Genomic DNA, 121,161 nt, shown 5'->3' with positions numbered 1-121,161 from the left:
ATGAGAGCAGCAGAAAGGAGGTGGGGTGGGTCTCGGTGGGGGGGGGGGGGTTATCTGTCGGATGGGTGGGAGGGTGTCATAGCGGCACTGGAACATCATCCGTTTGTCAGCTCTCAGCCCCTTAACGCCTCCCTCCTGTTCTGCCTTTCATATCCTGGGGGGGGGGGAGGGGGGGGGGTAGGCAGCTGATAAGAGCCAGAGATTGTTTACCTCTGCGAGAAAGAAATGCTGGAGAAGTTTTAGCCATCCAAGGAGGTGCCTTTCATCACTGGGACCTCCGACACCCCCCCAACCCGATTGCAAACTCCCTTCTTCTCCTGTTGGGGGTGCCACCTGTACGCCAGCCACTGGGGTCATGGGGTCTCACTGCACCACATCAGTGCGGTGGGCGACACTTTGTTAGTGAGATCGGCCGGACAGGTGACTGAGAGCAACATCATGTAACCAGTGGTCCACTAGGCCTGCCTCTATTCGCACCGCATCTCGTGGCCTTTTGGGGGCGCCACTGAGTCCTGCCTCTGGCCCACGGACACTCCCCAGACCCCATTATTGTGGACTCAGACAGACACAGTCCTCGCCAGTCAGGAGATGTCAGGAGATGTATCGAATGAGCCAGACACACGGACCGCTGAAGTCCACACACCCTCCTCGCCGCTCCGGTGACAAGATACCAGCAACATCGATTTCCGCACTGCTGTTCTCAAAACTGGTTTTCTTGCCGAATGCCGGAGCTGAATTATTTATGCCTCCATTCAATTTTTACGCTCTCCTGCGCCCTCCCCCTCACACACCCACCAAGCTGGGGAGAGAATAAAAAAATTAAAAGAGCAGATACCTCCCCAGCTATGGCCTCCCCAGCTATGGCCTCCCCAGCTATGTCTACTGGCACCACTGAAAATACAACCACGTTCTTCACCTTGCAGGAGAGGGGCTTGGGTTTTCGGGGGGGGGGGTGATCTGAGCTTTTGGTGTCCCTAGCAGCTCGGTGACCGCAGCTAAAAGTGTTACACGCCGGCCATCTGCGCTCGCTTCAAATGACGTCACAGAGTCAGTGTGAATTTGGGTAGCCCCCCCCCCCCAGCAGCACGAATAAGAGTCTTGTCAGCAGAAGGGGGGGGAGGCCCAGACGGGCACAGGAGGATGCTGAGGTTGGAGGAATTGGAGCACCCTATGCCACACCTTGGCGGAGTTGCGTGTGCGGTGCCGGCCGGGGACCCGGTGATGTGGCCTGGGGGGGGCGGGGGGACGCAGGCGCCTGGCGGCATGGCGAGCTGCGACAGCAGCACTCCCAGGCAGAGATGGAATATTTGCAATTCTGCGGGGTCCCCAGGCCGTGGTTGGCGCCGCATTTGCATGGAAATTAGCCTGGCACTCCTCCCCCCCATTTGACAGCAAAAGGGACTGAGAGGAGCGAGAGGAGGGGAGGAGCAGAGGACCAGAGGAGCAGCCTGATGCCGGCAACGTCTCTAGCTCTGCCAGAGCAGTGAAGAGACGGGGCCACAACAAGCGGTCAGAACCGGGACAGAGACCGGAAGGGTCAGTCCCTCTGGGGTAGCCCCCCCTCAGATATCACCTCCTGGCTGGATTTCGCTTTTAGTTTATGCTGCCACCATGGCTGTGCTGCCTTAGATCTGCGTCCCAGGCCTAATTTCAGAATTAGCAGATGTTCTCGATACAGATGTTCTGTTCGGTCCATCCCTCTGGGGCATTCGGAGTAACCCATGAGGTGAGCATTCGGCTGAACCATTCGGGGAAGGGGAATGCCCCGTCTGCCCTCCCAAACCCCCTCATCCGTGGCATCAATACCCAGACCTGCACCTACACTGCCAGGAAAGGGGCGCCCCGCTCACGTCATGTGACCATGCAGTGGCTCCGCCCACGTGGAGATGAGTACCGAAGTCAGCCACCGAAAAGAGATACTGAAAGGAAGCTGGGGTCAAGCTTTGGAATAATCAGCTTTTGTCTTTCCTGAAAATGCCCTCTACAGGTGCGGGAAGCTTTCGAGCCTCTGCTCAGGCTGTCCAATCAGAGAGCCAGGGTGAAGGGGGCGGGGCCCCATGGGTGTCACGCGTGAGCCAATGAGCAGACAGCAAACGGCATTAGCATGCAGGAGCTGTGGCTCTCCCTGTTACAGCCTGTCCCCGTTCGCTAAGAGGTGGAAACTCTCCCCGTTTCACTCACGCTGTTTTGGATATCAGCGCCGCGGCTGCCATGGTAACCGTTTTGCTCATGCTAGATTTGACAACAGATAGCTTTCTGTTGTCCAGATAATGGCAGCGCTTTACCGTGACAGGACAGAGTCTCGCTCCTCAGCGTAGAGGAGCGGCGCGCATGCGAGTGAGAGGAAGCTTTCTCCGTCACCGACCTGGTGCTCGGAAAAACTTCTCGTTAAAAATATCGCTTGCATTTGCATGTCACAAGGAATAACAGAACCGCTTTGTAGGGTGTTCAGGCCGCGAGTCTGAAACTCTCACGCTGCCTCGTGAAAAGGGAAACAAACTGCGGTTTTGTTCGCCGTGTTGGCAGCAAGGGATTCTGGGAGGCATCCCAGACGGCAGTGGGGGCGTACTTCACTCAGGTACTCGGATGGTGAAACGGGATCGGGGGGTGTCCAACCAGCAAGACTGACTGTCCCTCCCCCTGGCCATACACTGTGTATCTGGGGCATCGACCAGGAGCGATTGATCCAGGGGAGGTGAAAGTGCAGGCAAGACAGGTCATGTTGGGGTCAGGAGTCGGGGCAGCACGGGTCAAGTGGTACTGAACGCGATTGGCCCAGCAGCCGGGCTGTGGCCTGCCAGGGCGAGCTCATTGGCGGGTCAATAGTGTTCCCAGGGGGCGGGGCGGAATTTTAAAAGCCTTCACTGTGTGTATGCCCCCTACTGTCAGCCGAGCCACACTGCAAGGCAACACCATTCATTACCTCATTCATATGTTTGAGCCAAAATCTGAGAGTGTTTCACGGACACTCAAAAAGGATTCCGGTGACGGAAACAGGGATCGGTGGTGTCTGTGAAGACCCCGTGCCGCCCATGTACTCTCCTGTCACAGCACCTAACCGATGTGAACACTTGCCGTCTGGCTCGTGGTAAATGCGGCAAGTGGTGCGAGAGACGGCTTTCTGGTGGTCTGCTCGGCTACGGACATAATCACCGCTCAGGATCATGGTTCTAGTCAACTGTGAGGTTTGGAGCATGCAGTCAGAGGGCTGGGGGCTGGGGGCTGGGGGGGAGGGCACATGCCACCGGCACTCATCCCGGCCCTGCTGAGCTGATCGGTAGCAGGGACTCCATTTCTGCTGTGACAGGCGCATCGGCGATACGGTGGTCACATGGTGTGATGAGAGGTACGGAGAACTCCCAGCATGCAGTGGGGGGGGGGGGGGGGAGAGGGTGAGGAGAGAAAGAGAGAGAGAGAGAAAGGGTAGTGGAGGGCTGATGGACAGAGCGAGCGTATGGCAGAGGGCAAAGCCGATAAAATCAAGGGATGGATGGGGACAATGGTGGTGGGGACAATGAGCGGAGAGTGGGGGAGTGCCGGCAGGGGAGCGGATGGGCGGGGGCTGGGGGATCGGGCGCGTAGCAGGAGCCGGGCAGCGTGGAGTGTGTACCCCAGTGCTCCGCCCGCCCTGCGCCCGCCCTCCGCCCGCCCTGCGCCCGCTGTGAGCTGTGTGGGCCGCTCTATGATGTAAAAATAGATGTTCTGCTCAGCAAGACCTGGGCTCGCCATTAGAAATGTGCTTAATGGCAGCATTAGCCACGGAGTGGGGCTGGCCGCCTTTCACGCTCGCTCTGTCTCCCACTGTCTGTCACTCCCTCCCTCTCTCCCACCATCACCCCCCACCCCCCCGCCACCCTCCCCGACCCCTCCACTCTAAAATATTTCTTTCTCCAGTGCCCCCCCCCACCGTTCTTGCTCTCTTTGGCCTTTCTGTCTCTCTCAATTTCTACCCCCACCCTGCACTCTGTTTTTCTTTCACTTTCTCTCTCTCTCTCTCTCTCTCGCCGTCTCTTTTTCATCTGGGTGCTCATTCCTCTTTCCTCCTACACTCGACATACTCACTAAATGATTCCAAGTGTCTGGGCCCGGAGCAGAAACACAACACGGAGAGCAGGACGGGAGTGGGGGGGGGGGGGGGGTAATACAATGAGGAGGGCCTCTGCTCTCCGCCATTAACCCCCTCACTGCCGAGTCCTCCTGTCCTGCCTAACCTGTACCAACCTCTGCTTATATATGAGTAATGGAGACACGGATCTCTGTTTTAAAAAGGATGAAGTCGCATGAGCTCATTGACAATCCCGAATCCCTCTTAAGCACCTCTGCTGACCGACTGGTGACTCCTTACTGTGTCAGGTTGGCAATCGGCATCACATGACCAGGGATACGGTGCCGGGGGGGGCGGGGGGGGGTGTACGACAGGGGTGCACGGCCACATATTGCAGGGAAGAAGACGGCGGCCGCAGGGAACGCAGTTACGACCGCCTGGGCCTTCGTTTCATAAATATTTCACAGTCGTGAGCTAAATTATTCAACGCGTCTTGTCGACTGTACGCGGGACGCCGCCTGTCACCCCCCACCCCCCCCGGCCATGTCGGGGGCCCCAGGGTGGCCTCTCCTCGCTTCCCCCGTCAGGATTCGATTTCCCCGGTAACGTGTCTGCTGGTGAGATTACATGCGCGCGGAGCCGCCGCCGTCGACGAGCCGGCATGCGGACGGGGATCGGTGCCCCCACCCGCAAAAAGGGATTTCTCTCCCAATCCACACGCCGCACAATGAGGCCCGCGGCCGTATGCCGTAATCCCGTCTCTTGAAACTCGGGGAGCGTCGCCGTGCCAACGGCGCCACGCGGCTGTATTGGATGCTTCTTTATCGCACGAGTCAGTTCTCTTAACTTGCCTTCTTCAGTAGGGAACATTGTCAGGGTGTGAGTCACACTCTCCCTCTGCATTACCTCGCCCTGGGGATCACTTAGATGTACACAGACCTCACCGCTGTGCCTCTATGGAAGAATCTGTTTCTACGACTTTATGTTTCTTGTGTTTTTCCTCTTTCCCACTGTGCTGACATGAGCTCGGTGAAATGCGACGCGGACCCGGTGAGTAGCGCACGACAGCGGGCACGCCGGACGACCCAGAGAAACGTGAATCATAGACGCCAGCTGTGGTGACTCCTTCGCCGTGGTTACCACAGGCCCCAAACCCACCCCACCGCCCCCCTGCCCAGGGCTCCGGAAGCACGGGGACATCCGTCAATCTGCTGGTTCCCCCGCCCTGCCTCCTGCCCTGCAGTGATTTCCTTGTAAACATGGTCAGGAAATAAAAACAAGGAAGCGCGGGAATTACAAACAAATCAGCTCGAGTGGCGCAGCAGAAAGCACGGGTTCCCCCCGCCGCATGTCAGGCCCCGCCCACGAGCTGCATGTTTGTTGCGACCTGAGGACACAGCTTTTATGCTTAACCAGGTGAGCCAAGAAACTACTTTTAAAAAGTGCCTTAAAAGGGACATTAAAGATAGGGTTGGTTGTCAAATGGTCCATCTGCATTCCGGCAAAGACAGGAAGTGGGACCTGTGTCCTTCTTCAAAAGACCGATTACAACATATGAAACAAAAAAATAAAATAAATGTTTAAAGGTGCAAGCTGCCTTGAGAGGAGCTGCTGTATCAGAGAGGAGAGGAGCTGCTGTATCAGAGAGGAGAGGAGCTGCTGTATCAGAGAGGAGAGGAGCTGCTGTATCACAGAGGAGAGGAGCTGCTGTATCAGAGAGCAGAGGAGCTGCTGTATCAGAGAGGAGAGGAGCTGCTGTATCAGAGAGGAGAGGAGCTGCTGTATCAGAGAGCAGAGGAGCTGCTGTATCAGAGAGGAGAGGAGCTGCTGTATCAGAGAGGAGAGGAGCTGCTCTATCAGAGAGGAGAGGAGCTGCTGTATCACAGAGGAGAGGAGCTGCTGTATCACAGAGGAGAGGAGCTGCTGTATCAGAGAGGAGAGGAGCTGCTGTATCAGAGAGGAGAGGAGCTGCTGTATCACAGAGGAGAGGAGCTGCTGTATCAGAGGGGAGAGGAGCTGCTGTATCAGAGAGGAGAGGAGCTGCTGTATCACAGAGGAGAGGAGCTGCCATATCAGAATGGAATGGACTGGCCATTTTGACACGTCCTGAGTTGTGATGGAGACAGATTAGGGTTCCATCTGTTCGCTGGTGGCTGACAGCTGCGCCTTGCTCCTGTCGCAGCCACGGGGCCGTCCCTCGCTTGTGGGCGCCGCGGACAATGCGCACAAAGCCACAGGGCTGTGCCGTTTTATAGCGACAGTTTAAAAAGGCCAAAAAGAGGGTAAAGATTTGCATCGTTCCTCAGCTGCGGTCTCAGCAAATCGGCTTCCTCCTTCCTCAGATGACCTTTAATTTATGAGATGGCCCCCGCTGACCCCCGTTTGGCTGAGTAGGGGGAGCTCCCATACAGGTTATAAAGGCACTGGGGGGGGCCCCACCCCCACCCTCCAGCAGGCTAATGCGTGAGCCTCCACCGTAGCCGACAGAGAAGAAAAAAAAATGTCAGGAAATGGCCAGAAGGCACGTTAGCTGGGATCAGATCAGAGAAACAGTCACAGGCCCAGAAACTTAGTGAGAAAAAAACCCTGCTGTCACCATCTCTAAAGGCCGTCTGAATGCCATGCGAGCGCCGTCACTTTGCTGCGACACGGCGGCCGTGCCCTCCACGTGCTCACTTTACACTCTTAGTGTCTTTTTTTCCCAGATTCTCCGCCCGCGGGCTCTTAAGCGCCTTCGGATGTTGTCCTTAGCTGCTGTCTCTCTACCTCCTCAGGCGCGGGTGCCTGTCAGCTCGGCGGCAGACCCCCCTCCCCCCGGCTCTCTGGCCCGCGCCCACGGCCCCCCCCCCCACATGGCCTGCAGCTCTGCCAGCGCCCAGGCTGCTACCGTGCCGACAGCCCGGCAGCGGCGGCGACAGATCGCGGCAGCGTGCGCACGGTGGCCCCCCGTTAGTCACCGGCTCTGCTCAGACACAGCGATCCCAGGCTGGGCCGTGAGATCCCAGAACCCCCCCCCCCCTTTCCCCCGTCCCCCTCCTCCTAGGGAGGATGTACAGTCCTCGGAAGCTCCAGTGCCACGGCTGATGTGGTGGGAGTGAGCTGGCAGTGCACGCCTGGTGCCGTTAACGTCCTGCCGTGTGCGGGGTGGACGGCGACGCCGAGCTCTCATTCCGCACTGCGAGCTCTCTCTCTCCACACCGCTCCTCCAGCCTGTTTCAGGAGCTCACTGACACAGTGCCGGAACCAGGGCCAGGGAGCAGGGGGCCGGAGATGCCAGGGTCCTACGTCTGCCATGGGTCTCCTTTGCTGGACCTGGTTCCGGCCTTCGACAGTGCGATCCAGGCTGGTTCATACTTCTCTGCACTAACGCAACACTAGCGTATCCTCTCTGCGTGTGCGTAGACGGAAACGTTCATAGTTCTCCGGACAGCCGGCTCACAGGGTCGGCAACTTTGGCCAGCTAGCTGACGTGAGATTTTCAGTTCCATGCACGTCTGCACACACATACACACGCATTTAGAAGCATGCAACAGTTTTCTTATTTTGGGTGTGGGGTTTACAAACTACTCCAACGCTCGTCAAAAGCATCCATGTTGGTATTTAAAGTGGACTCTAGCGAATCGCTCATGTGTCCAGAGCTGCATGGACACAAATTTGGAGTGCAGCAGGCATTATGTCCGCTGAGGTGCACGATTACGTCAAAACGTTAGAGCGGACACGTCTGCTAGTACACGTGTGGAGAAGAATGAACCAGCCTTCATCTGGCATGCCGGCAGCAAAGTTCACTGGGGTGGTGACCTGTGAGGTTGTGTCAGTATTACCCCCCGAGGGGGAAAACACCAATATCACAATCCTCTGCCAAGTCGTATATCCACCACTATCCCTCCAGCTCGAGAAACGTAATGAAAAATGGAGCAAAAACATGCAAAAACCAACCCCCCCCCAGCGCCCGGTATGGTGATACAGTGGGGGGGGGGGGGAGTGATGTGGTAGGAGATCCTGCACTCTGTTATGAGCCTGGGTTCAAAAACAGAGCGAGCTGTAGGCCAGGGGAGAGGAAATTTTTTTACAAAGGAAAGATAAATAATGTCTATCAGGCAGAATAACATCCACCTTGGGGTCCTGGATGGACATTTGGCCGTGGTGCATGAAGGGATGAAGTTTTCTGCAAAAAAGTTATTAGTTACTCCTGAAATTTCCAAGTGTGCAGAGAGGCAGAATGGACTAAGAAGCATCGGTCACGCCTGATTGCGGTTGGTCTGGACTTTCCCCCGAAAAGGTTCCCCAAAAAAAACAAGCCACTGGTGGGAGTTTTAAGGTCACTGGGAGGAGGGGGGGTGTGCAGCACTGGGGCTTTTGTGTGTTGCCTATGACTGTGGCAGTGCTGACCTCTCTGTGGAGGTGGCTTAAACGCCATGACCTGCTGATGGAGGTTCCCGCAGACCTAGGATTGGTGATAAACTCAGCGGCACAGACCAGGGAAATTACCTGGAGAGGGAGAGGCTGAGGCAAGCCAGGCAAGCCCCGAAGAAAAGCATTAGCCCTGGAGCTGGATCTCCCCGCCTGTGAGGCCGGGCGCTGGAGATCAGCCGTGCAGAAGCCCGGCAGCGATTCAATAAGGAGAGGCACGACTCGGAAGAGGGAGGGATTCGGTTACGGCGAGGCGTCTCTAACCTGTCTGGCCAGGAGGCCGGGCACGAACCGAAACGAGCGGGGTGAGAAGAGAGGAGGGGTGTCAGGCGGCCGCTGTGATTTTACCATGGTGATCCATGTATGGAGAGGGGAAGTGAACAGGAGGTCCCCCTAGGGGGGGTGGGAGGGGATAAGGGCTGCCAGAATGCACTTATACCTAAGTGAGGAAGACTGGGGGAGGGTGTGCTGGCAGACAATGGCGTCCCGTCGGTTGAAGGCCTGGACTCTGTTTGCACAGCTGCCAAGGGGTGACAGGGGAAGCTGAGAGGGCGTTTGGAGTGGGACAGCCCCTGGCGGGACGAAGGGGGGTATAGGGGGTGGGGCGGTAGATGGTGTGTGTGTCACAGGGAGAAAATGACAAACATGATTCCTTGTCACGGCACATTCCTGACAAACGGCTCCACAAGCCGATCAGCTGACGGAAATGTTTAAGTTTGCCGCTTGCATTTAATGGTGATAAATGAAGCCCGGTGAAGTACCTAGGAATACATACCCCCCAGCACCTGTGTAGTGCATGGTTATAGGGGCCTGGAGCCTCTCTGAGGTGGCGCAGGGTGCGGGACACCCCCGACGGGACGCCAACCGTCACAGGGCACGTACACACCGGCTAATAAGCCCAACTACATGTCTTAGGGCCACAGCAGGAGCCCCACATGAGACAGGATGGAGGTCATTGCGCCATCCTCATTATGGATGTATTATATAGATAATGATATTTATTTGGTTTCACAGACACAGAACCAACATGTTAGCTTCTTCCGATGGCATTCAAACGGCCCCCCCCAGCCTGGAGTGAGACACGTCCACAGGGACAGGAAAGGACACCATACCTCGAGGCGACACCCCCCCACCTCAAAGCTAAATCAGCTTGGAGCGGCTTAACAGCTCGCGGTGACGAGTTTGATGGTGTAACGTGTCCGGGTGTGACCTCCCTCTCCCCCCCCACCGCTGCCTAGGGTGCCCTGGGATGGGGGGGCATGTGCACTGGGCTGTGAGAGAGGCTTACAGTCACAGGAAGCTGGAGTTGCACCGTAATCAAAATGAATTAGCAAGGACAAAGCCACCACCCACCCTAAACAAACCCCCCCCCCCCAAAAGAAAAACAGGCAATTCAACTTCTGCCTTCACACGCTGGCAGACCGGTGACACTGGCCGCGTCGCTTCGGAAGGACAGATCCCGTCATCCTGGCGGCTTTTATAAGGGTCAATTAAACGCCACGGCCCACATCTGTCCCCCGCGGACGCAGGCGGCCCCGGCTCTGACCTTTTTTACGGACCGCCGTAAGTCACCGGCCTGTTAAAACAATCATGGGGGCCTGCCCGCCTCTCCACAGACGACGGGAGAGTGTCTCTGCAGGCGCGGGAACTCCAACAAGCTCCAGGATGTCGATGCCCTGCAATAAAATGAAATGACGTTTCATTTGCCATTTGCGCGAGTACGAGTTCAGGCACACTGAGGTGCTTCCTTTGTATATCCCATCATGCTCTGCTTTCAGACACACACACATGTATCGCACCAGTCAAGTCTGGACACATCTGCTTTTGATGCATTTGCCTCTATTTTAGCTGTTATTCACTTCATAGTAAGAGGCCTCAAGGCAATGATGTAATATACGTCAAATATTATAATGGCCAAGAAATGTGTTCAGCATCTCAACATTTTCTCAAATTTTAGACTCTAGAAAACAATCCCCTTCTGATCTGATCACAGCATTGCAGACTCTTGGCATTCTTTCGACCAGCTTCCTGAATGAGTTTCCGCGAATTCTGGGCACATGTTGGCTACCTTGCTTTTACTCTTCGATCCAACTCATTTCCAACCAGCTCTGTACAGTTTTAGGTTGGACAGGTCATCTGTCACGGCACTCCTTCCTTATCCCTTATACTTGCTACATAACCTTCAGGTGAACTCATGGCCATCATCTTGTTTAAAAACAATTGATTTTCAGTAGATGTTCCAAACTTTTGTCTGGTACCGTATACAGTTGAGAGGAGAATCTTCAGGTGTGAGCACTGGGTCGGGCTATTTATCTGAGACCCCTGAAGCATTATAAGGACAATAAATAGGCATGTTGTCATAACCATAACCATAATTTTAGTTATTAAAATGCATCTTCACGGAATAATATCCAAAAGTTTGAAGGATACTTTCAGTAAATAAAATAACGATCATTTCTCACTATGTGAGAAACAAACATGTTTTCCAAAAGCCCAGACCCCCCCGGCACTTAGCGAACACCCATCTCCACAAAAACAGATCACCGGAAGAAGAGGCGACACGGGGGCTCCACCCCCGAACACTTTTAGTTTAATTAAAGCGATGGGACTGCGGGAGCGGATTCACGCCCAGCACCGCACCGGGGGTGGGTCAGGGGGGGTCGTTATCAATCACGACGAGCGAGAGGAGGCTTCGCGCTCCGCAGTGGCCCCCCATCCGTCTGGGTGGGGCACTGTAGCGTCATTATCATTTTAATCTGTCAGGAAAGGCTGCTTAGACGGCAATCCTGCGCGTGAGGTCACATGTCACACTCAGTCATGCTGGGCCGTTCCATTTCCCTGCGGGGGTGATTCGCTGGGCCCGTGTGCGCGCGCGTGTCTCACCGAGTGGGACAGTGGCAGCGGGGCGTTACGGAACACGCCACTCCGGACGCGATGCGAGACGCGAGATTCTCCTCAGGAGGGATGGAGAGGGAAAGAAGGAAGGTGATTTTATTTGTGGTAACGGCTTTTACAGCGGGGGGGCTGTGGGGGTCGGGTGGGATGGATAATAAGATTCAGGCTGACAGGACAGCAGGGCTGTGCGTGGGATGCCCCCCTGTGGGGAGGAGACACGGGGGCTTGATAGCTTGTGTAAAGGGGCTTGTCACCGGACCCCCTCCCTTCCCCCAGGGCGTTCACACCTCCCCTGACCTTACAGAAGCCCAATACCATCATAAATATAGTTAAAACCATTATTACCTCTAATTAACACCCATTCCATTCAGCCATCTTCCAAAAGCTCATCCTGGCCAGGGTTGTGGGACCACAACTGACAGAATATACAGTGCCAGTCAAACGTTTGGACACACCAAGTCTCCTACAAAGGAGAGCGATAGTGTCACATCACATGACCTGGGCACCTGAGCTAAAGTAGAAGTGGATTTGGAGGAGCAGAGAGTGAAAGAAAAGCGGCCAATGAGAGCTCAGCATATATGTGAGACCTCCTTCAGGGCGGCTGGGAAAGCATCTCAGGAGGCACCTCATGGAACTGGTGTGGAGGAAACAGCAGGGGCAGCCAGTTCCTGGAGTAATTGGGGTTAAGGGCCTTGTTCATGGGCCCAATGGTGGGATCACGCTACTGACCACAGATTTTGAACTGGCAACCTTCCGGAGTCCAAACCCACAGAGCCCAAGTTTTAAGTTTTTATACTTATTCTAAATTGCAGAGAATAGTATAAAAATACCTTTCTATGTGTAGGTGTGTCCAAACTTTTGACTGGTACTGTACATATTATCCATCAATATATCCATCCATCCATCCATCCATCCATCCATCCATACCCACTTAACCAGGACAGCACTGTGGGGGTGCTAAAGCTAGCTACAGTCACATGGTAGGGAACACCCCAAGCGGCATGCCGGTCCTCTCACGTGCTACAGGCAATTTGCATATGCAAATTAGCATAACAGAATGTTTTTGCACTGCGGGAGGAAACTGGAGAGCATGCAGGAAAGCTGAGCAAACACAGGGAGGCCATGCAAACGGCACACGTGCAGTGCGGGGGCAGGAATCGCCTTGAGTCTGTACTGGTGCTCACTGGCTGGCCGACCAGCCATTAATAAACAGGCATTAATGGGTACGGCATGGAAATCAGACGTCTCAGTGCCTAATGTGGGAATTCTGTGTTCCCACAATCATCCGGAAGTGTGCTGCTGCTATCCTCTCCATGCAAACTCACCCAAATCAACATTTATGCTAAATGCCTGAACGAAAAGATGCTTTAAGACGAGATTCAAGCTGAATTTTGAAACTACAATCTCTGACTGAAGGGATGAAGGGATTTAATGTTTAAATCCACTCACCAGGATAATTATAGAGGTTTACACATTAGCCCTGGTTGTTAATCTCCTGCTGAAACTCACCATCGTTATTTTCACAACAAACACATAAACACCGATAGCAGAACTATGTTTGATACGGAGTCATAATGTTTGTCTCTTACTGATACTCAAGTGTAACAAAATAAAGAAATACAGTCATTCGTCAAGATCAAAATTATGAATATTTAATGAATCCCCACCGCAGAACTGTGGCATACAAGCTGAGGGATGTGCAATAATAGTGAAAATAGGCGTACATGAATGTAGGATTATGGGTCACAGTGTGTAGCTGGCTCGTGCGTCTCCAAGGTTACCACCACGACGCCTAATCTCCCGTTCTGTGTCACCGTTTAGGCTGCCGCTGGCACAGCAGCGCGGCTGAGTGGTTGTATGTTGCCGATGCTCACGTCCCTCTCCTCCTGTTGGCACGCTGTACAGAACAAAGAGTATGGATAACCGTAAGCAAGTCAGAGAAAAACATCAGATTTATTAAGGAGCTTACTAAGGGAAGGAGGAGTGTCTCTTACAGGAAGCCTGCAGACAGCCAAGGTCCCTGCGTCCACCCTGTGTCACTGCGTCACCCCGTGTCACTGCGTCACCGTGTGGGACCTGCACCCCGACAAAACCACACACAAGCCGTCCGTCAGTTCCATGGCCTGCAGCAAGTCAGCCCCTTTTTTGCCAGATTTTGCGAATGGCCTCAAGTAAAATTTAAAATCGCCTGGCCGCTGCCCCCCCTTGTAGGCTGCGCCGCCCCACCCCCCCGTAGGCCGCATGTTTACTGCAGGACCCGGCACCTGGCTTTTACGCTCTCGAAGATTACAAAGGGCATTATCCCCAGCTCTTGCAGATAAGCCTGGCTAAAACACCCCCCCCCCCCGACTGGGATGCTCTCTCTCTCTCTCTGTTTCGTTGTCTCCGTCACAGACAAACAGGACATGTTCCTGGGGGTGGGCAGGCTTTAACCTCGCACAGCTGCACTTGCTTTGTTTCTCTCTCTTTTTTTTTGTTCCATTTTTTCCAGCCACCTGAACCCCCACCCCCGCCGAACGTCCCCGGGCAGGCGGGGGATGCCAGGTACAGGTAGATGTGCAGGCTGTGTAAATGTCAGGAGAATTAGCCAGCGCTCCACAGCCCCATTTGCCAAGCGCCCACGGAGCGCGCCATCAACGATGCCGTTGGCTGCGGGGGGGTGGGGGGGGGGGCGCAGTCCGCGAGCGGTCTCTCAGCCGTGAGGGAGCAGCCTGTTCTGTCACCTCATTCCTGACTGCCAGTAAACAGCAGCTTGGAACAGATTGGTCACCCCCCCCACAGCCCACCCCCCACACATCATCTCCCACCCCCAAATCCCACTGATCACCTCCCTCCCACCTCCAGAAGCACAAAAATACACACCCCTGTTTGGATCATCCTGTAGTGACTCAAATCAAACTTTCTGAGCTTATATCTTCTCCAGTTCTGCCAGTGGAGTCTATTACTGGCGTTTTCATTCCGCTGGAAAGAGCAGCTGGCTGGCCCCCATCCTCCCCCCCCCACCCTGTATACGGCACAGCCAGGACACAGTGGTGGGCAAAAAACAGGCGGAGCACGCGCACAACGCGGATCGCTGCAGTGATCTATGGCAGTGATTTGTGTGAGTACATTGTGTTACAGCCACCCTGAAAAAAAGTGCCAAAGCATCTCACAAATTTCTCTTTTTGAATGGTCAGCCTCCTAAATCTCCTCCGCTTCCCCCCCAGTTTGGCAACGTATTACCCGGCACTTTGCCCCCTTTTTGTCAGAGGAGGTAATCACAAGCACAGGTGTTGGAATTTTCCAGCGAAATGAATTTTCCAAACAGGGCCGTTCGCAAATCCCACACGGCAAAGGTTACGGATTCCCCGGACGCCGTGGCGGGGCAGACAGGCGCGGGGGCTTATGTCGTCAGTCACGATCCGTGACGTCCGTTGTGCCCTCTGCTTGCTCGGCACGCGGGAAGCCGGATCCTGGAAAAAGGTCAGGAAAACACGCCGAGCCTGGAACAGGGGGATTTAGCCCTTTTTACGTCTGTTTTACTTGGATTTCGGTGACATCAGTCATGGAAAACATAACAGAAGAGGCTCGTCACGAAGGATGGTGGCCATCCCAGTTGGTGCCGCGGTCTTCGGGGTGGGTGGGTGGGGGCTTGGACGCCGGCCCCCCAGGTGTGAACGCGCTTGTTTCCGTTCTAGCTGACATCACAGCGAGGCAACCCTAGCGGGACCCCGTACAGTAGCATGCTCTGCTAACTCATGCCTTAAATAGGTTGCCAGGGCAACCTCACAGGCTGACCCGCACGCGCATCGCCCACACCGACAGTCGGCTGCTTTTTTTTTAGCCTCTTTTATTTTAGCTGCGTGTGGGGAGGTGCCTGCGAGCGAGCGTGTGAGAGAGCGAGAAAGAGAGAGCGAGAGAGAGAGAGAGAGAGAGAGAGAGAGAGAGAGCGAGCTTGCGGATGGAGCTGGAAGGATTCGGGCGAAGGCGGCTATCTCGGCGTGCCGCCGGTGTAGAGCGAATGGGATCCAGTCGCTGCCGCACAATCCTTTACGGGGGGGGGGGGGGGGAGAACATAAAGCTGGTGTCAGCTGTGACATTAAATTCCTTTATTGAAATCATCACTGCCTCTTTGTCTAATCATTAAGTCCTTTAAGAATGACTGGTTTACAGGGGATAAAGTGTTTAGACTGAAGAATAGCATGTTAAAGTGAGCAACTATAGCGAAATCCTTCCTGCCCTGCCTTTATGCTGATAAAAGGCATTTAAGTACATACATTGTCAGTACTCCATGGCACTTTCCTGACAAATGAGACACAATTTATTCAAAAAAAGGAGAGAGTCGTATTTATACAGCAAGACTATATATATATGAAGCTATAGCCTCTTGTCAGTGCAAAGACCGACGCGGTCGCGCTCCGTTTGTGCTGCCTGCGTCTACAGCTCGTCATAACGTCAACGCAATCTCCGCCGCTGACGAAACGAGCATCACGCCGCCCCGAGCGGGGGCTGCCGGCCCACGTCAGGAGCTGATGCAGTCAGCCAGCAGAGGAACAGGTGTATCTGTAATGTGGACACACGGTCACCGCAGACACACTTCAGGCAGTACATAACGACCACCTTCAGCTGAACTGCGTCTAACTGCCTTCGTAATTGCTCCTCCGCTTCTCCATTAATCATCATCTGCCGAGGCTGTCATGCAGGCTCTGGCCTTGCAAGGAGCGGGGGACCTCTGGGGAAGAGAAAGCCCACCGTTTCAGGTGAAGCACATTATTGATATCATACATGTGAGGATAACGCTAACGATAACGCTAATGCTAACAACAACGCTAATGCTAACAATAACGTTAATGCTATCCATAACACTAAAGCAGAAGAAAGAGAGAGTGAGCAGAGACTGGACTGGTCTGGGACAAATATTACATATTTATAAATATGTTTATAGAAGGGAATGTGACCGTTTGTACATTTTCACGCTTATGGTGGATCTACGTATATTCAAACACCGCGAACGTTGTGTGGGTGGGCGTGCCTCCGTGTGCATGTGTGACCATGCACCATGTAAAGACCAGCCGGAGCCTCTGCACCCGCTGCTGGCTGCTGATGAATTAGTGCTGATGATAGCTTTAATCTGAATGAATGTGGAGCTGGCCAGGGCCGGATCCAAGCCTCATTGAAATTCCGCTTGTATCGGCGTACCTCACCATGCTTGCGATCATTTGCCCACGCCGCGGCGCTGACCTTTGGTCCCACAGCGACAGACATCAGCATCTCCACCGATGACCACCTCGGTTTTACGTTCTTACGTCCTACGGACTAGCAATAGCCAAACCCTGGAGCGACCTTTCAAAAATCACGCCAGGCCAGGTGGTGGGGGCTGGGGGGGATCTGACAGATTCCGGTCAGCCGGGACTGGCCAATGTGCGGAGACAGTAGGTGAGAAAGTACCCGGGAAAGAGACGTGACCGACGTGATGCTGTTGTAAAAGGGAGGAAAATGGGAGAGAGAGAGAGAGAGAGAGAAAAGAGGGGGAATGAGGTGATGTGATTGTGAGAAAGACTTGAGATATGAGCAGAAGCAGCATCACGACTGTCATAGTTCTCATGAAGCATTCCTGGAGGTGCAGTGAATGTTCAGGAAAGAGGGCCCATACGGAAAATGACGCTTTTGCACAGCTGCGGATAGGGGTAACGGCGCTAAAATCTGTAATGTGCGCACAATGCGCTCTTTGTTCTGGGAAAACGAAGGAAGTCTTCTGAATGTGACAAAAGGAATATACGTGAGACTGGAGGTAATAAACAAAACGCAGTCCCCACATTCTGCCTATAAACCCCACCTTCAAACGCACGCCCACGCAGTACTGTTTTACAGGTGCAAACACTACAGCGGCAAGAATAGAAAAAAAAACGGGAGAAAAGAAAAAACGGCAAAGCTTCCAATAGAGCCGAAGAGAAAAGAGGCAGAATGAGATGAGATGAGGGATTATGAGACTCCAAAAATAAATTAGTCATTGGGAGAGAGAGAGAAAAAAAATGTTCCGGAGCTTAAAATAGCCACCCAAACAAAGGCATGAATAAGCGAGAATGAACATTGTGTGTTTTTTTTTTTTCAGAAGGAGCCCCTTTCTTCTCTGGCTCTCGCGCCGCTTCCCCCGTGTTGCTAGGCGACGGCATTCGCTCACGTCCGAGTGCTGAAGGTGCTTGACACCCGCGAGAGCTGGAGCGAGCGAGCGCGAGGCAGCCGCACCGCGTCCCGGCGTTCATTTGAATTTTAAAGCAGCGCAGAGACGAATCCGCCTCCCAATTTAGCTGCCATCAAGGTAATGAGGACATCTGATTTCCTTTCTTCCTTCAAAATATCTTTTTAAATGGACCATGAGCTCATTTTCCAAAAAGACAGCTGTGTTGTTTTTTTTTTTTTATATCCTCACTGCGGCCACGTATTGATTTTGCCGTTTACCAATATAAACAAAAAGCATCGTCATACGGTCGCCCTCCCCCGTCATATAATTAACTGTTAATTTCAACGCCACATCAAAAGATGTTTGGTGTCTGGGCTCCACTCATTGTCTGAGAAATTAACATTTTTTTTGCATTATTAATAGGCTGTGCACCGACGTATTGTTTAAGGATGGATATGCTGTTTAGAGGAAATAGTTACCAAAAAGCTTGTCAGCTTTTGTGGATGTCGACGCATATTCGGCTATATGGGCCACATCTACATCACAGCCTTTTGGATGCCACAGAAATGGAGGGGGCCCAAGCTGGCATTGCCAGAACACGTCCGTGATGCATTTCCAGTGACGTCACTCTTCCGAGAAGATCCCGGCACCTGCCTCCTTATCCATACACACATCTTCATGTCTGTAGCTTCAGCATCTACCCGCGCGATAAGGGCTCATTTACGGTGGGGTGCATTAACACGCGTCTGGTGGAAAATTCCTACACGGTCAACAGCACAGAGAAAAGATTAACCAGAGGGGGTTGTGAGAGCGATCGCTTAAGGCAAATGCTTCTCCGCGAGTTGATCAGGCGTTCCACGTTCACTCCTGAGAGTCTCTGCAGCCTCTTTCCACCATAAAGGCAAACAGGCTGATTAATGAGCAATGACTATTCATCCATGAGATATGATTGGCTGCTTGGTCTACTTTAGATGTCCATATCTCTCCACGGCTGAAATATCCTGTTAGAGAGACTACTCGGACAGGCAGAACTCCCTCTGATCTTCATTGTGTGCATGTGCCTCCATATCCACCCCGACCCCCCCTCCAGCGAGAACCCTGGTTGCTGGTTTTGGCCTTATTAAAACAACAGCACACCGCACTGCAGCCGGTGAGGCATTATAAGGTTGGGGTCAAAGGTCAGGCCTTAAGGAAAGCCTCCTTCCACTTCTCAGCTGATAGGTGGGGGATGGCTGTTTTTGAGGGGGGGGGACAACACACAAACAGGGGGTGGTTGGAAGTCTGCTTCCTCCTGGAAAAAGAAGTTAAGGTGATTCGCGCAACTGTGACAAAAACTGGGGATAGGTGTGTGTGTCTGTGGATTCGGTTTATATTACATTGCGGGGACCAAATGCTACTTATGGTTAAGGTTAGGGCTGGGTTGGCCTTAAGGTCATCATGTTGGGATTAGAGTTTTCCCCGTGGAAATGAATGGAGAGTCCCCACAAAGGTATAATTACAAACCTGCGTGTGTGTGTGTGTGTGTGTGTCTGCATATGACTCCCAGAGATGACGATCATTCCTTCCCTTCAGTTATTATAAATCCGTCCTTATGCAGGGCAGCAGAGAGGAAGCTGTTTGCCATGACTCTCGCCCACATGCAGGGGGTCGGGGCACCTTAAGCTGTGACTCCCCACTGTGACTAATGCACTGCAGATCGCAGTGAGCTTGCCTCTGTCTCCACTGCCCCCGAAACAAAGAGCGCAGGTAATTGAAGGCGATGGCAGGTATCCTATCAGAGCCAACCGTAGCGACACTGTTCCGGGACTTTCTTAGGGCTGGGGGGGGGGGGGCACATAGCCGCTGGGCTGGAAAAGCCATTTCGTGCTTTAGAAGGGAAACAGAGAGCAAGGGCCCTCTGGTATCCTGCCCTCGGGACAGAAGCTCATATACAAGTCTGTGTGTGTGTGTGTGTGCGGGGGAGGGGGTCACGATTCAGACGTGAGATATGCTGCCCGTGGGGGAGGGGCAGGTCTGGAGCAGAAGCTGACGTCGTGTCATGCTACAGAGAATGAAGGCAAAATATGAAACAAAAACGAAATGTGAAAATTACAGGGGTAATAAACTTTATTTTTCATTTTAAAAATCTATATTTATTTTTACTTAGCTGATGTCGTCATCCAAACTACAATGAATAACAAGGCTGACCCCCGCCCCCCCTGCCCGGCCCTCCTGGGAGATAATCCAATGGCCCAATGAGTGCCCCCCCCCCATTCGCCACCCAAAGCTTGTTTTACTCTTTATGTGTGCAAGTCCTGTACGCGGAATGTGCAGGAAAAAACGCTTGAGGAAAGGCGCAGCTGCAAAGAGGTACTGTTGTGTGTCTGTCTGCCTTAACAGGAAGGTCTGGGGCTTTCTCAAGCCCCCGTTTCTGGGGGGGAGTTTCAGCCCATCAGGGGGCCTGGGGGCACAGGGCAGAGGATGACCCCACCGGACGGTGACCTTTGCATGTTTGTCATTTTTTTAATTTTAGCCCTTCAAGGTCACTTTACATAACAGTGGGCTCATCCCTGGTGGGGAATCCTATTCTTATTATAGTGGGGGCCATCCAATCATTTCTATGGGCAATAACCTAATCCCAACCATGACAACCTTAACCCCTACCCAGCCCTAACCTTAACCATAAATAACCAAACTAAATACAAGTCTTCTGGCATTTTTAGGTTTTTGATTGCAGTCACAGTTTTTGATGAAATTGAGGTTTATTTTGTGGAGGACTGAAAAAATGTCCCCACAAGCAAAAAGTAAGAGGTTTTACCACACTGTGGTAAATACAAGCCATCATACACACAAACACAGACAAGCACACACTCCTCCTCCTTCAGATACACCTCATTCCTTTAAGGAGATCAAAGTGTAACAGAAATGAGAACAAAAATTGACAGCGTAGGGTTTGTGGCTTTTATCGCAGGACCCCCCTGGCTTGTAAAGGAAACTTCTGGAACAGATACCTGGAAACTGGAATAAAATCTAAATAAAGAAACAAGAAAATATATAATTTATAAAGGACATGGAATATGTAACTGAATTCCAAAATTACTCTTACATGAACATTGAATAAAATATGAATAATACAATTTTTAATGAGAGGTGCTGATATTTCATTAAATTTGACAATAACGTAAGTACATTTACCACGTGCCTTGTGCCCTGTTTCAAATACAAACTGGTTTTAGTGTCTGTGGTGATGTCATTTGTTGTGATGATGTCATTTGTCATTCATCATTGGCTGCCGTACTTACTGCCTGGTTTTTATGTGGCACTATGGTCTGCAAAAAGCACATAAGTAAAAATCTGACTATATGATAGACTCCCTGAGACCTCAGACCTCTTGCTATATAGACTGCACTAATTAGACTCTGCTTGGATAGCATTTAGGCACGGTGTCGTGGTAACCGAGGAGTACCTAAGGAGATCCATATTCTTTTTATTATGATGCTGATCTCTCCGTTAAAGGAACGAGTCCCAACGATCTCTCCCCTTCTGTTAAATTTGCTTCTGCAAGGAGGTACGTGTCCATAGGTGCCCCACTGAGCTGCCAAGTATCTCAAATGCTATATTACGCATTGATTACCACCTGCGCGTCCACTTCCACTTAATGCGTGTAGGGACAATGTATGCGGAATCAACACATTCAATTTAGTGATGCCGAACCAACCAATGGGAGACAAAATCTAGTCCTTCATCTCTGATCATCCTCCATCTCTAAGAGTGACCTTTGCATGATAATACACACAAGAACGTGACATATTAACTGAAGTGATTATCGCCTATATATTCGCATATGTAAATTCCTAGATGCCATTTCAAAAGGCTGTGCTCAGATTTAAATAGCTGCTGGAAATGGTAAGAGGCGTCTTCATTTCCATAGGCTATTTGTGACCTTGTATGCCGGCGAGGTCAAGAGTGTGTCCAGGTCTTTGTTTTTTTGTTATCTTCTGACAGAAAGAGACGAGCTCATCCTGCGGAAAGACCAGGCGAAAATAAGCTTCTTCAGCCTAAGCCGTGAATATGCTTTTAATAACCACGCCTGAGAAAATCTGTCTGATTCCGAATGCATTAAAGTGGGGGTTCCCAGCCTTCTGATGCCTCTGAAATATAGGACACATCGTGTTTCTTTCATGGATCAATAACGAACACAGCATTGTATTTTTCAGCACAGGGCAATGGCTTTATATTTGGCACAAGTGCATGGGTGTAAATTATGGGGGGGGGGGGGTGGGGGGGGTTGTGACCCTTCAAATAATCAATCCCGCCAATACACCCCCCTGAACAACCCTTAAATGGGTGGAGACCACAATCCCCCCCCACAAAGCTCAAGCCAAAGCTGTGTCCTTGGGAGGTGCCAACCATCCCAGCAGCATTCTGCGGAGAGGGAGCCCCACCCGACTTGAAAATCGAGTTAGAAATAGTTTAAGATTTAGCAACGTAAAGGCGAAAAGAGAACAGCTAAACTTCCTTCAAATTACCAAGTGCCTGTGAAGCTACGCCTTCATCGGCATTCCCGAGAAAAAGATGCAAAAAAGCAGGTATGCGGCATTTTTGTGATGATGCACCCCCCCCCCCCCCCGGAAAGTTGGTGCGTGACTCCCGTGGAGGAAATGAGCGAGCGACACAGACTGTCAGCTGCTCAGACACACTGGGACTGTGTACTTCTGTGCTGTTATGGGAGAGGCAAACAGATTTTCCAGTGAATAATTAATCGGCCGGCGACCATGCCGGTAAACTCTCTTCATTTATTCCTCGTGATATATATATATATATATATATACATACACACACACATATTTAAACTTCACACATACATATGTGTATATACAGTACTGTGCAAAAGTCTTAGGCAGGCAAAGTAAATGATGTTTAGATTATCCTCATGTTGGTGTGTAAAACTATCATATTATGCCTGTCAAAGTGTGTCAGCGTAGCCATTTCAGAACCTCTGCTAAAATCACCCCAGTATTTGCAGCGACCGTCCAGTGCAGCCATGTATTTTTTGACTTGGCCACTAACACACCTCATACAGCTGGTCAACCTGTCACTGACTTTTTAAACCATCCATCCATCCATCATCTGCCGCTTGTCCGGGGTTCGGGTCGCGGGGGTAGCAGCTTCAGTAGAGGCACCCAGACCTCCCTCTCCCCAGCTAACCCCACCAGCTCCTCGGGGGGGACACCGAGGCGTTCCCAGGCCAGCCGAGAGATATAATCCCTCCAGCGAGTCCTGGGCCTGCCCCGGGGCCTCCTCCCTGTAGGACATGCACGGAAAACCTCTCCGGGTAGCCGCCCAGGAGGCATCCGCACCAGATGTCCAAACTTTTTAAACCAATTTATTTAATTATTTGATTATTTGGTGAAATTGAACAAAATCATGGAACGGCTGAGGTGCCCCTGAGGAGAGGTTTGGGAACTGAAGCGGTGTTCATCTAGCCATCCAACTAGATATCAGTAACTTTTTAGAAAACAGAAGAAATTATTACTAGTTTTTATTGTGTTACTCTTAATTTGCACATGTTCTAATGCTAAATTGTGTTTTTTGTTCTAAGCCAAAGTGCACTTGCTACCCAGATAAACAGCTTTAAACATTTCTTTGGACTGCCTAAGACTTTTGCACAGTACTATATATATATATAACTTTACCCACAATCTATATGGCATTTTGAAGTACGGCATTAATGTACTTCTGTATCGAGTGACGAAGGTCACATTACTTGCCAAAAGCACCGTTAACAAGGATCGAGACTGAGGCTGATGATACATTTTACATCAAAAACCTAATATGGCTCAGTGCATGATATGCAATATACCAAAAAACGATGATCTACTTGTAAAGTATGTTGCTACTGTGTCGCTCCAAGTTACTCTTAAATAGAAAGTAACCGTGAAAACAGTCCATCTCAGCATCTGCTATAAATGTCAATTGGAATTAATTTACCCTTAATAGGTCAATCTACTTTACAGCCACGAATTGAAAGCACACACCTCTGGCCTGCCCCCCCATTCAGTGAAGTACTGAAAAGGGTGCAAGCGTATGTGCGGTAAGCACTGTGGCAAGTGCCAGTCGGCACTGAACGTACAGAGACCGCAGTATATTTGAAAGCACTCTAAGTGCCATTTGTCGTTAATTTGCTAGACGAGAAAAGGTGAACAGCAAACATGTTTTTGTGGCAGTAATGGCACCCCTGATGGGAGTCAGATTGCATAGTTCTTATTCTGGTCTCTTCCTTCAAATGAGACTCGGCGAATCGCTCAATTGTTTTCTTAAAATGTCTTAAAACACTTGGGTTGCTGCTTACTAAATAAAAACTCAGGGTCAGCAAAAGAAGGGTAATTTCTCAAACTAGGGCAACTCTTAGATGGTAATATCATATGAGTGAATCACAGAATAGGACTGCATAGGTTTACTTATTTTTATGCTCTATAAGCCCTATTTAAAAACCACACCTGACAGGTAACCTAGAAACTCAAGCATCCTTCTCTTAGACCGGCCTCATTTTGTCGTGACTTTTACATTGCTGGTGTAACTCTGCCTGGAGCAGCCTCCGTCCAATGACAACACGCAGAGGAGGCTCCGCCCCATCACATGATCCCTGGCTCTGCCAATCACATTCCCTTCCTCGATCCTCTCTGAGAAACGACCCTGTAATTAACCTGGTCTATCGGGCCGAAGGATCTCGTCTGGGGGACTTGTTACCCGGTGCCCTTCTGCTGCTAGAACCCTCAGCCACATTTTATGGTGCTGCTGAGAGAAGAGTTTGCTGAGCGTGTCAGATTGTGCTGTGACCTTGAAGACGGAGCAGGCTGCACGGAGCAGCCCTGCTAGCATCCTCTAGATCCCAGGGAGAAAGGAAAGACTACGGCCCTAGCATCTCTCATTAAAAAACCATAAAGGGCTCTCTGGAACATGAGGGATTAGGGTCATCATTGCAATAGGGGCAATTTATGACTTTCATGTGCTTTAAATTAATTTGCTTCCATTCTTCGAGGCCACATCAACAGACTGCAGCGTGTACGTGACACACACTCTCTCTATGCTCTATTTAACGCTGAGTGTAAAATGATATTTCATTCAAATAGTATCAATATACGGCCGACACCAAGCAGGAAGGACAAGCAGTGATAGTAAAGCATTCAGTTGTAGGATACATTTGATCACATTCCAAGAGCTACATTCATTGACCTCTGGGGGCTGGATAAAGTGGATTTTCACGCAAGGAGTTTGAAGCGCCAGAGTCAGAATTAGCTCTGCGTGAAAACAGGCCCTGACACACAGGTTACTGAGAGCATATGCAGAAGCCAAGAGAGGAAGGAAATCCAGTCATTAGCATATTTATAAATAGCTGGATCAAAGGCTGGTGGCTCCAGGATTCTAGAATTCTTTGTGGCCGCCTAACATAATGCAAAGATAGAAATGTTTTTTTTTTCTTGACATTATAATTATAATAATTATTATTATTTGCTAATTTTAGTATTAGATTCAGTGCATCTAATTTTAGTTTTACATCTAGCCTACATAAAGATCAGGAATGAACCTGTACCATTCATTCTTCCAGGGTCTCCCCTCTCTCAGTCTCTATCACACCATTTAGTCATTTTGAGAGACAGCCATCCATTTTCCAACCATGGACTCGAGGCTGGAAAACATCCTGGAGGAGATATCAGTCCAACGCCGGACCATTACATATTACATGCAGTCATGCAGCGCATAACGAAGTTTCGGTCAACAGCGGCCCTCGTATATGACAGCGGCCCCATAAGATTATACCGTAATGGACCTGAAAAACTCCCCATCGCCTAGTGACATTGCAGCTATGATAAAGTCATCATGCAACCATTACTCACGTGTTTGTGGTGGTGCTCGTGTTAACAAACCTACTATGCTGTTAGTAGGAGAAAAAAGAGGCTGGGGGGGTGGCTGGTGGTCCTCCGCAGGGCTATTACATGTTATATACTCAAATTATACATTTTATTCATACTGATATAGTTAGTTTTAAATTGCCATAATCATAATGTACCAATCATTGGATTGTTCCGTTTTTGGTATATATTTAACCATAAGCAGCAAAGCAAAAGTCACACGTGACAAAAAAAATAAAAATAAAATCAGGTCACTTCTAATCAGAAGGCGTTTGTTAATAGGGATCTGTTTATAGATTAGAGCATCACTTTATACAAGTGATATGACTGACCCAGTCCTGTAAATATAACTAGCTCTCATAGGAGTATATTTCATATTAATGCTCAGATGTTTAAATCCCTCTGTTCTTTTGGGCACTTTTTTTTTTTTTGCTGTACATGGATTATATAAAATAATGCGATTGAGCTTCCTGCAGATTCGGCTTGCAGATACTCCTGAAAATCTGTGTTTTAGTTCACAATAAACTGCGACTTCTGTTGCGCCTGCGAGGCGCTTTCCGTCTGCGGCATCCAATAGCTGCTTTCCCTCCCGGGGACATCAGGTGACTGCATATTTTTGTTGGCTGCGGTGAGGAACGCAGGCCCCCTCTCCCTCGCCTGCTTTCATGGGGGATTCTGCCCCAGCTTGTTTCCATTTATCACGCACATACACACACGCAGCACACGCGTGTGAGCGCGCACCCGCCGCCCCGAGCTGCCGGCATCCCCAAGCCCTTTGCAGCTCTACACCTCAGAACGAGCGCAGTGACCTTAACGTCTGCGTGTGCTTTCTTTAAGCAGCCTTCCATCTCCGTCATGGCCGCCTGGTGTCATGGGGTCCGACGAGAGTGAATGCGACATTTTACAGCTGGACCGAACGCTGGAATGAGAATTTATTATGAGGACTTATTATGAGGTCATGAAACGCTGATTGAAAATAGGACCGTTTGATGAAGCGATTTGTAACTTTCACACTCTGTGAATAATCCCCTAATGTCCCGAGGCTCTCTTTGACTCTCTGGCTGCTTCTCACAAAGGGAACACAAGCACTTTTCTAATCTCAGACAGAAAGTTATCAAAACATTCTAGATGTGCACTGGAGACAAACTGTCCTTCATACCCCACCAGTTCATGGAAGAGCTGCAGCCTGATGTTTTTAGGTTCTCTCTCTCTCTCTCTCTCTCTCTTTCTCTCTCCTCCCCCCTCCTGCTCTCTTCCCCTCGCTCTCTCTATCTCCTTTTTTCTCCCTCTTCCTCTCCTTCTCCCTCCCTCCCTCCCTCTCACACTGTCTCTCTCCCTTCCTCTGCTTCCTTTCATCTCCCTAACTCTACCCCCATTTTTCTCCCTCCCTCTGTCTCCCGATCTCCATCTCCTTACTCTCCCTGTCTCCTTCCCCATCTCCCCACTCTGCTCCGCCCCGCCTCCTCCCCCCCACCGCCGAGCCCCATGAGGAGTGTGAAGCGTGCCGCTGAGGAGGAGGATCCTTCGGCAGCAGACTTTCGCACATGGATGAAGGAGAGCGGCACGGTACGGGGGATCCTCGCACGTGGCACACATGGGCACGCCTGCCAGCCGCAGTGCCAGCATGGGTGACACCCGGGGGGGGGGGGGGGGGGGAGATGGTATGCAGTGAAGGCATCAGCACTGATGCAGCTCAGTGACCTGCCATTTCTGCTCGGTGTGTTTGACACATTCAGGTGCAAAAACAGACGCATGGTGTTTCGGTACTGAGACGCGCGCGGAGGGCATCTCCCCAGGCTGGGTCTGCGTGGGCGCTGCACTTCAGAGCTGACTGCGGGTTGTTAACCGTCTCACGCTTTTCTCAGCGTGGATGAGATACTTCACAAGGGTGCTAATACGTTAAAGAAAACACACAGATACCTTCATGGGATAGCAACCCTCATCAAATAAATGACTATAATTAGAATTATATTTATAATTGTTTAACCACAACCCTGTACTGGATATGTACTGGATTCATGGATGGGTGGATGGATCCATTGTTATGAATTGTCTGATTTAAGAACACACAATGTAGCAAAATACAAAGAGTTTCACAGGATATCATACACCAAGAAGCCTAAGGAAATGAGCAGAACACGCAAGCAAATAAATATGACTTTTCAGTGGTAAATGAGAGCCAGTAATGGAAATCAATTAGCTTCCATAACGTAATTATTCCATCGTCCTATTAAAAATCATAATTAATTGAGATAAAACAGCATGCCTTATCCGAATAGCCATCACTAAGGTCACAACTGGCCAGGGCTGATATTTTGTAATTACACCCAGTTCAGCCCTTTCCATCAGGCTATATGAGCCACATCAGCTGCTGTGTGGTGAAATCCGCTTTCTGGAGCCCAAATGCCTTCATTTGCCATTTCTGAGCATTTACGAAATGGCCTGAAAAATGACACATCGATTCCTACAGACAAACACATTAAGGTCGGCCTCACAGCTCTCGTGGAGGGAAAGAGCTCCCAGCAGAGAGATGAATATAGGGGCAGACAAAGGAAGCATGGAGAAAGGCTGTGGTGGGGGGGCGCTCCGGAGGCGGGGGGCACCGGAAAGGGGCAGGCGCCGCATGTGGGGAGGGTGTCGGGGGGGGCGGTTTGAGAAACAATCAACTCATCCTCTAATTGTGTCTCCGCTGACCGCCAAGCAATGTGACATTTCAGCTCTGTGTTTATCGGCGGGGCTAATTAATATGATAATTTTTTCCCACCACCCCCAACCAAACTACACCTCCTCGATAAATGGTAATGAGGAGGGTCACTGCGCCGCGTACCGGGCGGGGGCAGAGTCACTGGGATCTGTGCTTCCAGCATCAGCGTGATTATGGGTGAGGGTGGGCGCTGTGCACATCTGTACGGGCCCAGCCCACACGCTCACACCTCTGGGCCTCACATAGCGATGATCGGGCCTGGGAAGCAGAACGGACCAGCCGGTCACGCTGTCGCCGGGGGGAGTGAACCGGAGCCTGTTTCAGGAAGGTGCTGCTAGATAGATAGTTGGTAATATGGATGCATGGATAGGTGATGGTGGATGAATGGATGATAGATTGATCTTGGGATGGATGGATGGATGGTTGGTTGGATGGACAGATGGCTAGTTGGTGGTACAGGTGGATGAATGGATGAATAGACTGATGGATGGATGGGTATTTCGTTGTATAAATGGATGGATGGATGGTATTTTGTTGTTTGGATGGATAGATAGTTGGTTGTATGGATGGTTGAATGGATAATAAATCAATGTGTGTTTGGATGGATGGACGGACAGACGGATGGATGGATGAAACGTTCTTTGCAAAGTGCATATAAACAGATAATGAGCACGTAGGTGTAGTTCAAGCTATTGATTTGCATGTCTTCAGAGAGCCCACTGATATATATAATCCAGGCATAATATATGTCACAGTGAAAGTGTTATCCTTCATAAACAGCCTGGATGAACAGTGGAGCCGTGACCATGAGTCACACAATTTGTACCTTATTAGCCACGCGGGTGTGTGTGTGCATGTCCTGCGTCCCGGCAGACTATTGTGTGCTGTGACATCGTGCCTCTCCTCCAATCGGCTGCCCCCAGAAGGGGCCGGCATGCACCACTCTCTCTCTCTGCCACCTCTCACCAGCCTGCCTCATTAATTAAAAGCCCTCTCGGTTTACGGAAGCCAGCTCCCGAGACAGAAAGACACTTTTTTTCCATTTGCGGTTGAATGTTTAGATGGGCTGAACCGCTTGTAAATGTAAATAATTTACCATTACCTTTATCCTGATGGAATCTTAATTGGGCTTCTCCATTTCTCCTAAAAGCCATTCATCAGTGTCAGACAAAAAAAAAAAACCCAACCTTGCCCTTGTTCTTTAAGAAATAAAAGTCTTATGCTAATAAACAACGTGGCCAAGGACAAATGCACACGCAGCTGCAAATTACCCGCAACCTTGATGCAGATGGAAACAATATTTATTGTTTTTGTAATGCTTTAATGTTTGTTTTTTCTTGCACTGCTAAGTATCTCTGTCACAGCAAAGCTTTCGTAAAAACGAAGTGCCGCACAGCGAACGTTCAAAGACTGTGAATTTTGGCTGGCTAAATGTTTGTGGTTTTGCACTTTTCAGGCAGAAGCTTTCATGGATCCCCATGGTGATACCTGCCTCCGTTTGTTGAAAAACAGCCGGGCGTTTTCCCGTAAGGATTCCGGCTGCTTACCTTAACTTGAGCCAGAAGATGTCTTGTTACAGGTTTACTTCCTTAACCATTATCATTATATAGAATGCCAATTCCTGGTAACTATGACGATAGAATTCCTACAGACTGTTCTCTTTTTAGACTTTTCAGTTCATTGTTGTGGTGAGTGAGTCCTTCCATCTTCTTGGTGGTCATCCTCTTCCTCTTTACCCTTCTACTCTTCCAAGCTTTATTATGTTTTCAAATGTTTTTAGAGTGGGCAGGCAAGTAAAACAGAAAATACAGCGACCTGTCACAGCAGCCTTTTTGTCTGAGTGGGGTGTATCGCTGGGGATTTTAAGACGCAGCTCTAAGAAATGAAAAGGGGTAATTTGGGGAATTGTGGAGTACAGGATGGTCTGGGGAGACCAGTGGCTTCTAAAGCGAGTCGGTGTCTGTTTCCATGAACAGAAATCCTCGGAATTACGGTTATATTTGTCCTGAGCAAATTTGGATGCCTGTGAGCAGTGTCGTCAATGGACAGCTAGCCCGATCTCAAAAACTGCCAGGTAATCTGTCAGGTATCAAAGGGGTACTTCTGTCGCACATTGATGTGGCTGCTGTATTTACAGGTCACATTTGGAATTTGAATTTTGATAGTTTCACGGATCTCAGAATAGAATTGTTCCTTTTCCTTACTGAAGGGATGTGTTAGATGCTAGCCATTTTTCCGTGTACCTGTTAGGTAATTTCCCCTATCGTCAAGGTAACCGAGTAGACAGTAAATGGTCTGTTGAGGTGACCAGATTGAATGCACCAGCTGATTTCACTCTTGGATGCTTTAACCTCTCACCTAGTGTCGTCCCACGCAAAATCTTTTATTCTTCATACATAGACTTATTTTCGTCTTGCATGTCTTTACTCAAGCTACTCAGGCTCATGATGGTTTAATGACAAACATTCGCAGTGACTGTTGTTCTTGTCCTGATGTTTTAGCTGTTGCCGTCGGCCATTCCGTTATGACTGTCGACCAGTAGTTCATTTGATATAATTGTGTCTCGTGACCATTTTCTGACACATAAAGCTAAACTGGGACCACAGAGCTGCCACTTCCTTTTCTTGTGAAATCATCCGTGACTCCCACAGCTTGCTAAAGTCGTCCGTGTTACCAGAAGTCATCGATGACCACAAACTAACAGCTGGGGCCGAAACGCATTGCACCCTGTACAGCTCCCATCGGGCGACCATGTTGGCACCTGACTCATCGCAACTGTCGATCTGACACGGCGAGACAAATGATCACGTCTGCAGACAAGGCCCGCTCCAAAGGCACTGCGTCTACGAGAGACAAGACTGGACACAGTTCTGGGTTCGAGCGTGGGAGACTGGAGGAAGTGTAGCGTCGGCGGTGAGGAGTAGGGGGGGTTGTCGAAACGGTCAGTTTCATCAACTTACCCTTAGCCCAGTCTGTCTAACGTCACAGAAAGTACAAGCACTGGTGTAAGGAAGGAGTTAAACACATTTGAATCTTGCATGGGGCTCAGCCCTCAGAGACGCTGATCAGACGACCAGTTGTTAGCTTGCCCGCATGCTCGCTCCCTCTAAGGGTAGCGCCTACTGACGTTGACTGTCATCGAGTTGCATTCATTCCTATTGCTGTGTTCAGCACGGGCTGTGCTCCTCCCTGCACACCTGTTTGGAGGCCCTTCCTTTGCCTGGGGCCCCCCGGCTGTGCTGCAAACACACTGGCCCTGTGTTTCCTATCGATAAATATCGCATTTCTCGGATGCTTGCCTCCCTGCCTGCCAGCACACCTCAGTCAGGCCCCTACTGCATCTGCCTCGCAATAGATCAGGCATGACAGCTTCCCAGACCTGCAACAATAAAGCCTCTCACATGACCTCCATTCCCCAACTCTCCACCCTCCCTCCCCCCCCGCCCCGCATTTATGCAGGTGTTCTCAGATGAAGAAATGAAGGGTGTGGTCTTTGGAACTCTGTGAGTTCATCAGATGGAGTTGAGCAATTACTCTGTCTGCACCCAAACTCCTGTTCCACTGTACACCCAGATGGCAGAAGACGTGACGGCTGTCGGTGATGACAAACCAAGCCTGCTTCCCACACGCATGCCCAGCGCTACTACCAGACACCCTATACTCAAAGTACCTTAGCATATGTATGACTTCTGGGGGTCCCGGCAACAGCAGCGATATCGTAAGACTCTTTGCAACAGGAGGCCCATTATGAGAATGAGCATGACTTATTTATTAATCGGGCTATCGGGTTGCCGAGTTCGTGTTTTACCAGCAAGCGGGAGCAGATTAGCTATCAGAGCCAGCTGGCCGTACCGCCCCCCCACCCACGACAAGCTTCCCTGTCACTTAACTCAAGGCTGCAGACGGAGAGAGCAGGCAGATGGACACAGACCCGGATCAGTCACAGGTGATCGATAGTTAGTGTCTGACCGTAGCGAGAGGCATTGGGTGCATTGCGTAGGAGAGCGGCATCCTCTTTCTGAAGAGCAGGAATGGATCGAGGAGTCGAGTTTCGGTCCGTCGATAGCTGGCTCTCGATAGAGGGCAACGATGTTGGTGGAGGAGTTTCATTCAGGGTCACAGAAAGGAAAATCCCAAGACGTCATTGTGATTCTTTCATCACGCTCCCTGGTCCGACAAAGACGTGAGCAAATAGGTTTTCTTTACACTGCTGCTCTGCCATTTAGCTGTGCAGTGCAGTATTACAGTTTTAATTTGTTCATTAATAATAACTACAATGCAGCCTCTTTGTGGGGCAGGAATTATTTTAAGTGCTGCCTTTCACTTCCTTATCTATCTTTCCTAGTAAAAAAAAAAAAAGCTGCATAATGTTTCTGTGAAGAACCATCTAATTTTGTCTTATCACTTCTTCAAAGGACGGTTCCCCGCACCTCAAAACGGAGTAGCTGAAAACTCTGCAGATAGCATAGAGCTGCACTCATGGGCTCAGCTGAATCAGACTTTTCTCTGTTAAAACTGTTTAAAAAAACCCACAATGAATCAAACCCCCTCCCAAGCCCCTGTTACTAGCATTTTCCTTCCAGTTCTAAGCTTGGTTTGCACACTCATATATAAGCTGAGTCAGCTTTAACACAACACAGGTGTACTGCTATGTTTACCACAGCACAGACCCAAAAGTACATGTCTATCTTTAACTATTGATATATCTAAAAATCTACTTACACATAATTTCAAAAGCAGCGCCAATAGAAAACTATAGTTGAGCTACTGCTGATTTAAGACATATTTACTATTACAAGACTATTGGCGCTTTTCCACTGGCATACAGGAACCAAGTTGCATCTGAGCCGTCCCACGAAGAGTCTATTTACAGCCCGGTTCCGGCTCACTTCGGTTTTCCACTGCAGGAGGGTCGGCTCGGTAAAGGCATCGCTGGGTTATGAGAGCGACAGTGACGTGAAACCGAAGAGACGCCTATTTACTGCTCACACGGCGCGCATCACCAGTTGTGCCTTGTGGTCATTTCCGCTAGCACATCTGTGAGAGTCACTTTGTTACGTCAGCATCAGTCACCAGCGGAATTAGCATTCGCTTCTGTGCGGCCCGGCTCCTGGCGGCGGTAGGAAAGTGCCACACGGCATTTCAGTAAATGTGTCCCCTTTTACACCGAGGCTCCTGGAATCTTCACGACAGCGCAGGAAATACCGTGGGATGTAGAGATGGAGCTGGAAGTTGCAGGAATGTCTGTTGGGTATTGTCTGCTGACAGGGGGAGATGCCCCCTTTATCACAACTCCAAAGAGGAAATGGTGAGGAAGGAGATGGAGGGCCACCACAAACAGTGCTACCATCCCCTTTCCCCGTGCTGACATGCAAACATTGCATCACTTCCTGTCAATCCTCCATGTGGAATATAGCTCACATCTTTAACTGCCAAGACCTGTCTTCACATAGTTGTTTGCGGTTACAATGGAAAGACGGGAGATAAAACGCACGACTCTGTTTTCCTCAGGTAAAGGCTATTTGCTAGGCTGACACTAAATTTATGCAGCACCACATTCACTTTTGCATCATATTCTCTCCTTTTCCTCTCGTATAAGAACTGTGATTATTTTCTATTCTTGCCCAAATGTCAAGTTTACTCAATAATGCTGATTTTAGGTTTATACATGTTTAATATGTTTAAATATAAATAGTAACAAATTGTCTCTGTGCATTCATTTGTGCATTAATCCAATTTTTAGAAACTTAATAGAGAGTTGTACATTCCCAAAAACTCCTTACAGTGCAATCAAAAAGGCCTTAAATGTGATGCTACAGGACACGTCTGAGGTGAGCTCGCTGAGGTTCAAATTGAAGGACTGGTTTGATGTTCAAGAGAATAACGCGAGCAGGTCAAGGATCACCTGTCCTGTGAGAAAGGCCAATGTGCGTAGATCAATACATAATATCTTACAAATTGAATTCGACCTGGATCGACCAGAGGCCGCCTGCACTTGGCCGCCAAGCGTGGATGGCTGCACAGTAAATCCCGGTGATAAATATGGGTCATAACTGCCAGGATTTTACTCATCAGGAATTCAGGACGTTCATTTATTACATCCTGCCAACGGCTCCTGTGTACTTTACTACTCTGCTACTAATGTAGTATCTTTCGCAATGCTTTCTTCGTATCCTCTAATTTCGATTCAAATTTTTTGTGCTCGATGGTGCTCCTCAAACCAAAGAAGAGCTACAGCTGAATGCTGAGGAATCTTCGGGATGCCAGGTTCATTCCTAAACACTGTCCACCCGCTCGTAGTGAAACGATTCCAGAAAATATGTCCTGAAGGATAAAGTGCATTGGCTTATTCACCAGAAATGAGGAAAATGATGGTTTAATTATACTGAAAGTGTCTTAACTTCACACATGATTTTAATAAATGGTCTTTCAGCTGTTTACTTCACATTGTTTAGTTTTAAGCTCCAAATGTTGATTGGATCTTAATTGTTTCTGTTACAGGCCTATTAAAATTTGCATCTCTGCTTCTGGGCCGCATCAGATGAGGGTCTCACAGGGCGAAAACAGCAGGGGGGGGGTTAGGACAACATGCATGTATGCAAGTATGTCAGAAGGGTTGTGGGTGCATTTATTGGGGTCTATCTAATTGACAGCCAGGATCGATATTACAAAGATCCAACCGATAGATTGCTGTCCCCCGGAGTCTGGGTGTGATGTGACTGGCACCTCATCAGTCACAGAGACCCTCCCTGTCCAGCGGACCACCCCCAGCGCCCCACCTGCCCCGTCATACAATCTCCATTGATTGCGGCTCGTATCCAATGGTGACCATATTGTTCTGCAGGCAGCACACCAAGCAGCCGCACTGATCCCTTCACAGATAAAGGCTTCTGAAAGATATCATGCCGAGATAAATTTATCTCATTGTTTCATTGTCGGGGTGGGGAGTGTGGGGGGGGGGGGCGGTGAAGTGTTGTGCAGTCTAGTTGATGGCATCAGTTGAGTTTCTTAAGAGAGGCTTGAGAAATTGTGGCAGAATGACGCAGATCGCAGTAAGGAAAATAAAGGAGAGAGATCAATAGGCTGCTTTTCAAAACCAACAGTCATGAAAACTATGGAAACATTTCCAGAAGGCCAAGTCAGAAAGGCAAGGTCTCTGCCTCCTAATTAAACACTTTGCGGACCGATCCAAATCTAGGAAAGCAGTGGACCACCTCAGATGGCTTGTGTTCTTACACAAAGGCCTACACTGAACTGAAAGCCTAATCTGAAGGACTGGAGATAACAGGCGATCTTCTCTGTGTCATGGGGACTCTGAGAAGAAGGTGCATGACACAAGAAGGTCGTTTAAGTACGCAGGAGTTACCAGCCGACACTTCAGCGAGACGTCTTTAATACACTGGACACAATGGTGAAGACTGCATGATTTCCATGGATGTCATCCATCTGCTCAGATGGGCGGGGGGGGGGGGGGGCGTTTCCTCCCTACTAATGAAAGGTTGCGAGTTCTGATGAGAACGGGGGCCTCGCTGTAGCAGCACCTGCCCCCATCTTTCATCTGCGTGCTTAAAGGGAGATAGACAGGGAGCGGTGGGGGGAGGGAGAAGCCAGAACAGATGATCATAGAGGCAGATCAGCAGACGTAGCTGCAGGTGGTACGACGGGGGGGGGGGGGGGGGGGGAGGAGTGTAACCCAAGCTGAAATGGAGTTTCCTTCGCCGCAGAATTAGAGAGAGGGCTCAGCGTGTGTGGCTCAGTCTTAAACCCCCCATCCCTTCAACCCACACTTCACTGCTGCCCCCCCTCCCATTTACCACAACTCTGACTCTCAAAGTATCAAAATGAAGAAGGATTTAGTCTGCGAGGATCAAATAATGACTCAACCGTATACTCCAAGCATACAACTCGCCCGAATATTAGGCCCAACGGAGAGTTACTGGGCCCTAACTAACGACAGCCAAACAATAATCACCCAGGCATTGGTGCGTAAGCCCCTTGAGTGCCAGATTTTAATTAGAGGCAGGACCGGGAGGTTGGGATCGGAGCGGGGATGTTGAGGAGACGTCTCAGACTTGAGGAGTTCAGGCCACACCCGGATCTCACACTTTCTCCTGAAAACACGAGGTAAGGTGATACTTCCTGGTGGATTTCAGCCGTTCCCCACTTCAAACTGCACAAAGCAATGGCTTTTAAAAGAATGATGTGCAATTGAAATAGATAATATCAAGTGATCCTACGTCTCAAGCAAAGGAAAATCTTTGTTCGGCGTTATATGTCCTAATGTTTCAGCCCTTACAGAAGTTCTCAGTGAAACTGAGAAAACATGAAACAAGTCAAGTCATGACTGGAAAAGCAGTCGGGGAGTTCATATTATGTCATTAATTCACTACAAAGACCGGAATATAATATCTTTTTATGGTGTTTTGTTATATCTCCGAGTCAGCAAGGGTCTCAGACTGAATATTAATCTATATTAACAAGCTTTCACAGTGTTCAGATTCATGTGGATTCCATAGAAGAATTCAAGGCTGTGCCCTTTAAATGACCGGCGATGCTGCACAACATGCGGCGAGTTTCTTCAGGCGTGACGCCTTACAGTAAAGACATATCAGGCATTCTTGGAAATTCATAACTTAGCGGGTACAGAAACAACACGCGTGGACTGCGAGTAACAGGAACATTTGATGGACGGCCCCTTACTTTTAGCCAAGGCTGTTCTTCAAGAACATGTGCCCCGCTGACTAAAACACCCTCGCCGTCGCAGAGCTCCCCCAACTCAGCTTGTCCCACGAAGAGGATGCTTCTCAACCCAGTTGGTGCAAGAGCTCGTGCCTCACACTCTTTGAGTGTCAGCTTCCACCCACCGTTAGCCTTTCAGAAGAACATCGCTCCCTCTGTTTTCCCAGGCTGACATCACTTTTGAGATTGTCCCTTGTGACACCATACTTAAACTTTTTTTTCTGCCTTTGTAAGGGAAATGCCTGCAAAATCTGTATCAGCAAGTAAAGCTCCTAAAATCTCCTCTTGGGCCCGTTTTAGTTTGCAAATTTCAGCTTGTAGATAAGTTTGTTTCTTTAATAACATGGGATGACTCTGGGTAACACTTCACTTGAAGCTGTCATCTATAATGCATTATAGATACCTTCATAATGCATTATAATGGTCGGGATAAGAACTAAGTATGCTTTGTACTGCATTATAAAGGTACCTATAGTGCATTATGGATGAGAGCTTCAAAAGGCAGTCATAATGCATAATAAACATGGCTTTAATGTGTTATGCTTTTTTATAAATATTTATAGTCATGAATGCATATGAATGCATTATAATGCATTATGGAGGTGTTCATCGATTCCTATAGACATGGCATTCATAGAAAGTGTTTCTGATTTCCTCACCTGTCGCACACATGTGAAGGACTCAAGGATAAAGTCTCATTATAGCAACTTCTGGTCAGTACTCCAGTCTTAATTAAATGAGTACATCCCAATTTCCTACCGATAAAACCAGCCAAAGGATGGCCAGCTTTGCAGCCGTGAACCCCGAGCTGTGTTTTCTATTTATCTCTGAGAATGTGAAAGCCATTTCCCCTCATGTTTATTTCTTCAACAGCTGCCCTCCCTCTGCTCGAAATGACGTCAAGAAAGCGAGACTGGCAACCCTCGCTCACAGTCCATGCTTTCAGTTAGTTACCAAGGCAACGATTCTCGCTTCCTGCCAGCGTAGGGCTTCCTGTATTCATTCAGCTTTTTTTTTTTTTTGGACTGTATGCCTTTGTGCATTTCAGAACAGTCACCGAGATGTTTACATTGCCATATAAGGGGCTTGACGAGTGGCGTGGAGGGTTTTCCCTTTAAAAGAAGACGAAAAAAAAGACAGAGTAATTTCTGCACGGCTGCTGTTTGTACAAAGTCGCGCCGAATTAGTGACGGTGCTCAGGATTCGCCATAAAAAATGGGCCCCTCAACATCTGTGCGTCACGTAAAGACCTCCCATGTGGAACGTGCATTGTTATAACACTTAAAAATGGAACCAAAAGACAGAACATCACCTTGTGGAACTGAGCCCCCTCCTCCATCCATACACAGATAGAGACACGCACACACATGCAGGCTGCAGGTGGGGGTCGCAGTGGAAGGATATACCTCCGCCTGGGGGACCTTTTGGGGGTTGGGAGGGGGGGGGGGTCACGTCCTGAATGGATTCCCCTTTTCGCTGGCTGCCACGCTGTGCGAAAAGTGTCGCTCAGCTGCACAAGCCCCCACCTCGAAGCTTCAAGCGGGGAGCTCAGACGCGCGCGTGGGCGGCCAGTTTATACTTTTTCCACTGAGAGAAACCGAACGTGACACTCATGCATTCTAGCATCTGCTAAAATGCAAATACTCTGCAGAGGCGGAGGAGGAAGAGGCAGAGGCGGCGGTCAGCGGCAGGACCGAGGCAGGGGGTCCGAGGTGCAAGAGCCTGTTTTTAAAAAGTAGTACTGCTGTTCTGCAGATCAAACTGAGTCTCCTCCTGGCAGGATGACGGCTTCCTGCCTGTCCTGCTCTCCGTGGGGGAGCGGATCGGGCTCCTTCATCCTAAGCGCCTAGCCGATGCCGTGTCAAGCCCGCAGGACGGCTCCGTCTCAGGATTTCGGCAAGATCAGCCGCACCGTCTCGGTGCAATGCCATCAAACCGCCCCTTCTGGTACGTCTACTGCGGGGCCGTGAACTCACGCCTCCCAAGACGAGTTCCTTTCCGAGCAGAGCTCAGTAAAACATGTTGATCACACTGAGTAGGTTTCCGGTTTAGGAGGGTTATTGTACGACTGGGCAGGGGAGTCCTAATTAGGCAACGCGGTGGTTTAGCCGAAGCAGCGCTCGGCGGTGGGTTAGGGTTAGCACCCGTGTCACGGCCGGTAAACGAGATGAGCAATCATCCAACAGGCAGCGCCGATTATTAATCTCTGGAGAGTCCTGCGAGCGAGAGTGGTGCTGTGGGCGTGAGATCAGAGAGAGCGAGTGAGGATGGCGAGCCTTGGGCCCCAACGAGGCAGGCGAGGCGGGACAGGGGCCTCTGCGTGCCGCAGCCGGCAAAGGTCACATGAGCGAGACTGAAAACCAGCGTGCAGAGGCACTGACTTTTTCACACAAAAACAAGACGTAGACACGAAAAAGAGGAATACTTGGCTGATTATGGTGAGCGGCCAAAATTCTGAGAGAACACAGGGAGCAGCAGAGGCAGGCTAAACAGAAGTCAAAGGAGAAACAAAATGAATTTTAATGAAATAGCTTTGAAGGTTGTGGCTAACTGACTGAGAGTTAACAGCAATGGTTGTTGTGCACACTGCTGATTGTAGAGATGGTACAGTGTCTGCTTAAAGGACCGAAGCGAACATCTGTAGGGTCATCGGTGAAGTCTTTGTGTAGATGGCAGCCAGACCTGATCCGCTGTTCCTTCTCCATCACAGGCAGTACAGAGATGGAGCCGGAGGAACGGACAGAGTGTATCGCACAACGCAATCCTCAATGCTTGTGTCCTGTGAAGGGATTCCCCTTCCCAGCAACGTCCAGCTTTTTTGTGCTGGAAGAATCTTAATATACCTTCACCAACAGACACGGCGGACAGCTGCCTCACCACCAGATACCCCAAAGAGCCCCACAACGGAAAAAGAGGCAGAGGCGGGCGTCACCAAAACAAGATGCAAACATTCGGCGGCCAGCTGTATAAATACATGCGTTATCAGCACAGAGGAGGGGGCCACGCCCCCCGGCCCAGGAAACGACAGCAAGCCAGCGGTGCGATTCCAGCCAGGCCAGCTTACCAAAATAAGGGTCCGTTACCATAGAAACACATGGACAGGACACGGGATCCGCTGGGAACATAAGCTGTGACACAAAAGCCGACGCACTAGCGTTTGAACATGCGATGCAGTCGCACGGATAAAACGTTGTATGGCCAGTAGAATGATAGTACTAAATCTGTGGGTTTAGCTGGAGGACCTTTGCACATATAAGTCGCACAAACCCACCACACACACACACAGGATTGTGGGGACTCTCCATTAATTTCTATGGGGAAAACTCTAATCCCAACATGACAACCATAACCACTACCCAGCCCTAACCCTAACCATAAGTAACCAAACTAAATACGAGACTTTTGGCATTTTTAGTTTTTTTGATTGCAGCCACAGATCTTTGTGGAGACCTGAAAAATGGTCCCCACAACGTCAAAATAACAGGTTTTTCTAACATTGTGGAGGACATTTGGCTCCCATGAAGTAATATAAAGCTAATCGACATGCATGCACACAAACACACGCGTGCAGACATGCACACGCAAAGGCAGATGATGCAGCATGAAAATCGCCGACCCGGCAGCGTTCCCTCGCAAACGATTCTTTTAGGATTTATCAGTTTGTGGCCAGTGCTGCGGTTTCTGGTTCCGCGGCCTCGCTTGCAGCCTTGTGCTCTCGGTTTCATGAGACGCTGAGCGGCCGCGGCGGCCGACGCGAACCCGTCATTTACCAGCGAGTCGTGTGGAGGCTGGAACCTGCAAGTTCAGCGCAGAAACGGCGCGCAGTTCTGGGAAACCTGCCCGGCTCAAGTTGTATTATTAGTGTACAGAGACTATTTGCAATCGGGGAGGGGTACAAAGGCAGCAGCCCGACCTTCAGCTCGTTTAGCTGATTAGATCAGCTCCAGCGACATCGACCGGCAACTAACCAAGTAAACTGCAAGCATAACTGTGATCTTTTGAGAAAAATGGCACCAAAACTTAGGCTTGCTTTAAAAAAAAAAAAAAAGCAACCATGCTACTATTTTAGTAAATGAGGGTTTATCCGAGCACCCAGCATGCAAAGCGGAAATGTCAACAAAAGACAGAAGCTCCTGGCAGTTAAGGCAGTGGTGGAGGCCACAAACCTCATTTGCACACACCTGTTCAAGGAAAAAAAAGAAAGGATAAATAAAAAGGTGCCAGACAGAAGACAGATCCCTGCACCTCGACTGCACCCCCTTCCCTTTTCATGCACAGCGGCCTGACGGAGCCGTAACGCAGATTCGGCGATAGAAACAACGATCGGAGTGAAATGTGACTTCGGTTTCCCGCCAAATTCCTCACACTTTGGCCATTATTCTGATTCTAAAGTTGATCTGTACAACAGAGAAGCAACATAATTAAAGGGATTGTCAGTATGAGAGGAATCCTTCGTGGAACCCAGCTTTCCACCCAAAATGTGCTAAAATACCGCTTGTCTAAACAGCCCATGCTAAGGCTTCCCTCAGAGTTTCTTACATCTTGCATATTGAGTTTATATTAAGACAGAATCACTCTATCAGCATAAAAGAAATTATACAAAATTTATTGAGGAGGAAGACGTTCTTGGTGTTTGATGGGGTCCACATAATTCACAGGTGTGTGTGTGTCTGTGGTGGTCAGATCGTCCGTCCTTTGGGAGCTTAGCAAGTGTCTCCTAGCTGATTTGTGCTAAATCGTAAGTCATAAACACACAGGAGAGGCAGCACAACAAAGACATTTCAAGTCCTCATAACAGGTTTTTTTCCTTTTCAATTTATTACCTAAATAAAGAAAAAAGTTCTATCACAAGTCACACTGAAATGTATTGCTTAAGAAAAAAAATATATTTTTATATTTTTTTTTTAATTGATGATTTCCATTATATTCCACCAAAAAGAACTAAATATGACATTGCATTAACCTTGGCTAGGCCACCTTCTCCCACGTAAAAAAAGATGCACAAAGAAATACATAATTCACAGTTACCATTTTGGTTTCATAAATTAATACAGTCACATGTGCTACACTGGTCTATAGCTAGAACATTGCAAATTGTATTTTGACTCTTATTTAAAATGGTTGGCTACAAGAACAGGCAACTTAAATGAGGTGATCTGAACATGTAGTAACTTTGCCAACGAACTGCTTTGCAAACGCCCCCCACCCCCGTCTGTGTGCCCTCCCCCGCCCCCCGCCCCCCAGACAAACCACACTCCAAGCGATGCTGTCGCCTTGACATTTGACCCTTCCGACTTCTGCATTTTTAAAGTCAGGCACACAGATATTATTCCACACGTTTATAAAAAAACTTAAGGTGAGAAGAATGTCCATCAAACACGCCACTCCAGGCGATGGGAAATGCATCGGCATCCTCAGAGGACGCAGCAGCCAGCCCCAGACCGCGCGCGGCGCTCAAAACACCACGGCACTCTTTTCCGTGTTTGCATGTGTGCTGCTCTTTAGTTTGTTGGTGACACGACAGAGTGGGTTCCCCCCCCCCCCACACAACACCCCCAGTACAAAAATGGTCTTCAACAATGATGGGAACAATATGGAGAAACAGGAAGACGAGGACTGACAAGATTCCACATCTGTGAAAATTAAAAAAAAAAAAAAAAAAACTGCTTTTGACCCGCTCTCACCTTCTACGTTAAATACCTCTCTAGTGAAACAGAAGTCCTTCAATGCTATCAGAGTCTGGAGAGTCACTGGGCACGGATTATCATTACAATGGATCTGCTGAAGTGATTATTTATCTCATGGCATTAGGGTGACATTTCTTTAAGGCACTGAAGCCTTTACATAACACACTGCTGCAGCTTCAAGAAGTGACAGAGATGTTGCGACAGAAAGATACACATTCTCTCTCTCTCTCTCTCTCTCGCTCACGCTCTCTCTCCCCCCCCCCCTCTCTCCCACATACACCGGAATCTCTGCACCTCTTCCCTTAAACCTCGGTCGCAGTTCACGAAAGGTAAGGTCACTTAACAAAAAGAGGAGGGCTCGCCTTTCGAGCGTAATCTCTCACTGCGGGCGACTCGCGAGTGCAGCCTCGGCCTTCCGCACTTCTGGGCGGAGTTTCGAGTCCTCAGAGGGGAAGGGATCGCCGTTCCCCCGACATTTTTTTTTCCTCCCCCCAAAGACGCACGTCGCCAACCATCTCGGTGTGCTCTAGAGAGGGCCGGCAGGTCGGCACGTGGCTGGTTTCGGCACTCGGGAGGGGGTAGAGGGCAAAGGTGGTGGGGTTGGTCTTTTCTGGACACTGGAGTTTTTATTAAAGAAAAAAAAAAAGTCCTGTCATACTTCACCGCTTTCAGCGTCTTGTTCTTAACCTTCGGAAAAGACGTAGCAGGACTGCTAGAGAAAGAAACCCAATTTGCAAAAAAGATATATATATATATATATATATATATATATATATATTTATATACTGTATATATATATACACACATATACTCAATGGCACAGTTTTCTCCTCTTAAAACGATTCAAAGTCATGCATTTTACTAGTGGTTCTTAAGAGCAGCCTGTCACGCACGTCCTCACTCCCAGCTCACCGAAGGCTTCAGGATAATTCACTTTAACATGCAAAGTCTTTTTTTTGTTTGGTTTAAATAAAATACCCCATGTAGCAGCAGTTTCGCCTTTCAAAGGTCCCATCTGATAAGAAAGTTAAACGACCCGAGAAGGGACTCCCGCTGGACGTGATCAGGAACCGTCAGCTCTTCCTGTAAATGATGGTGAGTGATTGTACTGTAAGTGGTGGCGGGGGGGGGGGGGGGGGGGGGGGTAGGAGGCATAATCGCAGTACAGGGTAGGGTGTGGCTTTATTTACGTCACTCCAAAGAAAACAGGGTACATTTTCATTCCCACTCATACCCTCAGTCCCTAGATTTCGGGGGTGTGGGGGAGGGGCAATTACGTATCTGTGCAAGAAAAACAAACTGAAGACAGAATATCGTTTTGCTCTTGTTATTATGCTGGAGGATTTCAAAAAGGGAATGTTCTTAAGACAGCGAATCAGTCTGATCTCGTCCCCACCCCTGTTACCCAAGATACATACAAGAGCACAACATCCAGGACCTGCAGAGAGTCAGGGCATCGGGCACGGACCCTGCACCATACAGCAGGGCGCTGGCTTGACGGGGTGTTTCTCCCCTTCTCTTAAAAAGCATGATCAAAAGCAGGGCAAGATTGAATACATTAAATATATCACCCATTAACTATTCATTACAAGATGGCTTGAGCCAAGCCATATCTGCTTAATGGCTTCCGAAGAGATCAAATTTTTCTTCCAAAATAAGCTTCACAAAGCACTCTTCATCAGTCACTCTACACATTATTCCTATTTATAACCTGAATCTGTGAGGTTGCGGTTTGACGAATGCTTTCGAGGTCCAGAGTCCCACCTCTGAAAGTCCCATTTCTCTCCATTCCTCCATCCATCCATCCATCCATCCACCCAAGACCTCCTGTCTTCCCCTCGTATCCACGACCCATGTGTAATCCCGGCGAAAAAAACGAAAAGTGCAAATGAAACAACTTTTGTTTGTCTGTTTGTTAGTAATACACCTGAATGCTTCGTGAACAATGCTACATATCTGTTTTTGGGGAAATTAACAAAAGGAGATGCCTCCCTAAAAATGAGCTAATTCAGGTTGGGGAGTGTGAGAGCTGGAATGCCCGTAATGACACCGCGATGGCTACAGGGGGCTGCCCTCTCCCCCCAGTACAGGACGGGGACCCCACTGCCTATTTCCATCCCCCGTCAGAGTCACGTGTGGTTTTTTTCCAGTCATTGTTCTCCTTGGAAGAAAAAAAATTAGATAGAATGGGGGGGGGGGGGGGGAGGGGGGGGAAAGACACCCTCCAGCACTGTAGAGCCGTGTTTAGCTTCTGTAAGGCAGGACACATCTGTCTCTTAAATTTAGTAGATGTTGAAGTACAGGCAATCCTTTTTTAAATATCTTTCAAAATAAAATCGAGGGCCAGTTGAGACCAAAAATTATAAATCGAACCATTTCTGCTGTGTGTCTGTCGTCACAGGTGTCGAAAAAGCAAAAAAATGAGAAGTAGGTTCGTCTCTTAATGCATGTGGACGGCCTCTGACTGGTGTCCCCCGTCCCTGTCACCGGCGCCGCTCCGTCACGCCACGACGAACTCTGACTTCATGTCGGCTTTGACGTCGGGCTTCCACACGGAGTCGTCGAAGTCCAGGTCGAGGGAGCCGTCGCTCGACACGCTGCTGTTGCTGTTGCTGCGGCCCGACTTGCGGTTGGGCAGCCAGGGGTAGGGGGCGCGCGAGTCCCGCCGCGCCTTCCTCCGCAGCCGCTTCTGCTGCATCAGCAGCTGCAGCTGCTCCACCTTGCAGCGTGTGGCCCTGTTCTCCGTCTGCCGCAGTCGGTCGCCTGGGGAACCGGGATTGGGGGTGGGGGGGGGGAAGAGATGGAAAGGCGGTCAGATAGAAGGCCCCTCCCATCATCGGCAGCAGCACGCACGCCCCGTAAATAAAGCGCTACGCCTGACGAGGCAGATGTCTGCAGCATCCCGGAATGGAGGGGAGACGCTCTCCTCTAAGGAGCCCAGTCAGTGTTATCTGAGGACAAGAGATGACGGAGGTGTCAGTGGCACGGGGACGAGGCGGCCCTCCCCGCAGGGCCCCCATCCATGCAGGGCGCTAACGGGGCCCCACGCCTGCCTCGACTCACTAATAACCCCCCCTCCTCTTGTCGCTTATCTCTGCCCGTTCCTGATCAGGGGTGTTGCACAGGTCTGTGAGATGAGTGCAGAGCAGGAACGTGCAGAACAGGAGCGCGCAGAACAGGAACGTGCAGAACAGGAGCGCACAGAGCAGGAACGCGCAGAGCAGGAGCGCGCAGGGCAGGAACGCGCAGAACAGGAACGTGCAGAACAGGAGCGCGCAGAACAGGAACGCGCAGAACAGGAACGCGCAGGGCAGGAACGCGCAGAGCAGGAACGCGCAGAGCAGGAACGCGCAGAACAGGAGCGCGCAGAACAGGAACGCGCAGAACAGGAGCGCGCAGAACAGGAACGCACAGAGCAGGAACGCGCAGAGCAGGAACGCGCAGAGCAGGAACGCGCAGAGCAGGAACGTGCAGAACAGGAGCGCGCAGAGCAGGAACGCGCAGAGCAGGACCGCGCAGGGCAGGAACGCGCAGGGCAGGAACGCGCAGGGCCGATGCGGGTTGGCCTAAGGACGTCTGCTGCTTTTATTAAGGAATCTGTGCTCGAACTTCCTCATTGTTAAATGCAACAAAAAAAAAGCACCACTTAAATGCACAGGTATCAGGTCGAACCGTTTTCCTGTTATGAGAAATGAAAAGCGACAATTCGACGACCCAAACGAAAAAGGGGACAAATGCAGCACAACTGCAGTGAGGCATCCTCAAACCGACGAGGCCCCTGGAATAACTGCTCCCTGGGGGGGGGGGGGGCGTTCCAGCCCCACGGCTTGGCTCTCACACACGGGCCAGCCTTTAATTTCATTTATAAATATATTCAGAGGGTTCAAAGGAAGGGAAGAGAACCGCAGACGAATCGCTAGTTCCATTAGCATCTATCTGGGAATTAAATAATTAAATAAGAGCCGGGCCGGATCGATGCGTTCCGGCGTGTTCCGTCTCTGTGGCGGGCACACGCATGTACACCAGTATGCGCGCACGCGCGGCTTTTACCGTCGATCGATGGCGAAATGAAAAGAGCTATTGATTAAGCCTCAGCTGTAGCGCAGCCATCCGTCCATGGGTGAGGATGGCCGTATTGGCTTTCGATGGAAAACGCAAGCGAATGGAAATTGTACGAGGGAGTGTCGGCCCCCGCTCCCCCCTCCCCCAACCCCGCCAGCCGCCGCTTCCTGCTGTGGGCCCCGGGAAGACCTCTTAAGAGGGCCAAGTAGGAGGGCTGAGTATCTGCCCCAAAGTGCCAAAGGTGAGGGAAAAGGAATTGGGGGCGTTGAAGGAGGTGGCTCCGATTTCCACCCCCCAAAAAATCTAAAATTCACACTAATTATCTACATCCTAGAGCTGACAAGTCAGCGACGGCAGAAATTCCAGCGGCGCTGATAAACACCAGCTCTGCGCGAACCAGCAGAAGCCTGGAAATAAACCTGCGAGATGTCGGGCGTTACGAGACAAGTGCCGAGCCTCACGGACGCCCGCAGACCCCGCGGCCTCACAGCCTGGTGTCTGGGCACGGCCCGGAAAAGGCTGTACGTTTCCAGGGCCGCAGCGTTGCTGAGTCACCGGGATCTCAATCGTCTGGAGAAAGGTCGCCCCCACTTAAGCTCCGCCCACATTGTACTAAAGCTAGTAATTTAATGGCTCCTCTCCACTAAAACTACCCGGTGCCTTCGAGAGGCTTCTGTCGGACAGTGATTAAATGCTTCATTTAATTTTCACCCTGAAAAAAAAGGACAAAATCTGGGAAGAAAATTCACAGCAGTGAAGAGTGTGGAGAGAAAAGTATATATATGAGTTATAGTATTCCCAGAAGGCAGTGCGGGTGCTCGAAAAAAACAGCACAGAACATCACCTCCTGAACCCAGGTGGCTTTCCGCCACCGCTGCCTCCTGGGAGGTGTCCTTTACTCTGACAGCAGGGCTGCAGACAAGTCCCATGACACCAGGTAGCGGTGGGACACCCGAGACCTAACATGTGGATCCATCGGCCCATCATGAATGGCGTGTCACCGCCGGGCTGCCCTCCCTGCAAATGTCCGTAATCCTTTTAAAGGCGGGTGTCCGGTCTTTACTGCGGAACGGCATGAACCGGGGGTGGGGGGGGGGGTGTCACCTGACTATAGACGCATGGCAGGCATCAGAGGGGGCAACACTCCAAGTCCATTTATCATCACAGAGAGGAGGAGGAAATTTAATACGATTAAGGACAGAGATTAACGCTGAAGTCAGAGAGCAGGAAAGCACTGCCTGACGCCTACCCCCCCGCCCCACCCCCACCACTTCGTCAACATCACAAGCCACAGTAAAACTGCCAGCCTTCTAACAAAAAAATACCTGCCCTGCCTCCTTCAAAAGCCAGGCACCCCCCCAGCCTGCGGCTTTCCTTTGTGGGTCTTCAGGACCGCCTGGCGCGCAACCAAACTCCCGACGACATGCCCAACAGTCGTGCTCCAGATGTGGAGATTAAACAGGCCTTCCTTAGTCAGGATAGGCCTTCCTTAGTCAGGATAGGCCTTCCTTAGTCAGGATAGGCCTTCCTTAACCACGACTCCCTTAAAGCACAGCTTAATTAGCGGCTGCCTCCCATTTCTTGCCGATTGTTTTGCAGCTTCCGCCGTTCGCTGAGTCAGGGTCACGACCTTCCCACAGACGCGTACAGCCGACTCCAGCAACTCACTTTCCACGCAATGTTCTTCTGACGACACTTCACCATCCTCCCCCCCCCCCAATAATCTGTAAACTCCCTCAACCCCCCCCCCCCCACACACACACCGTTACACCTTATTCCCGAACACTAAAACCGGCCCTCCATCACCCGACAATCTAACAGACAGCCAATCACAAATCGACTCTGGTACAGATCATGGATATCGGGAGGTAGGTCATTGGCACACCCCCCCCCCCCAATGTGGCTCTTGGGGGAATGGGAGTCAAGCCAGTGAAAGGGGGTACAGAGCTGCCTCTGGAGACGGCCATACAGTGCGACCCTTGTTCACGCATCTCAACTCTTTATTTTTTGGGAAATCCAGGACAGGATGGAGAACCAGAGACAAGCGCAACAGGTAAACCCAAGAAAAGGCGGGGGGGGGGGGGGGGTGTGCAGAGCATATGTAGGCACACATTTATATACGGAATGGCAGGGGGGCCCTCGACGACCCAGCATGGCTGCTCCCAGCGGGGGGTGGGCCAAAATACCCAAGGGCATTCAAACAAGTGGTGAAAAGAGGAGAAGCCCCCCCCCCCCAGACCTCCTAACCATACTGGCCCACCCTCCATTGTCCCACTTCAACCTTAGGCCGAGCTAAACCAACTTGACACACCGAGGAGAGCCATGGGTGGGGTCCCACTGAGTGTACCCCCCCCCCGTCTGTGGAAGACGGCAGCTGTGACGCTCCGGGCCCCAAAGCACAGCTGGTGGGTTTCCTGATCCCTGCAGCCTCCATGACTTTCCAGGCAGGCTGGCTAAACAAAGGCCTGGACCATGCCGAGGGGAGGGGGGGGGGGGGGGGGGGGGGCGGAGGTGGGAGCCTTGCTGAGCACAGGAATTCACTCCCCAGTCACATCGCCCACCCCTCCACCCACCGCCATTATGAGGTCACGCGTAGGAAGACCAGATCGGATCTCGCCTGCTCTGACAGACGGGCGATGAAAGTGGCCGGACGCTCGTACCCGGCCGTGCAAGGAGCCGACCGGCATGCAGCAGCTGGTGCTTCACTCCTCAGTGGTGTTATCTACAAGGAAATAATTCATCAAGTCTCACCACCCAAAAGGTGGGGCACTCTGGGGCGAGACCTCATACCCACCTGTTAAAAATACACTATCATCAAAACAAAAAGTTACCGCTGACAGATAATCAGCAGGGAGAAGCTGTGGTCCGGAGTGGAAGCCCATCTCCAGACATGGTTATGTAAGCTGAAACACGGCATCCCCAGCTCAAATACTTCTTGTTTTCAGAGGAAGAACCAATTAATCTGTGGGCAGGAGCTGGCCGGATATAAAGTACGGTTTTATGAATGGACACTCAGTTCTGTGTCGCTCTCGCCTTGATAACACAATGAGCATTCGCGCAGCGCTGCCATTTTCGTATAAATCTGTCTATTTAAAGTCGGAGGGGAAACACAGGCGGCATTGAAGGCCACACTTGGAAAGACCAGGCGCATTTTACAGATGAGGTTAGAGTTTTGGAGCGCGGCAGCGGAAACGGTGGGACGGCCCATTGACTGGAGAAAGAGGCGTGGGGGAGGGGCCGCGGGACCTTTCGGACACCGGGGGGGGGGCTGGGTTAGGAAAATAGGCAGGCATTATGTGGAGTGCGTGGACCTGTCACAAACACAAGCAGTGACCAAAAAAAGGAGCTCTTCAGCCTCCCCACTGTGGGGGGGGGGAGGGGGGGGGGCTCCGAGAGCGCACACTTTAGCGTAATGCGAAAGGATTCGGCCTCGCAACAAATCACCGATTTTTCCTAATGCTAATCACAGCCACCGGTGCGAAGGGGATCACTAAGGACTGTTTTTGTCAAGCCTGACGAATGACGCACAAACTGTGCTTTTATATAAATCGCTCACCTTCCCCCACACGGTGATCAGCGTGTCACGTTCAGGAAGCGGGGCCGCACACCATGCCCCGTGCCCCTCCCCCTCTAGGCCTGTGCCGTCTCAGAAATGAATCCCCCCCGGCGGGAACCCAACCCCTCAGGGCTGGTGGTGGTGGTGGGGGGGGATCAGGGCCTGTCCGCAAGCTGACAAAACCGCCTTGTTGAGCCTCGGCCACTGCATTCCCAAGAGCCCCCCCCCCCCGCCCCAGCTTCTCACCCACACAGGAATCTCCCAGCCTGCCTCGGCTCCCCTCCCACTCCCTCTGCCTCCTCCTCCCCCCCACCATGTCTTTTTAAGTCCAGCTCAGTCACTCCACACCTTCCTTTTGACCGCAGGCCTGAAATAGCCCCAGGAAACAGTGATGGAGGCCATCTGACGCCCCCCTCCCCAGGAAGCCGGGCATCGGACTCCCTCGCACCGTGACCCTTAATGCCTCGGACATGTGACTCGGGAATTCGAAGTGGAATAAAACATTCCAGGGTTGTCATGGCGACTCAGTGGCAAGTCAGGAATCCCCACTTTGTGGCCATGAGCTTCCCATTCAGCGCAAATTTCCAATCACATGCAGACTGGCATCTCCGAAGTGGCCACAGGGTGGCCCCCCCCAGCCCAGTGCCCTTTGCCCCCTGACAGTCGGAGGAGCGGGAACTCACCAGAGGGTTTGCACATGTGGATCTGGCTCTGGCACTGAACCAGGGGGTGCAGGACGGCAGGGCTGGCAGCAGGCACTGAGGTAGCTCTGGCGGAGAGGCCGGCGAGCCCGGGTGTGGGGGGCGAGGGCGGCGGCGAGGGCGGCCCGCACTGGGTCTGGCAGCGCAGCTGCGTCAGCGAGGCTGGCACGCCCTGGTAGTGGCGGGTGGCGCTCAGGAGGTCATTGAGGATCTGCAGGATGGTGCCAATATCCCGCCGCGGCCGCCCGCTGCTGTCCTGGCAGTTTGGGTGCAGGGTGCCTGGGGGAGAAGGGGGGGGGCAGCTTTACCGGTCGGGCCCCACCTAGAGGTTCCAGTTGCGGTTAAAAATACGGGCCAGGCGGGCACCAGGAGTAGCCACGCCCCCCCCGCTTACCAGAGAATGTTCCTGAGAAAACGCCGGGCGCGTGGTTGACAAAGCTCTCGATGATGGCACCCGGCTTGCGGGACCGTGTGCTGGGGGGGCTGCTATTGCTGGGGGCCTTGGCACTGCAGTTAGTCTGGTGGGACAGAAACCGACATAGTTAAGTCGCAGTTGTGGGGTGGGGCGGGTCACTGGTGTAACTGTCACAAGGCTCCAGTTACAAAAGGACCGAAGCAGGATGGTGGGGGGGCCGAGCGGCGCAGAGAAAGCGAAAGAAAACCGCAAGAAGGGAAATTCGGACGGAGGACTGGAAGAGGGCAGCCCTTTCTCAAAGACAGGGACGGCGGCCGGCGGTTCCTGTGACTTCTTTGCACATTTGCTCATTATTTGATTGTGCATGGTCACCGCAGGTCATGGGAAACGGCTTTTACAGTTATGCGGGGGGGGCACATTCAGGGAGCTGCAGCTAGATGCGGGTGAGCCGCCAGTCACCGAAGCAGCTGAGCAGATAATCAGTCACTGGGCATAACATGTTTAACCACCTCCCCCCCCCCCAAACTGCAGCGGGGAGACATACCTCAGGGCAGGGTGTGACGGGGCTGGAGCTCGCAGCCGGGGGGAGGTGAGAGCGGAGGAGTCCGTTGGGGGGAGGTGAGAGCCGGGGAGGGGGACTGCACTGGCCGGCAGAGGATGAAGGGTAGGCAGGGGGCATGGCCTGCACCGGGCTGGAAGCGGGGAAGGCAGAGGGGCTGACCAAGGAGACGGGGGTCGGGTGAAGGTGGGGGGCATGTGGGAGGGTGGGGGGGTGCGCCTGCGGGTGGGGGTAGGGCTGCTGTGGGAGCCGCACGTGTGCGCCGCTGTTGCCGGGCACTGCGGCGGACGCCCCTGCAGCCTCGGGGCCCCCCCGGGCGATGACGTGCCGATGCTGCAGCTGCGGGCCGCCGGACTGCTGAGCCGCCAGTTGCAGCTGCACGAACATCATGTGATCGCCGACGCGCAGGGCCAGGGTCAGCGGCGAGCGGCCCGACAGGAAGTCGCTGACCTGCACACAGGAAGCAGAGAGGAGAGCGGCGTTAAAAGGGCACCAACACCACTAAGGTCAGCCGTGCACCGGTGTCAGGGCTGGACCCCAGAAGAGACCCCAGGAGAGAGTTGAGCTCTAAGCTCAGAGTAGAACCAGCCCAGGGATGCAGTCTAAGCCCGACGCTTTAACCGAATCGCCAGTGAGGATGCACAAGTAGGAAAGCAGTGGAGTAAAAAGCAGGCCAAAGAAAGACCTATACATCACCCCGCCCCCCCCACCTCCCACGAGCCGCAACCCTGCACCCTGCCGCTATTCAGCAGGCACACAAAGCACGGCCTTCTGGCCCGGCCGCGGGAAGGCGGCTGCAGATGCGGGCCGCGAACCCACCCCGCAGGCGTGCGCATAATATCCGATTGTTCTGGCAGCCATGCCGGATCTGGAGCGGCCTGCCCATTTTTGGGAGCGTCCCAGGAAGGAAGCCAGGGCTTGCTCCGCTAAGCTCTGAAGCACCCCCCCCCCGAATCTGGAACAAGCTGCACTGGAAGCTTAAGTCGGTCCGGCTCCAGAACCGGCACAACAATCCCCGCTTGTTCAGCTATCTTCTGCAGCTGCTCTGGGGCTGCCTCTCTATTCGGAAGCTGGAAGTATGGCGAGAGCTGGACGCCGCGGATCACGGGGGACTGACAGGGATTTTAGGACAGCGGGAGGCTAAACGGCGCTATTTTCGATGACGGTCATGTGACCCAAAAGCACACATTTCAGACACACGCGTTAGAGAAACGCCCGCATGAAGCCGAGCCAAGCCGGCTTTCTGGAAAGGCGGATTCTTCCAGCAGGAATGCGCTCGGAGCGCCAAGGGCACTCCCAGCAGACCCATAATGCATTGTGCTGCGCTGGCGCACGCTGACCTGTCGTTGACCCCCAGAATCGCAGAGGTTCTGCCCTCCATCATTTCTCCCCCAGTCCTTTGCTTATTTATTCTTCGATCGACCGACAGCTTTCTGCAGTCGGGGTGACCTTTGGCCGCTTGTGCATGAAGTACCTTATTGACACTGGGGACAACAGCAGGCCGGCAGAAGGGGGGCTCAGAACACCTAACGCGCCCCCCCCCCCAAAGGAAGACCATGACGCCATGAAAAATAAGTGTTCTTGATCTAAACTAAAAGATCTAATTAAGCTAGCAAGGGCCTCCAACACATCACTGCCCTGTAATCTCAGAGGAACTCCTCGCACAGAAGCCACTGCAGGGGCCACACGCAGGGTGAGGGGAGGGGGGGGGCTCTGACTCTCAGGGATACAACAAGCTGGGACATAGAGCTTCGCGCTCCCCTTCAAATCCTCTCACCGCCCCCCCCACACATCACAGGATAACGTTCCCTTAGTCAGAGGGACCGAGAGCACGAGGACAAACAGCCTTTCCTTAAAAGCAAAGACTTCGTTGAGCTTCTGCTAAAACCTACAGCAAGTCACCGGTAGGTATTCTCCTACCTTCGTCCGTTTGCCCCGCCTGAGCTCGACTCGCTGAAGGTAGCAGTCGCAATGAATGACAGACACTCTGCCTCCACCCTATGACTAGCAGAGATTACCAAGAGGCTATGTGCTATATGCTAATCTGCACACAACACCCCCCAATCCCAGGCGGGGAGAGCACACGGCAGAGGAGCTCTCCTCATCATGCAGAGAGTCCCCAAAACGAGAGCCTAACAGGGGTGTCGCTCAGAGAGGAGACATATCTGAGCTACCCAAAAAAAGACCATCTGCTTTTTAATTAATCTAAACAGACTGTATTTCATTAAGGAACAATAAGCAGATATTTATCAGTGCGAATTTCTTCTCTCTACAGAACACTTAAAACAGGGGTGCCCAATCTTATCCGCAAAGGGCCGGTGTGTATGCGGGTTTTTGGGATAACCTGTAGGTCAGCTGTTCAAACCCAGGTGTGAGGACTCTTCAGCCAATCAGTCCTCTAATTAGTAATCTAATTAGGGAGTTGCAGCGAAAACCCGCACACACACCGGCCCTTTGTGGAAAAGATTGGCCACCCCTGACTTAAAAGGCTTACAAATGTTACACAACCCCAACCAAAAAAGCCCCGAATTGATAAATCATAATAATTTTCAATATTTTATTGCTTCAATACACAGAGGCACCAGACAATTGCTGAGGAAGGCCCTCGGGAAGCGGATTAATCACTCGTGGCAGCAACACTTAAAGAATCCCGGGGATCCTCAGAACACCTGAAAACGCGTCACTCTGAGTCGACGGGAAAGTCCCCAGCGACGGTCTCAACATGCCCTGTTTGGTGAAAGATCGCCTTCGGCCCAGGCTGGGTGGGGGAAACAGGCATCTCCCAGCATGCCTACAAAAACAGACCCCCTCACCTGCAGTCTGGAAGCACCTATAAACCTCTGGCGGGGACCTACCCCACCTGCCCACCCCCCCAAGCTCAGAAATCAAAGGAGTCCACGGAGGACAAGCCGACATGCTGCCGTCGTGCAACTACGCACGACTACGCAGGTGTGTGAATCAGGCAGGTCATTAAACGATGACACGTTCTGGAGAAGGTGCTCGGATAAGAGTCAAACAGGACAGCCTCGACTAATTAACGCCTCGGAGGCCCAACAAAGCAGCGCTCCCTGCTATCCGTAAGCATAGCCTCGAACCCACTGTCTTCTAGTGGGAGAAAAATCGCGGAACACAGGATTCAGATGTTGACTGCACTGAACCTGCATTTTCGCTGGCCTGTCTAATTACAAAAAAAAAAATTTTAATCTTCAAAATGAAAATCAGAGTTGGTATTCCACTTGGGGAGAATAAAGTTGTCTTGTGATGAGAAATATATGGGCGCCATGTGTAAAACGGGGCAGGAACAGGGAGAAACTGTACTTTGCGGGTTTTATATGTGCAATGTGGGTCAGCAGTAAAATTATTTAATGAAAGACCACTTTAAGGCATCTGCCGTTCGCCGTGTCCTCTCGATCACTCCAGGTATCCGTGTGATAATCAAAAACACACACATGCATGCATGCATGCACACACACGCACATACGCACACACACACCAAATCATGCAAAATGGAGCCTTTTTTTGGCAAGGATTAATTAAACTCTGACCACGTCTTCGTGACGACGGTGTGATGAGACGCGGCTTAACCTGATGCCAGTTACTCAAGGAAAAAAGAAAAGCACCAAAATAAATGAAGCCAGCATTTGCATTTGTTTCTAATCCTTCAAAGGCGTCACGAGAAAAGACTTATGCGAGTGTTTATTCATTGCTTAAGTACATCCATTGCAGGATGGAGGACAATCATTAGAAATAAACATAACAAATGCTTTGACCCCAGACCTGATTTAAATGCATGGGGGGGGGGGCGGCGATAGCCCCTAAGCGTGGTCTCTCTCAGCATTTGTGAGGGTAACACACCCACTTAGTTTCGCTGCTCTAATTGCCTTAATTGGGGGTTTCTGCATGTGGTCCCACCTCTTCCTGGATTACCTCCAATCACGATGCCCGGCACTTGAATGACAAAGGGAGCCAGCGAATGAAAGGTGGTCACGATACACAGTTTAGCCGTTCAAAATGAACGCAGGCCTCTCAGAAGGCCTGCTTAAGTGCTATTACAAACAGCAGGCCCTGACTTTTGAAAAGCATATTCATATAAACTCAGTGTTTGACCTACCAGCGTCAAACCAACCTTCCAGGGGAGGGAAGCTGCTTTTCTGGCCACCTTGGGGATCTAACACCCGGAAATCCACAAAGCAGTCGAAGAAGAGCCACAAGATCAAAGTGAAAAAGCACATCGGTTTCTCGGACGCGTCAGTGCTTGAAGATTTGCGTCATGTGTACGGCCACACACGCACGCACACACACATGCATGCATGCGATGACATAACTGTCGCAGAAAGAGCCTGAAGCTATTGCAGTTTTACTTGGGTATTGATCTATTGCCTTCAGAGATGGCTTTCGATTTCTCCCACTTGCCAATTGCTCAATCTTATTAAGAACCAAAGATTTCCAATTGTGTTAGAGCAGCAGATTAACAAAACTGATGAGGGAAAAACAGACAAATGGTCTAGTGGAGGACAGGGGGGGGGGAGCAAAATGACGCCTATTGACTGAAACATTGACACATGACATTTTCAAATCCTGCAAACATATTTTGCCAAATGACTGTTTCAATAAAGTGATTAAAGCACTCAAGGGGCTTTAATGAGAGATCTTGCTGGTGCAGGCAGACCCCTGTCGGGGATTAGGGTGACCTGGGAAGAGCGAGGAGTCACAGGACGTCTGTACTCTGCGCTGGCCCTCCCTTCAGCCAGGGAGGCGCCCGCAACCCGGGGCACTTACAGGAATCCCTGACTCACCGGGCCGGCCGAGCCGCTCATCCAAAGATAAAAGATGAACGGCCCACAGCTCACATGGTGTGGAAGCATGTAGCGCACGGCCCATCAAATAAACAGGCAGCCAGGCCAAGACCAAGTGCTACGCACACAGAGGTCTTAGCAGTTAGCCTGGAATAGGACCAGACGAAAAAAATAAGAAATTTATACATTAGTCTGGCGTAATGTATTCTGAATTTCCCCCTTTAAAATTGACCTTGGTCAATTTTTAACTATTGACAAACTCCTCCTCCAATATCTAACTCCAAAGCCTCTAGAGTAAATCTCCCAGTGTCATTTAGGAAGGAACTGGTACAGGCTTGGACACGTCAATGATGTTAAAAAAATCATTTTTTAAATTTATTTTAGCAGACGCTTTTATCCAAAGTGACATACGTGTTTTGTGAAAGCAGGGTCCCTGGAACGTGTGGTGTTAAGGGCCTTGCTCCCGGGCCCAACGGAACACATACTCTGCTACTCGAGAATCGAACCAGCAACCTTCTGATCACGGAGAGCATCAAGACCAGCTGAACCACACATACACACAGCCAACCAACTGGATGTCTTAGTTATTTGTGGAAGTTGCGTGTGGAATTCACAGTTTACCCAGTTGGCAGCTCCCTCTTCAAATTTATACCTCTACTCTCGATCAGGGATGATTTAGGGCAGAAACCATGAGGGCCATTTCCCTCACGACAAGTCCCACGTCGGGAGAGATTCGTTCAATGGTGCAAAGGTGACAAGATACACAACATAGGAAGTTTTTCCTCTGTAGAATTCAATACTACAGTTTATTCCGTGGGTCAGTCAAGACGTTTAGGCTGAAATAACGTATAAGCAAAAGAATCTGTCATAGCCACAGTATGGGATCATAGTCCCCCTTTGGCTTGCCGTTCCTTTGTTTATGTGCTGGTCTAACAGTGGTGGGTTGGTTTTACGGATCAGCAGCAGACGAGGAATAAGGGGAGGGTGCACAAGAATGGCTGGATTCGACTGGGTGGCATATGAACGGCATTTCATTTACCCAATGGGCAAGCAAATGGTGCTATAAAAAGACAAAGAATGAACAATTTCACTTTCACAATCTTGAAAGCAAGTGATGAATGCTGTAGACGCTGCCCAGCCTCCCCCCCGCAACAGCCAGCCACATTTGTCATGAGTGAGAGTGACCTCATCCAATTGGATTCCTTTTCGTAATCTTACTCGAACTGGACAAAGTGTCATTCACAGCAGCTGTGAGTCGATGGTATACAGCCAGTGTTTCTTGCAAACACCCGTCCGGAAAAGGGTTAGGAGTTTAAGGGGTTCTCTTGGTCATATGGCACAAAAGAGACTTGACCAAACTAGCACCTTAATGTAGTATTATGCTTGAAAAATGGCTTATTCATTAAAGGGGGCTTATTTTTGCCGAAACTAATGACAGCAATATCACCGTTTCTCCGACATTGTCTGTGAGAGCTATTGGAGGTCAATGACCACCCAAAGCAGTCCCCTCTAAATGACAGGAGGGGTGAAAGTACTTGTCACAAAAAAAGGTTTCGGGTTCGAGTTCCCAGAGGGTCCCAGTCTGAGTAAACATCCATCTGTATAATTAGGATTACAGTGTTTCAGCTGAACTCGCTTTGGTAAGAAGGTGTTTGCTAAGCAGCTGAAGAACAAACGTTGGATTATCACGACAGAAACCCCCCCCCCCCCCCCATGCCCAAGGCTGCAGACGTGCATTTTCCTTGGTGCCCAGGTGCTGTGCTGGTAAACAATCCCCACACCCCTCCCCACTCTGTTTTTTCATGCCATCTAATGCCAAGGCAGGAGATCTAGGAAGCAATGCCAGACTTGCAGCCACGCAACACAAATTACAGAGTAGACAAAAAAGCGGAAACACAGGAAAGGGGGGGGGGGCAATAATTACAAGGCTCCCCTTTCCTAACAACACTTTCCATCTTACAACAGAGATGCCTGAAATGGATCCATCCCCCTCCAGGAACCTGCCTCTGTGCTTCCAGCTACCCCACCATGCTGATAACATGGGGTTATCCAGGTAGATCCTGCAAAGATCCATCCATACACAGAACCTGATCTCAGTCCCACCCTGGAGAGAGGAGCCATTAAAACAGATTTCTGGGTGGGGGGCCTTGCTTGAATAGCCACACTCTCATACTCTATCACACCATCATACTATCCTTGCCACTTTTAGAAACTCAGGGCATCTGTTCGGTTAGAAGACCCCTCTTAAGAGCCTCCAGCTCTGATTGATTCCCAATATTTCCTGGGTGTGTGATTACATGAGCTAAAAACTCCTGTATCGATATTTTCCTGGATTACTCATTTCGTATACATTTCCATACATTTTTTACACTATAGAATCCGCATGACTTACAAACCATTCACAAGTCTAATTTTCCTTCCCCTTTAAATTAACATTTCAATTAACCCAAAAATAACCCATCATTTTCATTTCACAAGCCCGGTAATATTTTGGCATTTAAGCTTTTGCTTTTTTCTTGATACGTTTTTTTTTTTTTTTTAATTCTTGTCAAGCCTCTGAATGACTCACCAGGAAGCTCAATTACAACATCAGACAATACCGTACATTCTTGAGAAAATGTGCACCCAAACGAAAGAAGTCATACCTTCTGATTTACTCATGACTGTCACTTCCTTCTGTCGCTGCCTATGGGAGCCGGCTGCCTAAAGGAAAGCCTATAGCAGTGCTTTTCAGCCCAGTCCTCGTGGAGCCCCCACACGGTCCACATTTTTGCTCCCTCCCAGCTCTCTGCCAGACAGTCCATATTTCTGCTACCAGGGGCTGGGAAGCAGCAAAAACGTGCACTGTCTAGGGGACCTTGGGGAATGGATTTAGAAAGACTAGCCTATAGAACAATAGTCTCCAAGCTGGTTATTCTGCACTGCTTCTCTCAGAAACCGCACTTAAGAGGAGATGTGCGGCCAGGCAGTCCACATAATGAAGGGAGGCGTTTCTTCCCCTCCCCCCTGCATTGCCAAACACAGTCATTTATCGTCACTGATTCTACTGCTTACACAATAAAGGCAGGACATCCAGGTTAAAAATATCACAAGGCCATCCCAGACTCTGACATTGTATTTTTAAATCATTCATGCTTAAAATATATCTTTGAAGTAATACTTCAAGGAAACAGAGCCAACAACATGAATATTGATTTCGGTTTGCAATCAGAATTACAACCTCCTCGAACAGGACTTTGGCTCTTTTTCTTTGAAATGTATACAAACGCAAAGAAACTGTCATAGTTAAAAGCACCATTATCGGGCCAGTGTCAATTTGTTTAACAACCTCGTAATTGATCAAAACGACAAGTCATGTGACCTCCTCAGCAAATGTCACGAGCTGCTGAGGGTATGGTGTGCATATTAACGCCTGCACAAAAAAAAATGCGTATAGGCGATGCATTCAAGTGACAACCTCCCTCTCATACTCAGAGCACATGCGTTCAAAAATTAACATTCAAGACAAGCGTGCAAGGCAGTCTTCAGTCTCCATGGCGTTTTGAAATGGGGACCTTCGTTATCCCCGAAATGTACACGCACGTAGAGGTAGGTTTGGCTTTGTAGAAGTCGGTCAGGATGAATAACAGGCAAGACTGGGTTTAACCGTTAACGCATGGAGACAGTTGCAGCGATACTGTCGCAAAAGCCACATGACGCGCCGTCCTGACAAACCAGACCTTCTCGTATGCTTAAACCCAACCAAGATAAGACATGAAAGCAGCACAAACTGCTCCCCCCCCCACCCCACCTTATTCACCAGATGCTTTGTACAGGTGTATACGTGTTGCCAGTACAGTGTTGAAATACCAAACGAGCATGCTGTGAAATCCTTTTTAAAAAAACAAATTCAACCACAGAGATGATCGTATCGTGAAGAATGATGCCTAATAAAGACAGACCCCATTTACCTGAGTTTCCGTTAAACTCTCCAAGGCTTGCATTACAGACTGCTCCGGTCTTGATACTTGGGACTACGGGGGCGGGTGGGGGGGAGAAGGCACAAAAACAAACCAGTTACTGGACAGACCTCGTGCAAAGAGTTAAAAGACTGTCACAGCAAGCACATTTCATCATAGCACAGTGAAACATTGCTTCTCCACAAAGGCGTCTTACCATTAAGCCTGCTTCAACAGTTGGTACGAGGGTAAGCCTACTCCCATCAGAGATGCCCAAGTCCTGCAGTTTTCCTGTACTGAGCCTCCTGATGGAAACCGGAGGGAAAAAAATTAATCTCAAAATATTCAGCAGCACCTGTGCATATTGAATATAAACGACGGCAAAATACCTAAGAAACATTTACTAACGGAGAGGAAATAATGTTTGAGGCGGGGGAAATTCACAGACTTTCATGTGACAGGGGTTTAAAATTCTTTGAAGTCATGTTTTGCCTGAACATGAAAACAGTAATGTGTTAGAAGAGTAATTCAGTAAGGAAACGGTCGTTCGGTAAACACTTTTTTAAGTCGAGAAAGAATAGATGCCATACTTGGTCAAGCGCTTCAGTTCGGACGTCAGTATAGTAGCAGTCGGGCTAAACCGCCGTGTTTTTTTGTTGGCTAGGATCGTTAACACACCCTCACATAAACTGCGGATATCTCTTGAAGACCAGGACATCAACTGATAAAGCAAAAATCAAGCACTGGACAATATTACTTTATGGCAGCCTACTAAGATCTAAAGAGCTGGAGTTACTGTGCTGTGCACTTGGTATCAACGAAACTCACTCCTGCATGCTAATGATGTGATCTGAGCCGCTTTCTTTTTACGCACTAAGAATATTTATTCCTGGCGCGTCACTTTGTGTAAATGAGATGGCTATTCCGTTTTGATCAAACGAGCTTTAAAACAAGTCAAAATATACAACCAGATTACTTAGTTTGATTTTATGTTAGATTATCCTGCATTGCATGGGAAAGTGAGGATATTTACGGTAAAATATGTATTTGAACTGAATTTTAAAATTAGCAGCTGGATGTAGAAATAACATTTCGGTACTTTGTAACAACTGCCTAAAATGTTTATTCTGCAGAAATACAATTGTAACTAATATTTTAATAGAAGTGTGAAATGCAGATTTTTAAAGGTTGTGCTTGTTATGCATCTTTGAAATGCCATTATGCGTTAACGTCAGAATACATTTAATTTTAAAAGACACGCAAATCAATGCAGAAGACCTTTTCGTGCTGTACCGTGGACGTCTGTATTAAATGTCACCTCCGGCTGAACAAAGGGACCCAACACTTTGCTTAAGGGCAGCTATTTGGGGGAAAGAAGATTAAAATCGGTTGTCTGTTTTAAAGGATGATGCGATTTTCAGGCGATTACTTGAGGGGACATTAAATTGTTCAGCTATGAAAAGGGGGGGAAAATAATGCGACAGTTCGTCATTTGCAAACGACAAAGGATTCCCTTTCACTTAACACAACCTTCTCACTGCACGACTTTACTGGACAAAATGTATCAGGATCAAAATAGTTTTAACGGATGGTAAACATCACTGAAACCACTTACAAATCGTCCTAGTATCTCCGCGAAAAAAAAAACAGAATTTGCTTCTTGATAAGAGCAACATTTTATTAATATTTCAAAAGTACTGTAGGTACCCAAAGACGGTGAGAAAAGCAGCTTGTAAATTAAGCGACATGGGGTTAATTGCATTAGCTAATGTGATACAATGAGCAAGGAAAGAAGCGTACTAGTAATTTTTGATGAGCGATCTACGCGAGAACTGAAAGGAAGAGTACAGCCAATCGTAAGCAAATGCAGGGTATGCAAAATCCACAGATACAGATATAGATTTTGCACTCGTCTAATTAAAGATTTTCAAAACTGCGTGAAATCGGTCGGGCGGCTGAAAAGGGAGGCTGAAGCAGTCCCGAGGTTAGCAGACACTACCGGCGTCGCTGCCTCACCCTCGCTTAACCCCCCTACCACCCTGCCACCGAGCCGCCGAGCCTCTCTCCAGTAATCTGGAATGAAAGTGCACACCCGTGTACTCTGCTCTAAAATACCCAACACTGTCTACACACCACCCGACAACCATCATGAGTCCTTATCAAAATATTTACTCCGAGCTATACGTGATCTAACTAATACAGACGCATCGATATGATCATCCGGTTTATTGGAGATTTTCCACTAAACCCTTTTGGGGGGAGGGGGGGGGGTTCAACGTCCAGAGAACACTAGAGGCAAAATCCATATCAGTTCACTTCAATGCTTCTATGTTCAACGCTTCCCTTCCCTAAAATCTTTGTGTACGCTGGGCTACTTAAAACGAAACTATGCACAGCCAATGTCCGGGTGACCAAAGCATGGGGTGACTGCGCTAGATCCACTGACCTTTGATGTACAGATGACCAATATAGCAACAAACGATTAGTGCAAACGATACAGGAACCCGGTGTGATCTGCACACTGTTTTACGAGAAGTGCATGTCGGAGCAATACCGTGGATGATCACTCACGTTTCCTTGTGCAGCAGAGTAAGTCTCTCTTTTGGTACTTTGAGTCTTTGAGAAAGCCTCCTCTTCAGTCCTTCCACCGTCTCTTCGAGTGGAAGGGAGAGCTCAAAGCGTGTGCCGGTGGTGGAGTGGATGTACAAATTCATGGAGGGCTCGCTTGGGACGGCCTCGCAGGACGGAGCTCCGCGACTAGTGCAGCTCCGGGCGGTGGGATGTTGGTCCATTCGATAGCCTGTGTTGAATGGGGGAAGGACAATGCTAGAGTACCAGGTTCGAAGCCAAATGACTGAAATATTAACCGCTCTAATGGACCGGAAAAAGGACGAAGTGTTTAAAATATCTCAGTCACTTTCACTTGCTATGTCCCGACTTTACGGACCGTACTGTGTATCTGCGTTTTCTGTGAAGCCAATAATAACGACGTCTCTTTCTTCCTCTTGTCAGTTACAAAGTATTCCCGGAATACGAGTACGCATTGGTTTAGCACGTATCATTCGTTGAAGCAAAAACAAAAATCTTCGCTTTCAAGCTCTGCAAAGCGATGTATATGATCCACTTCCAGATTTAAAAATGCTACAGAGACGGCTCGATGCCAGAGTTAAACATGAAGGCTTTTACAAACAGATTTCCTTCAAAAAATTGCTCGTCTTGCAACAAGCCAATTCCACAAAAGCAAAAATCCGTAGCAATCGTATATATATTTTATAATTATTTCCAATGCCCGGAGATGTCAGCTTTCGTAGTAGCGAGAGATCAGTACTAGACTGCCAAAGCCTCATAGATTTAGAGCTGAATAACTCTCCAGTCGCGTACCCATGCTCAAAGCACCTCCAATGCAAAAACCAACAATAAAGAATGTTACAAAGTATCACTCAGAGTGGCATAAGGTGCCCGCCCTCCTTTCCCATTCCAGCCTATCACTACTCACAATTGAGCAACGATCGTAACCACTGACCAATCGACAGCTCATCCAGTACACCCACGTGGAGAAAAAGCTCTGCCCACTTTCTTTCTCCCACACTATCTTTGTCAAAGAGAACCAATCACACAAAAGAAGGACAGGCTCACCACGCCAAAGAATACGATACTTCCTGCCCATTCCTACAATTCCAGGTCATTCATAATTAGTATCGCATAGATCATCTACAAAAAATTAATCTTTCCGTTTTCCAATGTGAAATTACGTTAATGCAAGCACAAATACGACGCCCGAGTGCAACAAAATTTGTATATGAAACATTAAATGTAGATTAGTAGTTATAATTATAGGGCTTAACTGAAAACGAAATTGGTGGGGGACGCCTGAAGCTTCTATATTTGCCTTTTAATGAACAGTGACAGCTCCGGGAAGACAGGACAGCTCTGTGGTGAAGAAGCGTTGGACTGATAAATGTAATGGTGTACGTGGTAGCCGTAGTTTGTTAGGTAGAAGATCTACTTCTTAAACCGATCTTTAGGCATTACTGAACAGAACAAGGTGTCCAGCATTCCTCTTTCCGCATGCTGACGCAAACAGCCACTGGTTTTTTATTCTTGGATTGCTAACATTTTAAATGGCACCGCTGGCCGTGAATCACGTTACTGCTGCTCGATTAAAACACGGGTTATTTATACAACGCTCGAAAGGAGTTCTGTTTTGTGTTTCGTCTGTCAGTGTATGTCGTCTAGTCGTGTTCCACTACCTCAAATAGTACAAAGGCTTTATTCAAAAGCATCGAAAACACAAAGGATGGGAGATTCTTATCTTGTCAATTGCGTGTAAGTTGAAAGCGCGGATGCAGTAAAACTACGGCAAAACACACAAACAGACTTGCTTGGCGACGTAAGAGTCCCGAAGCTGAGAAGTTGCAGCTCTTAAAGCCATGTGTCACTTTATTCATATGCACTTTAAGTTTTATGTCTTCCAGAACAATTATTTCCTAAGACTGATAGGTCGCCAAGAAAACAAAGCACCAGTAAATTGCACCTTTTCCCGCAATATACAGGCACATCGGTTTCTAAAATAAGAAACAAAGAAACTTCAATACAAAGTGTACTTGGACGGATTATCTACTAACAGGACAGAGAATCAACAATTGCGCAAAACAGTCTCTGTCGCCAACAAGTGGCAGTAATATGCAAGGCACGGGCATGCATTTTGCAGGACCAAAATGTTCGTTAGTCTCTTTTGTTATTAATGTGCGACAGTAAGATATCTCCCGCAATCACGTAGTCGATTACCCTAATGTTCCTTACCGTGCATATTTTCACAATGCAACGGCATTCGACGAAGGATGCGTAGATTTATAATTTAAGTTTAAGAATGAAAAAAAAAAATGTAATTTTACAACTACAGTCAATATTTAAAAAATTGTGATACCTAATTCAGTAATCACTGAACACAACATAAAATGCATACATAGGCTAAGCATATATGTCATTGCGCCTTAGACTACTCCTAAACTCGCATTAAAGCCCTTTGTACGAGAAAACCTCGAAACGACGTTATACGTAAAACACAGCTGTACGTATGCCTATATAGAATAATCGTTGAGGACGTTTACATATATTCTGGCAGAGTAGTGCAGGCCTGTGTTCCGGATCCGATGTAGTTATTATCAAACAAACACAATGACACTGCAGAGCCTAGACAAGCAAAAGCAACGCCAGACGTTCAAGTGAAGAAAAGAACGCGAACCTTTTAATAGCCAACAGCTTATCGTATGAATCATCTGATCTCCTCGGCAGACAGGACACGATTACGCAAGGCATCATTAACAATAAACGCGACACTGTGCCCATTTATTAGAACGCTCCGAGTAAAGTAGGTTATAACTCGGTCACCCGGGCATTTTCCAGCTACACTCCCAAGGCCGTAAAAGAAGCCGCTGAAACCGTGTCATCCATTAACCCGATCATTTTGACCAAGGCACAAATGACTCAAAGACTGGCCCCAATGTGCCATAACGGCAGGGTCACGTGACATCCCCCGAGCCACGCGTCCCCCAGCAAACACCGTTCACAGTGCCGCTGGAAAGTCTGTTTTCCAACCAGTAAGCCTTGCTCTCTCTGGCTCTCATGGCAGGGAAATTTAAATCGTGATACACACAGATTATCCATCAGGATACCTTTCCGACATAGCTCAATGTGAAGTTCCACCCATATAGTCTATAAACGTTTGCAAAGTACTTATGACGTCATTTGTTGATAATTATCGCAACCAAAAGGACAACTAAAGGAAAAAATGATGGCACAGTATGTTCAGTTAAAAAGCATGCATGGCTATTTAAGAGTATGCTCTCAGTTTAACTAACATCCTTTTAAAATAGTTACACTAAGCCTTGACTCGCTAGGGAGTTACGTGAATGGTGACAGATGTTTTGCTAACTGGTGGAGGACACAGAACTTCACTATGTAGGTCCATTAAATAGGCTACACTGATTTTTCTGTTCGGTTTTCGCACGCAGGATAACTTGTTAGGCAAACTTTAAGAAGTTCCATCCAAAGTAAATTTTAAGATTTTATTTGTAACACCTGACTTTTGATAATCTTCTAAAGAGTGACTCGTTATTTAAATAATGTTTTGATCACGATCACTGTTTCATTGTGCAGAGCAGACCAAAAGCCACTTACCAATTACTCCAGCGAGGAATTTCACGCTCCTTGGAAAAACGTTTTTATCAAGTTTCCCCAGGTTTAGGATGTAAGTATCAAACCTCGTGAAGAAATCTGATTCAGGAAAAGCAGTAAATCCACACAAGCTGGACACGAGTTAAAATAAAAAGTGAACTTTGACTGCCGGCTGTATTGAGAAAGTGACGGGCTGCCCGTTTTGTGCGACCATTCGGCTGCGGCAGGAGTATAAGAGTGAAGTTACGCGTCACGGCGTCGCTCGCGCTCCCAGCGCCGCGTCGGAGGTGTGGTACCTTACAGCACTTCCATAGGGGTGGAGAGTTTCATTATTGCAATGTCAGCTTGTGATTTAAGGTCGCAAAAATCCTCCCTGCTTATGGTTGTTTCTCAACACCGAGTGGCTCCTTGGATTGTACGTGCAAACAAAGGGCTGACTTGTACTTTTTTATTAAATCGGGTTATGAATAGAAACTGATATTAGATTGACGCATGACTTCAGGCTGGATGTGTCTATATATAGACCACTGAGCTCGTTTATATTGGAGCGCAATTTGGATTGCTATAAAAAGATAATTTTGCAATACACCGGAGCGACCTTACCAGAATAAAGGAAAGAGGCACGACCTTGTCAGAGTTCAACCTTGTTGTGACGACAAAGAAGGGGGCTAGAGAGCAAAAGAGTGAAATACTGCATAGATACTGCAATACGTGTGAATGTGTGTGTGTGTGTATATATATATATATATATATATATATATATATATATATATATATATATATATATATATATATATATATATATATATATATATTGGACTGGGCACTGTTTGCACATTTGTTTGCGGTTCTTTTATTAACATTTCGTGTGTTTGTTTAACCCTTTTCATTCTTTTGCACACTGCCATTAACGTTATTATGCCACAAATCCTTACATTGATTTGTTGAAATTATTCTTCCCATCGCGCAGTTCTAGTTAACCTGGGATGAAGTTACTGGTTATCGGTGGCACAGCACAGAGATGGAGCCAAGACACATACGTAATGAGCCCCTCGCTTAAGCATGATGTACCCTTTATTTGGAGATGGAAACGCATGAAATAATATCCCGGCTCTTGCGTCAAGCAGTGCGTTTGTATTTGGGTCACCAAAGATTGTATTACTTTTTGCGCCTTGACAGTCTCGCTCCGGCGCAGTGCGAGAGAATATTTAGGAAGACATAAAAATTAAAGAAAACGATCTGAATTACTTCCGAGTTGTCTTAAGCGTTTGTGAGAAATGCATCAGTTTTCATAGGTGTGGAAAATAGTCAGTTTAAAATGACTAGCAAGTATAGGGCTTAAGTATAATCAGTCATATGTTGAACTATTTTACCATTAAAAGGTCATACGTTCCTATTATTATTGAATTATTTTGATCTGGAGAAACTCAAGCTGTCGAAATGTTGCCCCTTACCAGGATGTCACCTAAACTTCTACTTTTGCACGTCCTTAGAATGATCAAAAGCGCTAACTGGATTTGGGTTTATATATGTAATAGGCTTCTGCTTGTTTATATGTCTACATTGCTGTTCTATTCACTGGGAATCCATTCCCCTCTCTTTGCAAATGGAAGATGACTTGGCAGAGACTCATATGTATTTTCACACTCTTCAATCAAGGTATTAATTTTTGACCATATCTATGCATGTGCCAGTGAATCGTAGATAAAACCTGATTAGCAGAAAGGAGATTAGGAGGGGATGCATGAAAAAGAAATGTTTGTAATTACAAAAGAATACACATAAGTTATAATGAAGGAAAAACGAGCATATGCACCACATTACATGGTGACAGCTTAAGATGTTCTGTATGTGCGTGTCCAGCATTCCAGTCAGACAAAGTCAGAGTCACCCTTTTCCACGTGTGTGCAAACAAGTAATTTGAGTCAGTGCACCAATGTGGTTGTTGTGTATTCATTTATGGTAAATCAATAAGCCGAGACCCCGCGGCATTCCTTCAGCAGCAGGGGATTGTGGGAATCGAGAGCCAACAGGTGACTCTTCAACCCACCACAAAACGTTAAGTCTGAATCTGACATGACATCAAAATGCTCTCATATGATGGACGAGAGACGAACTAGGAGCACTCAACCACAACCTGACACCTAAATCCCCCTTTCTGGATCTGAAGAGTGAGTAAATAAATCACATATTAGAATAAGAATCACTTTATCCAATTCAGCACAACAGACTGTTAGGTTTAAGAACATAAGAACATAAGAACTATAGAAACGAGAGGAAGCCATTCGGCCCATTGAGCTTGCTTGGGGAGAACTTAACTAATAGCTCAGAGTTTTTAAAATCTTATCTAGCTCTGATTTAAAGAAACCCAAGGATTCAGCTTGCACTACGTTATCAGGAAGACTATTCCATACTCTGACTACACACTGTGTAAAGAAGTGCTTCCTTAAATCCAGTTTGAAATGTTCTCCCGCTAATTTCCACCTATGGCCACGAGTTCTTGTATTTGAACTAATGCTGAAGTAACTATTCGGTTGAACAGCATCCAAACCTGTTAGAATCTTATAGACCTGGATCATGTCCCCCCTCAGTCTCCTTTGCTTGAGGCTGAACAGATTTAGCTCAAATAACCTTTCCTCGTATGACATTCCTCTAAGACCAGGAATCATTCTTGTGGCCCTACGCTGCACCTTTAGACAATAAATGAACAGTTAATAGTCTTAAAAAATACAATTTATATATAATCATTAATTAATAATATAAGCTGACATGGAGCAAAATAAAATAAAATCAGGAGACTTGAAATAGCTATTTTCAGAAATGCCATCAGGGGCACAGGGACATATTTCCCTGTGACACCAAAAGGAACACATGACACCATAATAGACAATAGATGTTGGGGGACAATGGACAAGCAGACCCTATCTGACCACCCCTGGACCAGTGTGTGTACAAGCTGAAGTCTCAGATGCAAGGTGCAGGGCAGTCAAACCAAGTCTGCCACAGCCGCCAAACCCAATGACTACTACATAATCCACGTTACGCTACTTTCAATACCACGATTAGCATGTTTTTGATTCTCAGGGAAAATGTTGCGACAAATATAATTAAACAATAAGCAAATGATACTACAGTAAATACTTCAGAGCAGTAAATTCCAATGTTCATTGGTCAGCACTCTATCTAAAATGCAATCCTGTCCTTGCCTGCTTAAGAGCCTGCTAACCCAAATATGGTCATTGTTGCCTTATATGGTGGCTGTACGCGCCAAGCCTAAGTGCTTAAATGCCTCTGTTAGTTAGCCTAATAAACACCATATTAAAATTGGGTCAGTGGTGTTGTTAGTGTTACATACATAGTGTTAGTTTGTTGAGTATTAGCTACTTGACTTGAGGAATTTTAGGGATTCAAGGACCAAAAAACAGTAAAGCAAAAAAAAAAAAGACATTTTTAAATTTGTGTGATAGCAGTAGCTTATTAGAGTCAGAGAAATATGATCAGAAAAGGGACATTTTTGACAAAGGAAAATATACAGAACACACAAGGGAAAATTAATATTCGACAAAGCTTGCCATTTGTAATCCAAACTGATTTAAAAACGTGTCAGTCAATGACAGACAGACCCCGGCCTAACTTCCAGTATTGTAGTTTAATGGCATCATTTGCTGTTCCAGCATAACAATCATCCTCCCTGCATATCTAAGAGCTGTCTGGGGAGGGCAGACTGACATTTCTGTGTCTCTGATCCTCTAATCTAATCATTTATATAGATCATCATGAGGAGTCACATGACCCGGCCGTCCAAGGCCACCAGACACAGTGATTTCATCTGTGACGTCAGGAAGGGAGACTGCAGTGGCCTACCCCCTATCAGGCGCTTAAAATAGCCGTCCCTCCCCAGCGGAGACGTCATCAGCCGCTGCCGTCTCTCCTGCCGCTCCCTGCTTCCCCCCCCGTCCTGCCAGCAACGTTATTCTCTCACACTGATAAGAAGGCACCATAAGCCGTCTATCCTTTGCTGAGGGCTGACAGCAATCAGCTCTGTTCAGTCGGCCGTGCACCACATCTCTGCTGGCCAGCCGGGGAAGGTTCTAGAAACTCTGCTTGTAGCTTCGGTGCGCCGCTGAAGTCATTCTCAAACGGATTTCACGGGTTCCTCGTCAAACTCTCCCTCTGACGTTCACATGAAGTCAATTCTGAATCGCAATCAGTCGCTTTTTAAAACGTATGTGTCACAATTGCAAAATACTCTGCCTATTGTTTGTTAAATTGCAGCTCTTATGGCTACTTTAGAACTGCAGAATGGGAGGATGCTTTGAGGAGGAAGTCACCTTTCGGTGCTCCTCTGTATCTCCCTTCCTGATAGCTAAAACCTCACCCGCAGTCTGCTGTTATCTACCCACAACCAGGTGTTTCTTGGCACTGCTGTGTAATCCGGGGGGGGGGGGGGGCAACTCTTGACCATTGACTGGTAAGAATGCAAATCGGAGGAGCATATGCCCACTACTTTTGAAGCTTTCCAAAGTGTATGAAGGTGTGTAACCAAACACATGACAGAAGGTGGGGAGGGGGTGAATGAAGATGTGATGCACTTCCTCCTGAACCCAGATAAACTGATACGACATCCAGATGCTTCCTTATGAGTTCATCGTAATCAATTATAGACACCAACTTAACTTGATTTCATCCAAGGATATGGTCCAAAGATGTGTAAATGAGTCATTTTCAACCTCAGACAACTGGGTGTAATGCATATTTAAACGGATTACAAATCAAAACAAATCTAAATTCACTAACAAACGAAAAGCTGTGTGATCTGTTCCCATATCTGTGAGTGTTAGACCTTGGTAATGAAAAGATAATCACTATTTCAATGAACCTATTTGAACTTCTGGAAGTAGAACTTCTGGAGGACTGTAATATTTGAGGTCAGCCAGCTATTGGATACTAAATCAATCTCACGGACACTGTGGCAATGCTTCTATTAACATAAGATACTGTATTAATGTTTGCTACTTAAGAGTAATTGCATTGCATGATGAAGTATGGAAGAATGCAGGATTATAAGCCGCCCCATGTGACCTTTCTTTTGACAATAGCCAGTTACCCAGAGGCAAATTCCCCGACCCCTTGGAGGCAGCAGTAAAATAACACTCTGTAGGGTGGAAATGCTGGAGTGAGACCTCACTTCTTCCATAACCTAAGCTCCTGATCAATGGGAGCATTCTGGGGATGCCCTACCATACAAGTCCATGCACACTTTAGAAGTCTCTTGACCACAGAATACTGATCTCCCTGACCCCATGGTCATACACAGCTGTGTGGATAAAAAAAGAACAGATATTTTGCAACCCCCCCCCCCCCCCCCCCGTTGCCCTTTTTTTTGCCAGTTCCCCCATCTCTCTCCAAGCATGTTGGTACGTTCTTTCTAACATGCCGTTGGTTACTGACAGCACAGCATGGGCTGCAGGAGCCCAAAGCGAGGGAAGAGAGGTGACCTGTGATGTGGGGGCAGGATTTGATGGAAAAAGCAATGGAGCTTTCCCTCTGCAAAGAGATAGCGTGGATGAGCTCCGGCTCTCTGCCCTCTGCACGGGGATAGCCAGATCGTGACAAGCTTCGGCTGTCTGCCCCTTGCACGGGGATAGCCAGAGAGTGACAAGCTTCGGCTGTCTGCCCCTTGCACGGGGATAGCCAGAGAGTGACAAGCTTCGGCTGTCTGCCCCTTGCACGGGGATAGCCAGAGAGTGACAAGCTTCGGCTGTCTGCCCCTTGCACGGGGATAGCCAGATCGTGACAAGCTTCGGCTGTCTGCCCCTTGCACGGGGATAGCCAGATCGTGACAAGCTTCGGCTGTCTGCCCCTTGCACGGGGATAGCCAGAGAGTGACAAGCTTCGGCTGTCTGCCCCTTGCACGGGGATAGCCAGATCGTGACAAGCTTCGGCTGTCTGCCCCTTGCACGGGGATAGCCAGAGAGTGACAAGCTTCGGCTGTCTGCCCCTTGCACGGGGATAGCCAGATCGTGACAAGCTTCGGCTGTCTGCCCCTTGCACGGGGATAGCCAGATCGTGACAAGCTTCGGCTGTCTGCCCCTTGCACGGGGATAGCCAGAGAGTGACAAGCTTCGGCTGTCTGCCCCTTGCACGGGGATAGCCAGAGAGTGACAAGCTTCGGCTGTCTGCCCCTTGCACGGGGATAGCCAGAGAGTGACAAGCTTCGGCTGTCTGCCCCTTGCACGGGGATAGCCAGATCGTGACAAGCTTCGGCTGTCTGCCCCTTGCACGGGGATAGCCAGATCGTGACAAGCTTCGGCTGTCTGCCCCTTGCACGGGGATAGCCAGAGAGTGACAAGCTTCGGCTGTCTGCCCCTTGCACGGTGATAGCCAGAGAGTGACAAGCTTCGGCTGTCTGCCCCTTGCACGGGGATAGCCAGAGAGTGACAAGCTTCGGCTGTCTGCCCCTTGCACGGGGATAGCCAGAGAGTGACAAGCTTCGGCTGTCTGCCCCTTGCACGGGGATAGCCAGAGAGTGACAAGCTTCGGCTGTCTGCCCCTTGCACGGGGATAGCCAGAGAGTGACAAGCTTCGGCTGTCTGCCCCTTGCACGGGGATAGCCAGAGAGTGACAAGCTTCGGCTGTCTGCCCCTTGCACGGGGATAGCCAGAGAGTGACAAGCTTCGGCTGTCTGCCCTCTGTATGGGGATAGCCAGAGAGTGACAAGCTTCGGCTGTCTGCCCTCTGTATGGGGATAGCCAGAGCGTGAATGAGCTCTGGCTGTCTGTCCTCTGCACGAGGATAGCCAGAGCGTGAACGAGTTCCAGCTGTTTGCCCTCTGTATGGGGATAGCCAGAGCGTGAATGAGCTCCGTCTATCCTATGCAGGTTGATAGCCAGAGTATTAGCGAGTTCTGGCTATCCCAAAGAGCTGCTGGTGGCCAAGACAAAAATCAGACAACAGTCTGCATGTTTTGCAAGACCTATTTCCAGGTGAATGTGTGGATGTAGCGGAGACTGTCTTGGTCTCCTGGAAGTCCTACTGAAAATGTGGCAGGTTCGTTAGGGAAATTATTACTGAAAACAGCCCCAACCTTGGTTTCACGCCAATCAGGGGCCATTGAGAATCCTGTGACCTCTGCGCGGCTGTCCCCAGCGAGCTGACAGAATTTGATCTATGAACTTTCATCGGTGTCACTTTCGCCAGCCTGGCTGGCCCCAGCCTAGGAAGGTGTCAGGCGTTTGTTTTGCTGTTAGAATTATGTAGGAATTGAGGCCCCGCCAGACTTGCCATACGACGTCAAACGAGCCATGGCTGCTTTACTCATCCACAATGGAAACCTGCACGCCTGCATGATTTCTGAGGACTTCAGTGGAAAACCAAGTGATTTGTGGACCACAAACCATATGCAGCCTTAGTCTGGACCGGGTGGGAGGGGCCTTTACTTTCAGGTAGAGGACAGAGGCATGGCGTGTATCCGTGACATTTTCTCACCTGGAATTGACCATATATAGCCACCGCCATCCTTTTTTTAAACACGTATGTGTTCCTGCATTTGCAGTGACGTGGCAAAGCCGTAACAGGTGAGTGCACCGAGATCCGATTACACGCTGCTTTACTGTGTCAGCAAAGGTGTGGAGTGGGAATGAAGGGGAGAAAATTGATTTCAAGTTTCTTTGGCAGGAAAAGAGAACCTGAGACACTTGAGGAGGGGGGGGGGGGGGGCTCGTAGCTCACAGCTGAAGTGCAGCTTGCAGATGGATGGCGGTGGAAAGAGAGCGGGGAGTCCTCTGGCTCGGAAAATTGAATGAGGCCAAGAGACATGAGTAACATAATGACCACTGAAGCAAGTCTCCGTTTGGGTTTCCTGGGCGGTCATGGTACTCAGTGCGGGTCACGAGGCGGCCTGGCGCGCTTGCCACTGTAATTTCACCTACGCTGCATGCCCGTCCTGTAGACCGGGAGCGTGGCAGAGTGTGCGGAAACAGAGCAGAGAGACTAAGAAGTGAGATCAGCGCTAAGCCAAATTTGAGGAGGGAACATGAAGAAAAGTAGACAGATGCTTCACAACACACATACATCTGAGAGAAAGTTTGTCAATCCTCTGGAATTATATGGATTTCTGCATGAATGACTCCTAAAATGTGATCTGATCTTCACTGGAGTCATAATATTAAATAAACACAAAAGGTCAGCAATATTTAACAAGTTTCATCTGCTGTTTGTCTCACAGACAGGGATCAGGCTGTATACATAACCCAAATCCATCTTTTTTAATAATGCATTTTCAAATATGCCTTACTGTCTCCTGGCAACAAACAAGCTATTGTCCTGTTTTGATCTAAGGCAGGCCTTAGCAGTAATAGTGCCAAGCTGTCAAGCTTGGCACCCATTTTGTTGAAAGATTATTCAGGTGGAATTCAACTTACAAAACTTTCACCACTTCAATGACCCTCAAGGCTATTTCAACAATTTGAAAGTTTTTGGCAAATCAGAGAAGCTCCGAATCTATTTGTCTGCCAGACCAGCAGGGCTACGGCGGAGGAGCCGGTGAAGCTGTTAGCGACAGACAGACGCGAGCCTGGAGACGGAGATTGGGCCTGGGCCTCATATCTCCCCCTGGGGGGGGGCCCTCCTGCTTGTCTCACCCATGGAATGTGGCACCTCTCTTGCTGGAATGCCAGAGCACCACAAAACTTCAGTGTCAGCACCCAACGGGCTTTTCATGCATCGTCCTCAGCCTGGGCGGCACAATGAAACCACAGAGCGCCTGCTTAGACGTTTTTATGCATCGATATTAAGTGCTCTTCCATCTCGCTTCTTTCTAAATAGCAATTTCTTAGGCGTGTGGAACAAAGTATCACACCTTAATTCTGATCCCTAAAATCGATACTAATAATTCCATACTGGCCACATTTACAAGCAGGGGCTCAGGAATGACACCGTACACGGACCTCCAGAGGTGCAGGAAACTCGATATAAGTGATATAGGCTTACATGCAAGCGCAGCACAAAGCAGAGCTTGTAGAGCCCCCACCTGAGCCAGGGAGTCGGCGGCATGCCGGCTGACACGTACCATACTGCGCGGTTGCCGTGTGACATCGGGGGTCAGGTCACACTGTAGGGGTACCGCGGGCTGGCGGCCATTTTTAAAATGACACACTCCCTATAGACATCTGCCTGACTCATCACAGCACTCGGCTTGGGGGTCATAGGGAGTCTCCGGTACCGTTTGTGGTTTTCATGGATGGGATAGTGAGGTGGGGATCTCAGGGTTAGGTTTAGGGTTAGGGTCATGCCATCGTGCTTTTGGTTAAAACTGCTCAGAAACTCCAGCATGCACTTCAGTGGTTTGATGCTGAGCATGAAGCAAAAGGCGGCGTGGGGGCATGGCTCGTAAATTGGGACCCCCTGACAAAATGCTGCATTGGACCCCCCCCTTGGTAAACCGGGCCCTCAAACTTATATTTTGGGGCCCCTATTAAATGCTGGGCCCCCTGAACCTGCCAGGGTAATCATGCCCCTCTGACGCCCCTGGGCATAAATATCAGCAACACCAAGTTCTATGCCATTGTCCTTGGGTCGCTTCATTCAGGTGAGGGGGGAGGGGTTAAGGTTAGTGGAGGAGGTTAAGGAGCTCGGGATCTTGGTGAGCGAGACCGTGAGGCTGATGGGCAGATCTGGTCGTCAACTGCAGGCTTCAGGCCCCAGGCAGGTCCTTAGTGGTGAGGCAGGAGCTAAACTGTCAGATGAGGCTCATGGTTGACCAATCAGTCGGCATCCGTATCCACACTCACCTACAGTCATGAGCTGTAGGTAACGATCGAGAGAACAAGGTCGCAAAGGACAAGCGGCCGAAACCAGGTTTTCCCTGCAGGGCCTCAGGTTCACCCTCCGCAACGGGGTGAGGAGTTCAGAGATCCAGAGGAACATGGAAATAGAGGTTCTTCTTACTTAGATTAAGAGGAACCAGTCGAGGAGATCTGACCACCTTATTAGGGTGCCGCCTGGTCGGCTCCTGGGGGAGCTGTTCTGGGCACGTCCCACCGGGTGGAGGCCCTGGGGCAGACCCAGGACATGCTGGAGGTAGTACATTTTCCAACTTGGGAACATCTGGGGATTCCCCAAAACAAGCTGGAGTCTGCGGCTTTGGAAAGAGAGGTCTGGTCAGATCTGTTTGGCAGATCTGCTCAGTGGCTCAACAGGACAGTATGGACCGGAGAAAGATGAGAATTACTTTACTGACTTTGTTTTTAATAGTAATTCCATGTTAATCATAGCAGCCTTGGAGGATACACCGTCGATTAGCTTAGCCCATGCACTCCAGTTGGGGTATCGTGATGACAGGCGGGCGCAGCAACACAAGGGTGTCAGACAGGGGGAAGAGCGATGACCCCAATGGAGGATGTAAGTGCCTTCAGCAGCGGAAGGTGCAGTCGGCAATCAGAAATAAATCCCAGGCATCCGGCAGGAATAGGAACCACCGCAGGGAGCAGTGGCGGGGCAACACTGCAGAGGCTGACACGGCCATGGGCCAGCAGATCCATCAGACGGGCAATTTTCTACTTCATCCTTATGCGCGTGATTTTTATTCCTATAGATGCAGAGGCAAAGTAGATGCTATACACTGATCTCCAAATTAAGACTGAACCGTGTGCAGATTTAAAACAGCAAAGATGAAGACTGAGACACTATTAGATGGAGAATATCATGGTTCCATGGAGGGGATTTAAAAAAAATTAAGTTCCGTTTCAGTCTCCTGCATGACAGTTAACATGAAAAGTGTCCTCCTTCCCTGGGAAGCCCGAGATCGTGGTGCTTCGCACAGGAGGGTGAAACGCAAAAGGAGCAGCCCGACTGTCACTCTGCCATCTGGCTTTGAGCCATTCTGGTTTTAGGCCTAGAGGCAACATTTCTGTCTGGCCAGCACAGGGCTCGTAGTTAAAAGGGTTGGGAGATACGAGGAAGAGAGGAGGATGTGGGTGCCTTTAAAAATATCCCATGTCGTTAATGGAAAAAACCTGCTCGCGCAATTGTGAATCACATGCATTCTGTTCTATGCATAAAAACTTGCCATGCACATAAAACACTTTTTTTTGTTACTTTCAGAAAGAGATTTTTTTTTCCATTCTGGTGGACAGCCTTTGGAAAAAGTCAGTACAACCCTTGGCAAGAAAACCACCACACTGCGCTTAAAAATTTCTTCCCCTCAGGGAAGCTCCCAGTGCCCTACAATTACTGCCTTTAATGTTTTAACGAAGTGGACTGCAAAACAGCACACATTCCCTATCCTTGGGGAGAAGATGACAGCCATCGTTAATTTCAATGAAAAAAAAAAAACAATAGCAAAATGTCTGATTTATGAAAAACAGGTCACGCCAAACAGCTCATTGTGTTTTTTTTTTTTAAATCAGCGAATATGATCCCAGATGAGTAGCCAACATAATTTTACTGGTGGGGCGAGCACACGTAAAGGCCGCCAAGTCTCGCAAACCTCACACCAGGCCACGATTACAGCCTTTTAACGTCATGTCAGATATAACCTATAGTTACACAAGCCCAGTGTGTTCCCCCCGGCCTCACTATCAATAGGCAGTTTTCCTGGCGCTGTCACACAAAAACGTGAGATCCGCGCCAAGGCGGAGCCTCGGCACGGTGTCGGAAATCCACAAGGGCGGAGCGTCTTTCCCCTTCAGCAGGTGACTTTCCAGCAACCCCAATTAGAAACGACAAAAACAGCAACACCTTGAGCGTGGAGTTAAATGCTGACAAGGCAATTAATAACCTCCTGACCCCACTGGATTACCTCAAAAATAATCATTTACAAAATAAATTTAATTAAATGTCACTTAAGGCCGTTTTTAATTGGAAAAAAATACAAAGATCCTCCGATCGCTACTTAACTCAAGCCCAGGCTGGATTAAAGGGGCTATGAGGTGCCCATTACTGACACCTTCTGTCAGAAGCCGGTACAGCAGACAATTACAGCAAGGAAATCCCTCGGTGAAGTCTACAGTAATAAAATTACTCAATTTTAAACAAATAGCTAAGTAAATGTCAAGGCAAGACCATGGTTTCACATGACAGTCGTCTATTTAATTACCAAACATCCCCTATTGCAGCAAACGCTTCACTGTCAGTTCAAATACGCAATCAAATTGGTTCACCCTGCGTTAAAATAACCTGCCAGTGTAGACATGAGGCTTAATCTCATGCTGGCTGTTCATCAGCGATGCAGACAGAGCCAGCATGACAGACGCAGTCAGATTCCATACAACCAACAGACCAGGCCGGTTTCCAGACACATAATTTTGTATCCTCGAGTTAAGAATTTAGGAGTGGACAGCCATAAAGACCGTTACATGAAAAAATTAGGTTGAATACAATAGTTTGTAGTAACGAACGCATGCACTGCTTTGTGATGCTTGTGAAAACATTGCATGGCTTCAGCAGGTCGCCAGCTTGACATACAGTACAGCACTATATGTACTTTCATTATTCATTTAATTTAATTTAAATTAATTTAATTACTGTATGAGTATTATGTACTGCAGTATTATTTTCTGATTTACCTACAAATTTGAACAATCTCATTCATAACCTGGGGACTGGCTGTATTTTACAAAGTAATAATATATTTTACTTATCAGTCTGACTTGGGGCGTTGGTCTGGTATTTCAGTGACGCTGATCCTTGTACGCAGGGGTGCTGCTACAGATTCTGGGCCCCATGAAGACATATCATATTGGGCCCCCCAGTCCAGACCAGTCTAATTATGTTCCAAATTATATAGTGTCCCTGTCACTCAGAGGCCTTAGGATTTGTCCTAACTACCCATCCCCCGCCTTCATGCCCTTGCAGGTTTGGCTGCTTAGAACCATATCTGGAAAACCAGCAAGCAGCTCTGACAGTGACCCACCGTGTACCCATGTCGGTGCGGGTCAGGCCCGAGATTCTGAAGCGTAGTCGCAGGACTGTCACTGTGGTCCGAGGCCCCCTGTGGAGGGAGGGGACGAGGCCCTCTACAGGCTATGCTTAGCAGCCCACACAGCAGGACAACAGAAGAGCCACAGCACACCGCCCATGACTGACACAACTGGGCTGGCTTCGCCTCCAGCTCCGAGGGTTTCCGGATAATCTGTGGAGAAGAATGCCGACCGGAGAGCGGAAATTGATCCGGGAGCCGAGCTGGCCATCGCTGATCCAAGCAAAAGCCATTTTTCAGCCTTTATTTTAAATACATTTGTTATATTGCCGATAATGAAGAGTAAATGCCACGCATTGGTGGGAGTTAAAGGTCTCCCAGTGGGGACTTGACACATCGCTGTAATTGAGCATTGGTTGACCTTTCCTCCTAATTAACAGGAAGAGCTTCTCACCATTGTTACTGTAAGAGGAAGCCGTCCCATTTTTAGAGACTCATGTTGGCCAGATGCCACGGTGGACATGATAGGGGTGCCGGGGCCACTGAAGGGAACATAGACAGTGAGCCACCAGTGACACCAATTTGGCTTGTCAGTCATCCCATTCTCCTTTGACGCCAGAGAGTTGAGAAACCCCAAACCGTGTAAGGCTGATCTGGTCCGTAAGGGCAGCTTTTTAGCATGCTGGTCACACGGTTCCTCGGTGACGGACAGGAGCGCGTGACGACCTCTGCCCTGCCCGGCGTCCCGCCCCGCGGAGCCGCCCAACACGGCCGGCGTCAACCGCGACTGAAGTGCCGCTCGCTAAAAGCAGTCAGCTCTCGAGCTTGATGGTGATTAATTGTGTGAGTCACAGAGTGCTTGAGCCTACATAAACACTAGCTTGCAACTTTCAGGTTCTACCCTCTTCTGAAGGACATGTATAGACAAGATGCAATGAAATCCCAATGTAGAAGCGACTAAATGTACATACAAGTCTTCGGCTTCACACATGCACGATGGGCAAGTCACAGGTATTTAAGAAGGGGCACACAGCAGGTTCCGCCTTTATCATGCACATTTTAGTCCACAGAACATGAAAAATAGCATTTTCCTGATAAATAAAACTTCCCACGAAACATTTGTGCTGTACAGAAAAAGGGCCTTTGTGCCATTGTAATTACCATGGTACAATCTGGGTTAAATCTAAGGGGGATAATTGGGTTAACATTTCATTTCCCCTAATAATTTTACATGAATCCAGGCTTGATATGTGTAGGTGAGGGACCCGGACTACGTGAACCAGGACCCACAGCAGGAGAGCAGTGTTTCAGGGCGCGAAGGGGCAAACTGGCACTGTGGGAGGGTCCTGTTAAATAATGGGATTACACTCTGCTGCCGTAAGGCCCTCGCCATGTCACTCTGGGTGACGCCCACACCAGGCCGCAAGCCCTGCAGCACAGGAACGTGAACTGGCAGGACACTAAAGGCACCCATTACTGTCTCACATCTGCTCCGCTGACGAGGCGAAAAAGTACTGATTCAAAAATATAAAACCGCTTTTACTGCTAAAGCACATTTTGTTTAACAGCTCTGATATGCGACGGACAAGCAATTACTCAGTATAGCAAAATAAAGAAATCAATCAGCATGACACCAGTAACAGTGACCCAAAATTAATGTCCATTCAAAAAGAGGGTATATACATAGGTACTGATCTTTACCAGCAGAGCTCAACTTTCACGTGTCAGATGTGTTAAACAATACTTACTGTTCACATCAGTTCAGATTTACAGAAAATTTGGTACTGCTATATCCTGACACCACAAAAAAAGCAAAAAAAAAAATCAAAGATAAAAAACAATGTAATTCTCTTAACATACATAAAGTGAAGATATAAGAAGCTGATGTTCAGGTTCTATCTTAAACAAGCTAAAAGAAATACTCAAGGCCATATATGCATAATGGAAAGTAAACATCCTTGCAATTTTGCTGCAGTGTGTCATTGTGGGCGATACATTTTCTGAACTTTACCACTTCATTAGGGAACACAAATGTTAATGGGTGGACTGACCTGTACGATATGTTCCCACCTGAACAATGCATCTGTGTACAAGTTACCTAACTGTGAGGAATCTAGAAACACATGTAATGTCTTTGTAGGTCACACGAGTTCAAGAGAAGTATGCTGAACAGACCCCCCCCCCCCCCCCCCCACACACACACACACACACACCCAGTATTGTGCAATTCATCTAAATAGTAAGGTACTCCTTTTTCATATACATTAGTGAAAAGGTTACATCTACAACTAGACAAATCTCCCTTCAGTTATCCAGCCACCCATCTTCCAAGCACTTAAGTCACATTCTCCTCATTGCTGTGTGTCCTCTAGCAGTCCACACATAATTAGGCAACTCCACATCTCAAAATTGCCCAAAGCGTGAGTACGGCTTTCCATTATGTCCAATTTAATTAATTTTTAATTTCAGACTTTTCCACTGTCGCCTTGAGATATTTAATATAGACTAGGATTAATTACATTAAACATAGTTTTTCCTATCTTATACAATGGTACCAACATTACATCCGGTAAAAAAAAAATAATAATAAAAAAAATCAGGAATTAAATATAAATAACCAGGAAAGTGTGCGTCAAAATCTCACTTTAAATGATGGTTTTATACATTGTTCCAGTTTCATTCCTTCTTAAATCAGCATGAACTGATTGTGATCGCTGGACCTTCACTGCACCACGTGTACGTTTTCCAGCTCTATTTAGCCTACTAACGACCTCTAATCCAGAGGAAAAGCCTCATTATTTTAAGTTAAATTAATAGTTAGGAGTTACACGTCATACCACAAGTGCCCATTTAGCAGTACTTGTCCAGAGTATGACAGCTTCAGCAGAATTTCAGAGCCAGACATCTTGCGCCACTTTCTTTCTGGACAAAATAAGGAGTTTCCGTTTAGTTATAGAGCATTAAGCAGGATTTAAATCTTAAAATGCAGTTTCCAGACAGGAAAGCAATACTTATTGCCTTCTGAAAATCCACTCTATAAAATACGGGCACTATACAATTATTTGATTAAACGTCATTTTTTTCTCGATGCAATGGAAACATGTAGGATGGCACCTTAAAACTCGAGGGTAGTTTTAACCAATAAAACCGCACAGTATAACTGCCCGCTGTCTTCTCAAGGTCTAAGCAAAAAACCTTGTAGTAAACTATGAAATGTTAACAACAGATAGTTGTTCAGCTTTGAAATGAGGATTTCTTAACGTCATTGTAGGTTTCTAGGTAATTCGTGACCCAAACTTAGAGGACTTTCCGTCCCTGACGTTGACGGAGTAAAAGCGAAAGACACCTAGGCAGCTGGACACTCTTGGGCTATTTAGCGAAGCGCGTTCGCATGAACGGAAACCCCGAAAGCCCACAAGACAACCGTCATCGAAAGGATACGCGCAACCAACCCGGAAGCCCTACTCAGATCCCAAAGCATCACGGAACATGTAGTTGTCTGCGAAGCAGATGTATTCTGGGGGTTGTAGTGTAATAAAAACATTTCTATAATACTGTATTTCTACTACACAGTTAGTATAACAGATGTGTTTCATGTCTGATAAAAAGGAAAAGTCATTCTAATCTAAATATAAATGGAGTGATAGGTTAAAATTAATCTATTTAGTATATAAATTCCATCTGGAATGCACTTTTCTGTTCATATTCTAACTAATGCTGATAGTATAGCCAATTTATTGTCAATTGTTATTAATATAAATAATTTTCTTGGCTTTGAGTTCTTGGCTCAAGTGGCCCATATAATTATTAATAAAATAGGCAAATATAGTTCCAGAAGGTGGCGCTAGGAGAATGTAAAAAAAATTGGTAATTGGTGAGCAATTTGGCAAATTACTATTTGTTTAGTATAGAACTTTTCGGATTGAAATAACATCCTTATCTTTTTTAGAACATAATCTTGTAATATATAGGCCCATATAAAGCGTTTGCCGTACGATATAGCAGCATCAATTAACAACTGTATCCCGTACTGATTAATAATTTATTTCAGAAAAAAATGGCTTTTATGCCAATTTTGAAGACACAGATAATTCCCTAATGGAACGAGAAGTAAAAGAACGCCAGGATCTTGCCCTTCGCAAAGAAATATTACATTGTAAAAATGCACATTTTTATGAGGTTCCAGCAGAATTTTCATCTCAATGGGTTTTTTTTAGCTAACATGTACCACGTGAGTAATCAAGATCAGTTCACGTTAAATTCCAAAATAGATCATTGCGGGTTATATTCCGGTTTCAGTTGAGTTTCCTCTACATCTTTCCTCTTTTAATGGTGTCGTAAATTTTATGCACAAAACACACTTGCACTGGGTCGCAATGAAATGGCGGTGCCGTTCCTCATCTAACTAGTTTAACAGACACTTAAAGTTATTAGCACTCCGACTGCAGGCCTATACAACTGTCTGTCGGTTATTTTGAGCAGAAATTTAATTTTGGAATGTATAATACGCAGTCTAGCTAACTTTACCAGGTCACATAGAATAGAATAGAATAGAATAGAATAGAATAGAATATATACATTACTTAGCAGGATTTTCTTTATATTTTGAATAGATTACGCCAATGACAGGGTCGCGTCTCCTCTCGGCTCCTCAGCCCTCGATCCACGGTGACAGCGCTTTACGTCATGTCCAGATCGTGCTGTGGGTGTGTCTTAAATCATAGGGTTTCATTCATAAATACGTCTAGCTTTTAAATCAAAATTAAGCTGTTCGAGGAAGATTGTGCGCCATTGGTTTCTGTCTAAATATCCCTGCATGGACCACATGAATTACAATTAGGTGAGTCTTCTGCCACTCAGTTTATGTTCTGCCTAGTATAGACATGGTTCAGTTTTCTATCAGTTCTCGTTAATTGAACATAGCATTGTCTTGTGTGTTCGAACCATAATTTGACAGCGAAGCATGTAACAGAAATAACTGTGTTTGTTTTTACCCGTTTGTTTTATTCTGGAACAAACGGTGTCTGTTTCAAAGAGGCAATGATTCTATGTTTAGCGCTGTAGCCCACCGAGAATAATGTTACAAGCACGAGCATGAAACAGCTACAGTATAAGCATTTAAGAAGCGATGCAAAAGGTTTAGTTAAACGTATGATGTCGTGCATCTGAAAAATTAACGTCGTAGCGACAGTGAAATTTCGGTCTTACATATATGTTTGTTGCAGATTATATTATTAATTTATCAACATCTGGTGTTATGCGTTATTTACAATTAATGTATCCATAATTATATATATTGTAAGGCGTGCAAAACGGAGAACATAATATTGGAAACAACATTTAATACATTATGAGGTGAACAACATTTAGAGTCCGGCTATTCGGCTATTTTGGTTGCATCCGTCCACTACGAATGAGCCACATCGGTAATGATTTTCAATGCGCAGGTTGTTTAGCGCAAATGGATACTATGATCCATTTTGGTTTATTTGCTTAAAAATGGAAACCATTTCAATAGCAATGCGTTTTCAGTCTAGATAGTACTTTGGGGGAAGTGTAACTGGTCTCCTATAGACATGGTGGAAAAGCCAGTATATTTTTAAAACATAAATTTCAGCTGGTTCCAAATGGATTTTTAGACAGCCGAAGTAGTCTGCATTCCTTACTAGAAGATCTTAGGTTCGGATCATAAATAACCTAACAGCGGTACTCAGAGAGGTGATGCAAACCAGTTCAGCTGTCCAAAACCCCATTTGAAACCAGTTGATTGGTTCTGCTTCTATACATGGGACTAAAGTAAAACATGTATAAGTCGTGGATAGCTCATCTAGAGATCGATAGAAAGAGTGCCTTACACCATATCGATATAGATAATATATAGATATTAAAGAAAAGGCTATTTGATTTTGACTGTGATAATTCCATAAAAATGTCATTGCATTAATATATTAATAGACGTACCATCTAAAATTCGTCCAGAAATTATTAGACCAAATAAGAAAGTAATCTATAGCTAGCTTGGAACATGATGTATATAATATAATCCGCGTAAAACATACGCTACTTCCTAATACTGACGAACGTTTACGGGGCCTTAAAGGCACTGATAATGCAATGTGATTTCTCCAACACCAGAGAAATTCACGACGTGTGAATCAGACAAACCTGAATCTGCATTCTGTTGCCGTCTCGATCAGTATATAGCAAGGACTATATCATCAAACAAACGCAACAAATATATAAATCACGTAATGCTCACTGAAACGCAAAACGCCACTAATTAATGCATGCTCGAGATTATAGGGTGACATTTAGATTCGAAAACCCTGTATGGATAATGGCCTTAATACGCGTAAACAGCATATAAGCCACGCTTGGCCTTGACATGGAAACTGCTATCGATTATAAAGCTATAATATTTCAAAAGTTTTCTTTTACGAAAACTTTGAATGGTTTTATTTAAGAATAACGCTTGTCGTTTATATGCAACCTAAGGGACTATTGAGTTGTGTCTTAACAATGCCGTACCCCTTTTTCGGACAATTCGGTTGTTTTATAAAGTCTATGCATCTACCTGAATAAAGAAAATCTGGCAACTAATTAGGTGAATAATGCATGTAATATAACGAGATTAAATATTTTCAGTACCCCTGCCATTTGCTGTTTTACGTAGTGTACATGGACTTCATACCGATGACAGAATCAGCCTCCAAAGTTACATAATTGTGTCTCACTGCTTGTGATGCTTGTGTTCACTGCTTAGATAACAGAATGTAATATCACGAATAGGGGAATATCCATGGCATTTGTAATTCAAATCGGGCGTAGTTCCACTTCCTCTAATTACTGTAAAACTCAAACGATCGTATATGTTTTTCCTCTTTTTAAAGAATGCAAGCATAAAACTGCGGATATACTTAATGAGGTGCTTGCATGTTCACCCTGTGTCACCCTGATCTCCTCTTGCCCCTCCCCCCACTGCTAAAAGATATGCAGTTACTGTAGGCTCTTCATTGTGATCTGCCTGTAGTGTGTGATTGTGTGTGTGTATGTTCCCTGCAATGGACTAGGATTAAGTCTCCTGCCTCTTATGCTGCGATGATGTCGCTCTAGGTCCCCCAAGATAATGATTATATATCACTAATATACTGCAAAATGATGGTGAAAGGCATAGGTAGGTGTTTGGGAGAATATTTCATTGCAGTAACACCACAAAAAAAAACAAAACAATAGTACATTGTAAGGCTTATCTTTCGTGCAAAAACATTAAGACGGCGTCAAAGGCAGTGAAATCGTTCTGAAGTATTTTGGTACTTAGATGTAATCTCATCACCTGTCTTGACACCTGTAAGGGTTTAAAAATATTTAGTGCGTTCTGAAAACTGAGATATGTTTTTAGTCTGCTTTAAACACTAGATAAATGACTTCTTGCAGTAGTAAATTGCCAGAGGACAGTAAATTACAACTGTATAGCGACATCTATTCATATGAAACTTGTAAATAGAACACTAACAGCATCCAAATGCAAGTAATTGGCGATAAAATGTTACATTTCTATCGCCTTTTATATTGTAGCCTAGTAATGGCAGTGACCTGTGCATCTTTTGTTTATGAAATGTAAAAATGATTTGTGTTTTTACCTTTGTTTCACAGTTAATGGGTAATATATGTGTAAGGTTTGAATTCTGATCAGTCAGGAAAATAAAACCTTGGGTAATACATGAGTGGTAAAAAAAGCAATATATGGAATATTCTGCAGAAGTCGAATCTGAAGAGGTGATTGGGGCCTGGATGTGGAATTGGCATATCATAGCCTCAGCGATATTATCATTGCGTGTAATAATGACATGTCAGGTTATGATACAGATCTGTATCTACACCTCTGTGTGTGTCCTGTGTCTCCGAACATCGACACATAGATAAGTCGCACCGGCTGGGGATGTGTTAAGCTTATAGCAAAACGAAATCTCCCTTATGTTTTGTCCACCATTACTAGAGGCACGTAGATTGCACATATATGACCTGTCAGATTTGTCGTTTATATGAATGGTTTTTGTGGGTGGAATGCCTTCGTTTCATGCATTGAGGTATTATGGAATTGTCGAGCTTCGTAGAACTTTTGAAAAAAAGAGGTGCGTCTGCGCAGTCTGCTGCGCAGCCATAAGCAGGCGAGTGAGGCAGGTTGGCATTGGGGAGCCTCAGATCATTTTTGCTGCTTTGCAGGGAGAGGCACTGCAGACGCGGCACGGAGGCTTCTGTCGGGGTAAGAGCCGACTGGCGGGGGTCGGGGCGAGCGTGTCACTCCAACCACTCGTGGGGCGTGCTGCCGGTGCTCGGCGTGCGAATGGAGCGGGGGTGCGGCAGGCCCTTATGGGAGGTCAGGGATGAGACGTTGCTGTGTCTGGGGGCCATTACTCCCGCGAAGGGAACGAGAAACGCCGGCCGTCGGAGTTTCGGGAACGCTGCTCGGCAAAAAGGTGTCCCTGCTGGAGCCGTTCCAGTTCGGGAACAGCAGCCAAGAGGCAGAGTAGGCGGATTACAAGGGTCGGACCCTGCGGGGTGAGGGGATGCGATGAGACTCAGCCAGCGTGTCTCAGATGGAGCCCAGCCACGTTTCTGCCGCATGCTTCACTCACGCCAACTCGAGACCCTTCGCCTCCTGAGCTTGACGTCATTTTTGTCATCCTCCGAAACAACAGGTGACTGAGGGCCATGCAGGAAGCAGCACAGTGTGCCCCCCCCCCCACTCCTCTCTGTCAGGCCCTCATAAATATTCTGCGCTCAGCAAAGGCAGATATCATCGCAGCGCTGTGCCGGAAGGTTCTCCTGCTATAGTAACTCCTCACTGTTTTTCCTTTGTTGTCGTGAAGGTGAACCGTTGGGCGGGAGTCGTTGCGGCGTTACGGAGGCAGCTGCGTAATGTCTCATTCCCTCTCCCTCAGGGGGACGCTGACGTTTCGCCTGGACCATGAGCAATGAGTCTACCGTATGGAAAAACCTGACAGAAACCACCACCGTAAGTAAGGCGTCTTCTCCTCGCTGGGCTAGGTGCAGGTCAACGAGACGTCTGCTTTTGCCATTTAGAGGGTGAAATTAGCTGGTGTGGGAAAACGGGCAAACCAAGTGTCGAACGGTGTCGATGATCCCATAAGGATGTGGTCGTGAGGAAGGAGCCTTTCAGCCGTACGTTTTCCCCCATGTCCTGCCAACTCGCGCTAAATATAGCGGAGGTTGAGCGTCGAGAACGATTCCAGCAGCCCGTGTTAGGTTCGGGTTCAATTGGACGTAGCCGCCGAAAGCGTGAACAGCCTGTGTTTGTGTTATTTTGGCCGTTGTGAAGGGGCTGGATAGTGAAAGCCACAAGGAGGCCCTCTGTTTGGAGATCTTCCCGGGGTGTCGTGCAGAGATGGCAGGCAAACATGCCCCCCTCCCGCAGGCGACATCTGTCATAGCTCAGTATATCTAAACTCTTACCTTGTTTCCATTAGACACACTTACCTGCACAAGAGCGCCGTCCAGAGCTGGGCTGGCTGCACGTTTCACTCTAACTTCCTGTAGCCTCTTTATTTAGCAGACGTGGGTAGGCGATGCTGAAAAGGATGTTATGATGACGATGTGGATTTCAATGTTATTCTTCATGTATTCCAGCATGAAAATGTTAGGCCGGCCTAATTGAATTTCAGTTATGGAAAAGAAAAGATTAGAACAGCTGCTCTATTAACATTCCCTTAAAGTAGCTAAGTTTGACTGCATTATTGTTTGTTACTTCAGCAATTATGTAACATATGTAGCAAATCCATTTAATTGCCAAGAGTTTATTCTAAAATCCATCCATCCATCCATAATCCAACTGCATATATCCCAGAATGCACTAGGCTCAATCTAGGGTCCATCCCTGGGCACAGAAACATATGCTATAAGCTGCCTATTTATTTTCAATTATTTGTAGATGAGCAGCTTATAAAATTGAATACATTTTCAGCTTAAACCCTATTCACAAAATAGGAATCATGTGTAAGTTATTGGAGGAGATAATGCAGTGAAAAATTCCAGTGCCATATGTATTACTGTATGGATGTTTAATTTGGAGCCGCACTGTGGCTCACTGGATCACAGTGTAACATCCCAGCTCTGGAACTGGGCATTTAAATCCTTCCTCCAAGCTCTGCGAGGGGAGTTTGCATCTTCTCCTGTGTTCTCACAGGCTTCCTCCTAAAGTCCAAAAACATGCGGTTATTTGTGTCTATGAATTGGCCATAGTGGGTGAGCGTCTTTCAGGAGACTGACTGACTCCCTTTCCAGGGGGTCCTTCACCTCGTGCCCTGGGCATCTTGGGAGACATTGCAGGCTCCCAACAACCCTGTCCTGGACAAGTAGTTAGATGGATGGATGTTTTATGTGCTGATGAATACACACTTTTTTCTGTCTTGTTGGCTTTTAGCTTAATGCTGCCTGCCCGCTGTTCAATAACTAAAAAACACTCCCACCCAACACGGCTTGAATGAATGCTGAGTGACCGGCAGCAGAGATACGGCGATGATTTTAAAGGCATCCAGGTCTTCCAGAATGGAATCTGCTGTGAATAGCCGCATAACAGAACAATGATCACATTGTTCTTTCGCCATGCCATTACTGTGTGTGAGTCGAGGAAACAAGTATAGACTTAATGAAGCACCTCCAGTGGACTTTAGAAGGTTCTGCACCGTGGTGAGTGATCAATTAGGGACAAAGGTACATCTGATATGTCATGGTTCTGGGTGCAGGATGTCATGGGGGGACTAGGGTTCCTGGAGGAAACCCCTCAGCAAAGCATGAACCATGTCATATATTGATTTTGTTGTTGATGTGCTTTCGTGGGGAGTGGGGGGGTGGTTAGCACTGTCACCTCACACCTCTGGAACCTCGGTTCTCCCCGTGTTGCTGAGGGGTTTCCTCCATGAACCCTAGTCCCCCCCCCCTTGCACCCATAGCCTCTGGGATAGGCTCCATACCCCCCGCAACCCTGAACAGGACAAGAAGTTAGCGAAAATGGATGGATGATCTGTCCAGGCTCAATAGATTTTTGATATCATTCCATTTGGAATTATTCTACCAGCGTTGGGGACAGTTCTGAAGGTGGTGGCCATAAGGGCTCCTCCTTTTGACCAATCAGCAACCCAGTCATCTTGCATGACAGGCCTCTTCTCCAATCAGGGTTGACACGATGGCACCATGTGACTCGCACTGCAGAATAATTTGTGCCTTTGAGGTGACCATGCTGGCACAGAATTTGTGTGGGGAAAGCAGTGTCTTCAATGCATTGACTTTCTGAAAAAACGGAAGATGTAATTAAGGAAAGGACAGTGTCACTATCTTGTTATTGTAGTTGCAATTCATGAAATATGCTACTTTCTCTTTACGTTACGGTGTTTTGCTGGGGGAAACTCAATCCCATGAAACACAGAGCGTAAGCCTAAGCATACCAATCATGCCAGTTTGATTAGTATGTGTGAAATTTTAGGAAGGGGGTGGGGGTGGGGCAGAGTACACCCTACACCCTGCTTTCCTGCATGCCTTACATTAGTTTGCTAACTCATTAAAACAACACGCAGATATTTAAACAGAAGGCCACAGACTGTAGGTGGCCATCACACTTGCCCGATGTTGGTACTGTAGGGACTGAAATCGTCACCTGATTCCCAGTCACTTCAGAATAACCATGCCACCTAGACCTGCAACTGCAGAGCAAAACCAACTCGAATTACCCCTTCTGCACCTACAAAAATGATTATTGTGAAGCCCCCACACATTCATGTTCAGTAAATGACAGCTTATTTCCGGCTGTTACGCAGTGTGCTGGTTCTAACTATAACTATGTATTTGCATATATAAATGGCTGCAGTTTAATCTCATCTAAGCAAGCTTAAGTGCAGCAGGATGTCCTGGGAGTCTGCCTTCAGTGCCGGCTCTCTGCGTAAATAGCCCTGCGCGTGTGTCTGTGTGTGTCTGGTGATAGACTGGCATCCTGTCTGCACTGTAATATGCTATTGTCCTGTTCCTCATAGCTGAAGCCCTCATTAAATGAGGCTCACGGCGGTATTTCTAGGTCTCGGGTGTGGCTGAGGAGTCAGATGGCGCAGGATGAAAGATTTACACTGGGGTGCTGCTAGGAGGAAGGCATTCGCTGAAGAATGGGGAGTCTCTCCACTTAAGAATGGGCAGTCTCTCCACTGAAGAATGGGGAGTCTCTCCACTGAAGAATGGGGAGTCTCTCCACTTAAGAATGGGGAGTCTCTCCACTGAAGAATGGGGAGTCTCTCCACTTAAGAATGGGGAGTCTCTCCACTTAAGAATGGGGAGTCTCTCCACTGAAGAATGGGGAGTCTCTCCACTTAAGAATGGGGAGTCTCTCCACTTAAGTATAGGGAGTCTCTCCACTTAAGAATAGAGAGTCTCTCCACTTAAGTATAGGGAGTCTCTCCACTTAAGAATGGGGAGTCTCTCCACTTAAGAATGGGGAGTCTCTCCACTTAAAAAAGGGAGTCTCTCCACTTAAGAATAGAGAGTCTCTCCACTTAAGTATAGGGAGTCTCTCCAAATACTTAAGAGAAGATGCAAAGCCTTATGGGAATTTCCAGCTCCCAGCGGTGACCTGAGATGGTTTCTGTTCATTCATTTCCAACGAGACAACCTTCTTTTTTTCTTTATTTGGTGGTTATTAAAAGGCATCAAAAGGAATGATTATGTAAGGGCTGCTGTATCTCAAAGTCGGGTCCAGTGATGGCATTATAGAAACATATACCGATTTTAGACAGCAGATTTAACTTCATTGTCCACAAGGCATATTTGAGTTGTTCGATGGCCTCCTTACATCAGGTCGATGGTCTGATGTTCCTTCTTTTTGTAGCGCCCTCCCTGCTCTCCTCGTGCACTAATGAAGCTCCGCCCCCTTCCTGCTCTCCTCGTGCACTAATGAAGCTCCGCCCCCTTCCCGCTCTCCTCGCGCACTAATGAAGCTCCGCCCCCTTCCTGATCTCCTCGTGCACTAATGAAGCTCCGCCCCCTTCCTGCTCTCCTCGTGCACTGATGAAGCTCCGCCCCCTTCCTGCTCTCCTCGCGCACTGATGCAGCTCCGCCTCTCCCCTGCACAGATTATACCCCAGGAGCCCGACAAGCAGGACGGCTATGTGCTGCTGTTGGTCCTCCTGTCCGTGTTCGTGGGCGGAGCGCTGGTTTTGCTCTCGGTCACGCTGATCGTGTGTCGTCACTGCTGCAAAGGAGGCCGCTGCTTTTCCAGGTCAGGCCCTGACATTTCTGCCTTTCAGCACCATGAACTATGACTTAAACAAAACAAAGTACCTGTGGTCATATGCATTAAGAAACATCATTCTTTCTAGTAATTGGAAACTTGTAATGAGCTTTTGGTGCAAAATGCACTGTTAATTTTTCCTTTTCAGGCATAACACGAAGCCGGCATTCTATATTTGTCTGCCTGTCCCATTTATTTGCCATTAAAGGGTCAGTTCATGCTGTGGCCACATATCAGAAAGTCAGTCAGCAGCCGGACAGGGCGGAACAGTATCGACTGAGCAAATGACGAGCGTAATGAAATTTCATAGCAGCCTTCAGGGGTGATTAATCTGGTCCCGCAGAGGAATAAGGTCTGGCTGAGGCCAATAAAAACAGGGATGACAAAGGAGATAAAAGCACAGAGATGTGTGACCTAAAAACTGGCCGTGGCACTCCGGGACGGAAAACATCCAGGGGTTTTCAAGTGACCATACACTGGCATCTGGCTGCCACCGCTGCGGGCGGCAGCACGCGTGCCCGATCAAAAATAACTAAATGTACAATAACAGTCAAAAGTTTGGGCACGCCAAGTCTCCTACAAAGGAGAGTGATACTACCGCATCACATGACCTGGCCAGCTGACCTAAACACAATCAGGGGCGCCGTAAAGGGGGGGGGGGGGGGGGGGGGGTCAATTAGGATGATTCCTGAGTGACAGGGGCACAATAAAATTTGGAACATAATTGGATTGGTCTGGGTTGGGGTCCCAATATGATATGTCTTCATGGGGCCCAAAATCTCTAGTGGCGCCCCTGAAGACAGCAGAGATGGTTTTGGGGGGGTTTGAAAAAATGACCAATGAGAGCTCAGTATATGTGGGACCTCCTTCAGGGCAGCTGGAAAAGCATCCCAGGAGGCACCTCAAGGAACTGGCAAATTCTGTCCACAGGATATGAACTGGCAGCCTTCTAAGTCCCCAGAGCAACCCCAGGGTTGCAGGGGTCAGTACATGATCCATATATATTAATTTATAGTTTTGATGTCTTTATAACTATTCTAAAATGTAGAAAATAGTACAAACAAACTTTTCTATGGGTAGGTGTGTCCAAGCTATTCACTGGCACTGTAAAGATGCAACAATGGTTCTATATTAATTGTGCATGCAGCTTTTATTGTGGTAGATACAAGTTTTCATTCTGCTCCATTGTCATGCAGTGCATATGATGTTGCAGTTGTGAAACAGCCACTGACGTTTCCCCTCCATCTCCATGACCAGTAATGACTTGTAGCAAAGCCCTTATAATAAGCTTAAGAATGTCCTACATACGCTTTAATAATAGTTACGGTACCAAAGAGGCTGCATGAAACCACTATAAAACTGATCTGACCACCATTGGTGATCCTATACTCAGTTGGCTTGTTGACTGACAGAATATTGTTACATTTATTTATTTATGTATATCTATCTGTCTGTATTGACTTCCAGACTGTTGTGCTCTGAAAGGACTCTGATGTGTTACGTCTTTATGCCATTATGGCTTAATGGAAATTTTTAATTTCTAACCAGACTAATATCAAACTTAATTAAAAGCACTGAAATAAAAGCCTGTGGGTAATTCATGTGTTGCTCCAATGCAAACTGTTTTCCTCAAAGCTCTGCTTTACTGGCCCGTTAAGACTCATAATTGCCTCTGTCCCTGTTGCCTTCCATGACCAGTGATGATCCAGAGAAAACCAACGTGACGTACCAGGAGGAACCTCAGCCAGTACCAGGTAAAAGGGCACGTTGTCCCTGCCACCCTGCCCCCTGCCACCCTGCCCCCTGCCACCCTGCCAGCAGGTCCCAACAAGCAGTTAAACCGCCAAACGTCCATAACCAGACATTCCTGACAAACGCTGCTCCCTCTAAGGCACTGACATGCCAGCCAGGGGAAGTAATTCTTTCCTGCTGTGTGATGAAAACGTCGCTCCCTCCTATTTCCAGAAGGTAGCTTAATCTACATACAAAGGAAGCATTGGACAGTATGATGATATTCCCATTGTGTTCTTTGAATGGGAAAAATTAAAGTGTTGCGAAATTATGATTACTTCTCTACTTACAATGCTCCATCCTATTTTGCAACATTTTGTTTTTCGCTTAAATTTTTTGCTTAATTCCGCCACCTGAGCTGGCAGCCCTACAGTAAATTCAAGGGGCAGTTCTACAAATCAGCACCCCCCCCCCCCCCCTTCATAAATTAAGACACACCACATGGCGACTCCCAGTAGTCTGCTAGTACAGGGAGCCAAGCCACATTTCTGCATGTCAGAAAATGCTACCCACGGACAGACAGCTGAGGGACGATGACGTCAGATTGAAATTCACATGCAAATACCTTTGTGCGGAAGAAATGTCACTCTTATGTAACTTTGGGCTGAGTAGGTGTTCCGCTTACATAACTTAAAAGATGCATCGCGTTCTTTATTATGAACCCATTCATCCTTCCATTCATTTCAGTTCCAGTTCAATTTATTTTAATATAGCGCCTTGCAAAACACTGTCACCCCAATGCACTTGATAAGCAGTCGGTTATTACATCGTTTGTACAAAATGGTGGATGAAACAGGGAGGAAGGGAAAGAAAGAATGCCAGAAGACAAGGAGGAGAGGAACCTAAAAAGCTTCTAGGGGTAAATCCATCCATCCATCCATCTCCTAACCGCTTTTTTCTGGTCGGTCATAATTTTCATCATTTTGATTAATTGATTGTTCACCAAATGAAGGGACACTGAACCTCCCTGCAGCTGTACATTTGCCCCCGTCTCTCGCAGAGATCACCATCCAGGTGGACGAGGCCGAATGCCTGTCCATCTCCAGCTGCCACGATGTGGAGACGGAGCGTTTCCTCTCGACCGGGACCACCGGGCGGCGCGTCTCCTTCAACGAGGCGGCACTCTTCGACCACGGCAAGAAGACGCAGGAGAAAGGCCGCAGGTCAGCCTCACGCTCCGGGTGATGCGGCTCCCCCGTCAGGCCGCTTTCTAAACTGCAGATGTTAAGCTCAATCTTACAAACTGTGTTTGAAACGGTTTCCCACACGACGATAGACAGATAGATAGATAGATAGATTAGTAATTAAAACTTACAAATTAGAAATTAAATCTTACTGTGAATACAAGGAATACAAATGGGCAAAAAGCTGCAATGTGCCAGCAGTTCTGTACAATAATAATTTACCCCAAATGCAACAATGTAGCAAAAATTCTGCAAGGATGGGGTGTATCATTTACAAACTCCCGAAAATGATTCTGTGTCTGATGTGATTGGGTGGTTCTGCCGCCAATCACAGGTACACCCTTACTGAAGGGGACTTCCATCACCTGAAAAACGCCCGACTGACGCACCTGCAGCTCCCGGCATCCGCCCTGAAGATCGTCACCATCCACGAGTGCGAGTCGTCTGACAACAGCATCGCAATGGCCACGTGCCCTCCCGTGAAATCCAGCCTCTCCATCTTCCGGGTAACACCCGGAGCGTGCGCTCCGTCTCGCTCTGAAGATGGTGCCCGTTCCCACTCCGAATGATTATAAATAACTAACATATTCAGACATGCATAATGTATTGGAGAATAAAAAAATAGTCGGGTATATTAATTACATATTGTCGGGTATATTAATTACATTGGTTGACATTACATTGGTGTGTGGGGGGGGGGGGGGGAGCATGTATATATTATGCTGTGGGGTCCATATGTCCCCATAATGTGATAAAACTTATTTATCAAGGGAAAACTCATTTTTATAAAAAAATTGTTACTGCAAAAACTAAAAAAAGTCTTGACTTAAAAAGTCTCATATTTTGTTTGATTACTTATGGTTAAGGTTAAGGCAGGGTTGGGGTTAAGGTCATCATTGTTGGGATTAGGGTTTTACCCATAAAAATTAATGGATAGTCCCCACAAAGATACGAGTACAAATATGTGTATGTGTCTGTGTGTGTGTGTGTGTGTGTGTGTGTGTGTGTGTCCTGCAGCCGCCAGTGTGTGCACTTCCACAGACGGCCTTGACGGGCCTGACCATCAGCCTGAGCTCCCCCCTCCCTGGAGACACGCTCAACTCGATGGTGGACACCAGCTTCAGTCAGGGCCCCCCGTCCGCCGGCTCGGAGGCCCCTTGCTCTGGCGCTGTGAGTCACCCGGCGTGGGGGGGGGGGGAACATGTGACGAGTGGGCAGTGTGTGTGGGAGTAGCGTGTGGGCTGGGTCATTGGGCGTCAAAGGTTTGAATAGCGAGGAAGGAAAACTTCTTGGAAGCTGGTGAAGACAGAGTGGAGCGGATTTGACTGCCTCCATGGCGCATTGTCACCTTTACCTTGTGGGTTCTCACCTCAGCCTTGGGAAACAGGCTCCCTTTGTGCCAGACCTGAAAGGCGATGAATAGCTGTATTCACGTCAGCTGAACTGTCCCTGACAGCGCCGGCCCCCGCTAACGCAGCCTTCCGGCCGCCCCCATTCTTCCCACAGATTGAGGCGATGGGAGCCGCACCCTGGACTGCCAACAGCCTGGGCATCGCCGGAGACGGGGCCCCGGCCCCTGGCACCCCCCCGCCTGGCGGCTCCGGTCAGGGCCACATGCTGCAGTTCTTCACCAAGCTGCGCCGCCACGCCAGTCTAGAGGGCTCCAGTCCCTACTTCAAGATCAAGAGGTGGAAACTGGACAGCAGCCAGAGAGCCTCCAGCCTGGACACCAGGGGTGAGTGCTCTGCCCCCCAGCCCCGGCCTGCCCCCCCCTCACGCCCCGCTCACCGAGGTCTCAGACTCCCAGAGATCCGGCGCTGACGCTGTGCCCCTCCCAATTAACTCGCATCCATCCCCAGAGGGCGTGTTATTCCCCCAGTCACGCTCGCGCCGCAGACATCCCAGCATGCTCTGCTTCTCCATTTGATATTGCATTTTGAAGTGTGGCCAGAAACACAAACGCCGCATGCAGCATACTGTAACGGAACTAGCTGCACTCGCCAGCGCTCTAGAGCACAGACATTATATATTAAACATCTCAGGTTTATTTTTACACTTTACTGGTGATCTATAAAATCAACTTACTAACGACACAAATAAAACTACAAAAATGAATTAAAATCATAGGAAAACTTACTACTAAGTTGTCCCCTTATTATTACCTCACCATTGCTAGTTAGTTACACTAGTTAGTTACCCGTGCCCGTTGGCATGAGGATGACCTAACAATTAAACAACTGCAACAAATAGTGATGCTATAATGGCTACATTACGAAGTCACACAATGGAAGTTTTAACAATGCACAATCAAACAATTAGAAGGATAAATAGATACATTCACCCCCGGCAAACGCATTCTCAAAAGCTCAGGAAGGGTCATTTTTCCCGGAGATCGGCTCTTGGGTTTGAGAACAGTGGCTTAAAAGGCTGATCATGTTACAGTATCCGCAGTGCTCCCGTCATGGTGAATGGCGTGAATCAGGGGTCCAAGGTAGGTTATAATTCATATTCCAAAGCAATCAGTCCACCTTAGGCTCTCCCAGAGTCCCCTGTGTCATTAGCAAACTGTGCCACTGGGTGAGTATTAATGACCTTTGAGGCAGAGGTGGAGCCTTTGGAAATGAATGTGGGATGAATGATTTACGGATATTTAGATGATTGGATCTACAATGGCATTAGACCTCTGGTCTCATCACCTTCATTAAGTTTCCCCTCTTCCATTCTTCCTCCCTCGTAGGCGATCAATGACGTTAATTCCAAATCAATGACAATCGCATTATCGGGAGGGCTCTCTGGCAGCTGGAAGGTGGAGAGAACCTAATTTAGCAATTCATTACATCGTTCGACATGGCATCCCCTAAACATTGTGTCTGGGGCTGACTGGCATCTCGTCCTCGAATGACGATGGGAAAAACTCTGTGTGTGTCTGTGTATGTGTGGTCATGTATATATTACACTGTGGGGACACAGTGTAAAAATCTATTATTTTGATACTGGTGGGACCATTTTCATAAAAATCTGTGAATGCAATCAAAAAACCAAAAAAGGCTCATATTTTGTTTGGTTACTTATGGTTAGGGTTTGGGCTGGGTTGGGGTTAAGGTTGTCATTTTTGGGATTAGGGTTATGCACATAGAAATGAGTGGAAAGTTGCCATAAATATATGAATATGTGGACTGTGTGTGTGCGTGTGTGTGTGCGTGTGTGTGTGTGTGTGTGTGTGTGTGTGCGTGTGTGTATGTGTGTGTGTGCGAGCGGGTTTACCTATCCTTATGGGGACACAATGTCCCCATAACGTGATAAATATCCATTTTTTTCCCCTTATGGGGACCGGTTTCCTGGTCCCCATAAGGGAAAACTCTATTTTATAAAAATCGGTGACTGCTATGAAAAAACTAAAAATGCAAAAACTCTTGTATTTTGTTAGGTTATTTATGGTTAGAGTTAGGGCAGGGTAGGGGTTAAGGTTGTCATAGTTAGCGTTAGCATTTTTCCCATTGAAATGAATGAGCGGTCCCCATAAGGATATGTTTACCCTACATGTGCGTGTGTGCGTGTGTGTGTGTGTGGTAGGACACAGATGGTGACACATGTGACCTCACCCTTAGCACTGTCCCACTGGCCATGTTCACCACTTACATGGACGGAGGTGTGTCACTCTCTTCCCCCAAAAGTGCACCAATTGGATGATGTTGAGTGCATATTTCCGTCTTTAGCAGAATGCCAAATGATACAAAGCGTGTCAGTGACCTCGTTTTCACCTATTTCTGTTGTTTCACCCATTTTCATTCACTGAAACGACAGATTCACAAATAGACACTTTTTGGGGGAAAAAAACACTCTTGGCACGAACATCATAAGCATATTTTTTCCTAACCTTTTGAATCCCATTAGAATGTTCGGCGTGGCACTGTATGAAAGCAGTCCCCTACTGAATTCCCCGTTAACATATAAATCCATATCTAAAATTAAAAGCAGTCAGCTAACGAAAGCCCTACTTTATAAGACTTCGCGGAAAGGCTGCTCCATTTAAGGTCATTTCCAAGCCTGGGCTGCTTCTGACAGTCTGATCACTACCATCATCAATCATAGCAGAAGTATTACTGTCCCTTAGCTGGGCAATTGTGTTAATTTCCAAAGATGAAATCAAAACATATTTTTAAATGATTATTTATTTGTTTCTTTCTTTGTTTATTTTGCTTTTCATGGAATGCTGTAAACGGCGATGGGTTGGCGTCCCGCGCTAGGCTGTTCGCTGGCTTGCGCTTATAGATTCCGGGATAAGTTCCAGACCGACCGAAACCAAGTGCGGCCCTCCATTCCAAATCCAGGCCTTGTTTTCAGTTCTCCCGAGTAGCTAGTTTAATAATGACTGATTCTGATTGGTCAGAGGCTTCACACCTGACTCACAGGTAAAGGAAGGCTGGAAAACCAGCAGTGCTCAGTCCTGGAGGACCGTGATTTGAGTAGCTCTGCGGTATAATTCAAATATATATAATAAAAGCTTGGTCTTAATTGGCTGCAGTTGGGTTTATTAGTCCAACTGGGTGAATAAATGAATAAAAATAAACATGTCGCTCTCGACACAGCACTTCCTTCTGTGGTGCACACACGGTTGAGTCAATCGCCATAATGACGCCGCTACATTTTATTCTACATATATTTTCCATAAATTCCCGGTGTGGAATTACGAGAGTGTAATAAAGAGACCCTCCCGTGGCTTCATAAGTGCAATTCATTCAAAACTGGAGGAGGAATTCAGAACATATGGATTAAAAGGGCGCGCGGAGCTGCGAAAGGCAAACTGTAGATGGTGCTTCACGACGCTGTCAGGCCCACACTTCAGATTAACTGCAAATACATTCTTGTGAGCAAGTGCTAATGAGCAGAATGGAGCGGGGCGACGCCGAACAGCAAGACGAGTGCGAAATGCGCTAAAAATACTGCAGTCAAAATGCTGGGGCTAAAACTACCCGTCAATGTACTTTTTTCTGCTCTGTAACGACAAGCAGGAGTGACGATTGCGGATCGATACTTGATGCATGACTTGCAATCGGCGCCAAGTTTCCCTTAAGTCAACACCGCGGTGTGTCTGCTCAGAGTGGCTGGTGATGCAGAATCCTCTGCGAATCACGCTACACTAGTCATTCGTGTCAGACGTCGATGCTGAAGATCGCTGACTTGTGAGAGCCTGGACTCGAGCTTCCGTCGGCCCCGCAGCTTAGCCTAGATGCTAGCTTGGCTCTGCTCGCGGCACAGAGCCCCTTGCATTGCCGCTATACCGTAGCACGTGATTTAGCTTCATGTGCTTGGCTGTGTCGTCCCCAACCGACACCGATGAAGACATTGGGCCCGGTGCCTGAGCCCTTGCTCAGACAGATGGTCCTATGACGCAGGGCTCTTCCCCTCCAAATCTATCTGGGCATCTCCCCAGATCACTGCAGACTCTCCACTGTCACGCCGGACCACACAGCACATGGAGGAGAGCAAAGACCATTGTAGATGGGTCCCGGGGCATCTACCGTTGCATCAGAGGCATGCCTTTATAAAGCATCTGATCTTTCATACTTGCAACTGCATATATTTCCATGTGATATATCCACAGTAGTATGCCTTATGTTGTATTATGGCCCTATGATTTTTTTTTTTTTTTGGATTCTGAAAAGCCCATTCAGAGCAATAAGGAGAAGCTTGCATTAGCTGATATTAGCAAAAAATATTAGACATATTTAAGTGTATTAGACAGGATGCTAATGTATACAAAGAAACCCAGCCTAATTACTATATATAAAACTCGTATTGAACAATACATTCAGTCACATTTAGATACAGTCCACTATTTATGATATGGCAAGTCGAGATCAGAAAGAAAATGGCCAAAAGTTGGGGTGCATTTCCAGTATTGCTTGATGAAAAACTTGTCGCTTATGGTGACTGATTAATATATCCACCCAACTCTCCATCACACTGGATGTAACGCTCTTACATAGATGTAGTTCCTTCATTTGGTAATAAAAGTCCTTGAAACTCATTTATCACTCAAGGATTTTTGTATGTTCCTTAAACAATAAAAGTTTCTGTTTTGTGTGTTTTATTTGTCTATATTAATGCTGTTTAATAGTTAAAGATAAACAAAATGAGTCTTCATGGATGTTGAACAGCTAGTAGTATCTGACCCCTTCGCATAATTGTCTGCGAAAAGCAATATAATTCACCGTGAAAAATGGCATTCGGCATAAAAGTGTGTTCAGTGGGATCGTTTTACTTGCTGTGTCTTCAGTTTCACTGAGTTTAATCAATTTGTCATCGGAACATTTTGAAAAAGAAATGTTTTTTGACCAAAAAAACAAAAGTTTTCGTTAGTTGTTGCAGGCAGTCTTGCTGTTTCGGTGTTTCACTGTCACACGTTAATTCTCCCTGGGGGCTTTAGAAGAAGAACACAGACCTTCTTGGCGGGCTTCCCAAAGTGGGGCTTACCGCTGTCACCATGTCCCCTAGGGTCCCCGAAGCGGAGACACTTCCAGCGACAGCGTGCCGCCAGCGAGAGCATGGACCAGGAGGAGCACGAGAGCCATCGTGCCGACATCATCCAGTACATAGCGCGCAGGCATGACCCCGCCTACTGCTGTGGAGTCCCCGCCCCCAGCTTCCTGTCCCCGCCCTCCAACCCGCCTCCCTCCCTCGGCAGGTATCTTTAATTCCTTTGGCACTCATCCACTTCGCCACATCTCCACGGCTCCTCGTGAAGGCCCCATCCCGCCCCCCATTGTCCAAGGACACATCCCGCACTGCACGTTTCGCATTCAGCATGCTAACTTTAAAAGAAGCCGCCGCATGTGCAGCGAAAGCGTCGCATTCTTCACTTTATATAATGGGGATCTTACACAGTCGATACTGAGGCAACAGTTCTTCATTCCGGCGGCTCAGCAACAAAAGTCACAGTAGAAGGTTAATAATGTCCTTCAGTTTATTTTCTCATAAAAATGCCAAACCGGCGGCCTTCAAGATTAGTTAGTAATTAGTTCAAGTTTAGTAATTAGTTCAAGTTTAGTTAGTAATGGCTCCAGAGTTGCAGTGTGGGGTTGATCATGGGGCGGGGCACCAGTGGCCCCGCCCACTGCCGTTTGCCTGAGATGGAGACCTCTGTCGGGGCTGCACGGTGTAAGCATTGGTTATCACCCTTCGATTGTAAGAATCGGACCCCCTGCCTCTTTGCACATGGAAGAAATCTTACAGACAGCCAAGACAAAAAAAAAATCAGAGAGAATGTCCTTCCCAAGCACATTTTTAGCTTGCGGTCCTGGCATGCAGCATTTAAACGGCTGAAGACTGTAACATATTTAAATATTGTATGAAAGACGCTAAATAATTCAGTGAGAAAGTTACAATCTTGTCATAAAACTTAGAATTGTGGAGTGGCAGTGAATTGTTTCTTTACCTAACACATGTTCAGTTAGTAGTAGTGCTTAGGAAGATATACAAAGTTAATAAATCAATACTTTACATTAAATAACATGAAAAATGTAAGTAGGTCTTTTTTAAGTGTGGTATAAAGGGATGTTTAGGGATATAAAGCTGTAAGTTTGAGGTGGCACGGTGGTTCATTTGGTAGCGCCATTACCTCACACCACCAAGTGTGAGGATTTCACTTTCCATCTTCTTCCCATGGAACGGTATCCCATCCAGGCTGACCCCTGTTCTGGGATTGATTGTATACTCCGTGTGACCATGATTGGAAAATGCATGGCAGGCAAAAGGCTGTGTTTGCTTAGAATGCATGTGACATGAGCATGGTTTGGATGTGTAACCCTTAAATCCATATCACAACATCTATTCTTGTGAACCATATCACTGTTATAGTTTTACTCTCAGCATATGAGAACACGCTCGGATCTCCACTCTAACATTGGTGCGACACGCTGCGCCCCCTGCAGGTTAGAGGTTGAGGTGATGGTGGAGCCCAGCTGTAGTGGAGGGAGAGGAGTGATCGGCGCCTCCCCGGAACCTCAGGAGGAGGGGGCGGAGGCGGGTGCAGCCTGGCGGCTGGAGAGCATGGAGCCCCAGATGCTTTACCGCGACATCTGGACCCTGCGGGCTTCGCTGGAGCAGTACGCCTCATCCGACCAGAGCAGCAACAATGACAAGGATTCTGTGCGGAGCGACGCCGACAGCGTCTGCTCGCTGGGGGGCGGCTCCGAGAGGCGGGGGCTGCCCAGCTACCCCTCGCAAGACGTTGGGGATGAGCTGGAGGGGGATGTGGAGGTGTGCGGCGAGGAGGCCCAAGGCAGGGGGGGTAAGCAGGACAGTGTGGACTCAGAAAGAGGGAGTGATGGGGAGTCAGGGAACCGGAAGCTGCTTCAGATGGACAGCGGGTATGCCTCCATCGAAGCTCCCTGCAAGGCCCCGGAGGAGCTGCGGCTGTTCGGCAGTTTGGGCAGCCCCAAGGACAAAACGGCGTCCGAGAAGCGGCGGTTCTTCACCAGCGCTGGGCGCAAGGGCACCGTGTGTGAGAGTTTCGAGGCCAGCCTGGAGGAGGAGACAGAGGACGAGGCCGAGAGCCCCATGGGCTGGTCGCCGTACGGCCAGATGTTCACCTCGCGGGAGCCGGCGCAGCGCCTCCGGCGGCGGGACTACAGCATCGACGAGAAGACGGACGCGCTCTTCCACGAGTTCCTCCGGCACGACCCCCAGTTCGACCAGCAGGAGTCGCCGCTGCGATCTAAGCACCGCTCCCGCGTGCACCTGCGCAAGCAGTGGCAGCGCTCCAAGCAGTACAGCGACCCCGGCGTACGCTTGGCGCTGCCCCTCGACCGCCAGCGCAGCCCGCTCCGCCGCGGCGACAGCGTCAACTACCCGCTCGACACGTGCTACCATAGCACGCTGCCGCGCATCGTCAGCGCCCCCGACGAGGAGGCCAGCGAGGGCGCGTCCAGCGCCGGCGAGCCTGAGTGGGCGGAGCCTGAGGAGGGCAGGCGCAAGGTCAGTCCAAGCAGCAGCGGCAGCAGCCGGACCATCAAGGAAGAAGAGGACCGGTTATCCTGCTCGCCTCCTCCTGGTACCGACGGCGCACTGGAGCAGCCCGAGGATGGGCGGCAGCCCAAGCACCCCCCCGAGCCACCTGACGAGCGGCTGGCCCCGCCCCCTCCCAGCTACGGGCCGCAGACCATCACGGCCGAGCTGACTGATAAGCTCACTGCCAATCTAGAGGAGAGGCTATACACCAGCCTCCGCAAAGCCAAGGACAGCCCCGAGTGCATGGTGGCCGTCACGCGCGCCTCTCCTGACCACAGCCCAGTGTAGCGGGACTCTGCTTTCCCCTCCAGCTGCTCCTCACAGATTCTTCAATGTTAATTCCACTCTCTGGCTGTCCGGCGTCCCCCCCTAGATGAAAGATGACCAGTTGGAACAATCCAGAAACCTACTCGTGTCTTATGTTTCTTTAATTCTTTTTTTTGTTTCTTTTACTGCTGTATGCCTTTTCCCAGTGTGGTAAGTGAAAACTTAAGGAACGTACGTGCCCTGTGTACTATTCATTCCACTGTGAAATCGGGTGCTATTCGAATTGGGTCGGACCACTGCGGTGAGGAGGTGTGACCTACTGACAGACGCCTGGGCTAGATTGTCAGTGCTGTGTTGCAGGTGGTCTTAAGGGCCACTATAGCTTAGCTTATGGTAACAATTCAGTTTAGGGTCGATGCTCAACATAGCCATTGAAAAGGGCTTATTATTAATAAATAATATAAGTATTTAAGGACTTATAAATGAATATTAACTAATTCATAGATCTATTTTTTTTTCTTAAAATATTCTACTTATACATTGACCATATAGAATAAGGTTTAACATGTTATTTTTAATTAAGACCCCTTTTAAGAATTTGTATCAAACCTATATGAAATAGAGCTATTGGCACTTCATTCATTAACTATTTTTGTCGCGTTAAACCCATTTTAAGACAAGTCAGTAAGGATTTATTTTGCTTCGTATTTATATATAATTTCAGAGGGCACTGGAACAGACAATCACAAAAAGGGTTTATTGAGAAATTATTACACTGTATCTAAATCATATGCCTTTTATTTGACAATACATCTTTCCATTTAATTTTACGGGCAGCTTATATGTACAGATCCACTCCCCAGTCCCATACCATCTGTTGTCTAGGAGGTATTACGTAAAAAGATTAGCTTATTAGCGGAGTGTAGAAAAAGAGCGTTTGGACAATTGCATCCATCCATCTCTTCACGCGCGGTGAAAGTGCTCCGACTGTGTCGTTTTTGTCCCCCTCTGCGGTCAGTGGGAGGGTCACTCTGCAGGGTGAGCACTAGTGAATAACACATTACTGCAGCCGTGGGCACTAGAGCATGTGTGGCATTGTATTTTATCACAGCGCATTTTAGACAAGCCCGTATTACATTTATGTACGTTATGCGGGGGGGGGGGGGGGGGGTCACTGTAGTGAAACAACGCGGTCAGAGTGAGAGAAATACTACGTGATATGTAATGCAGCAAGAGCCTTCCTTTGTAATGGTGTGCATCTGTACGTGCCATTATAGTCACGCACAGGGAAAGTAGAAATATTTACATTTTTACCTTTTACACGTTTAGCAGACGCTTCTGTCCAAAGCAATGTACAAGTCAGGCAGATAGCACATAACAAACACGTGCTGTCGAGGAGCAGGAAGGGTTCAACAACGTTTAACAAAGCAAGAACCTAATAATACAAATAGTTTCGTGGCTACGTAAAATCTGTCTTTTTATTAAGTATAGTTTTCTATCAGTTTTATTTGCAGTGTAAATGGAAAAACACTTTTTAATAGCATTTGTTATATAATTTGACTGACGTTCACTCAGTAAAAGTTGCCCCCGCCTCTCCGACCGCACGAAGTGCAGTGTGAGACAACAGGCCGACTTCAGCAATTGAATGCATTTGATCGTCAAACAGAGGATATCGCAGAGCTAACCAAACACATGCTATTTTTAGCGGCCGTATTCGCCTTAATGTCGGGAAGCGGCATCTCGTGGTGGCTATCACAGACGGCACGCCTGTTACTTTGCATGTTGACTCTGAGTACATGCCGCAATTACTGATCATCTGCTTAATAGTAAGCCATAAAGGGTATTTGCTTTTCAGGCATGGGAAATAATGATTTATGACGCTTCGAGTTGGTCAACTGTAGAGCTCCTGTACTGATAACATTCTCCATTTAACGGATATTTGCATAGCATAGATTTGAAGGCCACATGTCTATCAGATAATGGCAGATTTAATAAGTTTGCTTATTGAGGCCACATCTTATCATGGTGGATGGTGACTGTGTGTGTTGCTGAAAAAACACTGAGGGTCACTCATTACATCTTTTATTATGGTGTAACTTGCTTCCAAAAAGATCTTCACAGGTACTTTTATGTTTTTTTCTCATAGGTTTTGTACTTTTAAACAGGTACACCTGAACTTATGTGTTACTATGGCTACTGTCTTTGAGGTTTATAGCACTTAGGTAAATAGATAGTAGTGATCTCGAGTTTATAAAAGCAGTCAGGCTCATTAGGATGAGTAATGTAGTAAAGATAGATCCAGGACATGGTGTTTTCGACGTCGTTTACTTGGTTTTCACTGGGAGTATTTTATTAGGAATTTTTTTTATAAGATGAGTGTTTTTGTTTGTGTCTGCTGTGCTGAAGAGGACAGCTCTTAACTGCAATATAAATGTATAATTAGTCCATCTTCAAGGCGAGGTTTATATACCTCATGAATGTGATTACATTTAATGCACCACTTACATTATAAGCCAGACTGACATTGAATAAAGACTAAAAAGTTGAAATTATGTCTCACTGTAACACTCAGATATGAATGGTCTAAAAGTCAGTCATGCTGTAACTTCAGAACTAGTAGCTGTTTGCTATTGCAGTTGTTCTTGTTGACTGCATCATTTTACAAAGCATAGTTTTCATTAACGTATATCATTAACTAATAAATGGACAACTAACCTAGTTTACCCACCTCAGTAGCTGGATTAACTGGACAGAAGACAGTTTGTAGGCCACTATTTTGGTCAGCTAGTTAGTTACTTTCAGGCACAACATTGAGCAGCTATAGGCTAACTGGAAAAGAAGAAAATCAATATTTATCATTAAGAGTTTTTACATTTCTTAGTCTTTCACATTTTTCCAAGAGGCTTTAACACAGCAGTGGCTTCATGTAAATAACTCACATACAGCTCCTTCCTATCCCTGAACAAACATGAGAATCATGCATGGCACTGCGTATTTGTGGGTGCATTACTGCGCGCATTAAAATTTGCACATATTCTTGTTTCACTTTTATCCAAAATGACCTTGCGGTTTCACTCATTTATAGGGCTGGGTATTTCATAGTTAGCCACCACTCCCCCTGCTGGCCCGATTAAAAGGTGCACTTATTCCTGAGAGTATACCCAAATCGTATTGAAGGACAGTTTACTCTGCATTGCAGTTGATGAAAACGAGTACTTTCCTCATACTGGGTGAGGCTGATATTTTTAGGAGGCAGAGAATGTTAATTTGTATTATGACGTTGGTTAGAATGAGTCATAAGTGAGGTGTAATATATTCCCGTTTAACCCAAGGTTTTATGAGTACTGCCTGAGCAGCAATCGGGGATGTGTGCGTCCTGTAATCCACATTCTCGGGGGGGGGGGGGGGGGGGTTTCACCGTCAGTCAGCATATCCCAAAGTGAAGTGTGCAGCTTTCAGATGAGATTACTTGCTCCACTGCTGTAGGAAAAATGGGACGCTTCACATCACCAAGTGACCGAGGACCTTCAAGAGTCTTTGCCGTGAAATAGCTGGCTAGGCTGGGATTTTGGTTTTATTCAGGGAATCATGACTGGAAACACAACGCGTTTCTACCAGAAGAAGGATCATCTCACATCAGTGCACAGAATCGCATTTTCTTCCTTATTTATTTTTATATGCTGTCTTGCTGTATCTGAGTAGTTCAATAGTAAGCTTTCATAATACTACTTTGAAATCTAGGAAGCTCGAATTGCTACATCCCTTTTCATACATTCTAACAAAATTAACAAGAAAAACGAATCTGGAAAAAATAGTAATGAAAAGAGCTGAGAACTGTCCACGGCTGCTTCCTCAGTAACTGGAGGCAATTATTTCATGTTTCATTCTTTAATAACATTTTTAATGTTTCTTCATTCCCTTTGCCTCATTTGTGAGTATCAGGCTATGTTTTCCAATGTGCTTTTCACTTTTTGTTGGAGCTAGAGGTAAATATCGTACATTTGTACAACGGACAAACTTGTAAGAAAACCAAAAGTTATTAGCTGTAGTCAAATCCCATTTTCACAATGAGCTCTGCCTTACTTACACTGCCAGAGTAAGCTTTTACACTCAGCATAAGTCCTCAATGACCCCGGATCTTGCGTGTGGAATGGAAGCCGGCGTTAAAAATCTGTCTTTCGCGATAAGGTCTCTCGTTTTGCGACGTACCCCCGGGGGGGGCCAGGCCCCTCAGTCGCCGCGTTGTATGAGTTACAGTGCAGCCCTGACGCCCCAACGATGTGGGACAACCAGCTGCGTCAGCTGTAGACCACTCACTGCCCAAATCTCATTTTGCTGTAGCCACAATCAACTGGGAACTCAGCCAGAGTGTCTAAAAAACCTGCAGAAACCCAGTTTATGATGTCATCTTTACGCCAGTTTCATTTGTATGACTTGCTTATGGCTTGTGATTTAACTGGAGACGCTGCGACAGTTCTGACCTCCCAAAACACGCAAGGACCACATCCCGCGATGTCGACGTCAAGGGAACATGAATTTTGGTTGACTGAGCAACGTTATTGGGATATGATTTGACATATTGTTTTAGAAGTATATAAACAACAATTTAAATGCATAAAAATATATAGACAGTCATATATATTAATATATATATTTTTATGTAGATCAAATTAGTTTAGTATAAAGAATGATTGGAGATGCTCTATTACTCTGCCTTCTTATGTGTCAAGACACTGATTCAAGATTTCTTTTGTATCATAACTACTTTGGGTATTCATGAGTATTCTTGAGTATCCCATTCATGAGTATCAGCCCATTTTAGATACGCGTCCCCGTTAGATTTGTTTATACTTAAGCTGATTCTTGGGCTGTTAGAGATTACGATGCTGGCTGAGACAGTGATACATAACCTGCCTACTTTTGCATGTTTTAGTGAAGAAGTGTTTCCCCTGTACTGAATCAACAGCATAATTGTTGATGCAGTTTTCTTTTTGTATATTTAAAATAAACCATTCAAATAGCATTAGTACTCTAGGGTTATTTTTTTCTTTTTACTTTACGGATTCTGTACCATTATGTATTTATTTATTCATGCCATGCGAGCAGATGGATGAGGTTTTGTGAAATATATTTCAAAGAAAAAAATATTTCTGTACTCCTGCTTGTGATGTGTTTTGCCTGTTTCTGAAATATATATATGAAAAATCGAGCACTTTCAGATTTCGCCTTTGCTGACCCAGACTTTAAAGTCTTGAGGGACCAAACGATGTATATATATGCATTTATTTTTTGGGGCTCTTGTTTTTCCAATTAGTAAATAAAGAAGAAAGCATATTGTCAAGTTTGTGGGGATACTTTTCATAAGCCGTGAGAAATAGGATCCAGTCCAGTCCAATTCTCGTGAATATCTGTGCTATAAACTCTATAAAATCTATGCTACGAAATGGAAAGATTCCATAACATTTATGTCCGCTATAACAATAAATGAGAAGATGAAATTTATAATCATGTACAGTCAGATCAACAGAGACTAGGAGGGAAACATCACCTCAACACCCTCCCCCCCCCCCAAAAAAAAATAAAATAAATTATGGGCCCCATGAAGACAGAATTTCCAGAAGTTACGTTTAAGAATATAACATAATACAATCATTTCAATGATAGGACATGTTTGTTATTTTGCATTTTCGATTATAGTTTTCAGGATAAAATTCCTACTTTGACATTTCGCGCTACTAACTTTCTGCTTAAAGTTTCTTTTAAAACAAACTCTATGAGTTGTTTCATTGCCGAGTGAACTGGCGCAAACTGGCCCGACAGAAGGAGAACGCTGCCGTTACCTCTCCCATGTCTTTGACGCTGCCCCGTTAGAACTCAACTGAACAAGCATGTGCAAAAATGTAAGAATAATATCAGAAAAAGTTCATAAATTTGGCCAATCAATCCGCCAGTGTTATCCCCCCTCCCCCCATCGGCGAATATTACCGCTGCCCCCCCTCGCTTTGGTTAGCACATTATTGATGTTCCATCATTTTTAATTCCCTCCACTTTCTCTTTCAGCTCAAGAAAAAGAAATGCAAGTTCTAAATGCCCCCCTTAGGGGGCCCCCAACCCATGTTAGCCTAGGGCCCCCAATGTAGTTAGTCGGCCCCTGACTGTCCGTGGACCCAGCTATTTAATACCCAGGTAATCTTAGGGTTTAAACAAAGCCTGTGTCCCTCCTGCTGTCATACAACATCTTTCACAGTCTGGATGTCAAGCGGAAAAATAAAAAGTACGCTGTCGACTCAGAAATCATTGTCGAGCTGATGAGCTGCAAAATGCACTGAGCTTCCCTCTGAAGTGGCCATTCAGTAAATGAGGAGCATCGCTTCAGGCTATCGAAAGCTTGAAAATTTGAAATCGCTGGCCAACACAACGGGAGCAGTGGAGAGCAGCTTATGAGAGCCTGTCCAGCCCCATTTACACTGCATTCCAGTTCACACTGGATTCAGGAGCAATAAAGGCCAGTGAGATCCTATCAGAGGACAGACATGGAGAACAAAGCCGTCTTTGCACATCAGCTGAATAGTTAACATTTAAGAAACAGACTGAAGACCAAATGTATTTGTTTCTGTTGAGATACTTCACCATGCATCTGTCATTGGGACAGCTACAGGAGGAACAGGTGATAAAGCCATGGTCATATCAACCTGCTCCTCAACTACTTTTAGACATGTGTTGAATTATCCATCCATCCATATTCACGGGGTCATCACAGGTCACGGTCTGGGATCCGGAGCCTATCCCAGAGGTTACGGGAGCAAGGTAGGGAACAACCCAGGATGGAGCAGAAACCCATCGCAGGGCACACTCACACACCAGTCACTCACACCAGTCACACACACCAGTCACTCACACACCAGTCACTCATACCTATGGGCAATTTGTCAACTTCAATTAGTCTCAGCATGTTTTTTGAATGTGGGGAAAAACCAGAGTACCTGAAGGAAATCCGACGATGATACGGGGAGAACATGCAAACTCCACACACATGGAACCCAGGCAAAAACTCGAACCCAGATCCCAGCAGTGTGCAGCAACAGTGCTAACCACTGCACCACCATGCCACCCCTGCACCGAATCAGTATTCAGCACATGCCATGCAACATACACCATGGAAATTGACTCATGGTCGCTTTGAGGGAGCCGTTCAGATAATGCATAACGCTCATGGCTTGTGAGCACGTCAGAGATCTCTGCACTCGTGCTCATTTTATACGGGCCTCCGAATGACCTCCATATGTCAGCTTCATCACCAACCTGCCCCATTTCAGCATCAACTCTGGGCAACACAAGAGCTTTCTTAGCGTTATAGAATGGAGAAGCTTCATGACTCTTGTTTTTAAGTTAAGAATGCACAAGTCCTTCCATCTAACTGCTTGTGTTGGTCAGGACTGTGGGAGGCAGCACAGGGCACAGGGCTGGGGTACAGCCTGGACGGGATGCCAGTCTATCGCAGGGCACAGGGCTGGGGTACAGCCTGGATGGGATGCCAGTCCAATGCCACACACATACTCACATACTCATAGTCTTTGAGCCATTTAAAAACACAGATTAGCCAGCGTGTCTTTGGTCCGCAGAAGGAAAGCAGAATAGCCCCATGGGGAGAACATACCCCCCCCCCCCCACGCAGTGCAGGTGGGACTCAATGCCCCAGAGTCCATGTAATACAACAGTGTCACCCACAGAGTCGTTGACCCTTTTAAACACAGAACCATATTTAAAAGAATGTTGGAGTTCAGTCTTGCGACACGTTTTATATTCCACTAATGAGTGACGGGACTGTAATGTCAGAAAGTAAGACAATCTCATCAGCAGAGTCTCTGGGCTGCTATTTGCAGAAAGTCGAGGTAAAAATATGAGGATCTCCAGCGGCGGCATCGCTGAAGGCCACCATGCATCCTGTGTGTCTTCCCAAGATCCTCTTCTGTTGTCACAAAAATCCCTCACCAAGGTGCGCACTCAGTAGTGCACTCCAGTAGTGCATCCGAGTTCAGTATATCTTGCTGTTTAACATATAAATTCTGATGCAGGTTTCTCCCAGCGCATGGTCAAAAAGACAGGAGCTTGAAGAACCAGGACATAGAGAAAGAAGGAAAAAAAAAACAATTCCCACAAATTACTAAGAGCTGTTTAAAAAACATGGAGGCGTATTTTTCCATCTGGAATGACAAATTTGCCCATTGCCTTTCAGGCTTGTGACCTGGTGTGAGAATTCAGATTAACATTGCAAAGCAGCGCACTGAGATACCAACACATGTGTGCATATGTGTATAGATCTGCACACACTCACAGACACAGGGTGTCATGGAGATAAGAACCTCCAGATGAAGATCCGGTCGTAGAGTGTAATTCTGAAATGCCAAATCACTGATCCAATCGGCGAAAAGCTGGGTGTAGATGGACCAGACCATAAAACCAGACTATAGGCAAAGTGTTATGTACAAGAAACAAACTCAAGATGGAGAGACAAGACATCACAACAAAGTGAGAGAGGTCTGGTATTCTAACTGGTAAAGGAGCTTAGGTGCACGCAGTCAGGAACTGGCAGAGTCCATTTAGTGTTCAGGTGAGGGGGGATCCTCGGCGGTTATGCATGGGAAAAAGCAAGATCTGCGAGAATGTGAGGAAGAGGCACCCTCTGGAGTCACGTGGTACTTTCCATTAGAGCAGCACCCAGTCTAAGAGCCCAACACCGAGGTGATGCAGTCACTCAGGTGCATCATGGGAGCTTCTATGACTGAACACAGACCCCCGTGGCTGACTCACGGGTACACCCACACCAAGGCCAGACCACCCCCTGGGGGGGGGCCCTGACTGACTGCGACATCGTAGGCAGCAAATCTAAGTGACAAATTACACAGCTTGCCCCCTGTTGCTAGGTGTGGGTGGGGTTTAACCTCAGGTAGGCAGCGATGACTCTCATGCTTGACCTCAGCTGTCCAAAACGGCGCGTATGTGCCCAACATCACCGGCACTTTCCGGGCTACTGAAACTCCCCAACGGCATTTGCAGTCAACACAAGTCCTTGTGAAGACAGACTATTAGGGGAAAGTCCCGCGTGCAAAGTCACCGAACTTAACGCTCTCCACCAATGTGCTGGAAGCTCGCTGGTACCTCACCCAAGGAGCAATTCACCTGCATGCTGGTCACACTCTAGGGCTGCAGCTGTGCAGGTATGAGCTGTCCTCTTTGCAAGTCTGGATCTGACCTACACAGTTTGGGGGGGGGGGGTGGAGGTGTTCCTCACATCAAAAATCACCCTAGTTACCAGCCTGAAATTCATGCAACCAGTCATCCGAGGCAACCAGGAATTAAACTCAAAGTCTTTAACAAAAACAATATCCAGCCTTCCCATTACATCTGGCCAAGCTGTGAGTCACCCAGGATGTGAAGGCAGGAAACGTATGAAAGCAGACTGCATGGGCAGCCCCCAGCTCTTACCACGTAGTGGGTTTATATGCTCTGTGACGTGTCCCGTATTTCATGGGCTGCTGTTCTTCCTCCACTTTATCTCACTCTCGGCTTTAGAAGACAGCGGAAGAACATGTGGGAGATTGAAGTGAAGCGGAGAACATCCTGGACATTCTTATTAAAACTGAGACTCTCCCCCTTTTGTAGGATCACATGCCTCACATAAGAACCGATCCGGCCCGTATCACACGGAACGAAAGCGACAGAGTCAAGAGGTTTTTCGTTTTTTTTTACCATCCCTCTTCAGTGCAGCTTCACCTGCCGTTCCCATCATCTGCGCTTCCACAATCTGGGGGCTTAATGTTTAGATAAGAGTGTCCCAATCCGGTCCTTGGGGACCCCCCCCCCAGACGGTCCACGTTTTTGCTCCCTCCCAACTGCCTGCCTGAAAGTCCACATTTTTGCTCAGAGGGAATAAAAAATGTTTACTGTCTGGGGGTCCCCAAGGACCGTGTTGGGAAAAACTGTTTCAGACATTTCGACATCCCCATAGAAATGAATGGATGGTCCCCACAATACAAACATGAGTGTGTATGTGGTTGTGCATTTGTGTGTGTGTGTGTGTGTGTGTGCCATGCGATGGGTTGGCGCCCATCCTGAGCTGTCCCCCCCCCCTTGTGCCCGTAGACTTCAGACCCCCGAGACCCTGCCTAGGACAAGCAGGTATAGAAAATGAATGAATGAATTAATGAATGACAGAATGAAAAGAATGAAAACAAGGGTTAGGCAGCAATCAGTCACAGTCATACATGTGGCTAGTTTGTAGGGAATCCTTTAAAGCACTGCAGTGCAAGAAGGTACTTTGTGATTAGCATATTAAATGCACTCGCCACATTTCCTTAAAGCACTTTAGCTCCGGCCAATAACAGAAGGACGTTAATTAAACGTAAGTCTTTCTTCCCTTGTGCCTTTTAAAAGTCCGGGTAGAAGAAATTGGTTAGAAGGCCAAGAGTGCAGCGGCGCGTGAGTCACAGGCAGGGGTGTGAGTCACAGGCAGGGGTGTGAGTCACAGGCAGGGGAGTCCACATGAATGAGCAGGTGTCGTCGAGAGATTGGGGGGGGTGGGAGGGGAGGAAATCCCGAGAAGCTGATTAGACTGCAGCAGCCCCCGGTGGTCCGCCTCCCACTCAGACTCCCCCACACGGACGCGCTCGGTGCTCTCGGGTGACACGCCGGCCTCCGCACAGACCCCAGGCAGCGGCGTCCGTCTCCAAGCTGTAAATCTTCGCCATTATTATTTCAGGAGCACGACTCGGGCGTTTCCTTAAAGCCCCGAACCCCACCACGGCGTAGGAGCACGACTCGGGCGTTTCCTTAAAGCCCCGAACCCCACCACGGCGTAGGAGCACGACTCGGGCGTTTCCTTAAAGCCCCGAACCCCACCACGCTGTAGGAGCACGACTCGGGCGTTTCCTTAAAGCCCCGAACCCCACCACGGCGTAGGAGCACGACTCGGGCGTTTCCTTAAAGCCCCGAACCCCACCACCGCGTAGGAGCACGACTCGGGCGTTTCCTTAAAGCCCCGAACCCCACCACGGCGTAGGAGCACGACTCGGGCGTTTCCTTAAAGCCCCGAACCCCACCACGGCGTAGGAGCACGACTCGGGCGTTTCCTTAAAGCCCCGAACCCCACCACGGCGTAGGAGCACGACTCGGGCGTTTCCTTAAAGCCCCGAACCCCACCACGGCGTAGGAGCACGACTCGGGCGTTTCCTTAAAGCCCCGAACCCCACCACCGCGTAGGAGCACGACTCGGGCGTTTCCTTAAAGCCCCGAACCCCACCACGCTGTAGGAGCACGACTCGGGCGTTTCCTTAAAGCCCCGAACCCCACCACGGCGTAGGAGCACGACTCGGGCGTTTCCTTAAAGCCCCGAACCCCACCACGGCGTAGGAGCACGACTCGGGCGTTTCCTTAAAGCCCCGAACCCCACCACGGCGTAGGAGCACGACTCGGGCGTTTCCTTAAAGCCCCGAACCCCACCACGGCGTAGGAGCACGACTCGGGCGTTTCCTTAAAGCCCCGAACCCCACCACGGCGTAGGAGCACGACTCGGGCGTTTCCTTAAAGCCCCTAACCCCACCACGGCGTAGGAGCACGACTCGGGCGTTTCCTTAAAGCCCCGAACCCCACCACGGCGTAGGAGCACGACTCGGGCGTTTCCTTAAAGCCCCTAACCCCACCACGCTGTAGGAGCACGACTCGGGCGTTTCCTTAAAGCCCCGAACCCCACCACGCTGTAGGAGCACGACTCGGGCGTTTCCTTAAAGCCCCTAACCCCACCACGCTGTAGGAGCACGACTCGGGCGTTTCCTTAAAGCCCCGAACCCCGCCACGGCGTAGGAGCACGACTCGGGCATTTCCTTACAGCCCCAAAGCGCGCCGTACCCGTTATAGCCATTATGAATATGCAGACTCATAATGCATAATAATGCAATTTATAAATATATATAGCCATGTTTATAATGCTTTATGAATGCATTATAGTGCATTATGAATGTGTTTATAGATTACTAAAAACATGGGCTTAAGTAAAGTGTCACCATAAACTTCGTTGGTCCCTGTGGGAAATTCATGTGCATAGAGCTGCATCATACATGTACAAACACGATATACATAGTGCCAACAAGTCAATGTAGAGCAAAGCAATAAAAAGTACACAGCACACAAACAGATTTGGTACGATGCAGCCCCTGGTCTGTCTTCTAGATACCGTGCTGTCCTACAGGGGGCAGTATTTGTCACCATCACACCCTTACAGAACTACTGACCTCTGCTTAGTAAACAAAATGTAGGAAGATTCTCATATGATACCATAAGGTGACCGAGTGGATTCACCCCCTAAATGTCCGTGGGCTTGAGCCATCCTCAGTCCTTTCTCCATTATAACCAGGGAATAAAAGATATAGAGGAAATGAAAGAATGTAAATCACGGGCACAAGACAGCATTTTTCATTAAAAAGGGAAGCTACCTGACTGGATGATACTTAGAATCCTCATTAGAAAAAATACACAATCAGTTAAAGATACCACAAGGACTCCTGTATGAATATTTCATAGGCTAGGTTATCATTTACACAGTTATACCAAAATGTATAGGGATCGTAAGCATACAGCTGGCATAAGGAAAAACACTGTAGGTGTTATAATCTCCAGATAGCATCTCAAATCTCAACTTTAAATATGGACGCTGGGTACTTTGCCATGCAGTCGTTCAATAACGACGCTGCAGGATTCAGGAGACCACTTGTCTAGTTCAACAGTCTCCTAATTAATATGTATTCCAATTATACAGCTGCAGTGAATCTGAGATTCAGGCTGGCAAGTCCCTCACTTCTGCCCTCTGAGACACAATCGGGAGTCATCTGGCTTGTGAGCATTTGCGTGTGAACTCGAACCCGGTAACACATGCGAGATCCCACCCCTGGCTGATCTGAAAACCGACTGGATATCGACCTGAGCTCCTCCAGTCCCGGGCCAATGAGCTCGTCTCGATCAACGTTGATGCTCCTCTCATTTTATATTTCATGAGTCAATACAGATGGAGGCCTGTGCAAATATTTACTGCATCCCAGGACGAACAAATAGATTGTAAGTGGCGCTGACACCGGAAATATTCTAGGCGAAGAGAAATCTCGACATAAACAGGGATGGCAACAAAACAGCGCACGCAAGTTGTAAATAGAGCAACAGAAAAATCAACATTTTCCCCTTCATAAACACACACTGACATCAGGAGCGACAGGCTGTCAGTTAATCCCAAAACAATCCAGTGCAGAGCAGAAATGTCAGCCCATGGTGGCATGAATACACTGGAGTTTATTTGGAGCAGCAGTGGAAACGTCATGTGGATGTTAGTGGGCCTGATAAGAGTAAAGTCAAATGGTTTCCAGTTAAAAGCACGCCTGGCAAATCAGAGGGACTACAGCGCCTGACAAATGGAGTTAGCGGCGGCGTTCCTGATTATCCCTCAGCCCAAACAGGCAATCAAAACCCGAGAAATCACGCTCGAGGTCCCCTCACTTCCGACCAGACCCCCTCCCCTCACCGAAACACTTATCTTTAATTGCTGGTCGGCAAGGTTGTTAAAAGAAAAAAAAAAATAGCAACAAAAAGAGCTTGTGTCAAATTTTGGACCTCTGATGCAATCAGGAACGGAGGAGAAAAAAAAAAAACAAATCAGATGTTAGCACACGAAAAAAGGCGGACTGGAAAAAATACAGTCTGACTAACTGCAGCAGTATGAGTCACGCAGTTGCCATGGCAACCTCCACACTCTTCAGTTCCTAATAGACAATTTCAAGCACTTTGAAGTAACCAGTGTAAAAAAACACAATGTTAAATTTTTAAATCCTATACATTAGATTCCAGAAATGAAAAAAATGAGTGGTGGGTATTTTATGGGCACAGACTGCAACAGTAAGACCAAAGAAAGGCTTTTAAATTTTTATATATATATATATATATATACACACACACACACACACACACACACACACACACACACATATATATATATATATATATCTGTATATATAGCTGGGGAGTATTTTTCTTGCATAAAAATGAACACAGTGTACCAGGGATGGTTGGGTTAGCTGGAATAACTCTCAGGCTGTCGTCAGAGCCAGTTCGGCTCTCCAGCATCCTTGCCGAAACACACTCACGCGTCACCGCATCGGCCCACAAATACAACCGCCTCGGAAATCCGAAATCTCACACGCAGCTGAGGGGGCACGGGAGTGGAGGTGCTCGTCGAGGCGTCTGTGACTCTCACGGCTTTTACCTGCCCACCAATTACCACCCACAGAAGCACCGTTTACAGAAATACTGTATATGCCAGGGAAATGGGCCCTGTGACAAAGGTAAACGCAGAGTGGGCTTCCACACAGGGAGAACGCAGCACTGTCCATAACGTAAAAAAAAGACTGTAGATTATAGAACATAAATCACCCTTTAAGGCCTGGAAACAGACAAACAAAAGGAAGCATAATTCAGCTCCCAACTGAATATAAATGAGATATTGGAGAAGGCACTTAACTGATTAATTGGCAGAGTACACAAATGGAGGAAGAGAAACAGCGGGAGGGAGAGATGAAGGACTGAGAGACAGACGAGCAGACGAGGGTTCCAGAATTTTCCTGGGATATAATTTCAAGCTGGGGCCACTTTATTAGGTACACCTACCTGGCACCATGAGGAACAGTATTTCCAAGCCTGACCCTCGGACACCCCCAGATAGTCCTTGTTGAGCTGTGAGGAAACAAATATGTGGACAGTCTGGGAGTCCCTGAGGACACTGGTGTAGAAGACACGTACTCCTCCAGAACTGCTTCAGGCGCAGATTCGTTCCTCGTTCAGATAAACCATTCCGTACTCCACCATTGTTATTGGGCTGCTATGTTTGCACTTTCATGAGCCTGGCCGTTCTCCTTTGACCTTCTCTCATTAACAAGGTGTCTTCATCCTTAGGGCTGCCACTGACTGCATGCTTCTATTGTACCATCCTCCATAAACCTTAGACACTGTAGTGCATGAAAATCCTAGGAGGGCAGTTGTTTATGCAATGTTGGAATCACCATGTTTAGCACCAAAAATCAGACAATCTCATAGATCACTTTGACCCTGTCTGTATGCTGTATGTGTTTCCTTGCATTCACATGATTGGCTGTTAGCATTAATGAGCAGGCATACCAAACAATGTCACTAATTGATAACCATCCATCCATGAGCCTGGAGACGGAGGATACAGGGCACAATGTAGGGGACACACTGAAGGGGGCACCAGACCATCCCAGGGTCCACACACACGCGCGGGACAGAGGTGGAAAATTGAGGTCCAGAATGTACAAATCCAGACAAAGGTTTTGTTTCACCCAACCAGTTGAGGTTAAAGAATCACAGTCACAGAGTACTCAGCTGTGGGTTGAAACAAAACCTTGGTCTGGATTTGTACTTTCTGGACCCAAACTTTCCACCTCTGACGAGGGACAAAATAGAGCAGGGGTTCTCAAACTTTTTGATCAAAGGTCTGCATCAGATCAGAGGCCCAGAACAATTTTTAATAACAAAACAGCATTTCATGAACTTGAATTATGAATTAACAATAAGCTTGGATATACATATCAATTCATAACAAAATGTCTTTGCGACGGGGGAGGGGGGTTATGATGAGATCCCTACAGTGCATGTTTGTACTTTCAACTACAATAAGCCTTTTTACGTTAACCATGTTGTTTCATAAGGTGCATTATCGGCTTGATCTGGATTAACTTGTGGTTCAGTTTGCATCCGGTTTGGACTTTGAGAACCTCAGATATAGAAGCTGACAAAGACAAGGGAGAACGATGCAAACCCCACACGCAGAGCCAGGGGTGGGACTATGGAGCAAATCATTAAACCATTACGCCATTCCACCATCTACGACACAGATGTGTGATTTAAATAT

The 121,161-nt window shown here is 47.9% G+C and overlaps 2 protein-coding genes across 8 annotated transcripts; one reads left to right on the top strand and one right to left on the bottom strand.

The window, feature by feature from the left end:
- Window positions 1-43,695: 43,695 nt before the first annotated feature.
- On the bottom strand, window positions 43,696-84,323 carry LOC111860476 (midnolin-like). 5 transcript variants are annotated; one of them, XM_023844222.2, is made up of 8 exons: window positions 84,239-84,323; window positions 63,131-63,359; window positions 60,777-60,864; window positions 60,572-60,634; window positions 51,811-52,275; window positions 51,246-51,369; window positions 50,834-51,130; window positions 43,696-45,295 (listed from the first exon to the last, which is right to left on the bottom strand). In XM_023844222.2, the coding sequence occupies exons 2-8, from the start codon at window positions 63,349-63,351 to the stop codon at window positions 45,033-45,035; spliced, it is 1,521 nt and encodes a 506-aa protein (XP_023699990.2). In that variant the 5' UTR covers window positions 63,352-63,359; window positions 84,239-84,323; the 3' UTR covers window positions 43,696-45,032. The 5 variants fall into 5 exon arrangements, with proteins under 5 accessions (XP_023699990.2, XP_023699987.2, XP_023699992.1 ...); XM_023844219.2 differs by lacking the exon at window positions 84,239-84,323 and adding an exon at window positions 66,740-67,159; XM_023844224.2 differs by lacking the exon at window positions 84,239-84,323 and adding an exon at window positions 66,740-67,157 and having other exon boundaries at window positions 52,081-52,275.
- cbarpb (CACN subunit beta associated regulatory protein b) lies at window positions 84,076-106,362 on the top strand. 3 transcript variants are annotated; one of them, XM_072700104.1, is made up of 10 exons: window positions 84,076-84,495; window positions 88,598-88,671; window positions 92,786-92,931; window positions 94,642-94,697; window positions 95,708-95,897; window positions 96,253-96,424; window positions 96,936-97,088; window positions 97,425-97,653; window positions 102,417-102,606; window positions 103,853-106,362. In XM_072700104.1, the coding sequence occupies exons 2-10, from the start codon at window positions 88,624-88,626 to the stop codon at window positions 105,216-105,218; spliced, it is 2,550 nt and encodes an 849-aa protein (XP_072556205.1). In that variant the 5' UTR covers window positions 84,076-84,495; window positions 88,598-88,623; the 3' UTR covers window positions 105,219-106,362. The 3 variants fall into 3 exon arrangements, with proteins under 3 accessions (XP_072556205.1, XP_023699985.2, XP_072556206.1); XM_023844217.2 differs by having other exon boundaries at window positions 84,082-84,495; window positions 95,735-95,897; XM_072700105.1 differs by lacking the exon at window positions 84,076-84,495 and adding an exon at window positions 88,440-88,489.
- The last annotated feature ends 14,799 nt before the right edge of the window (window positions 106,363-121,161 follow it).

Source organism: Paramormyrops kingsleyae, chromosome 15 (genome assembly GCF_048594095.1).
Source record: "Paramormyrops kingsleyae isolate MSU_618 chromosome 15, PKINGS_0.4, whole genome shotgun sequence".
NCBI classification, from domain to species: Eukaryota; Metazoa; Chordata; class Actinopteri; order Osteoglossiformes; family Mormyridae; genus Paramormyrops; species Paramormyrops kingsleyae.
The sequence above is the reverse complement of the archived record's forward strand: the minus strand, read 5'-3'. Positions and strand labels throughout refer to the sequence as shown.

What these genes read in the sequence shown, in the direction of transcription:
- cbarpb (XM_072700104.1), top strand. Translation starts at nt 88,624, where the DNA reads ATGAGCAATGAGTCTACCGTATGGAAAAACCTGACAGAAACCACCACC. An exon ending in AGGCCCCTTGCTCTGGCGCT is followed by an intron (nt 97,089 to 97,424) that starts GTGAGTCACCCG and finishes TTCTTCCCACAG; the next exon opens with ATTGAGGCGATGGGAGCCGC. An exon ending in CCGCCTCCCTCCCTCGGCAG is followed by an intron (nt 102,607 to 103,852) that starts GTATCTTTAATT and finishes CGCCCCCTGCAG; the next exon opens with GTTAGAGGTTGAGGTGATGG.
- LOC111860476 (XM_023844222.2), bottom strand. Translation starts at nt 63,351, where the DNA reads ATGGACCAACATCCCACCGCCCGGAGCTGCACTAGTCGCGGAGCTCCG. An exon ending in CTGTTGAAGCAGGCTTAATG is followed by an intron (nt 60,635 to 60,776) that starts GTAAGACGCCTT and finishes CCGCCCCCGTAG; the next exon opens with TCCCAAGTATCAAGACCGGA. An exon ending in CCACATGTGCAAACCCTCTG is followed by an intron (nt 45,296 to 50,833) that starts GTGAGTTCCCGC and finishes CCGGTTCCCCAG; the next exon opens with GCGACCGACTGCGGCAGACG.